The sequence below is a fragment of the Tetrao urogallus genome (genome assembly GCF_951394365.1).
Source record: "Tetrao urogallus genome assembly, chromosome: 2".
In the NCBI taxonomy this organism is placed as follows: domain Eukaryota; kingdom Metazoa; phylum Chordata; class Aves; order Galliformes; family Phasianidae; genus Tetrao; species Tetrao urogallus.
Genome location: NC_136814.1, coordinates 54881408 through 55025586, shown reverse-complemented (window position 1 = coordinate 55025586; position 144179 = coordinate 54881408). Strand labels below are relative to the sequence as shown.

The 144179-nt window shown below is 37.7% G+C and overlaps 2 protein-coding genes across 2 annotated transcripts; both read right to left on the bottom strand.

Moving 5' to 3' along the window:
- Nucleotides 1-40415: 40415 nt before the first annotated feature.
- Nucleotides 40416-50291, bottom strand: ALDH8A1 (aldehyde dehydrogenase 8 family member A1; the record flags this gene model as incomplete). Its single annotated transcript, XM_079550230.1, has 7 exons — nt 40416-40868; nt 42134-42295; nt 43081-43337; nt 43918-44067; nt 45476-45631; nt 45793-45940; nt 50154-50291. 7 exons carry the CDS (start codon nt 50289-50291, stop codon nt 40416-40418), a joined length of 1464 nt encoding a protein of 487 aa, XP_079406356.1.
- Nucleotides 50292-52352: 2061 nt separating this feature from the next.
- On the bottom strand, nt 52353-116078 carry HBS1L (HBS1 like translational GTPase; the record flags this gene model as incomplete). Its single annotated transcript, XM_079550342.1, has 19 exons — nt 52353-52364; nt 53380-53524; nt 54444-54544; nt 55171-55279; nt 56848-56938; nt 59149-59253; nt 62401-62469; nt 62659-62776; nt 63528-63602; nt 64309-64455; nt 66872-66989; nt 69546-69711; nt 70155-70411; nt 79677-79785; nt 107647-107820; nt 108469-108663; nt 112069-112206; nt 113402-113467; nt 116036-116078. The coding sequence occupies 19 exons, from the start codon at nt 116076-116078 to the stop codon at nt 52353-52355; spliced, it is 2238 nt and encodes a 745-aa protein (XP_079406468.1).
- Between the last annotated feature and the right edge of the window lie 28101 nt (nt 116079-144179).

Below are 144179 nucleotides of genomic sequence, written 5' to 3'. Positions count from 1 at the left end.
CAGCAACACAGGAAGCAAACCAAGATTTTTTTAATCTGGATAATTTGGCATTTAATGGCTAGGAAATGCCCTCTCAAGAAAAGGAATTTTGCTAGTCACTGTGCTCATATTTTAGAAATTGATGCAGTACCCCTGAATTTAGCAGAGCTCTACCAGTCTGCATATACTTAGGCTCTGTCTGCCAGGGCTGGATGTGCCCAACTCCCACATCAAACAAGTGAGCCACACTGCCCGCTCCCTAAGTCCTCATGTTGTCTTGCAGGTGTTCAACCTATATATCCCTGCACAGCTTTCTGTGGCATGAATGTTGAAATGAAACAGCACTCACTGCTGATAAAGGAGCGTAACCTCATTTTTATACAGAACTGGTGCCATGGTGCTGCTTGGTAAGTGGGGAATTGGGGTGTGCTTCAAAGAAAGGAAAACACAAGCAGCAAATTACAGACACTAGAAGCCTCCTTAAAGAGTCACCTGAGCTGATTTTGTGAGCCACTGTGTTTGCCTGACACCCGGTACACACTGAAAAGCTCAGCTGATTAGGAAAAGGACCGGATCTGATAATTCCACGTGATGAAGAAACACATGTTCTGTGGAGGCCATCCCTGCTTCAGCACAAGAAAGCTCATTGTGAAATGCCAACGGGTGAGTGGGAGAACAAAATTCCAGAACCGTTCACAGAATGCAGCTGCATATCGATCGCTCCCCGACAGGACTGCACAAGTACTGAGTGTGCAGGTTTCTCAAAGGAGACAGCAAGCAGAAAATTAAGTTCTTTTGCAACACAAAAATTGCTCTTCTGAATGGTCAGTTTTCTACTGCATGAGGTTGCCCACTGCAGCTACAGTTGCTTAATTTCTTCAAAAATTATTCAAATTCCTGGGCTTTAAAACTATGGAAACAGTGAAAATTTCCAAATCAACTGTTAAACTGTACTATATTTACTTTAGCTCATGTGCTTATAATAATGGAGATTTTTTTTGTTTTTCTAAAGCACTGTGCAGGCTTTTAGTTACATAACACCAATCTCGGAAAGATTTGACCTTGTTCTGTGCAACAAAAACATACGGTAGGGAGCCATCTCTTAGACCCATGGCCCATAGTTTAAGCCTTGCATGAGATTCAGCTGTAAAAACAATGTTCATGCTCCTCTGAAGAGTTACTGAGTGAGTTTAGCAGTAGGATTTCTCAAGAGGATTTGCTTTCATGGCCCACAGCGTCCGCAGCCATAGCTAACGCAGGGGAGAAACCTGCAGTGTACTCTGTTAAAAGGCTATCACATACTTGGTTAGAGCAGATAGGAGCAGATCCAAATGCAGATATAAAGTTTCTGCTCCTTGGACTTAAACTTGGGCTACTCACTGCTGCAGCAAAGCAGAACAACTGGTGAAGGATCATCCAGAGCACAAAATAATGCATCAGCAGACAACGCAGACCAAAATGCAGCCTCTGCTAACCTCTCACCCAATCTACACAAAGAACAGTCAGAAATACTATGCTTCAGCTTCTATCTGGATCAAGCAGACAAACATGAAGCAAAGTACAGCCATTTCACCTTGAAAAGATAATTCTAAAAAGCAACTATTCTAAAACGAAGGAGATGATGTTTCATATCAGTGTAACAGTAAGTACACTGACACATTTTGTAAGGATGGCAAATTAAGATTTGTGATAGCCCATTTGTACTAAGCAATAGGAAAACAGCAGACATTTTGGTTGACATTAGGCAGTAGAAGCCTATGAAAATTATCACATGCCTTTTAGCATCAGAATCTGGGTGCCTGTATTAGAGCATATTAGTTTAGTTGTTCAGATTTTGGGCACTAGGCTGTGGTAATGTGATTTCAAATCTAAAGGTAAATGAACTCTCCACACCTCAGAATGTACACCAATCTTACTGTGTACACTCTATAAAACTATCACAAAAATATAAGTAATGCTGTTAGGAGAGGCAGCATGTGATTTAAATCAGGCAATATATATAGGAGACAAAAGATCAGATGACCTTTCAGGCACACAAAATTTTGAGTGGAAAGGAAATTCACTCTGTTTTTCCTGATGTTGAGCACTTGCATCCTGAGCCACATCACAGGGCTGAGTACTGGTCTACAGCATGGCTATGTGGCAGCTTCTGATGCCCTTTTGATAAACAGAATCACTGTCTATTAACCACCCTTCTTTGCTTTAATCACTGAATTGTGCTTTCTGTTCTGGAACAGCTTGATGAAGAGTGGGAGAGCTGTAACACAAACACCAAATGGTGGGACACCAGCTCTACTAGCTCTTTACCAACAGATAAAGTGGTGATGAATTGACCCAGAGGAAAAAATGCACAGAAATACAAATGTCCATATCTGCTAGAGCAGTGCGGAGAAAATTGGAGGCAATCAGGGTTATGCATGCTCAGAATGTAGCCACACCAGATGCAAAGGCACACAGATAGGGCACGGAAAACTTTTACTGATGCTGTGAGCATTTCAAATGTTAACACATACTGTGATCACCTCAAGTACTTCTGATGACAAGTACTGAAAATTTCTATGGTCCAAACTTAATTACTAAGTGTTTTTTTAATGGTCAAAAGAAGTCCTCTCCTATTTGATTCTAGAGTCTCCTAAATTGTTCCAGTACTAATTTCAGAATGGATCAATGAAATACAGAAGATCCTATCATCCTGTGCAATTGGACCACATACACAGTGCTTATTACATTTAAGGCTTTTCATCCAAGCACTAAAACCAGTTACAGAAGCCACAACGTGTCCTAGAGCTCTACGGGCTTGGCGGGGATAGAAATTGCTAGGCAATTCCAGCCAGTACCCTAGCTGCTCAGGGAAGCAAGAAGTATTGTTCACAGCTAGAAATATGCAGAGGAGGAAGCAGTTCTGTGCTGTCAAAGATCTCCTTATTTTTGGCTTTCACTGGAAAGCAGCAAGCTGTAAAATGTGCAGTCAAGTGATTCTTCCTTCATATATAATAAACATAAATGCTTTCTTGCAGAAATCAGTGTCCCAGGGAAAGGTTTATTTGTTCTCCAAGTAATTTGGGAAGCCAGAGAAGAATGCTGTTGGGGAGTTCTTGGCATGAGTTTGCAGTGTGAAGACAACAGCATGCAATGGAAGTTGGGAAATATTTAGAAAATCTGAAAACAGATTGCCCTACATTGTTCCTGCCTAAAATGATCATCTCTCATCAGGAGGGTACACAGCCAAGGAAGGAGGCGCTGGGATTCACAAGCTCCAGCTACACTGGCCTTTGATTTGTTGTGGTACAGGGGTAGGAGAGAGGGCAAGGAAAGGATACTGCTGCCTGCCTTTATAGCCCCAAAAATATAGTAGTTTTAACTACTACAGTAGTTTTAACAGGAATATTTTTTGTTGTATAATACTTTAGTTATTACTGCTGCTCATGGGCAGCAGGGGAGGTATTTTTGTCCTGATGCTAAGCTGTACAGGAAAGAACATATTTAGAGACAGCCAAATTTTTTACTTTATTGAATTTTGCCCTTTTGGCAAAACAGAAGTGGTCACTCACTATTTTGACAGGAAGGAGGGAGGAGGGTGGAGTAGGGAAAAATGTAAAAGAGAGAGGAAGAGAAAGTGCATGAGAACAGACTCATGTAATCCTTCCCAAACAGTTCTAATTTTGATGAAATGTGACACGTTCACACAACTCAGTTTGGTGAACATCTTTGAAAAAGCTTGGTTTTCTCTCAGCAAGAAATAAAAGAATGTTTCAGAATCTTACCAGCTGCCACAAAAGGGGACATCTACTTTCCAAGAAGATCTAAGTAGGTTTCTCTTGGTATGTATCAAGCAGGGCTTGAATGTGAGTAAGCTGTCCACTTATAACCTGGTTTATATCCACATGGAATCCTAAGCCATTATCATTCACATGGAGGACTCATAGACAGTGTATTTGCCTGCACCTCCATGGGCAACTATCTGAATGCAAAGAAATTATTCCAAACCAATTTCTTTAATTTAGTGTCCTGAACCTACTATTTGGAGGCATTGTAGTAAGCCACCATTTTGCTTTCCTGAAAGGCACTTGAGCCGCGGAGGCAACTAAAAAAGCCCACTGGGGTTAGAACTGAAAGAGAGAAGCAAAAGACCACCAAGTTCAGAGCTTCATAAAAACAACTGAAAGAAACTTTCCACCAGTGAATATTGTGTCAGTCTTTTGACTGCCCAGGATACTGGCTCTGGGTGCAGTGGATCATTTTCCATGTTAGTTCCATGCCTTTAAAGAATTTGATCACCTGTCTGCCTGAGTTTGTGACTGATGATGGTGCAGCAAGAGCAAGGGCTGAGATCATAATCAAGTGTGATATTCACAAGTCCTAATGAAGCAGAAGAACAGCCCAACTTATTCCTGCAGATTTACTTCCCTATTACAAACTGTACAAGAAGACAGTAAAAATGATTTCTGACTGAGATCAACTACTACTTTAATTTTAAAAATAACAATAAAACCCTAACCTTGCAGCATCATACATTTTATTTGACTGGAAATTTGTATTATGTTGAACACTTCTACCTCCATTTCTTAAAATGCAATGGAAATCCTAGAAAATCCAGAACTTCGGTTCAAAAAGCTTTTTTTTCTCTACATACACTGGTAATATCCTTGAAAATACATTGATGATTTTTTCAATTCCATTTCCATGCACTTAAAAGAAAAAATACACATAAGAATAAGAAGGACATCTTTGTTTCTGTTAGGGCTGCTCAGCAGATTAACCAAAGCAACAAGTTCACAGTGACTACCAGTAAGTCACCACAGGATGATGCAACATCACAAGAGGCCATTTTCCACACAATTGTTTGCCTTCTGTAACAACTATGAGCAAAGTTACCTCAGTTCTATCAATTTACCCTGTCAATATCAACTGTAAAGCAGATCAAGGTCTTCAAGAAGTCAAAGGTCAACTGACTTTTTATAAAGTAGAAATTCCGTATTTTGGGATTGTCTCAGTTACGTCATCCATGCCAGCTCAGCTCAGAGCACAGTGTGATGACAGTAGTTGTGGAAAGGAGTCTCATTCCCACCCTCCTTACCCTATTTCTCACACTATACATTCAAACCAGGATGCCACTGACCTGCTTGGCTACCTGGACACACTGCTGGCTATGTTCACTGCTACATAAACCTGCATCCCATAGGCTGGATGGGAGCAGAGCTATGCATAACTTATGCATGTTCAAGTGCTCATTATGTTCTGCACAACAGAGGGGCTCTGTGCTCAAGATGGATCACTGCACCTTCCAGCAGCCTATTTCACTCCAATTGTATGTGGGAGTCATGAGTGGTACAAGCCAATCTGTAAAAGAAAGCCAGCCAATGCTTATCAGCTGGGAACTGGGAAGCCCTGTGAGCTTGCGGGCACGAGGACACCTTTGATCTCAAAATGGGTACTGTTAGCAGCAAGGTGGATCAGGCCAATGACCTTAAGTGCCTGTCTGCATCCTGATCAGACTAGAATGGGAAGTTTTGCTAAATCTTTTCTACAGTTACATTAGGTAGATCTGCTATTATGCCCAAAAAGAGCTGTGCAAATGCTAGGGTAAAAATTCTGAGTGTCCTTTAAAAAATGACAAGGGACATTCTCTTCGGCTATGTTCCCACTTTCTCATTCTTGAAAACTTTCAGTTGCCTGCTTGATTAGGTCAAAAAACCTATAGAAGATGGGGTTTATGCTTACACATGCAAGAACTTCATGTTCTACCTCACTATGTTTTCACAGTAGAGATTTGGCTATAATTATATTCCTCTATGTGAGAGCAAAGGAACAGTATGTCTTATCTGATCCAAACTTTAAACCCTGAGCTACAGAGCTTGCATTTTGCATTCTCAGCCCTGAAAATGTAGGGTCAATCAAAGTTAGGAACAAGTTGGTGAAGTCATTTTGATTGATGATTTTGAGTTCATTTGCAGTTTGTTGCCTCACTGAGCACATGAACTATCAGTGAGAGGTATTTCTACAGGTATGAGTCAGTGCCTGCAGCTGGAACTGGATGCCTACCATCAAGTTAATACAAAATCTGGTAGAAAGGGATTGCCAATCATACTTTCAACAGTAAAATCCATCCACAGATATCTTAGCACTATTCTTGCCACATATCCCACAGAAATACTTACCCTGGCTAGCAGTGTGTTTCAAAGGAACTTTCTGGGAATCAGGGATCCCAGATATTGAATAGCACTGTATGTATGGGATTTTATGAGGAACTCAATGGCAATCAGAAATACCAGATATTTATAGAATTTATAGAATTATAGAGTTCAACTCCAGCATTTTCTGACATTAACAGAAACACACAGAGTGCATCAGCCACCTTGAACTTTTCCCTTGCAAGCTGACCCACTGACACTATTAATACTCTTTGAGATGCATCCGAAAACAAAAAGTGACATAAACTTGCATCATCACAAGAAATTAGATGGCTAGGTGTCCATGAGGTTCTGATCCAAGTGGGTTTGTAAGCCCCTATACAACAAATAGTAAGTTTCCGCTCAAAAGCTGTACTTCCTGGAAAGATCGTTAAAGCAAAATGATCCATTGTAATGCCTGTGCTTTCTTACAGCTTTTGCTTTCTAATGACCTATATTTTTGGCACAATTTTCTTGGCAAAATTCAATGTTTTCAAATACTTAGAGAGGCAAGTAGTCACAATTTCCATCAGATTTGGATACAGATCCCTTTCATTTTCTCTTGATGGTAGATTGTGGTGATATCTTAATTTATGATTTAAAATTTAAAGGACAGTCATCCACAACATTTGCCTAAAGGGACTCCTCAGCTAAATAAATACAAATCTTTGAATGAAGCATTGGCCATAACCATATGTTTTATTGGTAAATGCCTGCTCAGGACTTCCACACTCAGCATGGAATATCCAGTGGTCCATTTACTCCAATCCAGTTTAGCAAGAAATTTTGCAGGAAGAAACCTATCCCCTTTATCTTAAAGGCTAAGTGATTCACATTGGTTAGACGACTCCTGAAGCATCCAGCTTGAGAATATACTTGTCTTTCCAGGTTCTGAGCTGGCATAGTCAGATTAAACAACAGTACATATCACATCAGCTCTACAACGGAGCAGTTCTTTCATCCGAAATATGATAACAAGAAGACTCATCTGCAGAATCTAGAATTCCATCTGGAATGACATATCAAAAAAAAAAAAAAAGAAAGAAAAAGCCCATCTGGAATGATATATCACCAGTTCTAGTCTGCCACCACACATCCCTATGAAATGCATGCATCAACCATCCTTTGGATTTACTGAAAGTGGATTTACCACAGTTTATTTATTGTATTTGTTATAAACAAAAGCCCATTCATTAAAGAAGAGCCTTAATTCATTTCACCCTCTTTCATGCCCTGTCACTTTACAGATATTCCTGTTTCACAATCCAAACAAGCAAAACAGAATACTCCACCCTTTGGTCCACCAAAACATTCGCAGAGCTGATGATAAATATCCATCATGGAAGAAATAAGAGCTTTCACATGGTGCCTTAAAAAGAAATGTTTGAATGGAGTCAAGTTCATAAACAATTTAAGTTATTTTGGACAAATATTTGTGCTCATCGGGAAAAAAAAACACCCATTTTATTACTCTGCAACAAAAAAGAAGAGCTGGTGGGAACTCAAAAACAGCATCTTTCTCCTGATGTTTGTAAATCATCTGGAGCAAGTCCCCCATGTACACTGAGACAAAATGCTAATTGCTGCCAAAGCCAAGACAAGCTTAGAATGAATAGAAGACTGACACCTTCTGTATCTGCTGAAAGAGGACTGTTTCTGATTCCTTAAGAGGCAGAATGGGGCGTAAGAACGACTTTTTCTGATTTCTGGGGCAAAAGGTTTTCAGCATAGTTTGTATGCATATCACAGAACAAATAGAGTGTGACACACTTGTCACTCCTCACTGCTTGCAGATCCATGCAGTAGATTCGCATCTCCTCCCGTCCAGCGACTCATAAATGCAAGATAACAAATTGTTTACAGAATACTTTTGCCAGACAAAGATGCTTTTAGAGCCTTTCAAAGAAATCTCTCCTCATGCATATTCCATACCATTTCTAATTTCTAGACTGAATGTTCCCTAATAACAGCTTCGGGGCTTGACTTTCTAATCATCACTCAGGGTGTTTTAAGGTGGTCTCAGTTTCTGGCTCAGTTCATACAGGCTCAGAGGGAAATGACTTCTAGAACTTTGTTGTGTCAGAGCAGCACTAATGACCCACTAATGAGGTGGGAAGCATAAGGCCACAGAGAGCCTAGGTCTGTTATGGGATGCAAGAGGCAGGAAGGAAGAAAAATTCATGGGAGTTTGAATGAAGGATTTGCAGTAACAGCATCACTCCTCAATTTGCAATTCCCCTGCTCTCCCTCTGCTCTTTTCTCCTTGCTATCAGATCTCTCAGAGGTGATGACAGAGCCTGTACTGAAGCTGCCAGCAATGAAGTAGGAAGAAAAATGCAGTTATGTAACTTTATGAACATTTTGCTTACACAGGAAATTTAATCAGTAAAGACATCATGTACTTTAGCACTTCCTAAATAAGCAATATTATCTTTAAAAGGAATGAATGGTAATACATTAATTCCCCTTCTGAAGGTAGAAGTACGTTTCATGTCCTTTGCCTCCTCAGCACGCTTATAAACACTGCAGTACTTAAGGATAATGAGCTCCTGGGCTACTGGACAGTGAATATTTTGTTTGGGTAGCTCTTAACCTTTTAAGCTCTGCTGAGCACCATATGTTGAAAGACTCAAGAGGTGAGTTTTAAAATCTCCTTAACAAGGGCAGGTTCTTTAGTACCAGTGGCTTTTCAAAAGGTATCAGTTGTGCCGTAGTTGTGGTAACACAGTTGCTGCTTTGTTTTCTGACTCTTGAAAAGTCGTTTGGCATCTGTAATACCCTAGAATCTGCTCAATTCCAGAGCCGTACTACTGAAAAATCACATTGCAGATCTGAAATAACAGTCTTCTGCTTTAAATTGCAGCATCTCCAAACATTGTCCCCACACTCCATTTGGTGCAGAGGAGGGAAGATGCAAAGCTGTGACCATCTGCTCCTTGGAAAGATTAGGTCTAGTCACGGTTTGAGCTCATGCTTCTTTTTCAGTCTCCTATTCACCCAGGGGAGTCATCAGGAAAAGAAACAAAAAAAAAAAAAGGGAAAAAAAAAAAAGGAAAAACCCCATCCACCCTAAAGCAAAAGAGCTATAATAAGCCAGTTTCTTCAGTGTTAGATTCTACTCTGATGTTTTTACATAGCCAATTTACTGGAAGGTTCCTTAGGCAGCTCCAGGTTTCTGCCAGGCAGGACTCAAGGAGCTTCTTAGCACATCTTAATAGGACTCTGCAAATCCCAGGTGACTTACTATGAAAATTAAGATCATATGGGAAAGAAAGTTTATGTCATCCAATATCTAAGCATCATTTTAATAGGGGAGAATGAATCTGATTATTAAATTAATCTCTTTCTAACAGTCTCTGCCAATAATACTTGTGTCTGAAGGTGAACTTTTGTTACGTAAAGACACATCCAGGATTATATGGTTATAAGGATATGTATGGGTACATATGGATACATATGCCAAATGTCACTTCAGTTAAAAAGTAGGCTCTATAGTGGCATTACAGCACTCTTCCACTACTGCCTGTTCTAGAAAGGACAAATAGAAGACACTCTGATCCCAATAAGCAACAGTTAAAATGAAGGATACAACAGTGTCACAGGAGACTAGGAGTTCAATCAGTGACCAAAAAGAAAAGCAGAGGAACTTATGGGTAAAACCCATTGCAGCTTCATTTAAGTCCATGTAATTTAAAACAGAGAGAAAGCAACAGAAAAGAAAAAGACATTTGAGCAGGTTCATTCAACAGAGATACATTCATGGGAGTCATCAACTCTAGTAATTTTCACTCTTCAGGATGTACATCAAATGAATGGCAGAGTTTAATATAGCCTTTTCTAGACATTATCTGTACTTTTACCCTTTTCAGGAACTTGTTCATATATTACCATGCCAATAATTCCACTGGACTTCATTAGGAAATTCACAATAAAACAGATTTTCATTGGTAACTACTAACTAGTCAAAACCAAGATTTTTGAGCTAACCTGTACTGAAAAGCAGACATTTCTCAGAAACTTCTACTACTACAACCCTACTGGGTGTCTAAGGATGTCACGGGTTCCAGCTTCTCAGCTTCTGGGGCATTTTACTACAATAAACACCAACTCACTCACCAGATCTCAAGTTCTCAATTTCCTTGCCATCACTTTGGAAGCCTAAGCTCCCAGTTGCCTATCAGTTTCTCCTTCTTGGTCTATTTCTCCATACAGTCCTATTTAAAGATAGCCCAGATGACCAGCTCAGCTTATTTTATGTTTCATACCACTTTCCAGGTCTGCTTTTTAATTTTTAAGAGCAAAGTACTGTGCTGAAAATGAGAGACATCACTGTATGCATCAAGTAGAAAGCATTCTACGTGGGAGCAAGTTACCTCCCAACAGAATGCAGCTCAAGCACTGAGCACATTTCTCATTTTGCCTCATACCACTGTAATCCTTGTTACAAAGATCTGTAAAGACAAGTTCCGCTCCTCCAGATGGAAATTAAAATGCAATGGGCAATATGCAGGGTGAAATAAAACCACACAGTCATGTCACACTCTATTAAGGCAAACAAGCTCTGTTTGTCTATAGACATGCTGTTGAAAGAACCAGAAAAATAATTAGTTAGAGGTGTTTGAAGACATCACCTCAGGGTTAAAAAGAACAATTTAAATTGAATTTGACTTGTGCCATGAAAAATACGCTACCCAGTGCCCAACCAGCAGAGAGCCACTAAATGCAAGCAATGCTTGGGCACAACAGATGAAGCAAAGCAAGCATAGAGTATATAAATGCTGTCCATGCAATTGATCATTAATTGAAAAGAGAAAAGTAATATTTCTCATCCATCTCCTTCAACATATGACATTAACATAAATCAACACTCTCACAAGCTTGACATCTCTGGAGATGAAAATATTCTGTTTTTAATAGAGTAATCCCACAGATTCCAATCCCACATGTGCTAATGAATGACAGAGAATAAACACAAGACTTTGAGGCCCTAAGAATTAGAATAAGTAAAAGTTACGAGGAACAGCACTAGGAAAAGCATTCAGCATTCTACAACGGTTTTCAGATTATATCAGGGAAAAAAGAGAAGTCCATATTTTGATCTTAATCAGTTTGTCAACTTTACAAACTACATACTTTGTGTTTTTAATATTACCTTAATTCTCCTTCTTAAATACTGATGCAAAGCTGAAAAGAAAATCATTGTAACCAGGAACCAAGATGGGATTTGAACTACACTTTAGCATATAAACAGATATGACACAAAAATCAGATGCTTAATAACAGCATCACTCTGTAAAACAAAATGACCACAGTCTACTCCGTAAGCTTTCTGTGGACTGTAACAGTTCTCCTCACATCACTTGTTAGGATGAGAAACTGAAAGACAGAAACCAAAGCGCTTAAGCCAGCTCCCACCGATTTATCAGATGGCATTAAGTAAACAATGAGCACTGCAGGTGAACATTCCATGCTGGAAAGGAATATCAGTGTGGACAAAAAAAAAAAAAAAAAAGCACCAAGGAATTTAAAAGCTGGCTAATTCATCCTACTTTTTGTCCCACGAAGAAAGAGGGAAACCTGAATATTATTATTCCAATATCTAAATATAATTTTGCCATTAAACAACAAAAAGAAAAAGTAGAATAAAGAATGAAAACAAAAGTTATTTTAGCTAAATATAAATGTCCTGTTACAAAAACTGCAAAACAAAAATGATTTGGGTCTTTTCAGCTATGAAAAGATAGATGCTGCTTTCAGTACAGCATGAATATTGCATTGCTTAAGCCAGGTTTTGTACTGCCAAGCCTTTATTGATCTGAACTTCTTACAAAGCCCCCATCACACACCTCTGAGCACCACACAATCTTTTAATCTATTAATAATCCTTGCAGCACCCTGCATGTCAGTCCAGCACTGTTATCACCATCTGCCAGGTGAGCTGATGTAGAGCGGTTGGGCCCTCACTCTCCTGCGCATTCTGCAGAGGTACTCCTTCATCCTAAGGAAAGGCTCAAGATGGCTGCTCAGCAGCCACATAAACCCATATCTGCCTTGATTATCAGTAATGTTCACTCAAGATCTAATTATACCAGGGGGCCGTGGAATTCTGAGGATACTCTCAAGGCACCATTCATGCTCTGGCAGTTCCTGGCGATTACACCAGAGCTAAGCCCTAACCAACCAATAATCCAAGAGGCACCTAAAGGGGTTGGGAAGAATCATGCATGGCTATGGTTTCTCCCCGGGATGAGAAAACCTTCTAGTCTTTGTTCTCAATTAAGTGGAGGAAAGCAATGAATCCCTCCCTCCAGCACCTTGGACGTTTTCAGTTCAGCTACTCACAAATCTGTTTCAATTCCCCACCTTTGCATTTGAGAAATTAAACCCTTTCAGAGGAAAGCGTCCACAGACAACAATCCTATGAAGTACATTAGACTCACCTCTAGGCTGGTGCTTAAAATTTCTCTGTATATTTCCTCATGGCTGCCTCTCTGGAGATGGCTGCTTCTGCACATACCTTTGGAGACCCACGCTTTCCCTGGAGCAACCATGCAGGAGCCAGATCTTACAGTGCTGAAGAGAAAATCTGGGTGCAAGAACTTTTGAGTGCCTTATCCTAAGTAGCTTTCCAACAGTAGTGGAGTAAAGGTGAAAGAATGTGAAGCAGGGACAGAAATTTAGACATTCATGCCTTTATTAGTAAATTCCAGCTGCTGGACTACCCCACTGCTGGGCTTTATATATTTCTGAAAGGAAGTAAGAAGTATTCCTGTCCTGACCAACCAAGACTGCTTTTATCGAGCAATATGATCAAAATCTCTTTTCTCAGCCATCTGGCAAGAAGGCAAGCGCACACAGGGTGGGAATGTTAATCTATGACATGAGCTTCCTTCATCTTGTCCAACTGATATAACCTCAGTATGCAAAATGAGAGATTGATTTATGCAGAAAGATTAAAATCATTAAATGTGTTTAGCTTGGCCAAACTGGATCTAAAGTAGGAGGTGACTGCAAGAGTTATATAATTTGGAAGGCATTAAAATTGAGTAAGGAAATTAAATGGTTAGGTTAATCTGAAGGAGTAGAAATTGTCACAGGCCATGGTTAGGTGCCAAGAATTTTTATCCTGGACCAACAAAGAGATTAAAAATTGCAAAAGGCCCTGTTTTCTATTAAGCAACTCTGAGACACGTATAATTAAAGAAAGATAATATTACTCTCTGTTGCAGTGTCAGACTCACAAAGAGTGTGGCAGAAAGGCAGGGAGAGATTCCACTTCTGAACTCAATCAAAATGTATTTATATCATTTAAGGCCTTTAATCAACAGTGAAGCCTAAAATAAAGTAAATCTAGCATGTATCCTGGGAGGTAAGACAGTCATAACAATAATTTGTGGTACAGATGTTCTTAGAGAGTTCAGTGCTCCACATAGAGCAACTGACTGTCCAGCTCAAGCAAACTTAAATATTGTGTCATCTAAGTTAGACTCCCTTTATGTTCAGTTTATAAAGATACAATGCATGATAAGGAGGCCTACCCCTACCTCTCTGAACATCAACTGAGATCTTATGCAATCTTAATGGATTGGATCCAGACCTCTCTCTTCCAAAGACACATCAGTGTAAATAGATAATATTGACAAAGATGGAAAGGCAAGAGCAGGAAAAAAATGTGCCTCCCACCTTCCCAAAGGACAAAGCTCTGAGGAGAGGTGAGATTCATTTAGCTCACCTTGGTCAACACTTACATGACTCCAACTGCCTGGATCATCCAGCTTTATCTTTTAAAATGCTTCTGCCTCTTTCTTTCATGCCTGCTGAATACGTTACCAGTGGGAAAAACAAGTACTTACCTTTAAAATGTGCCTATAAATAAGGTACTGACACATCCTCATTATAAAAAGTTCTGTGAATACATACTGATACAGCTTTTACAAAGATTGATCCGAAAAATCGTGTTTCCTTACTATCTGAGCATGCTTTACCAGGATGCCTGAAAGCCTTTCCAGTCAATCTTATCCTACAACAGGCCACAGGTTTCCATGAGTTTTCTGCATGATTCACATTGCTTTGTTTATGAAGGATTGACTTATCAGGGAAGCATGCCTCTTGAGTATTAGAAGCACATTAGCAGTTTTATCTGTGGGGGTAGGCAATGGCTATAAAGAGCATACTAACATAACAAAATCGACAATGATCAATTTATTACTCACATTTTCAACAACTGTTTAATTGACCCATTCTAAGCATACTCAAATTAGTTTCAGTAAGTTATATGAACAATTTCCAGCTACTTGGCATCTGTCAGAAATGCCATTCTTCAACTATTTCAGAAAGAAAAGGAAATATTGCTATACTATAAAAACAAGAAAGTAGTTATCATAAAGATAGCTGTTGATGCTGACAGAAAATGATCATTTCAAGCATATCTGTAAATGATTAAATTGTCTTCAGTGAAATTTCTTTTGTACTCACAGTTAATTTGAAGCAGAAGTGAATGCTTCATGTTCAAAATTGATAAGAAGCATGTAAACAGGAGGGAGAAAGATTGCTTACAAGGGTGAACAGTGATAGGACAAGAGGGAATAGTCTGAAACTGAGATAGGGGATGTTTAGGTTAGATATTAGGAGGAAGTTTTTCACACAGAAGGTGGTTACACACTAGAACTGGTCGCCCAAGGAGGTTATGGATGCTCTATCCCTGGAGGCATTTAAGGCCAGGCTAGATGCAGCTCTGGGCAGCCTGGTCTGGTGGTTGGCCACCCTGCAAATAAGCAGGAGGGTTGAAACTAGATGATCATTGTGGTCCTTTTCAACCCAGGCCATTCTACGATTCTTTCATAAGATAGGGAGCAAAACATTACAGACACTAAAATATCATGGATGACCAGTTCACATTCTTGCATCTTATGTACAGACCTTCCTCTCCCAACTCCACGCTCACGACATATACCTGTCACACCTAAAAACTCAGTCCTTCTGTTTTCACAACAGTCCCACAAGTCCTACATCAAGATCAGAGATTCCTGACTTCAAGGCATACAGAAATCTCTTCCAGGTGAATTTGCACGGTGGGTGGCAGCAGATATTCTTAATAATGTCTGTGTGGGTGAATCCCTCATGGCTCCCAGAGTGTGATGAGATGCTGATACAATTAGCACTCAACACAACTATACCTGTAACTCCAGTGTAAATGGATCTCTGTAGGATGAGGAAGGGAGCACTGGGCTTAGATAAAAAAAGGGCTAGTCATAGGCTGGTTACCTCAGAGGTTAAAGAAGAAGAGCAATTAAGAAAGAAGAGGGATAGGACTGGAGTCCCCATTTTGTCAGATAGGAAATGAGGGGGAAGAAACAGGAGTGAGGGAGCGAGTTGTGGCTTAAAATGTGTGTGTAGAAGCAAGGTGTATAATCAATGAATACTAAGATGTTACAACTACAAAATACACAAGAGAGTTAGGTAAAGCAGATTATAATAACAGAAAGATACTAGATAAAAAAAGCTTACTCATACCCTAGTCTCACTTATGAAACTCCAGCAGAGATCCTTCCCTACTGGTAGTCAGCTCTTAAGTGGGTCTAGGAGAGGTGGAGCCAGGCTCCACACCTTCCGGCAGCACAGGTGAATTGCCTTCAGCTGTGCTCCCATGGCTGACTCATTGCTTGCCTCAGGTGATCAATCAGAGGTTCAGGCCATGATTCAGCAGTTCCCAAGCACAAGGAAACTAAGGTTGGAAAGGGAAGGTGGGTGGATTGGAGTGCTGGTTTAGAAAGTAAGGAGGGGGCTGCATCCTGTCCTGAAAGCTAGCAACTGCTGATGTGCCTGAAGTGTTAGAACCCTGGAAACCCTATCTGCATCAAGTTCAGAGTAGAAAATGAATTTCAGAAAAAGTGTATTACAGCTGACAGCTCCCTATCCACTCTTCCTCCTACTACTCTCCTCCCAAATTTTTTTTTTTTTAAATCAAGAATCAAGAAAAGGGTTCAGCTTTGGAAATGTGGTTCTGCTCTCAAACTATTTAGCGTCACATCTAACACCCTAAAGTGCACCCATGGGACAGTGGGAGCCAGAGCAGCTGAAAGAAGAGAGTATCCCATCCTTCACCTTGGGTATGTTACTTGATGCTTTTACCTCAAAACTGGACTGCCAAGAGAGTACTGTGAGGTAGCTTCAAGCTCTGTAAATGCAAAGCTATCATTTGCAGTAGAAAGGAAAATTAAAACACAACAAAATTGTACACAGGCAATGATACCAAGGAATAGCACTTGTCAAAAATATACATATTTTTTCCGTTGACATCTAATGGGCAGGAAAAAAAAATCCAGTAACATACTACAGATTCTTATCAATCAAACTACATCCTACAGATTTGATTCAACAGTAGCCTACTAGAGTTTTTCCCTCGTAACAAGAAGCACTTTTTTTTTTTCCCCTAACACATACATACCAAGGCATTTCACCAAGGTGAAGGTACATGTCCCATCAGAAACTTGTTAAAGATGGAAAGACAAAACCAAATCTGGGTAAAGTGCAACTTTCATTTGGCAAGTGCACACCAGACTAGACGTTTTTTTTCTCTAAATGTGAGATAACCCAGCATTGAAGAGAGATTTGAACTAGATAATCTTCAGAGGTTCCTTCCCACTGCAGCAACTGATTCTGTGTAAATACATTGGATCTAATTTAGCAAAGTGTGTGATGCAGTGCTGTCCAGAAAATCAGTGGTTTGACTGGGAAAGAGGAGAATTGCTACATTGATAAGGAGAATTACTGCATTAATGAGGAGCTTGCATGCGCCTACAGCCAACACAGGGCAGACGAGTCAGAGAAGAGTTAATAATTTGGTCACTGGTCTTTGATTAATATTTCCTCAATGTTTTTATCAGTGATTTTGATATAAAAAAATAATAATGAAATTTACTGCTGACAAAGCTAGGAGATGTCATTAATGAAGAGGAAGACCAGAACATCATCATAGAGAAACTGAGTGCCCTTGAATTCCAGAGAAAGAAGTTGGGTAAACAACTTGACAAATATAAATTAGTTAATAAAATAATGATAGCCTTCCACCAAATTGAAGAAACAATATTTGGAAACTACCAATAGAACAGAAGTCTTGGATGTCTCAGTTAATCACATAAAACCTATGTGTTAGAAAAGAACTCTGAATAAATTTAAACTGGAAAACAAGTTTGTCTAACCAGCAGAACAATGAGGTCCTGGAAAATTCAAATAACTCTGGAGAAACTAAGGAGAAGAAATTCAGATAAGTTTAAGACAAAGCCTGAGCAATCTGTGAAAAAGTCTATGATATGGTGGTCTGGAAGAGAAAAGGAAGAGAACTTTGCAGCCTAATCTGAAAATACTGATATTGATCTCTTCACCTGCTGCTTGTTCTTTCACATTTTCCATCACCTGCAAGGATACAATTTGATTTATCTCAAACTTACACGGACTGTGTGACTGTGACACTTGCTGAAGAAAATCAAAATTCATGCACACCTACATTCTTAAAAAACAGACGTGCTGAGTTTGGAATAGTCAAGAGGGCTAAAGCAATACAACCCTTGTGTTTTGGATTGACTTAGTGCCTCTCCAAAATCAGCTAATGTGCATCTCATTTTTGGCACCCAAAGGGAAAATATACATAGGAAATCATGGTAGTTAGCCATCCTTAAATTAAAGAGCAACTATTATCAGTGCATAGTGCTGAAGAACAAGTGAGCATGTATGACTCAAATTTAAGATCACCAGTGAGTTTAGAGGCTCAAGAGAGAAGGGTTTGGTTTTTTCATGGCTTTTTTTTTCTCTTTTCTGTTCTAACAGGTTAAAAAAACAGCATGAAGAACATCCTGAGGGCACATGACCTAACAACTGTGCCATGACATGTATTTTAGAAAAAAAAAAAAAAAAAAGATTAATTGCCATGGTGAGCTAAGTGATTCATTAGACAATGTTGCAGACAAAGGAACAAGTTACTTGCTGTGTTTGTAATGACTTGAGAACAAAACAGTCTAGCTAAGATACCAGAAGTGTTTGACCCCAAAACACGAGGTCACTAGGTTGTGCTCACATTACTGGTCTGGTTCAGAGCAGCAGCACAATGTTGTCCCGAGTGTTTCATTTTACCACCCAGCAGTACAGTTTGGAGAGTAGCCTTAGCACGTTCAAACCAGACTCTCTATGCAAAGTTCCTCTCTCTACACAGCTCACCCCAGTCCATAGTGGAGAGAGAAAAGGACTGAACTGGTGAGTGGTCCTTCAAGACAATGTTTGAGATGTCAGGGAAACAGATTAAGTCTAATCCAAAATAAAATACCAAAACCATCAATAATGTTGGTACATCAGGTGGTGATTCATCTGCTTCAGCCCACTGATCTGCTGATGTCACATGGAGTTGTGCACCTACATAATCAAGTACATAGAGACAGAAACATTGTATCTCCAAGTGAAGATTGTGTGTTAATAGCTACAGCAGGTCTGTGATTACCATTGGTTAGCAATTTTTTGTTTTGTTTTTCAAGGATGAATAGAACTCAGCTGTACCTCGAAGTGATGATTAATGTCTCCTTTTTGTAGCAGATGTATATGTCACCAAGATTCCATATACGTGCTCTCCAGTTGGTACAAGTTACCCTTGAAGAGACAAATACTGACTGAGAACACAAGACTTCATCCAGCAATTGAAATGGTTGTTCTGGAGAATTTTTTTTTGCATTTTATGATCCTATTGCATGATAAATGTTATTCAGAAAACATAATACCTTGTGTCACAGATCAGCAGAGAAGGAAGATTACTCCATTCCAACTGCTCAGTGATCCATACAGCTGTAGGAATGAGAAGATCCTGTAATAAGACTTACAGGCACCAGGGATTAGGTATACAGTCCCCCACCTCAATTCCCACAGGCAGATATTCAGAAACATAAGTTGCACTTTGACCTTTAATATTGTCCTTAGTGTCCATGAGTTACAAAACCCTAATGCACACTTCAATTTCATCTGTCTAGCATTATTATAATTTATGGCTAAACATCTCTGGGTTTTCTCCCTCAATAACCAGTCTAGAATTACTCTCACAACATTGCTAAGTTTGGTCAGTTCCAATTCTTGTTTCGTTTTGTCCATTACATCATTGGATCACGTTAACTTCGAACCACATAGCTGCTTATACACAAGGAAGATAAGTGTCTTTACAAGTTATATAACATGGAATCCAATTGAGATCATCTAATATGACTGCACCAAGATTTCTAAACCCCTCCTTCACATACTGCTACCCTGAGTTTCTACTCACCATGTGTTCTATAACCAAACTCACTGAAAATGAGTTTATTTTCCAACTGAGCAGAACCAGTATTCATTCTGCCTGCATCTAGCCCAGCTCAGAATATGACATCTACTCTTTCCTTCTAGTGTTTTCCTCAGGCCACCTTAGTCCAGACTGTCTTGTTTGTGAGTCTGGAGCATAGTTCTATACAAGTTCTGCACTGACAAGGAAAATGAACTGCATTAATTACATGGACTTGAAATATGGGTCTGTGCAACACTAGATAGACTTCACTAAAAGTCATTGAAGATGCAAGAGATGCTCAAGGTTTAGAGACTACTAAGTCACTTTCTTCACAGCACATTTTCTGCAGCATTCTGCAGCCTAGGAGGCATTATGTATAGGGGCTTCAGGTGAGAATAACATTAGGCATTGTACAGGGCCTACTTCCATGTCTGCCTTCACAAAGCTACTGTATGCACAGCTGCACCAGTGCTTGACTCATTTACAATTGCTATGGAGAGAATGAAGCCTGTAGAATTACTACATCCTCCAGTTGCAGCAAGATCTCACAGAACTGAATATCCTTTTGTGAACTTAAGAGGGAAATACAGTAACTATAGAAATCCGTGCCTAGTGACTGGTAGAAAACATGAAGTATCTGTTAGAGTTCAGCTATCAACCTTCATTGTCTTAGGCTGATAAGTATAACCCCCCTCATAATGAACCTCCTTAATTGAAGAGAGGAAATTGCATCCCTCTCCTTTCAAGCCGTTCAATTTTAAAACTCACATGCTTTTTTTTTAATGGTATTTGCAATCCAAAAATGGACTTAAATAGCATTAAGCCACAAATCACATTTTTTGAGCAACATTGTTTTGCACAAATTTATATAAATTGGTGTGCCCCCCAACAGTGGAATTTTTGCCTTTGGTAATTGTTCTGCATTTAAGTCAGCTACTAATCAAAACAACACAGTAGTGAGGAATTCTCTGACACTGTGAAGAAGAGCTCAAACACCCACTTCTTACACATACTTCTGCTTGGCAACACTTCTTGCAGAAAGAAGCAGTAGTATATTAAGGTTTGTGGAGCCAATAGGAAATGACCAAAAGCTTTTCATTCAAGCCTCAGCCCAAGGTAAACAATTAATTTTTAGTCCTTTAGCATTTTTAGTCCTTTTTTTTCATCACTTTATTCTCTTTTTCTGCCAAATTATGGATCTGTGGATCCTAAAATGGTATAGAAACTTTTGACTGCCCCAAGCAACTCTCTCATCATAAGACTTTCATCCCAGAGTTGTAGGATTGGTGGCTGAAGTTGATTTTGGTCAAGCACTTTTTAAATATATTTCTATTAAAATATTTATAGCAAGAATTTCTTGAAACTACAACTTGGTGAACAACGTTATGTGCTCATGTCATTGGATAGCTGTGTTTTAGCCATTTATGTGCATATAGTCAAACATACACACTTACTATTTTGATTTGTTTTCCAAACTTGCAAGGCAACATCCACATTTGAGAAAGTTTAGTCTTGAGCTAAACTTGCAGTCCCACTTTTCTCTATGCCTTCCAAGCCTGCTGCATGGGCGGTAACAGGAAGAGAGAAGCACACTGAAAGAACAAAGTAGAAAATCATGTAATATAAAGTGTATTACTCTAACTAGAGATTCCCTTGGGCAAATGATTCAGGGCTCCTGAAGCTGGAATGGGAAACTGTACTAAAGCACATTTTATTAATGAATACCCAATTCCCCCTCCTCCCGTTGGTAAAGACTGAACGCAGACAGATGAAAATAAAGACAAAGGCAATGATGCCTTTCACCTACCCTAGAAGCAGAGGTGGCTTGTCCCGCAGGAACACAGTGCCATCTAGTGAGCCTTCCCCGAAGGAGAAAAAAAACACAGCAGGAAATCATACCTCAAGAAAACCCTATATTATATCTTGGGATAGTGGGGAAAGTCTGGCAGGCAGCCCGTTCCCATTGCGGGCTATGGGTCTTAGCAGGCAGTAACCACCAGGAGTTTTGGGATGAAAGCCATCATCCCTCTACTACCCACTGCGGGGGGGGGGGGGGGTATCAAGGAACGACATCAGGCCTCAGTGCCTGGCCCGGGCAAGCTGGAGGGGAGCAAAACTCATCATCAGCTTGCCAGCTTCTGGCAAGACAGCAGGTAAGGACACTAATATGGCCTTGGGGACCCTTAAAAAAAAGGGAGGGGAGAGGAGAGGAGGAGTGAAGGGAGGGGAGAGGGGAGGGGGAGGGGGAAGGAAAGGGAAAGGGAAAGGGAAAGGGAAAGGGAAAGGGAAAGGGAAAGGGAAAGGGAAAGGGAAAGGGAAAGGGAAAGGGAAAGGGAAAGGGAAACAAAATAAGGCAGTGCAGCTTCACAAATGTAGCTGAGGTTCACTTTTCCAGCACTTTGCTTCCCAGGGTTTAATTAGCTGCTGCAGCACTAAATAACATCTCCCAAGAGGCTGCAGTACATCAGAGCTGCTGCATGAGTGAATGTGGAGGAAAGCTGCAGCTCAGCACCAGAACCAGTATTCCCATCCCAAAACAATCAGTGGGACCCTTGTCCCTCACCACTTCCCCCCTGCTGCCTCTGGGCTGCCAGCTGGGGTGGAAGGCATGAATTTTTTCAGCAAGTGGCAACTCAGTTCTTACCCTTTACCTCCTAGACCTTGGTGCTCATTTCATTTGTGGACTCAGGTTTTTTTCTGACCAGTCATGAAAAAAATTTAAAAAAAATTTAAAAAAATACCAACAAAAAAGCAACAGTGACTCAGAAGTTACTGGATGATCCTAAAGTCCTAGAGAATAATAACAAATATTGCCGATTATCCTCGTGTTTGTCACCAGCTTTACAATACTGAAGCATACCTGTCTCAAATAATTATAAGAAAGAGGTATTGTATTCCAAAATATCTGTTCTATAAATATAAAAAATATAGAAAACTCCAAAATGGGATGAAATTCTCTTTTTTTAATGTAAAGTAGAAGCAGAATTACTCAGCATAGATGACTTTATGAAAAAACTGATCTTTTGGTGCTGGTGGTAACTCAAAAGCTGATTTTCATCTGTCCTTGCAGGTGAAACTGTACAACATGTACAGTTCAGCACATGGCCAACCCATTGTGTCAGCAGATGTTGGTGGGGACTACAACTTTCCCCTCATCAGTAAATTGCTATTACCAACTGAGAAGAAGATGAGTAAGGTTTGACAATACCAAATCTGGGATTGCCACCATAGTCCGCATTGAATCTATGTTTCCCTTGGCACAGGAGCACTGCACAGCTTTCACATATGAATGCACTCCTTGGCCGATCCAGTTCCTGCTCCAAGGTACAACCCAGAGGAAGTAAATCATACTCTTTCTTTTCCCTTGTTCCCCGTTCTTTCACAAAGAGAGTCCATGGCTCCTTAGAGGGACAAGAACAGGATGTTCAAGGATGCAAGTATCCCTATAGCACAGCAGACAAGGTTTGTTTTGTGTGTGTGTGTGTGAGAGTGAGTTTTGGTTTGTTTTGTCTGGGTTAAAGCGCATTAATCTTGAAATTGAAGTAAGTAACCTTCCACAAATATTGTGAGGACTATCAGCAAAGAAAGTAGACAAATTCCAAGGTTGAAGTTTCTAACATAGACTTCAGCTTTGCATGCATGCTTTGATATCTCTTGTCTCAAGGCAAGTCTGTCTTGATATTGTCATCCTTTACAGGCAGGAAAAATGAGGACCAGAATGAAGAAACAGCCAGCCAAGGGAATAAGATAACCAACTAGCAATCAAGGCACTGAAGTCCTAATCTGGTTCAAAGGCTAGAAGACAGCTGTGCTTGCCATGGCAAATAAGTTGTTCCACCAGCAAAGCAGGAGTAGTTACCTGATACTTATACAGATAATCTGATATACTGTATACATCTAATATATATAAAATAATAGCTTGAGCGAAAAACATGCCTTTAACCAGGGTGTTCCTACCTACTTGAAATTCAAGAAATATGTAACTAGATCTTCCCTGTGGGTTTCCTGTGAATAACAGAAGATGCTGAGAGCTGGTCCTACCAGTCACTGAATCCCACAAAGATGTACTTAGTATGCAACCTGCACATGAAGGGAAGTACTGCCAGCCCTGTAGAATCAGAGACTGCAGCAGGTTCGGATGCAATCAGGATCAGAACAGGATTGTTTATTTTTGCTCAGTTGTCCTGAATGTACCATTTGAAATTGCAATGATAAAGTCATAACTTCAAAAATAGCACCATAAAACCAAAATGGGTAACAGAAATATCCTGATAACAGAACAGAAACTGAAAATCAATGTATAAAGAGTATATAATATCCATATTCTTCACGATTCACATCAGAAAGAGTTCGTTTTTATGTTTGGAGATAAAAATTAATGGGAGAGCACTAAAATACTCAATACTGGAGAAAATGTAATACCTCTCAAAACTATTGAGGACATTCCAGAAAACTAGCAGTACCTTTCTTTTATTACCTTAATAGCCATGTTTCAAATTAAAAGTCAAAGCACTGAAGTTAAGCATTACTAAGACATGCTAATACAGCACCATTGTAAATGAAAGAGGAAAGATTCCCTATAAACTTAAAAGCTAGATCCTCAGACTTTTCTCAAAGCCCGGGGAAATATTCCAGGAAGGTTAATGCTTTTTTTTTTTTTTGTCTGAATGAGGATTCCAGGATTAACCCCACAGCACGGATGAGAGGAGAATCTCCAGGGAAACAGGGAAATTCTCATTGTAAAGGGAGTGCTGGTAAGGAAGGAATATATTTTTGAAAGAATTAGCAGTAACTGTTATCCCACATTATCTTAGCGAGAAATGAAAACATCTCAGGACAAATAAAATTGCTAATGCATAACCAGGTAGGAACTAGCACACATTTGTGTTTGATCTCATTTTTACTCACTGATGCAACATTAATTTTATCCCATTACTAAACATTTTTCCATTGAACTGCAAATTCTTTCTGGAAAACTATAGTATACTGGGCCTTAACAACTGCATGGTCACAAGGTATCTAGAAGGTCTTTTGAGAACAAGGGGGAAAAGGCTTCTCAAACAACAAAGAAATGGACCCTAAAGGCTGAAATATTTCAGATCAAATCTTTATTCAGCATTGTCATGTAATCATCATAAAGAAAAATATCGTACCAAGTAACTACAGACTGGATTACATGAGCTACACAAAGTCATCCTTTGCCCTATTCTATTCTGGTAAGCTCCCACTTGGATGGTGGCAGCAAGGATTATGTGTAACCTTCATGAAGGGTGTGAAAAATTGCAGTTGAAAGCTGCATACATGGAATCAAATTACAAGTACAGCCCAACTTCACACACACTAGTATAAATCAGGAGGTACTAGGCTAAAGGCAGTGGAATTATGCTGCTGTAAAGACCATAAAAATGATGTGCAAGATCCTTAATCTAATCAATTTTAATGTAACACATGGTAATGTCAAGATTTATTTTGAGCACATTAGTTTTTTTGTTCTGTTCTCTTCAGGATCTTGTAACGAAAACAGTATCACCACTTCATTATTTTGGCACCTGAGAAGTGTAAGAGGATGGAAAATAATATTAGCCACAAGGAAAAGAAGTTGATTTGATGCCCCTAAATCGTGATTTATACTCAGAGGTGAAAGGTTTGGAGATCTATATAATTGCTTAATAAAATAGTTTCTCTGACTTCTGCAGCTAACAGTTCTACATCATTTTCTTTTTTTTAACTGGCTAATTTTGTACATGGTAAGTGTATTAATTATGAACAGAACTAAAGGGCCAATCTAAATCTTTGATCTTTTCTGTGCCCCAGTTTCCCATTTGTAACACAGAGATCACATTTTTCTCACCCCAGAAGTCTGCTGGGTGATTAGTTCATTAACATTTGTAGGGTGCTTTACATATCCTCAAGTTATTAAATTAGATCATAGCTGATACTCCAATCCTTATTTTAGAAATTAATTCCCACATATTGGACTTCTGATAGGAAAAAAAATTACTTGGAAAACCGGGTTTTATTTCTAGATAAGCATATTCATCCAGCACAACTGTCCGTACTAAAATCCAGCAATATTTCTCCCAGAAGTCTCAGAAGGAACAGGATCAGCTCCCACTTTCTCTCCTTGTCTCTGGGTTGCCTGACTCTTACCAACACAACAGACACCTTCCAATAGGTACCTTTATTGCTGCACTTGCATCCTATCTTGAGGGAAATTGCTTACCCAACACTTTCCAAAAAGCCAGGCTGCCCGTTTGTACATCTCTTGACATCTTTTTTCCGTACAGGAGCATTTAGACATTTCTAAGGCAGGCAGTAGACCAGCTTTAAGTCAGTTTACATATCGAGAAGGACCATCTATTGCCCTCTACCCAAGGGAAAATGAGAATGCACAGGCTATCAATCTGCATAAGTGTTACAGAGTACTACACTTGGAAGTGCCTACATTTAACACTTTTAGAAGAAACAGTGGTATTTTCCTGTTCAATCCACTTTTGAAGAAAAATGTTGGATACAGGTGAACAGAGCAGGAAAAAGATAAGCCAGGAACTAATAAAGAAATGCTTATTCAGCTCAGCATGAAGACAAGGCCAAGATGAACTGAGACTTCTGAAGTAATAGACAATGAAATCCTAGGCTCAAATAATGAACAAATTAACTGGTAATATTTGCTTGTATGTAAGTACCCTGTGTACTAGGAAAAAGGTATTTGAAAATGTGAGGCAATGACCACTAATTCATCAAGGCCATCTGGGCAGGGTTTCATCATTTTCAAACTATCAATGGCTTAAACCCAGGACAACATTACTTACCATGATGAAATTATTCATATGCCCAAAGTTGATAAGGACAAACAAAGAAGACTTTTCTATGAAAACAACTGTTACGCTCTTTCTTGAATTGTGCGATATTTCACTATTTTTCATACAATGTATGGCAACTGTGGCTTTACATTTGTATTCTAGCACGTCTCCTGATTTCCTACTGTTTCTATATACAATACCAAAAGAAGCAATCATTAACTTCAGGATATTATTTTATATGCCAGATTATGACTGTCATTCTTTTTTGCCACAGACTATTGAAGAGGCACCTCAACTCAGCGAAATTGAAGATTTTGTCTTAAGGCATAACAGTATCTCTGAGACTTCACTGTTTGACTCCAATGAGATATTTAGGCACATACTTGAATTAAAACATTCAAACTGTCCTCTGAGGTCAGTCAGAATATTGTTTAAAAATAAATTTGTGGTTAACTCAGTATACAAACTTATTTTTCTAATAGAATATAGCTGCTATGGCAACAATCAGTAGCACAGTGCTCCTGGTGAAAGGCAGTGTGCTTTGATTGTTAAATGAAGATTCAAAGCTTCAGAATTAAATTGTTTTACCAAGAGCTAATGCTCCTTCTGTTTGCTCAGCAGACTGCACCGAGTCTTTATTAGCTCTGATAAGCAGCACAAAAGCAGTGAGTCTACAGCATGCTCTAACAAACAGCTTAGCATTGCAGAATAAACAAGAGATTGCCTTCCTGTACACTAGCCCAAAGATGACTCAATGGGGCAGATACTTATGATACAAATCTACCATCTTTACCTTGGTAAGGAAATCTCATCCCCTTTGAAACTTAACACCTAATAGACTGTATTGTGCAAATGTTAATGACAATCAGGTTATCTAATTCATCCTTATAAGCCTATAGTTTACTGCGTGTGCACAACATGAATTCAGTTTCTATCAGAGCCCTGTGGAACAAAAACAGCATCATCTTGTCCAATGAAACCAGAGAAGTAACCTCAGCTAGCCAGAAGAAAAAAAAAATAGATATGTGGGAAAGAATAAATGAAAAATACTGTTGAATAGGAGAGAAGAAATTACTGTCTGGCTTGAATGTCACTGGCAAGCTTATATCATACGAAGATTATTTTGCTGTATTCAGAAATCTCAGCCTTTCTAAATTACTTCCTTCAGAAATGCTCTGAAGTGTGGTCCTGGACTACATTTTTCTGGAATTTGGAAGGAAAACTCTTCCTCAGTAGAGTGTCTCCATTACTGAGTTGGAGTGTGTTTGGGCTTTTGCACTTTCCAACTATCTCATCCCTTTCAGTGACCATGCCTGGTAGAAGAGTGTCAGATGTCTTTCCTTGACACCCAACAGCAAGAAATATATCAAGAGTATAGCTGGAAAAAATAGTATGCACTGTATATAGTCTTTTGCTAGGTGGATCAGTATTTTCTTCAGTGATTTCCATGTAGAAGAAAATATCCTTTTTAATAATATAAAATAAATAAGTAAAAAGACTGAACCATTTTAATAATTCTACTTCACAGTGGTTCCAAAACACCGGTTTAACTCTTCTGAACTAAGCTATCTTTGAAAGCTTTCAAATGGGCACACATGAGTGGAAAACTGTTTTAGCTCTGCTAATGAAACATATTCTTTTAAATCAACTGTAACTTGTAGTCTTCCTCTGTTTTCAGCAGATAAAATGTCTATTGCTTTTTCCCTACATTCTTCTTTCATACTGCTGTGCTTCTTTTACTTACAGTATATAAGCTTGCCTTTCTCCAGCCAATCTGTAAGCCTGATAGTCCAGAGTCCAATTCTATACTAGTCAAGTCTTATATGACTGTGAGTATCATATATCTTCCCCTGAAATGACACTAGTTTAATTCTCATCCCATCCAGGGGAGGCTGGGTTAAAAAAAAAAAAAAAAAAAAAAAAAGCCACCACATAATAAAATTATGATTTTTCACTTAGAGGTGACTGAATATTTGGACAGGCACAGGTTCACATCAATTACAGGCAATTTTCCGAAATTATGGTGTTTCAAATTATATCACATCTGGATCTGTTCTAAAACCAAACTAAAACTTCAGGGACATGGTCCCCCATGGAAGCAACTTTCCTGCTAGAGTTTCAGTACTTGTATTTCAAATTTGCAGAGGCAAATTAAAGGGTACAGGAATAACGTGATAAAAATCTAAGAAGAAAAGTTTTGGACACTAGAATATGGTTCAAGAAATTGTTGAGTTTTAGGTAACTATTTTAAATTTCTAATTATTTATGATTTTAAAACATTGTCTTTCACTGTCTTTAGCAGAGGACACTGATTCCAGTGGTCTGATGAAGATCAGTGGGATATGAGATGGAAACATGTATCTCCTCTTTATCCAGATAAAAATCAGAGAATTCTTTGCTTGGAAAACACCTTTGGTAGCAGCACAGGAAAGACTCAGAACATAATTTTTCATAGATCATGGATTAAAGTTAAGGGAGCTCTCCAGCCATACACTTAGCACAGTTTAAATGGGCATATACAACCACAATGAAAACTTAGTGTTCCCTTTTGTTTTAACATTAACCATTAACATCAATCAACTTCTACAGAAGTAGCAGAACTGTTTCATCCCTTCTTTTTTTTTTTTTTTTTTGTATAAACACTATATTTATACACATGTAAATTTGAACAAACAAAGAAAATTGAATAAGAACAACATATAACTTAATACAAGACTGAAAGAAAATGGTATCTTCCCTCTCCCAATAAGTTTTACTTAACTATCAACACATTTTGTTCAAGAAGTTTTCTCTTTGCAGTTCAACACTACCAAAATATCCCATAATCTTAGGTCTCCCCTCTCACTTACTTACTGCCAAAGAATTATAAATATCAGAATATATGCTTGCTCAAGCAAAAATCTGGAACACACACAACACTGCAAATGCTTTTACGGGTAAAAATTTTTGTGGTGCTTGAGAGGTACTAAATGGTCTTAATTCTGCAAACTAAGGAAAAGTATTCCTTGAATAAACATCAATCAGGCAGAAAGAAAAATTCATTGCTGGTTCAGAAATCTGTGAAAGTTGGGATGCAGAGGAGATCTCTGCTGGGGAGCTCCCCCTGCCTCCTCCCATCCCACACAAATCAGTCAGCTCTACGTGTCCTTCATGGCTGAATTTATATTTAGAAGTTAATAAAGAATAAAAAATAGCAAATCATACACTCACTCTGTTTTAGGGAAACCAATGTGCTAGTCAACGGAAGATATAAATAATCCAGTGACACAACAAAATGCCTCATCCGGTGGCTGCAGTACAAACTGCTGTCCAGTGGCCAGCAGATCTGCTGAATGTACTTCATTAATCTCTTTTCCAAAGCAATGGATTCTTTTTCTGGGAGCTAGCCCAGTTCACTGAGGAGTCATTTTTTCCCCCATCAGCTGAGATCAGTCAACAGCAAGTCATTGCTTTCAGTCTGGCCTGTATTCTTCACTTGTGGCTGAGGCTTTCTAATAGCGATGCTGTAGCTGGCCTGCAGGAAACACCTATTCATAGTCTGGGCAGGGCAGAGGAAGAAGAGAGCAGGCAATCAGATACACAGTGATAGGAAAAGTGTGATCTTCCCTTCCCTTGATAATAACACCATTTTCTCCTTTCAGCATTAACATTTCAAAAAAAACATTCAAGAAGTCACGCAAAGACCTACAGTCCTGCGCTGTGGAGGCACAGTAACTCCCTGCTCCTAGATGCCTACTCCTTAAGCAAAACCTGTGGTCCTGAGTATACGTTAATAGTCTAGAGAAACTGAACAAAACTACTCAGCACAGGAGAAGAGCCGGTCTGGATTCCTACTCTGACAACTGCAGAGATTTCTATTAAAAAGTGCATTTATGTCCAGTTAGATATGTGCAGTCCTAGGAGCAAGAAAATCAGAGTTCTGTGCACTGAGCTCTACTGCTCTGTCACAGTTCACCTTTAGGAAACACAAGTAAATTAAAATTTTATCAGGGACATTCATACAATTTTTGTATAATTTTCTTTTAAGATATAAGTATAAAGTAGCAGTACTTCTAGGCACGCAAAGAAGGTTTGAGGGACCTGGAATACTTCGATGTTAAATGCAGAGAGGACAGTGGGCCTTTGGAGACTACAGGTTTACATGGTAGCTAAGCAGGTATTTGCAAAAGGTGATGTAAGAAGCTGCTAGAATTAACATCTTGCCTTGTCCATCTAAAGCCTTTGAGGAGTATGAACCTGTGAGTCCATTCAGCTTCAAAAGTGCCAGCAGGCACAAAAGTCTAAGTTAGGGCATTAAAAGGAGTGCTTGCATCCTGGTTGGACCCTTCCTGTTCTACCCCAAAGAACACAGACAAGCCAGCATGGCAGTGTAAGCTAAGGAAACTCTGCCAAAAGGTACCATTTGTGGTTCAAACTCCTACCACCCCATACATGACTGAAGGTGGATGGGGACACAGTAAAATATGATGGGCTCGTAGGAAAGCAATATTCATATTTACTGGGTTTTTTTTACTGGATTATAGGATAAATGTGCTTATTATGGACAGGCTTGTGTTCCCAGGGAGCTTCTCAATAGGGTAGAAAAAATCAGGCATTTTGTTTACTTACAAGCTGCTACCTCTGAACTCTCAGAGGAGCTAAAGCAGCATGAAATGAGGCCCAGAGTACTCTGGAAAATTGCCAGATAGTGGGATTTGAGGAAAAGTACAAGTGTTTATACGCACACTTCAGTGGTTAACCACCATCACAAGTTCTAGCAAAAGATACAGTGTTTCAGGTGTTAAAGCAGTTTCCTTTTCAAAATGTAGACTGCAAAGACCCTAGTACAATCATGCTGTATAGAATGATTGCCTGTGTGCCCATGTAATTCCTATCACAGTGACAAAAGAGATTTTCTTTTGACTTCCCAGGTACCTCAGAGCTAGTCACAGGCTGCAGAGCCTTCTGCTGGCCATGCTACTGAAGCAGGCGTGGACCACAGCAGCGTCATAAGCCAAAAACTGATGCTGTCTAGTGCCTTTCTCTAGAGTAAAACAAAGTGGATAAGGTAGACAACTGGTTCTTGGCAACAACACAATTGCTGGTGCTTTTCCTGGCAGTTTCTGTCCACAGTGAGAATGAATTTCTTCTCTCCAGCCCTAGCATGGCAGAGAGGAGGCCCTACAGTTGAAGTCATGGCCTGATCTGCCTCCATTTGCAGGAGAGCACATTCAGATCCCCCAGGATGTTAGCTTTGCCAGCATTTCTTTGTAACCACTCCACATCTTACTCAGAATTATGGGTGGAGGAAACATTTTACAATAGAAAGTACCACCCTAAAAATAGCATAGAGCAATACATCTTGAATTACACAGAACAAGAGCAGTGCCCCTTTAGAAACTGTAATTTCAAGGTAATCAGGGTGTTGTTGAGGAAGGAGTCTATGACCCTACTCACATTTCTTCTCAAGAACAGATGGGAACATATCACGAATAAGTTGCCACCAAGTAGAGCCACTCCTCATTCCCGGACTGCCACCTCTGCCTTACAACAATGGGACAAAGAGCAGTTGCGGCCACAGCCACCCAGTTTAAGGAGCTGACAGCCCTTTTATCACTGTGAACCTGTGACAGGGGGACAGTGGTGCCAAGAGGCAGAAATAGAAGCATTCCTTTTATCACACAAAGCAGAATGGGCTTTGTGCTGCACAATGAGGTGCCAAAAGGTCCACCAGCAGGATGGGGAGATTCCCCTCACCTCTTGCAAAGCTCATCACTTAGTTTTGACATTTACAAGAAGTGCAGGGAAAGGTTTCTCATTTCCATGTTTGGCAATGTGACCCCCACCTCCCAGTTCAGGACACAGTATTTAGAAAGATTACCCTGCACTGAATATATCCTGAGGAAAGGCTGCAGAGCTGTGCTTTCTGGCCATTGCCTGAAAACATGAACTGCATTAACCTTGTGGAAGCAAAGGGTAAAATGAGGCAGACATTAATCCTGCAAATACTGTCACCTTTAAGCAATACTTTGGTCACAACATCTAATGACTGTCTTTATACTTTTGTCCCCACTCACCTGCAGTGGAGAATTATCACTCAGTGAAGAGCTAAAAGCTGGAGCTGCAGATTTAATTTGTGCTCAGCCAAACTTCATATAGTGATGATCGAAGGAAAAGTAATGAGAATAGGCTGAGTGCCTCCAGTTCTGTGGGGTCAGTCTGAGTTACGGGATTCTGTTCCTTCAATCAGAGCAGCACTGTCCCTAGCAGTAGAGAGACATCCATTAATGTTGGAGGAAGACAAGACTGCAAAGTCCTCCCTAGAACTGGAGAATACTTTCCTCCTTTACACTTACCCATTAAAAATGTATAAATACAGATCAGTCTCCCATACATAGAAATAAGAGTTACTCTCATTCTTATCATTTCAAATGGAGGTCTTTTCCATTTTGTATGGTCTGCAGGCTCAGAAATGAAACCTCTATGTGTCAGGTAATCATGTGTGTAGCCAAGTCTCAGTGATCCATGTGGGCTGCTTCTGACTTGAGATATTGTGATTCTATCCTACTTTCAAAATATTACAAACTGCTCAGTGCCACCTACAAAAAGAAAACAGATTTCACACAAGGTCTGTGAAACACTGAGCAACTTCCAGGCCAGATAAGAGAGCACGATCCTGATTTGGCATGCCTAAAGCTCCTGCTGTTCTAACCAGGAAGGGATTAGTCCATGCACAGTCACTGCTTTGAGGACAATCTCATTTCTTAAATTTAACCAGGAGAACAACTAAGTAGTGTAATACTATGAATTAGTCACCAAAATTATCTGACTTAGATTCAAGGAAAAGAGCTTTTTCAAAAGCAATCAAAATCTGACAGTATCCCTATGGCAGTTCTGTGAAGTATAAATCCAGCCCTTAGTGGCTGCTTCCTTAAGCAAAATAAACAACACCACTAAAGGCATTGAAGTTCAACTGAAAATTCAGTACACCTCAGAATATTGCTATATTGCTGTGGATTTCAGAGATTTCTCTGTCCCAGGGCCTGGAAGTAAGTCAGCTGTTACTTTTTCTCTGTATTCAGGTAATACTTTACTGTTGATTTGAACACTTTCAAAGGCAAAAATTACCAAAACCGGCAAAACCTTTATTTCCTTTTTTTTTTTTTTTTTTTTTTTTTTTGTAATTTTTCTTCTGAGTTTCCTCACAGTCTAACTCTCACTACTCACTTAAATTCTGTCTTCTTTACATCTATGAATGTGCATAAATACTGTTACCTGTGCTTTATGGTTTTGAGGTACAAATAGACCTACAAGAACCACCTGTAGCAAAAAAAGAGCTACCCAGATAGAGCCTAAATTAAAGAAGTGTGTCCTCCCAATAATACACACTGAAAGCTTTCACCCTTGCTTTTCATATCTCAGCTCCGCTTCAACTCATACATATCAGAGGCACAGCAACCAAGGTAACAACTCAGCCCTGAGTTCCAGCAGTGAGCATTTTCCAGGATGCTTGGTGGCACATAAATCACATTACAACCAAAGGAAGAAATGAGCAGGATTACCTAAGATGGAATTCTTCAGCCTCCCCCTCCAAAGAGATTGTCTTCTCTGATGAGGCTACCCAAGCCCTTCAGAATAGGGCTGCACAAGGCAAAAACCAGCCTTGCTAGCCTTTGAAGAGTATGTCTTGCAGGTATTAAATTATATTCTGTCTATAAATTGCTTTGGCAGCAAACTGAAAAGTGCTTCGCACTTCTAGATGTAAAATGTGCAAAGAGGCTTAATTAGCTAAATTTGATATACTGCTTTGAAGACGGGAAGTCCTCTGAATGAAGTTCAAAAAGCAGATAACCAGTATTCATCTTTTCTGGTATAAAAGCAGGTAGATGTTACAGAGAAAAAGTATAGCCAGAAAAAAATATATAGTCCAATCATAGGATTATTCATCAAAGTTTTACTTGAAACCTCAGGGATTCTTTAGAAGCTGGTATTTCCGAGCTGTATCTCAGTTGGAGATGAGATTTCACTATGTATCGTTGACAGGCAATTCAAATGGGACATTAGAGTAAATACTGCTAGAACACAATGACATTTTCTTCCACATTCCAGTCTTACAATTTTGGTGTTTAAATATAGAATATTTCCAACTGCTTCCTCAGAAAGTGATCCTTTTTTCTGTCCAAGAGCATAAAAGCCCAGCTAAAAATGCTGTTTCTGAAGCACAACTATACTCATTAAATAATTTATATCAGTAACTAACACTAGTGAGAAATCATATCTCGTAGCAAAACAGCAAGAGAATTTAAGTGCACTGCTCATTACCAAATATTAAGAGGAAGAGAAAGATTAAGCACAGGTTAAAAATAGACAGAAATGCAACCTCTTGCTGAATTTTTTTTTATCTTGTATGGAACATTCTAACCTTCATGTTCAAACTCCATAAACTGCAGTAATTTAGCCAAACCTCACAAAGAGCGAGTGGAGATGTACTTTTCTGCTCAGTGATCAGAAACCATGTCCCTCAGGCAAAGTACAAGATATAATGATTAGCAAAGCATGTGCCTACCTTCACTGCCTCTTTTTCCTACTGACCTGGTTCTGATCCCACCAGGGACAGAGACATTGATTAGGCCCTGGAAGGAAAAGAAAAGGGAATCATAGGGAGGAAGACTGAAGAACAGGACTGAAACATTAACCGATCACAAGTGAACATCAGTGTATCTCAGCTGAGAGGAATGTGACCTCCTCTGACCCTTATTCTTAAAATAAGAGAAATGAATTATTTAGATGAGCTTTCAGTACTAAGCACTACAAGTAAACGACATGTTGTGCTCTAAAGAGCTCACAAATCAAAACTATTTCTTTCGGGTTGTTCATGGAAAAAACTTGATCAGGAAGGCAAAGTCTCAGACCAGGGCAAGATTATCTTTAGAAGCACATGAACCAATCTATTCACCCTTCTTACCAAAGCACTACTGTACAAATGCTACATATCTAGAGGCTCATGCATACATACACATTTATTGTTTAAAAGCAAAGCAAAGGTTTCAAAGCATTTGAAAGAAAGCCATCTGAAGCCTCCCCCAGGAATTAAGTGATTGAGAAGAATTACAGAGTACCAATAGAACAAATTCCTGTTAGAACAGTCGAAAAATGTGTGCATATGGCTGTTGCAGGATACTGTTTTTCACTCATGACATATGATTCAAGTCACAAATAAGTGGAAAAGACACACATGATGCACAAAAGAAATCTGCACTGTGCGTGTGAAGAAGCAGAGCTGACATCTGAGTACTGAGTTCCCATCTGGAGTACTGCATCCAAGTCTCGTGTCCCCAATACAAGAAAGACAGGGAGCTGTTGGAGAAGGGTCCAGAAAAGGGCCACAAAGATGATTACAGGGCTGGAGCACCTCCCCTACAAAGACAGGCTGAGGGAGCTGGGCTTGTTCAGCCTGAAGAAAAGAAGGCTGGCTATGGGGTGACCTGATAGCAGCCTTTCAGTACCTAAAGGGAGCTTAAAACAGGAGGAGAGTCAACTCTTTGAAAGGGTAGATAATGGCAGGACAAGGGGAAATGGTTTTAAGTTGAGAAAGGGAAGATTTAGGTTGGATACTGGGGAGAAGTTCTTTACTATGAGAGTGATGAGGTGCTGGAACAGGATGCACCGAGAGGTTGTGGATGCCCTGTCCTTGGAGGTGTTCAAGGTCAGGTTGGATGGGGCCCTGGGCAGCCTGGTCTAGAATTAAATATGGAGATTGGAGGCCCTGCCTGTGGTTGGGGGGTTGGAGCTTCATGATCCTTGAGGTCCGTTCCAACACAAGCATTCTATGATTCTATGATCTGAAAAAAAAATTGTTAGCTTACTGTAGGAATATATTTATGGGCTACAAAACTATCCCTTCCCCTCCTCTCAGAGGCCTTGCAATTCTGGTAAGAAAACAGCACAGGAAGGAGACAACTTCCTAATCAAATTTCCACTACTATCTTATCGTAGTTACTCAGTGTCCTCTACATGGCTCCAGTATCTCTGTGTAAAAAGGTTACTGAATACAGCCGTTAAGAAGGACTGAAGTTATCTACCCTCAACTAACAAATAGTCATGTGAAAACATGGATATTTCAGCACAAGAATCCCAAACAGAATCCAAGGTTTACATTCAGCTGTTTCTATCAACAAATATTTTGGCATTCCTCCTGAGTACAAAAGCTTGCATTTTCAGCAGGTAAACACAATCAGTCACTCAAGCCAAGTCACTACAGAGAAGTTCATTTTTAAAATTTAAGGCCAGATTAGGAAATGTTTTTTTTAATTTCCGTTTTATTAAATAAACACTTGAAAATGTTATTTTGCAGCTGCAGAAAATGCTACTTCTGCCTGACTTTTGCATTGAGAGAGCCAAAACTGAAGAAAAAAACCAAATCTCTCTGTAGCAGAGGGTAGGCTGGCACTGTAATATGCAATGTTCCCAAAGGAGAAGAAAATTCAATTACTAAAATGGCAGTATAATTTTTATGTTATTATTTTAGGAACTTGGAGTTAATTGGACAAGTTGAGCACTTCGTGAATGAATGTGCCCTTACTTCTCCATAGTAAATGGTCCGTAATTGCTTTCATTTCTCTGAAACCAGGAGATAGCTCTTCTTAGCCTTATTCTGATAGACGCCTTTTGCTCCCATGGGGACTTGCATAGGCCGCATCATTATAGTAATTGAGTGCTTCACAGTGCCTCTCATACACAGAGAAATGTTCTTCTTTCAACTTGCACATAACTTTGAAGAGCTCCACACGCCTACACATCTGCAATGATGTTGCACAAGTACTTACATCTTATGCAGTTTAGCATCTCTCCATCTCTCTAAACAACATGCTCCTAAGAGGTCATAGCACATTCAAAGCTTAGGCAGCCTTGTGCTTCCTTCCATGGAAGCATTCATGCATTCTTGGAAATGATTAAGCCACCCCGTGCCAGAAAGAGACATCATTAGCCAGACTCTGCTCTGGTAAATTCACTTGCTGAAGAGAGAGGAAGTCTGCAAGATGTGCTCCATCACCTCGCCTGTTTTAGAAGAGAAAACTTGCTCTTTGAAATACCAGCCCAGCATTGTTGTAGCAGAACTGTTTCAACTGAGTTGCTGTTCTCATACAAACTGATGTCCTCTCATGATCTCCAAACCCTTTTCAACTTCTTTTCAGGAGACAGCACTGTCCACACACAGTTCCTGGTTCCATTGCTTTACTTTCAGCAGCAGTAATATGCACCCAGTTAACTCAGTTATCCAATAATATTGCAGAACTTCCTTCTTTTCTCACTATTCACCACTCTCAACCTAATCTGTTGTCAGTGGGAATTTTACGCATTCTAGATCAACAAAGCCAGTGCACTAAGCACAAGCATCACTATTGTATTGCAAAACAAATGTTTGAAATGGAAGGAAAGAGAATTCAGCCAATGAGATCACCCAGCCACCAGGACTTTCTAGGACTATTGTGAGCCCCACTTAGTCCTTACATTCAGCTTTCTATAGCATACTTAACTACTAATTAGAGAATGGGACTCACTTCTTTCCACAGCCCAGGAAAATTACACTTGTTTTTAATTTTTCACTGTCTTGCCACACAGAAAAATCCGTAGGCTTCACAAGAAACCTGAAATCAAGTATTCAGACACTTCAGATTACATCCCTTGTAGAGCTGAGACCAGTGCTGAGCAAACATGCTGCAACACAGGGCAAAATGCCTGAGCTGTGGAAACAAGTTTGGCAGGAAAGTACTCAGGATCTCTCTGTACCTTTTCTTCCCCCCAGTCTTTTTTTTTTCTGCAGTTGGAGAAAGAATGTTTTAGAGATAAGAGATGCCGGTATACCTGTTTAGCTGAATCTTAAGATATATATTTTTTAAAAGTACGGAAATTCAAAGGTAAGATTTTACAACTAGCCTAGTTTACATTTGAGTTCCACATGTTTTACCTAAGTCAGTCATGAAACTTCTTTTGACCCAATAAGGCAGGAGTCTGAATTCCATTTTCATCACTGGAAGTTAGGCAAAACAAGAAGTATTTGTAAAAATTACAAACACTGTGGGAACAGGGACTTAATTTCATTTAAATATAAACATTAGAACTGATCTGCCTCCTCTCCAGAACACGCCCAAGGTCTCCACTTAAGCAAAGCTGCTTTCAAGCACTGTACAACAGCATGTTTCAGGCTAAGAAAAAGACAAAAAAACACACCACATTATGCTAATTGAGAGAAGCAAACTTTGGGTAAAGTCTGACTATCTACCCATGCAAATCATCTCACACCAGTGAGATAATCCAGTACAAAACAGAACTGTACTCACTCCATTTGTAAGAATTAACAGATGGAGGAACTGCTCAGGCTTTACGTAACAGTAATTAAACAAATCCTCACAATGGCCACGTGATTTCACACACAAGCCAGGGCAGTGCGTCAAAAAAAAAAAAAAAAAAAAAAAAAGCTTTACTGCTGGGTTGGAAAATTCCAGGTCATGCAGCACGGCCAGCTCCACAAGCCTGTCAGACGTGTGCTTGGGATGCGCCTGCCTTGTCCTTTGGGATATTCTTCCCACTGCCCTCTGGGACTGAAAGTACAAACCCTGAAGCAGAGCAGCTGCAGATGTGGCTTTCATCATCTGCAAGACAAAATTATTCAGCAACTTTGTAGGACAGAAGAGAGGCAGGCACACAGCTTGCTATGCTAGAAGTCAGTCTGAATAAAGAAAATATAGGAAAGTTCTTAAAATTTAGCATGTAAGCACCAGCACCAGCAGGCCTCCCTTACCACTCTGTGTTGTTGGCCATAGGGATGATCAAATGGGACACTCCAAGAGTTCACTGCAGGGAACCCACACAGTTATGCTGAACACAAAGCCATCACTCCCACATTCACTATAAGAGTATATTCCACCTCATTGTAAGACATCTTGAGCCAGAAACACACAAATGATACACAAGTTTTTATCACCTGTATATTAAATATATATATGGAAATCTCCTATTTTATCTAACTCCAAGCCAAAATTAACTCCTGAGTGAAAAAATCAGCTCATTAAAACTGACCCCAGACCACAGTTAGGTGGGGGAAAGAATCCACCTAGACTTACAAATTGTTTAAAACCGATCTGCTCTTGCTGAAAATTCCTGCCCCCCAAACTAATGAAGCATTTCAAAGTTTCTTTTGCTCTTTCAAAAGGATTTGTAAATAAAACAAAAGCAGAGTAACACATGCACTAATACAGTGGTTCATCCACAGCCTAGCAAAATGTGTGACTGAGGGTTTAAAAAACAAAGCAGGTGTTCTACTGCCATCACATGGTCATGAAAATGCCTAAACAGAGCTGTAAAATGAAACCTTACTGCTTCTTCAGAATACTAAGCCTATCATTCCAACTGCTAGTTCTCTTAAAAGTCACTTCCAGCCCCTCCTAATGAAGAATAATCTCTGTTCTGGACAAGTGTTCAAGAATGTGAAAAACATAATCACTGAGTCCTAGAAGTGACAAAAGGCTGTAATTTCAGAACAGTTAGGGAACAAGTGTCAGGATGTTTCAGAGACATAAAGTAAACCATGCAATAACTAAAATGCTTATTGCCTCTATATATCATGAGAATCTCATGACCCCCTAGTTCAATGCCACTTAAGAGATAAAAGGTACTGCCTCAGGCATGTAGTGTGCTATAGCATCAGTCCTTGGCTGACATCGATGAAGCATAAAACGAATTGGTATGTAGAACACACTACTTATAATGGAAATAGGCTGATTCTCATTACTATATCAACTTCTCAATGTCCTTCTATCTTGTCTCTCACAGTAACTCACCAACTACATGTACAGTTGTACATCATCTTTTCTCCAGTCTTTCTCCATAAAGCAGATTTTTGAGACCAGAACACTCTAAAAAAATCATACATGAGGGTAAGATACACTTAGCAATCTGATTTAGGATAGGTTAATTGTGGAGATCACACCAATCATCTCATGTAATGAAAGTCTACATTCAATATTAGCATCTGGAGTGTGTGTTTGCAGCTGTCATTGACGTTTCTTGACAGACAGACGTCCAAGGAAAAGATGGACTCAAATCAGTCTGTATCCCAGAAAGCCATTTAATTTAAGGTAACACAAATTAGTAATTTATTTTACCCTGACATTTTTCAATTTATTTATTTCAGTGCTTTATTGTGATGGTTTTGACTTCAGTAAAGAACTCATAAGAATCCTTTGCTCCCTCCCTTCCTATACCTGAGGCTTTCACTCCACCAAATGGCAGGTTCAGATCTCTAACAAGCCAGCAGTTGGTCCACACCATGCCAGATTGCAGCCTTCGTGCCACTCGATGAACGCGTCCCACGTTGCTGGACCACACAGTGGCTGCAAGGCCATATTTCACACCATTGGCTCTTTCGATTACTTCATCTTCTGTATCAAATGCTACCACACATGTCACAGGACCAAAAATCTCTTCTTGCATGCAGCAAGATTCATCTTTGATTTCGGCAATAATGGTGGGCAACATGAAATAGCCTTTCTGGTTGCCAGCTGGGAGAGCCAAGGAATCCACTCCCTCTCCACACAGGATTCTGGCTCCTTCAGCCTTTGCTTTCTTCACATAGCTTCTCACCTGAGGAAAAAGCAGCAAAATATCATTTCTAAAGGATAACATTCAGAGAGCTCACTTCTCCAGTCTGGATAAATCCTCAGGAGTCCAGGAATACCTCCAACAGCACCACACTGCTCTTACTTCCCTTCTAATGGCAGAAGGGTATTCCCCAGCTTTTGATCCATTTCTATAAAAAGCCTAGCAGGCTTCACTATTGACCCTTGCTAGTAATCAATCTCAAAATGGCAGGACCCGTGGTAAAATCACAAGTGGTCCAAAAGCACTCCTCCCTTTTTCCAGTAGCTTGGTCAATTTGACATATCTTCCATGCCATGGTTCACTCATTACTTCAAGGGATCAGTAACATCTTCCTGCCCCATGGGCAGGCTTGGTGAATGTTTACATGGCACTAGGATGATGAAGCCATGAAGCCTATAGGAAATCTCATCAATATGTAATTAAAACTGCTCCCATGGCTTCTGCTATCATATTCTATACATAGAACATGCTGTTGGAACTTCTGCTGGTCCAGAATCTTTGTTCTGTTTCTCTTTCTATAGAAATACCACATAGATAGTACTGTGCTTCTTTCTCACTGTTTTTTTAAGCACATTTGTATTCTAGATACAGAAGTCCTCTATCGTGCCCAAGATGACCTCAAGCAGCAGGTGTTTCTACCACTCTACAATAGGAACAGGCTGAAGAACTTGCTGAGGCCTCAAGAAGCATGACAGAGGGTTGGCTTTCTCCCTCAGTTTGTGGTTTTCCGGTTGCTTCTTGTTTACACTGATTGTATCAGTTTTGGGGTCCGAGCGTCTGCCCTCTTGAACTGTGGCTGAGACCACAAAAAGTCATTGAAGCAGACATCACTGTGCATTGTCTCAGCTGTAACCTACACTCATGCCATTTCAAATTCCTGCTAGCAGAGTATGCTAAGAGAGATATAAAAATAAGATTTTTACCTTAGTTGATTTTCTTAATAGGCAAATAAATGATCTCAGCAAATGCAATACTAACATAAGTGAAAATGTTGTTAAGCTGTAAGATTAGTCAGCATAAATTCAGGATTTTGAATTTTTCCACTTCAAATGAGAAAAAATAGCTTTTTAAATTATTTCCTGCATGGAGTTGATTCTTCCAGAGAAATCATGTGATCCCAAGCCACAGGCAACAGAAACTTTACCTAATGAAAACCTTATAATGGCTTTGAATCTTAATCCCACATGTAAAAACATTTTTTATAACTCAACAAAAGATAAGATCAGATAAACCTCATGTAATACTACCTTTTCTAGATGTTCTTTACTTATTAGTGCTCCCATGTCGACAGAAGGATCTGAGGGGTTCCCAACCTTCCACTTCTTAGTCTCCGCTACAAACCTCTTCACAAACTCACTGTATATCCCCCTCTGAACAAAGATCCTGGAGGTGCAAAGGCAGATCTCACCCTACCAAAACAACCAAAAAAAAATTAGTTCATATTACATTGTATTACTCACCTGCATTAGGACCTGCTTCCCAGGATGAGAGTTGTGCCCCTGCATCCTGGGGAGTGGAAACAACATTCACCTACACAGCAAAGCAGGATTTTTCACAGATCAAAAGGAAGAGAGAAGACAATACAGTAATAACAGTGTTGAACAGTCATTCACTAATGTAAGCAAATTTGGGGTTTTTTCATTAATAACACTCTACCTTCTCCAACATTTTTCATAGGAAATAAGATTTCCATTTTGGACTGATGCCTCTCTTCATTTCCTTAAAATGCCATGCTGATGCCATGCTATTTTTCTGAACCCTTGCCCTGATATGGTTTCATGGCTTTGGCAATCTCTCCTAAGGATGGGAACAGTAACACTGATAGAATTTACAGGGAATTTTCTAATTTATTTTCAGCAAATCAAGTTTTCCACTTAATGGCAGGGAGGAATTTAAAGCAATTGCTTCCTAGACAAATAAAGGACACATTTATTGTAAGAGGGATAAGGATACTTTTTTTTTCCCTAACATCTGATGGAGAGCTATAGAAAGAGCACTTTCTTATTTTACTTCCCTGACTCTGGAATAACGTGCATATTCTCATATTTTTTCTACTTGTAGTTTGCTCACTACACAGAGCCTAGAAATAGACCTTGTCAGTTTAGGATTTGGAATCAAAGATACGGACATGTGTGCCTTCACTAACATATGCACACCTCTTGCTGCAAGCACACAGTACAGAGGCAAGAGGCACCTGGTTGGCAAAGCTGGACCGCAGAGTTGTTGGGATGCACTGGCTCAAGTCGGCATCATCGAAGATGATTGCAGGGTTTTTGCCTCCCAGCTCCAGAGAAAGCTTTTTGCAATGCGGAGCGCTCTTCTCCGTGATCCGCTGGGCTGTGAGTGTGCTTCCCGTGAAGGAGATGAGGGGCACGTCAGGATGGCAGACGAGGGCTTCTCCTGTCTTGGTGCCTGTCCCAAACACCACATTCACCACCCCGTGCGGCATCCCTCATGGAAAGAGAGGCACAAAGTGAGCACACCCTCCTCTTGCTCCGCAGGCTTCAGTTATCAACGTTTTATCTCTGGGCTTAGAAAATCACTAGAGACAAAGAGGGACCCTCAACTTAGATAGCACGGTCACAGGTTAAACAACAAAACAAATTCTACCCATCCGTCAATCTTGCCCAACATCCACCATCAGTGATCCAGTTTTCAGTCATTCAGTAACAGGGAAAAAACAGTTATCTTCTCATTTTCCAAATGGAACAAGAACTGGATCTCACTCTTTTACGCTTTCATGATTCCTTTGCTGGCATTGTGGACATAGGAAACCCCCACAGGGAGAGCAGGAGTGGGGACAGAAATACAGGAAGACTTTTCATAAGGAGACAGTGAAAAAAATCAAACAGAGAAATAGCTGAAGTTAGGGAGATGGAATAATATGGTCACAAGGAGAGCTTTTTACTCTCTAGTAAATTCATTTACAATAAACCATCTCACCCAAGTTTTTTGAGCATTCTTATTTCTGCAAGGAAAATGTTGCAGCAAGTCCACCCCATTCATCCTCCTAATACACTCAGGGATTTACCTGCTTTCTCCAAGAGTTTGCACATCATCCACGTTGTGACAGATGTCATCTCACTTGGCTTGGCAACTACGGTATTTCCACATGCAATGGCAGGAGCTATTTTCCAGGTCAACAAATAAAGTGGCAAATTCCAAGGACTGATTAAACCAGCTGCAAGAGAAAACCACAAAAGACAGGAGCACAGTTCACTGGGATACAAAACTCAATCCTCTCTTCAGCATTTACATATCAGTTCAGATTTTGGAAGGGAATTTGGCTATGGTTTGTATTTCTGGACAACTGTACAAGAATTTGCAGCTAGAAGTCTTCTTCAAAGGCAGATCATTTTAAAAGATCTGCACAAACAGTGCTAAAGCTGACCTGCTGGACACTGAGTTTCACAGCTTCTCTGGAGCAGAAGCTTATACTCACAGCATGCTTTTCATGGTTTTCTAGGAACACTGAGGCAAGGCTAGCCATAAAAACCGTTCACATCAACTGCTCTGTGGTAATTTTCTGTGTCAGCAATCCAAAGTAACCTCAGTTAGCCCAGATCACTTGCTTTATGATACTGTCTAGAGATTTCTTCCCAATTTTAGTATTAAAAAGAGCATGCATAGCACACAATGAATATTTTTCTGTTTCCACACACACACACACAAAAAAAAAAAAAAAAAAAAAAAAAAAGCTGCTATTTTGACAAATTGCTGAATTACTAGTTGTTTGTTTGGGTTGTTTTGTTTTGTTTTGTTTCAGTAACTGTAATTCCTTTAAATATTGCTTGCAAACGGCAAAGAGAAATCTGTAATTGTTAGATGTGACTGTTTCAAAAGGCACAGAATTTCTTGCTGCTTGACGCATCACATGTAGGAATGGAGCTTTGGACCTTGAAGAACTGTCAGTAATTTTATCAGAAGTACTCATGATCTCCATTGGTCATAAAAACTTTTAAAAAGGCCCACTAACCTCACCAATTTTATCTTTTTTAATAATTCAGGCTTGAATTTGAAGCATTTATGCATAATGATATGAACTATATAATAGTTGCATCCTTACGACTCCATCTCTCATAAATTCAGCACAGTTGCTTTATATCTGAACCGAGAGCAGCATCTAGTGGCACAGTTCAGCAGTTCCCCGGCTAAAATGCAGCTCGGTGCTTCAGCCAAAATGCTGATCTGTGAGCTGCTGCTGCTTGGTCTTAGGTAAATTGATGCCTGGTGTCAGGGAAAAGTTCTTCACCAGAGGGCGGTGGTGAGCATGCAACAGGCTGCCCAGGGCATTGGCCATGGCCCCATGCTGCTGGAGTTCAAAGGAGCATTCGGACTGTGCTCTCAGAATAGGGTTTGGATTGGGGCGGTCCTATGTGGACCCTGCGTTGGACTAAATTATTCTTCTGCGATTCTAGGCACATTTTAAGGCATCATATAAATGTTCTTTCTAAGGAAAAACAGCATAAGTGAATTCACATGAAGTTTATCGTGATTTAGTACATGACATGACCCAGGAAAAATAAATGCTAGGTTTGGAAAAACTCCTCAGGCACTGCCCAGTTTTCCATGCTCCGGGAACACTGTACCAACTCCCACAGGTGTCCGTGAGGTGTAATGCACACAGCCGATGCTTGCCATCTCGGTGCACTCTGTCGTGTGATGAAGGATGGAAGAGGCAAAGAATCGGAAGTTGTATACTACCCGAGGAATGTCCACAGTTCTAGCAAACGTAATCGTTTTGCCTGAAACAAAATCAAACAAACTGCTGTGATATCAGGGCAGAAAATAGCTCATCTAAACACCACTGTGCCAAAAGCTCACATATACCAAATATCTTGATCGTATCTTCCATTCGAATACACATCAAGACACTATATTCGACATCAATAGTTTAGATTTTTACCCTGATCCTTTGACTCTGCTTGGGCAAATGCTTCCAGGTCATGTTCAATCAGGTCTGCCAATTTGTTCAAGATCTGAGATCTTTCCCCTGGGCTTTTTGAGGACCAAATTGGGAATGCGTCTTTGGCTGCTCTGACTGCAGCTTCCACCTAAAAAATGCAAAAGATCAATGGTAAATATTAATGAAACACATCAGAAAGGATGTCAAATGATCAGCAGACCTGCTTGCATTTGAGAGATAATAATTCAAATCACGTTTTTGGAACCACTGAATCTCTCCAGAGGTATGACTTCTTCATTTTCATCTTCTCAAGACACCATCCTTTAATTCAAGAAATACTATTGATAGTTTCTGTACTTGATATGGAATTTCACTGTAACGCTTGCATTTCTTCTCAACGGGTGGGCAATGCTCCAGGCCTGGAGGAAATGCTAGACAAATCAATCAGTGCTAGCAAATGCCACTGATCCAGCCCATGCAGAACCTTTTTTCTCATGAGGAGAAGTGCAATTGCAAAAATCTCCCAGAACAAATGCAGTTCAGCCTAATGTCTACAGTTTGGTCATGCCAGAAAGGGCATCAGTGATTAAAATAATGGGTCTGGGAAGGAATAGACTGCATGGTCCACTAACCTTTGACTTCCTCTCTCATCTCCCCCAGTTCATTCAAGCAAGGATTGAGAATATGTATACAAAAGAGCTGCTCAGAGGAAAAAAAAAAAAAAAGTCTTACCAGATTGCAGCTACCTAACCAAGTCCACAGATATTAAAAAATCATTGTATGTGTTTATATTGATGCATATCACCAGCATTTTGCCTGAGACGCACATAACTTCTGCATGGTCCTTCAGCCTGACTTTTCTGAACACTTGCAGAATACCAGCACTTTTCTAAAAGCAGACTAAGCTTCAAAGGATTAAAATTAAATAGAAGGATCTCTCCTCCATCAATCTCTTCCTCCAGACACCTGAAGGAAAATTACCTGGGTCTATTGATTGATAATCAGTTCCTTCTGGATGCTGTTCATCAGTCTCTCAAGATTACTAGGGTGGTTAGCAACACGTTTCTATATTTTAGTTAACAGCATTATTTCTCAGTTTTTCTTCTTATGTATCATTTAATTGGTTGTATTGCCTAACCTATGCACCAAGGTGGGCTTTTAGCCAAAGCCGTCTTGGTTGTCTTCCCATCATTTTTGCTCAAAAATTTCTTCAGCTCTGGGAAATGTACCCAAGTCAATAACTAGAAAAATGTTGATGGAACATAAAGCAAATGATTCCAGCTCTACTCGTGCTGTCACAGCACTGGCTCCTGTGCAATCACTGAGGATTTCTTTCTATCAATTCCACATAATTGATTTTCAAATTTGCTCCTTCAGATAATGATGGGTGTTACAAAAAGCATAAAGTAATTTATCAACACTCCAATGATGTTTTTACAAAAGAGCATACAGAAGTTCAAACACAGGGAAATCCTGTTTCCTTCTTTTTCCTTCCCCCTCCCGCCCCTGCATTCACAAGAGAATTTACAGTCTCCTGAAATGAGGGTCAGAGCTTGAAGGACAGGGTGATAGTTGTATGGAGGCCAGTGGAAAATAAACCAGCTCACAAAGTCACACCTAGACTCTGGCCTTTTGGCAGAGTTCAACAACCAAACAGCTGGAGGAAGGCCAAAGCAGGTATGGGAAAGGGGAACTGCAGCTTCTTGAGTGAGCTGGGGGAGGAGGGCACCTACCCTGAAAAGATCCATCCCCTATGAAACAAAACCACCTCCATTAAGTTACTTGTTCTTCCACCTTCTCGTCATTAGGTGCCATTGTGGTGCTACTTCTCATCTGTTCCCTCTTTTGTTGCCTGTACCCCCTGGTGCTGCTGTGCCCTAGGAAGGCTGATATGAAGTTCAAGTCATCTGCATTTTTAACCCTCCAGCAAGTTTAGAAGGAAGAGGAGGTTGCATCTTCACGGACAAGCAGAAAATTGGCAAAGGAAGGAATGAAGTGTCAGTGGACTGGTTTAAAAAAGCAAGAAGAAAACAAACAAGATGATCATAGAATCATTTGAGTTGGAAGTATCCCTTAATGACCATCTGATACAGTTTCCCTGGAAAAAACACCGACAAGTAGATTTAGATTGCTCAGAACCCCCTCCTGCCTCACTCTGAATGTCTCCAGGGATGGGGCTTCATCACCTCACCAGGCAACCCGTGCCAGCATCTCACCACCCTTGCTGTAATTTTTTTTTCCTTATAACCAGTCTAAATCTCTCCTCTTTCAGTTTGAAACCATTTCCTCTTGACTTATCACAAGAGACTCTGCTAAAGAGTCTGTTCCCTTTCTTATAGCCCCCCTTTAGATACTGAAAGGCTGCTCTGAGGTCTCCCTAATACAGAATAAATACAGAAGTAGTAAAAGGGAACAAGGGTTAAAACAGTTTAACTAGCAAAAACAAGTTGAGCCATGAAGAAGACATGCATAAAAATTCAACTATGAATTTGTGTCTGAAACACTTCCTTCTGCTTTCCTCTTCTGCACAAGAATCACACAAAGAATACACAATCCAGAGCTATCATAAAAGATTGATACCAAAACATGTAAAATAGCCCTTGTGACACAACACCTGCATTCCTAGTGGATGATGGAAAAGATGAAGATTCTTTTAAGAGAGATTTCTTTTTTTTAGAAGAGATTTTTGCCAGGTCCTATTAGCTCCCACCATCTTGTCTTTTGGGGATATATGGCACCTGCTCAAGCCTGCACTGCATTTTTTGATAAAAATTGGCTTAAAAGGTCCTTGCAGTCAGCCTGGTGTTGAATTCCAATATCAGAAACAGGTTTGCCTTTTGTTTCCGCTGTTTTAAGTTTCCAATGAAACCAACCAAAAACACCAAGACGTTGAGCCTTGTTAGAAAACAGCATCAAGCTCTTCACTGAACCTGGACCTTGATGCTTGCTTTACAGTCTCCAGATAACCTCTAAGTAGTTTGACTTCACTTTCTCCTGCAGCATATTCCACTAGTCATCAGTGGATGCCAGCTTTGCAAAGCCCAGTCTTTGATATAGCTGACTAAAGGCAGGAGCAAAGGACTTGTCAACTCCATACAACCCAAGCATCATGCACAGCATGACCCCAAAACTGAGAAGAGAGAAGCCATTGTTCCTCACACGTATCTGAACTCTTCTCCCATATCTACATCATGGTCAATAGCCTAATTTTGTTAAGTTGTTCAGGCATTCTCACGTCTCTCTCAATTTTATGATTCTGCAAGTGAATGAACAGGAAGATTTGCACCTGCACATCAAAGAGAAGTCTTTCCAGGCACAGTTTGGGCTGGCTGGAGCAAACTTACACAGATGTATTCTAGCAGACTGAACCTGTTACACTTTAACCCTTGGTCATGGGCATCTAGCAAATATTTACCCAATTGAAATTACAGTGCAAAGGTTTCTGATGAAAGAAGCAAAGAAATGTCTGCAGGACTGAAATGCAAATAAACAGCTACATAACAATAGCACTTCATTTAAAAAAAAAAAAATCGTTTAGAAAAATGAAGTTACTGTACACTACTTGTAGATGTTTTCCAAATCTTTTACATCATCTAATATTTTCCAGTTGCTTTTCTCCCTGCCAAAACTGAAGCAGTATGCTAAGCACTTCTAGGCCCTTTATAAAGTGGCATCAGTGAAGCTGCAGCACCCCAATGAACGTTACGTTGACATACAAGGGACATTCATCCCACCAGAGAGCACAGGAGTAGGAAACATTACACTGATGCAAAAGACAGACTGCTTCATGAGAAAATGCATGCTCAGTGCAGCCACCTCACCATCTTTATTTCATACCCAGCTGCCAATATCCAAGCCAGAAAGGTCTGAAGCTTTTTACCATATCACAGGGAAAGGGCCAGAATGCCCAATCCTTTTAAATGACAACTGTAAATGATCAAGACAAAAGGGCATAACATATTTACCTGTACATAGTGCCACTAAGTTTATTCTATAAGAGGTCAATAACTCTTTTCTCTCTCTTCCAGTGTTTACACTTAGTGCCAGTCTGAGCGTTACTGTTAACTTACGTGCAAGACACCCCTTGAAACAGCTCTACTGAAGGAACTGAATCTTGTTTGATTTACGCTGGTTTATAACTCAGTCTATAAGTTTCTAATTGCAAAATGTAAAAATAAATAATAAAAATAACTATTTGCTGCAGCTGCAATCAATTACACAATGCTACAACACAATCAAGATCTTACTCATTTAAATCTTAAAAGTCTTTATCATTTTTCCAATCTCCTGCTTTCCAACCTCTCCCACTCACAACATGCATTTCACATTTTAATCTCTTTGTGCACTAGGACAGTACTCACCTCTTCTATGCCACTGTTTGGCACCCTGCAATAGACATCTCCTGTGGATGGGTTATAGGAATCTATGTAGGAGGAACAAGGAACAAATTTGCCAGCTATAAAGTTTTCCAGCACTAGCAAATCCTCTGAGTGAGCCATTGTTAGCAGCTTGCTTCACCAGTGATTTTTTTCCTAAGAGGTGCCAGTTCAGATTCATAGTTCAGTGCGTATTTGTACTGCAAGTCTGAACTCCTCCCCTCTCTCTCTGCCTTCCCTGCATTGCTCACTTGCAAGTCAGAGGGAACTACTGCAACAGCAGCAGGAACAAAGAGGAAAGGGTGGAAAAATGACCATTTCTGTGACTTACTTTCCCCTTGCTGCAAGAGTTAAAGCAGGGAGGCAGAATCAGCTAATATCTACGAGGAGAGTTCATTTTTCTCTTTAGGAAATAAATTGCTGAAGAAAAATTTTCCCTCTATCAGTTTTTCAGGCTTCAGTCTGCAGAAATTCCTTTTGCAACAACTGCACAAAATAATTCCAGACCTAATTACCTCACTAGGGAACTGCTCCTTACTACCGATAAGCAAAAAGGCTTGGACTAATTTGTCTGCAGCTCGCTTGCTTCATCATCAGTATCTGCCCTTGTAACCTCCAAAACAATGGCTCTGCCATGGTTTTTATACTCAAGAAACTTATCTTTTTTCTACCAATATCCTCAAACCAAGCAATACAAATTAGAGGCCCTTTAGTTAAAAAAAAGAACCACAAACATTGAGAAGCATGATCCTGCCCAGTGCAGGCACTCTGTGGCATGTTGTCAGAAATTCACTTTTTTTAGACAGGCAACAAGACACCTACTTTCATGTTTTCTTTCTTAAATATTCCAGTGGAAATATTTTACTACAGACAAACCTGTTACATATAATTAAGCTTTGCCTTAACTTCTCAGTAACAACTGTTTAAAATACATCTTTCTTTGAGAGAACACTTAGACTACCAAATGGCTCTGAGACCACATGCCATCTCCTTGCTCTCTGCCTTTAACCAAACCGCTACATCTGTGCTAAAGAGCATTATATTATCACCAGGAGACTGTCAAAATCTCCATTTAGAGAGCTAGAAAAGAGCTAGTTTCAAAAGCCTAGAAAGCTTTTGAACATTAGACTACTGCTAAGCCTTAAAATTTCTTGTAAACCAAGGTACAAAGAAATTTTGATTGAATAAACTTGATACAGCTTTGTTGTCCAATATAGGCCATTTATTCATCAACCAGCTGGAGCCTCTGGTCAGCTACAGGCTTCAGTAAACAAAACAATCTGGCTTCATCAACATCCCAAGATTAAACACCACAGAAAAACACCGCATCTGGGTGAAAGAGATCCATGTGTACAGTAGCTCCACCAAGGAGCAACATATGAGAGAAAATTATTTTCACAGAATGGAGAAGTCATGTGTCCGTTTTGCATTTTAAGTTTGCAAGTTCAAACTTATGAATCACAGAAAGCAAGGAAAAATTTATAATAACTTAGAAGTGTTTAAATAAAATAAAGATCAAAGAGTCAAAAATTATGCTCTAAGTTATTTTATTTTCTTACATTTTAAAAAACAAAATTAGCCAGAGTTGGCACAACTTCTACGACACAGCAAAAGAAACTTCTTTTTTCTTTTAAATAAATTTAGGGACAGGAAAAAAAATCCTGGTACAACACTACATGCCATTCTCTTGAACCCAAAGTAAATAGTTCGTTTTACCCTGAATATGCGTTCAACTCAAACCTCAAAATATATTAGACCAATAAAGTTACTTTACTGAATTAATGTGCAGCAAAAAAAAGCAGATCAAAGAAAATATGTAAACAATTTATGTCTAGAAAAAGTTTGCTTCATGATGATTCATCACTTTTTTCCCCCCCCAGTTCAACTTTCTAATATTTTTCCATCAGGCTCTTTAACGGGTAAATTCCACATGGAGCAATACTTGGACTCTTCTGATCAGTGAGTGCAACATCAGCAATTTCTTGTCAGTTGGCATCTTGTTATGCAGTGGGAAAGACTGATGAAAGGTTCCCTCAGAAGTCTAATTCAAACTAACTTTTGTGACCATCTTCTTCCCCCCAATAAATTGCACTTGTTCCTTCAGCTGAAGTAACTGGATTCTTAAACAGAAGTCTGGATATCTGATTGCATTTTGGTTGGATTGTGGAAGTCCAGGCACCTTTGTCATTCTTTAATCTAAAAATCAAATAGGAAAAAATGGTGAAAAATGAAGTACTAACTGTCAAATGATCACAGCTTTTTCCAATGTGATTACTCATGGGAAAAAAAACAAAAAAGAAAAAAATTCCTTTTGCTCTGAAATTCTCTGGAAAAAGATTACAAGGACTAAAACAGTAATACTCAAGGAAAGAGTTTAGTAGTTCCCAATTCTAGAAATACTGGACGTCATAGGTCTAAACAACTTCACTTAATTCAAGTTACATTTAAGCAAAAAGATCAAAGCCCTAAATCTGGATCCAATTTACAACCATATACCATTAAAGCATCATAATTCACAGAGCCTTTGGTAGATCAGAGAGAAGCCAGAAATTTTCAAGCTCTAATAACAAGTTTTTACATTAAGTCACTCAGCTTCACATCTCAGTACCATAACTTTGTTAATATTTCTTAATTTCTCTCCCTCAGGTCTAGAATTAGGAGCTTAAATTCTAAGTCAAAGATCACAGCAATACTTTTAAAATGTCAGATAAAGGTCATTTGTATTTTTCTGCTCTTAATAGAAAGTAAAGCATTTATATTTAACCCCATGCCTCCACTTACTTTCCACTTGATTGGAAAAAATCTGTAGGCATTGATAAGAATAACAACATACAACTACCTTCAGTGCTAACAGACCAAGATAGGAGACACAAACTTGCCATAGTAAAAATGGCCAATAGTTCTTATTTAAAAATCTATTATTCTTATTTTAAAATAAAATCTATTTCCAGTATATTTATACAGTCAGTTAAGTTTCAGAAAGACTGATACTAAAAACAGTGTTATTTTTAACTGGTGAGAGGGGACAAAAAGTATAAATTTCAGAAGTTCGCATTTTCCTTGCAGCTTGTTAAAGCACTGTCTCTTTTTCAGTGAAATAAATTCCATTTTTAGGCTAAAAGGCATAAAATCAAACATAAAAACTAAATGCTATATGGAAGTAAACACCATTCCTTTACATTACAGAAATTCCACTGTAACAACACCATACCTCTGTGATAACTCCTGCAGCAATAGTGGAACCACCGTAGCGTAACATAAACCTCCCAAGCTCTTTAAAATCTTTATACAACTCTACAGCAACTGGCCTTTGAGTTTCTAGTTCTATTAAAGCATTCTGTCCTTTAGAAAGGAACCTGAAAGTAAACGAGCAGAAAAATATTACAAATGTATACCTATACAAATGAAAAAGAGAACAGTGAGTAATTGGAAAAAAATAAACTTATAAAGCTCAAAATATGACGATCAAGCTTGATTTAAAATATAACCCAAGGCACCAGACTGAAAACTCACTTGCCTGGAGCACAGCTTTCTAAAAGGCATCTGACCTTTCTCTAAAAACTTCTACAGAATGTCACCCACCACAGTACCCAGAAAATTGTTTACAAATGAATTATCCCATTAACTCCCAGCTTTCACATCTGACAGAAATCAGCCCTGTTTCAAACCCAAGTCCCCGCAACTTAGGAGCCAATCCATTACTCTATAGACACCTTTCCCTAACCCTAACCCTATCCTATTACATTTCAGTAAGTCTCAGTCATGCCATTTCTGGAAAATGATTATTTTAATTATTTGTTTGCCAATGACATCTCCATCCAAATACAGCTTTCAAATAACAAAAGGGACATTCCTATAGGTTAACTTGTATGAGGTGGTTCTGTTTGATTCTGACTGACTATGTAGCAGAATCCACAGTAACCCATTTCCACTATTACACCAATTTCATAAGAAGAAATGAGATAATGCAAAAAATAGGTATATCTTTTAAGCACAGGGCTAGTGATCTGGGATTCGTTCTCAGTTCTGCAACTGATCTTATGGAAGTCATTTTATTTCTCAGGTCTTCACTCCTCACTAAGTGGAAACAATTTTTTAATTCATAAAGCACTCTGAAATCTAAGCATGAAACCAGCTAAAATAATGGAAGCATTTTTTTTTTATGTCCTTATAAACATATTATTGCTTCATAATAGAACTTGCTTGATAAAACACACTTTAAATTAAACTCAGCCCATTTTTTCAATATAATCATTAAGTATTCAGAAGGCTTACTTAGGTTTTTTCTTTGTCACTTCACCAGTGCTTTTGTGCAGGACGCTCAACAATCTTCTAATAGTAGCAGGTTCACTTACTGTTTGATAGTGTAACAGCACCTAAAATACAGTTTTCTTTTATTAAATCTTATAAAATAATCAGAAATCCTAGGTGTTAGTACTCAAAAACACATAGCTCTTTTAAGATTGATTCTTTTAAACAAATGCTTCTAAAACTTCTCCCTTAAGAGTCCCCACTTCACATTCAGTAACTTTTTATTTCCTAAGCTTTGTGATCTCTGCCAATATAACAAAAAGTTCATGTATTATTTAATTACAAATACATTTTTCATTCTTAAGTGTTTAGTTTGTGCCATGTCTATGTACTTCTGTAGTATTAACCACGTTTTGTTGTTGTTGTTTTCAAGGTATAACTCATATAACTTATAACTCAGTGCATCATTATATTCCTAACAGGGTATGGGCTTTCAAAAGAACAGCCTAGCCTGACACCATGCTGGAATGCATTCTCCAAAACGGCCTAGCTAGGCATCAGAAGCAAGATGCACGAGCAACCACAGCAGCATCTTACATCCTCTTCAAGTTGCAGCAGAATTAGTTTTCCTTGGAGGGAGGGAAAAACGTCTGGATACTAAATGACTCTTTACATTAGACATGTGAGAAAGCATATAGAGAGGAAAAACCCTGAGCAACTTGAAATGAAAATAACTTTCAGAGAGACTTACAGGGAATCCTTTGGTGACTGGAATCTCAATATTGAAGATGAGAATCCGAGCTCTGAATCGAGTGCAAACTTTAACAGGTTCCTTGGGATCACAAAATACACAGCCAACACTACAGAAAAGGAGAACAAAAGTTCTTACTTTAACACATATGCGTAATATGATATGTCATATATACGATATAAAAAGTTTAACTGCCACTCTAAAAAAAAACCACCATGTTTAAGATACGTAAAGCAAAGACAATAACATTTAATAACAGCCAGGAAAAAAAAAAATCAGGAATATCTTATTAAAACCTAAAACCCAAGTAATTTCTATACAGTGCCTACGCTGCTTAATGGATATGCATGACGAGATCTGTCTAGTTCAATGAACAATTACATCCACTGCTAATCAGTTTCTAAAAATGTCATCGTTTCCTGTGTGTAGGTACTTTGAAGAATTAAGACTTTCATTCAGAGATGTTCCAAATCAACAGCACAAAATACTACAGGGAATCCAAAACGGCAGCGCCTCTGTAATTTAACTAGTTTGTGGACAGATTAACATAGTGATCAGGAGTCTCAAAACTCTCTCAGGAACATTTACATCCAAAAAGCTCTACTTATAATAAACTGAGTCACAAGAAAGCCGATGCTCATTAGAAGTCATTAAGGTAGACCAGACAGCTTTCTCAAGCAGCTGTCGTCAGACAGCTAAAACGAAAGTTAATCCCTCCCCCATCCAAAAAAAAGACCAGAAAGAGTGAGCTGTGTGATTAACCCTACACATAAGAAGTAATCAAATTTCACCAAAATCAAGAAGACCTAAAACCCGCACCCCTTCTTGACAAATCTAGTACATCTTCAGAAGAGAAATGACATCAAAGTGATGAACTGCATCAAGCCTTCATTCAATAAGTAAATTTTATTCTCCACTTAATAACTACATACCCCAGAGAAATGTGTTTTTTTCTTTAGAAACAAAGCCTAAATTTGCAAAACTATCCAGGCATTTTCCAAGCAGTAGTTTGGAAAGTTCACGCCTTTTCAATGTAATAGAGCAGTACAGATTACAGACCCAATTATCTAGCTTGAATAACAATTGTTACTTCCCTAAAAACTTGAGGCTAATGCTCAGCACAAAACCTACATACTGAAATAGAAACAAAGCCATTTACTCTGTCTCCTTGAATTACATCAAAAGAAAAAAATATACAGGGTCAGCAAAGCATTTGCCATGAGATAAAGTGACTGAACATGTTGAACAAGAAGTTCAACATCAATTTCGCTTATCCAGCTTTACTTATTGGCATGCAATGGCAGTTGTTTGGATGCATTTTGTTAGAAAAGTTTTGACAAGCTCTTCAAAAACATCTTTTTCATTTAGCAGAAAGAATTCACTCAATTCAGTAATTAAGATATCTAAGGAGAAGTCTTCAGGAAAAAAGCTTAGAAGGTTGCTAGTGTCAGCACGAAGCACAACAGCTAACAGCATTCTTCTGAGGCTGCCGTTGTACTTAAAGCAGATGTTTCCAACGTTTGTTCGTGCAAGCCAGGTGATAGGCATCACTTTGGTTTTAAATATCCTGGTAGCCACATCATTCTTCAAGTAAACCGCTGATTGTTAAGTGTAATAGTTATAAAGCTTTTCATTAAAAACAAACCGTTACTTAGACTGAAACTTAGTTCTGCTCACTTGATTTTGATGATATCCATGCCGGTCAAAGTGAGACTAACGTGATCTCCTGCTGCAGCCCAATCAACCGGTTCATCGTGAAGTGTGATTCCTGGAAATGAGTAAGAACAGAACCGCACAGTGAAGTACCTAGGTTCTGAGTTACAAACAAACACCTCTGTTTGGGCCATTTGTGCTTCATCAACCATTACTCATCAATTTTCAGTATGAATGGGTTGAGAGTAAAAGCTTTTTAACTGAGAACACTGAGGAAGCTTTTTTTTTTTTTTTTTTTATTTCTTGCTAGGGACTCACTATTCTCTAACCCCACCCTGCACAATAACATGGCTTTATATAAGCCATAAGAGAGGCCCTGGCACTTGTCACATAGCGCAGATGACGCAGTCCTGAAAATGCCGTAGTACTGAAAATCTCCGTGTCTGCCCCACCCATCCTTTGAGGCACATGCACACCCCAGACCGCATCTTTCATGTACTTTAATGGTACTATGTCAACTTTCATTTACCTTAAGTGGGTTTGCTAACTCTTTCATAAAAAAAGCGTAACAGATTGCCTTCCATTCACGACATCGCATCTATTAGAAAGCACCATTTGAAGTAATTTTATTCCTATCTTCATGTATTCTAAATGCTTTAAAAGTTATCCTGCTAAGTAGGTGAGTATAAGACTAATTTTTCCCCGACTTAAAATTCTGAACTTTCCAGTGGACACCAAGAATTATATTGCTCAGAAAAAAAACTTTTAACAATTACTGCATACATCTATAGGATCTACTTCTATTTCACTTCAGACTGTGTTTATATATTTGCAAATCTGTTCCCAAACCTTTTGTCAAAGCCATGCCAGGAAGTATCATTCAGCTACAAGCATGTTAAGTACTGCTTTCTAAATAGTTCTGTAATTGTTACCTATGTATGTGCCATTCTCACAAAATGATTAAATCAAGTTCAGCCTCTCAAAAACGAAAAACTCATTCTATTGTGCACACTATATATAGTTAACGTATTATAGCGAATTACATAATCTTTTCTTCACATTAAATGTAAATAATACATTCAGATCAGATGTTAGGAAAATATTCTTTACTCAGAGGGTGGCGAGGCACTGGCATTGCTGCCCAGAGAAGGTGTGGGCTTCTCCATCCTTGGAGATGCTCAAGATCAGGTCAGATGGAGCCCTGGGCAGCCTGAACTGGTGGTAGCAGCCCACAGCAGGAGGTTGGAACTGGGTGGTCTCTAAGGACCCTTTCAACCCAAGCCATTCTCTGATTCCATGATTAATGAACTAATACTCTCAATTTTCACTCAGTGTTTCAGACATATGAGAGACGGTACACAAGGGAACCATAGGATTGTACATACAGTAGGGTATTCTCAAACAGAATGTGACAAAAAAAGACATCTTTTTCCCTGCCTCTTCCCTCACTCTCAAAACAAAGGATTGACTACGGCAGTTCATCATCATAATTTGTGTCATCCATGTTACTGTAATGTTCTTGTACATTGCTAACAATGTGTGCACAACAGTACAAACATGCACACTGAAGAGCCTCTCAAAGTAAAACCAAGAAAGCTAGTTTTGGAACAGAGCACAACAGTCGTACTGACATGTTGCTAAATTCAGATTAAATAGTTAGACACTGAAGCCTATGCATTTATTTCAAGGTCATATTTTTTAACTCATTGGTGTATGCTCAACAATCCTGTTTCAGGAACAGAAAACTAAAACAGCTTAATAACCAATGTCTTGACTGAGCAATTCCTCCTTTCAGAGGTGAAATGTATTCAAGATTAAATCCAATTTTCTTGTATTTTGTTGGTGCTCAGGACATTCACATCCTGAAAGTTTGTATATTAATGAAAGGATCAGTGACAAATCTCATGAAAAAGCAGCACAGACATAACTCTCAAGTTCTTTCACATCTTAATAATTCCTAACAGTTACACTGCACAGTAAACCTGAATATTAATGATTCTTGTACTGCGTTTTTAAATAGATATGTATGTATTGTTGCAATTCAGAAGATTCTTTTTTAATAGTTCATAAAACAAAGTCAGGAGGCCATAACACTTGGAATATCTGATAGAGCAAAAAAAGGTTAAAAAAAAAAAAAAAAGTAAGATTTCACATACTCTTCACAGACACATTTATACAGATACAGTCACATCTAAAGAAATTCGTTTTATGCTTTCACATTTTATGTTTGACAGTTAGTATCAGTTTGACAGTCTGTTACCATTTCAGTAACTGCTTCTAAGCCCAGTATTGACCTGAAAGTAAACACACTTCTGAAGACTGTACCTTTTGCAGTGCAAGTTTCATTGGGAGGCATTGCCAGAAGTCGTTCTCCAACTTGAATATAGCCAGCTTCTATTTTTCCAGTCACACAGAATCCTGATCCTTGGTCTGCAATAAACATAGTAATAATTTGAAGCAATTTCTTAAGGTCAATTTCCCATCACAAGTTACCCCTTCGGAAACACACAGATAAGTCTGTAATATCATAAAGACTTTTTCCCTATTAGAGAGTTCAGTACTTGCAAGACAGCCAGCTGTGCATCATTGTGAAAATGAAACGTTCAATTCAAAACCTCTAGATCTTATGTTTTTCAGAACTAAGGAGAAATATCCTTCTTTAAACAACTGTAGGAGCATGAAGAAATACTTTTTAGTTTTGCAGTATTAGATTAAGCCCCTTCTTTTCTAGGGATTTTATTTAATTCATGATTTTCTAATTACAGATAAAAAATATACTACAGTCATAACAATTTTCATACACACAGGTGCAACTTCCTATGCCATTTACTGTTCAACTGAGTCAGAGCTCTACATGCTCTGTTTGCATATTTCATTTACTCCTAGAAAAATCAATAAATGATTTGGTCCTATTTAACATGAGGAGTTCTTATAACTGCATATGACTTAACTATTTCTAAGTAGAAGATATGCAATTTATTTTAATTCTTGAATGCCCACATCCCTAACTGATACCCTGCTCACTACTTGAACAATTCATTTTTAAAAGAGGTGCCACACGTGCACATGTACAAACATACACCTTAAGAAATGCCTCTCTCCCACAGCAAATGCTTATGGATATATTTCAAAAGAATCATCTGAAGTGATTCTACATAGACAACACAAACAACAAATATATATATTTTGGTGAATACTAGAAGGCAGTAATCAGCAAACATATTAATATTTTTTCTACCACATTAGCCTTGAGTCTTATACCTCCAATACTTTGTTTTGCATTCATAACTGTTATTGATGAATGTTTCCATCCAGCTAGCTGGAAAACTATTACCAGTATGTCTGTGAGCTAATCTCCCCTCTACTCATTCTGGCAAACAAGATGGACACAGTCAGTTAACAGATGACATAGGATGTCAAAAGAATAGAAACCTGGAGAAGTAGATAGCTGTTAGAAAAGCATCCACATATTATGGTACATAAGCTATCTCAACACTGTGCCAAAAAGAACCTAAAGCCAGCTCAGTAAGCACATGCAGACAATCACAATCACGAACTGGTTCCTGGTTCCCGGCTATCTCCAAGCAGAATCAAAAAACAACTCTCCCACTACATCACCTGCTCTGCCTTGGTAGGCCAGTATGCTGTTTGAAGCCTCGTGCATGCTGACTTCTTTTTGAAAAGTGCCCAATTCCTTCACTTCCCCATGAGATCAGTGCAAGTACAAAAATGCATAGCAGCGAACAGAATTGGGCCATAAAAAAGGGCTTGATTTCTGCACATCATGCTAGTTAGGTTCTGCCATTCAAAGGATTAGGCCTCTTGGCAATCAACGCTTTTCTCAAGTCAGATCAAGTCATACCCTCAGTCATAAGCTCAGTGAGGACTGATATTGCAGTGAAGGCAAATGTGTTTTCAGACAGCTCTTGTCAGGAGATAGCTTGCCTGGAGAGAACATTAGGAGGTCTATGGAGGTCAGTAAAACCAGGCCAAGGTAGATGAAACACATGCATTACAGCCTCAATAAAGAAAGGGGATTTCCAAGCTGCATATAGAGTGAACTCAGCGCTCTCACTTTTTACACAGTTCTGCTCAGTTCAAAGTGCAGGAGAAGCAGGACTGCTTCTCCTGCATATGCATGCACGTTGGAATAGAGCTGAGAATAACTGTTGCTTCTGCAGTGGTGTCTGCAGTTACTTCCTCTAATGGCATCCAAGTTAATTAAGTTCTGATATCACATGTAAAAAAAAAAAGAAAAAACCCACAACCTAAAAAGCACCTAAAAGGCCACATTCATAAAAGAACCCAGTATTTGTAAATTGAGTTTATTTCCAAAACCATTGTTGGTTTGCTTACTTTAACAAAAATCAATCTCTCTTCCAGAGAGCAGATTTAATCTAAATTGTTCATTTAGTGAAACATCACTCAACACAAAAATGATTATTGCAACAAAATATATTATTTTGAAAGATCTCAATTAAAAATTCCAAAAAACTTTCCACAGCTCACAAATTGAATGTAACTATATTGAAAACCCTAAATACAAAATCTGTGGTAAGGCACCAGGGCAAATTCTCATGCAGTGTTTCAATATTTAGTATTACGGCTTCAGCATGCTAAGTAGGCTATCCCAGGGCATTCATAACAAGTAGTATTTTCTTAAAGACCCAAATCAGAACGCCTCAGAATAGATTTTTCCAATTACAGCCAGTATTTCAACCTGGTTTGTTCATATTTCCCCTACAAACAACCTATACCTAAATTCAAATTTCTTTTAAAATACTGAAGTAAATAATATGTGATTTAAAAGATTTTTTCATGCTGCCATTTGGTTTGCAACATTTCTGAAGGAACCTGCTCAGAGTTTCAAATTAGATATGTTATATATTTTACTTTTAATACATTTTCTAAATTATTTCTAAATGTAAATATATTTAACTCTGAAAATATTATCGCGAAAATCTTAGCTGCTCACAGCATTCCATTTTCTTCTGGCCATGGCAATAAAAACTGGTTATAGTTACTGGCTGTCCATATTTATTGCAGTGCTAATGAGCAGCTTGGAGCCTCTCAGTTTACCTTGGCTGGCTACAAAGCTTCACCAAGCCACCCCCTTTCTTCTACTCCCTCCCCAGGCTTTATATAAAATAAAAAATGAACATGAAAGAAACAAGTCACTTTTTTTTTTTTTTTTTTTTTTTTTAATTTAAATTAAATCTAGGACTGAAAGGTAAAAGGCCTAGAAATTGCACTAGCAAAGACAGAGAAGCAGAAATCTAGGGAACAAAGCTCTGTTTGGAAAAGAAAGGCTTCCAGATACTGTCCCACAGAACTATCAACACATTACATAACTAGTTAGGAAGTCACCTAGATTCTTCCTCAATTTTTTTCCAACAGGTTTCTCCTTCAGTGATGATGTCTAAAATTCCAAAAAGAACAGTACTTACATTACTATTCCTGTTCAAATCCACTGATAGACATAAAGCTCCTATTTTAGCACATATTTTTACATCTCTTTTCAACACTAGTTTTAAATAATGGTGTCATTCTGGTGAAAACATTAGAAAAATAACCAACCTTTAAAAACATCAGCAACACACAATCTGAACGGTTTGTCCACTGATCTTTGCGGTGGCTTGAAAGAATCTGCAAAAAAATTGGTAAGACCTTTTAGAATATCTGTATTTAAAAAACTCTCTCAACAACTTCTCACTTGGAAATTAAACAACCACATTGCATTCCAAAGACTTTGTGTCACATCTTCCCCAAAATAAATATTTTGACAAGCACGTGACTGAGCCATATTTGTTTCTAAATGAGAAAAACTGCACTCACCAATTTGCTCTAACAAACACTTCCCTTGATACCATTTTGTGAGGTCACTTGACTGACTTCTCGTGACTAAATTTTCACCACCAAGACCACTTGTTGGAATATAAGCCACATCACATTCCTGATTATGAAAATAAACAGAAGTTAATCAGACATTGTTAAAAGCCCCTTCTAGCAAAAGCAAAGGATGCATTTTTCAATATTATACCTCTAAGCTTTACTTTGTATTTCCCATAAAGACAGGTTACTTGGTGAATCCATTTCCTTTCTGCTTATCTTTCCTAGTCACAGTGCTCCAGCAAGGAGTTAAGATAACAACATTAACAACTAGAAACTGATTTCAGATAACAAACTCCAACTTCATATCAGACAGGCATGCTTTAGTCTGAGCTGCTGTTCTACACATAACGATTTCAGGAAGGCTGCAAACAGTTCAAATAGATAGCAGTTTGAACTGAGGAAATGGTAGAAATAGAATTGAGAATGGCAAATAGAGTGTTCTTTTAGTTCATAATCCTTGCCAAGACCTGCTCCAATACAAAATCATCTACTGTAATTCATGTAACACTGAACATTTCAGCAATCCCTCATCTACTCTGCTTTTAGAAAACAATTCCAAGAGACTACAATGCAAGTGCCCCAAAGATTCAACAGACCTAAGAAAAGATGATGACAGAAAGAGTATTAAAAAAAACTGATTAACCTTACAAAAGGGTCAGAGAACACTCTAGCAGCAGTAAGAAAAGGAATGTGCAATAATACATGCACATATGACCAGCAAAAAAATGATACAAAATAACCTGACCACAACAACCACTCATCCTACCCAAATGCCTGAACAAAGCAATGAAGATCTCAGAAGTCTATGTTACCTTAAAGCCAGCTTGTTTAAGAAACTGGCCAAGCTTACTGGTAATTTCCTGGAATCTTTCTTGTTGCCAATTGACCTAAAATAGAAACAGATTGTGATAGTAAATCGTAGATTTCTAACACCTTAAACAACAGTTGCATGTCGTTAAGTCTGTAGTACCAATTGGGCTTCTCACACACAGCACTTGCAGATGCTGTAAATACAAGATTTCCAGGTGGGTTAATAGTTGAATACGTAAGAGCAAACAAACACATTAACAAATAGTGACAACAGTCAACACAAATTTGCATGAGGTTCTAGTTTGATTAATCCTTGAACAGCATCTAATTCTTCCTTTTTCTGCTTTCCTTTTTTTTTTTTAATGTTCACACAAAATTTAGATTCATGAAGATCACATATCTTCATATATCATGAATATCAGCAATAACCTAAAACACAGCAAGTAATATGTAACACACTTTACAGATTTAAATAAAGCTCTTGGACTTGACCTGACTGACCACCAAGGTGCCCTTTACAGATGCCACTGGATTAGCACCTTAGTCCAAATTTTCACACCTCTATTCATTTCAAATTTAAATACTCTAACTATCATTCTAGTGTGCTTTGAAAATATACTCAAACAGAAAATTAGTGTATAGCCTAAATAAAAGACTAAGGGCTGAAAATCAAAGAAAGAAAACAGCAATTTCATTATTAGTTTCACAATATTGATCCTTAAATTTATGATCCACAGTCCTAGTTGAAACCCCTTCATTTAACTGAGAAAGTTAAGCAAGTACCTGGTCCATTTTATTGACTGCAACAGCTAGCTGTGTGACTCCAAGAGAGCGCACTAATAATCCATGTTCTCGAGTTTGTCCACCTGTCTCAAATCCTGCTTCAAATTCTCCTCTGCTGGCGTCCACAACCAAAATAGCCACATCGGCCTGGATTATAAAAACAAAAGCAAAAAAAATATCCCAAACAACTGAAACTGTTTATGAGATGGTAATAATCTGACTAAACACTTTCATCAGCAACAGCCCACACAATTGCACTTTACAGAGAAGGAATGTGCTTCAAATGCAACTGGAACTGTTTATTTTATCTGCTTCATGCCCATTTCACTGACATACCATGGCATTACATCACCTCATGTCATTCACTGTTGTTTTATGTTAAACACAAGCCAACACTTGCCTGAGGAACCTGTCTTCTTCAAAGCACCCACTTTGTTGAATGGACCTCAACTAATGAAAGTATTATTCAACCAGAGACAACTGCTGCATGTCGCATGTTGATGTTTCACAATCTATTCAGCACAAAGGAGCATGCCAGACTCAGAAACTGGAAGACCAAGTAATCCACCACATATTTTATTATCTAGGCAAACGCTCTGCCATGACATTAAAGACAAATAGTTATTGCAGCCTACAGCACTGTAGAAAAAACAGCACACAAGCAGAAAGGACAGATTTAGCTGTCAACCTTACATGTTGCTATATAACATGCCTATTAAAAAAATCAGATAATGTAAGCAATCAAAAAACAACTTTCTCTTGTTTTGGAAGTAACAGCCAGTTAGAGTTAAGGAAAGAGAGAAAAGACGTGCTTTCTCATATTCTTTACATATGTAAGCTTCAGGATAGCAGGAGAGGAAACAAAGCCCTCGTCCAAAATACCTCTCCCACTGATCCAGATGCAAATTCCCCACATCTCACATAGGGAGGCTTGTGCATGCATGAGTATGACAAAAGGGAGAGGGGGATGAATTTCCCCATTGCTTGGAGCCCCAGAAGTGTATTGTGGTAGATGTCTCCCTACAGAAAAATGTTTGTTTGTTTGTTTTAAAGTTACACAGAAAAAAAAAGGCCTGAGAACTTAATTAACTATGTATTTAAGGCCAGATCCTGGCTCTGATAAGGCTCATTTGCATTTTGTGCAACAGCAGTTGGAGATTCCCACTAACAAAATTTCCCCTGATGTGAAGGCATCAGGGCCATACTTGCTTTCTTCAACCCATTTCTTCTCTGCTAAGGCTACCTGGGCATCAAAAGCTTGTAGTTTCAGTGATTTCCTTAATAGGCTTCAGAATACAATTGCCCTGAGGGAGGTCCTGAGTGAGTCCTGAGGGAACCCAGAAGTGCATCAAGCCTTAGCTGGCAAGCCCTGTCTTCTGCTGAACTAAGGCAACCGCTGGTAGGTTGTAATCTGGTTAAGTTGTATCCTAACACTTTGTGTTTGCATTGCTTTTTTTCAAAGATGACAAAGCACTTTAAATCAAAATTGGAAAGAAAATAGTGTGGTTGAGTCAACATTTTCTAATGATCTAAAACTAAAGAGCTAATTCTGGTTTCAAAAATCCTGATCTTTCTGCAGTGTACGTCTCGCGGTATAAGTAACTACACGTGCCCTACACCACACTTTGAGAACTTTGCCTGTCCTGTAACCTAACCACTGAGTCACAATCCCCAAATTCTTACCCAGCCTCTGCTACAGAGCTAGAACATGATTTGGAACAAACAGCTCTCCTACAGCAGTTACTCTCTCTATAAAACCATAGTAACAGTACCTATCCTTACTGAGATAATAAAATAAAACTCATATTTCAGGTCGTAATAATGCAATACACAAAACACAAACCTCTACACAGTATGTGTCACAACACTTAAACTCTTGTAATTCAAGGAATCAGTCCCACAATTAAAAAAACTTGCATTTTCAAGTGGGAAAAAAATCACACATTTTATTGCATTTAACAACGTACCATTCTCCCCTATTTAACTATCATAAATTAACCAACTAGCCTCCGTGAGAATCGGAGGTATAATACCAAATTCAATGATAGCACCCACTGCTTTTGGATTTGACCTACTGCTCCCAAAACCATAGTCGCGCAGTCTACACAAAGCTTCCACTGAATAAAACAGACATACTGCACATGAACTCTTATCTGTGCTTAATCATACATTATGAAATGTATTAAACACATGAATACCTTTTGCTGGCCTAAACTTCTTCTTTAAGCTCAAAACCACTTAAAAATCTCTATCTACAAAACTATGTTCACAGAGATTCCTGAGTAGATAAATGACACATTTGAAAAACTGATTCCATCTAACTGCAGCTCAGTATTCAATCTACTTCCCTAATAACACACTTCCAAAAAGTTAATTACAAAAAAAAAAAAAAGCTGCCTTTAACATTAAAACAAATATACTCCATCTAAAGTCTAGAAAACTCGTAAGCTATTTTAGCACCATCAATGATTTCGTTTCATATTAGTTTTTATAAGAAGAAAGCGAATTTAATTTTAAAGTTATAAATAATGCTATTGGAAAAGACATTTTAAACCATCTCTACCTGTGCAGCTCCTGTGATCATATTTGGAATAAAGTCTTTGTGGCCTGGAGCATCCATCAGAGTAATTACTTTAGTCTTCGTCTCAAACTTGGTCATACCCACATCCATTGTTACTCCCCTTAAACGAGACATATGTGGAACAGATCATTAAAACTGTTTTGAAAGCTTCGCAGAGTATAAAGTAAGCTATTATAAGCACAATCATGAAATTATACAGGTAATAAATTTCATTTGATTCACTCTGCATCAAAAAATTGAAAGAAATTTGCTTGCTGGAAAAGCAGACTCTAGAGCTATCTTTATGTAAGTCTAATCATTAAGAAACAAAAATCAAGCAAAAATACCAGTTTAGAGACATTTTCCCTTAATAATTACAATTTATCTTCTGAAGAAATGTCTGGTACCTAAGTGAATAAAAGTTAGAAAGTGGAAAAAAGAAAATTTTAAAAAAAATAGAACCAGGGATGCAAGTTTAGGGCTCATAACTGTTTTTTTCCATGAGAGTTTAATTGCTGTTAACATCTTACATTTCATAGGTAATAAATACCTGACCATATTTCTAGTTTATCATCTTAACCACACTGCACCACAAGTAGCTTATATTCATACTATAGCTAACTTGCTAATTTTTCTTTTACAAAGCAGTGAAAATAACTACTGTTCTAATCCAGTTACATCTACAAGCATTAAAATTTTCTCCCCATCAGCTTTTCCTCTCTTACATACTTTGACGAATATTACAACAACACTACCAATACTATACAGATTAGAAACCCTAACATCAGGCTTCTTCTGAAAATCATGTTCAGTTGCTACTGGATATTCTCCCCCAGTTCCCTGTTCCCACTCCTACTCAGGTTTCTACGTTCATTTCATAACTGAAAGGAGATGCATATGCAAAAGTTTAGTTATATACAGAGTAGCTGCAGATGTGTATCTGCCTTTAAAACAAAGGTAAACACACTACAGCCACCAGTCTAACTGATGTTCTACAGCAGCAGTTTACTCTGTTACATTTATCTTTGCAACCAGAGGAAGTTACATGCTGTAGAACAATGGATGAATGATTAAAAGGAAAACATGAGGGTTGTTCCAAAAGTAATGCCTCCTATGTTATTCCACTGATCCACAAAGTCAGAGACAGATGTTGGCAGCATGGCAGTAAAACACTGTACCTTCCCACCAACAATCCATTACATGTTGTTGCTGTGTGACACACGGCAGCAGACGAGCAGTCTGACAGAATGGCATCTGACATGGAAGTGCATACGAAGCAAAGGGGTGTCCCTGAATTCCTCCAGAGAGAAAAAATGGCACTGACATTCATTGATGCTTGCTGAACACCGAAAGAAAACAAAGAGTGGATGTGAGCACAGTGAGGTGGCAGAGGTAGCAACAACAGTGTGAAAGACAAACCATATCCTATGTGTGATAGCCATGTGCAGCTGTCACACCACAAAATGAAGAGTGACTCAATCAGCTCATCCAGAACAGATGACAACCAGGGGACTGTGTACAGAGCTGAAAAGAACTGAGTATCAGTTTCAATGCTTTGGAAATGACGGTGGTGACACTGAAAAGTCATACAGCTTGTGTCAGATGGGTGCCATGAATGTGTGCATGGGAACAAAGAACACCATATGCAAGTTTGTCAGTACCTACAACAAACACCAGGCTCAAGGTGAAAAATTCCTGAATCACACCATTGCAAGTGGCAAGACACACTGTCCCTACTACAAGCCAGAGTGAAAATGGCAGTCCAGAGAGTGGTAATGTGAATTACCCATCAAAGAAAGGGTGAAATAGTGGGCCACCTCCACTGGTGTAGATCTTTACAAGCGCAGCACACAGGCTCTTGTTCATCACTGGCAAAAACGTATAGCTAACGGTGGTTACTATGTTGAAAAACTGTTTTGTAGCTGAAAATTTGTTCTATTAAATTTGCATCTGCAATCATTTACATGGAAATAAATGAGGCATTACTTTGGGAGCAACCTACGTATCTATAGCTAGATTGATAGATAGATACAGACACACACACACACACACACACAGGAAAGTTCTTTATTTTTTTTGAACATAATATATCATGTCACTTTCTATTCAGTTTTCTTGAAGGTCATATATATACGTTTTAATTAGCTTCACTGCTTCCCCATTGCATACTTTTTTAATATGGTAGAATTTAATTTTAAATTTCTGTAAAGTAAATATATATATTTTTTAGGATCAACTTGATATTCAATGCAATGTAAGTCAGGTGTGAACCAACATTTCAGTGCTTAGTTTACTGTTCTGTTTCCCTTTCATACAAACAATTTAACCTAGAGTTTTCCTACACAACAATAACCAAGTTGAGAGAAAATCTGCAGTAATAAACCAGAAAGACAGCCTTAAAGAAAACTGGCTTTCAGCATTGTACATTTTGGTCCCACTCTACAATCCTTCGCATAGATAGATGTGAAGAAACGCTGAACTTCTCGTTCACATTTTTGAAATCAAACCAGTATATTAATTCTTTCTTGATACGTACTTCAACAAAGCAAAATATTTACTTGTAAGCACTCTGTAAGCATTTAGAATGCTTCTATCAAAGCCTTATTAGTAGATCTCCTAACAAACGTTGCTCTTCCAGAAAAATGTTATTAATTTCCCATTAAATTGAAAACTCTACCTTTCTCTTTCTTCCCCAGTTTCATCCAAGACCCACGCATATGCAAATGAAGCTTTGCCAGCCTTCTTAGATTCCTGTTCATATTTGTGCATAGTTCTTTTGTTCACGTTTCCCAAGAGGTAGAGTAGGTGACCCATTAAAGTACTTTTACCTGCATCAACATGTCCTATGGAGGAAAAACACAGCAGTTTTACTGATTTACAAATTTTAAATATAGTACAACATGAAATAGACAAAAATATATGAAAATCACATACACTAACATTCATGCAATCCACAGGATTTTAGCAGTACTGGCAGACACTATACTGAAACTGGTACTTTATGTTGACAGCCAACTAGTATCTCCATATTAGTACTAAAAAGAAAACACTACCAAGAACAAAACAAAACAAAAGTAGATCTTACTAGTCTGTCAAATGCAAGTTAACTCAACCTCATGGTTTAGCCAAGGAAGTCTGAATGTACTTTCGCCCAATAGCAGTGGTCAAGCAGATACAATAGAAAACAGCGTATGATGATAAAGAGACGACTATTTTCATTTTTTATCACTTCCCGATTCAATCAAAAGAGTTTTTAACCTCTATACCTTTAACGTAACATTATTACCTATTACCACCAAATTAAGCAGTTGTTTTCCTCCTTGTCTCTTCTCCAATTCCGCTTTCACATCTATTTGTGGTTTTGTCTTGCTTGTTTTCTTTACTGGAGTAGGCACGGTATTCTGCTCTTCTGAAACCTGCACTACTTGGGGTGAAAGAGCAGGTTTTGATACTGCCTCAAGAATCCCAGGAGTTACACTGGCTTCTTCAACTGGCAGTCCTTTCTGAGGTGTGTTAACATGGCCATTTTCTTCAGTAATCATACTATATGAGGAAAAAAAAAAAGAAAAGAAAACACAGGAAATGCAAATGTCCAAGAAATTAAAGAAATATAGGAGAAAAATAATCTTCCCTTCCTTATATAAGTCTCAGAAAAATACTATATAGTAAGTCGCAACAAGTCCATTAAGGTGGAAGTAATAAGCAACTGGATACAAACTTCACAATACCAGCTCTTCACATCTCTTCAGATAAGTACTATACACAAAAGCAAAATAAATAATCTTGCAAAACTCATGAAACTCTGATAAACAAAAGCTTCTCACAGCCACTTCTTTTAACATGAAGGGAAAGGACTACAACAGACTGTCCTTCTCTGCAGTGAGACTGCTACCTAAATGAGCTTTGAGACATCCTAAAATAGCTTTCACTCACAGTAATGAGTACAGCTGAATGGAGTGATATTCCATTGTGAGAAGATTAGCAAAATATAGAAAGACTAGAAATAAAGCATATCTGAGCTGCAATTTAAGGTGCAATGTTTCCACAAAATCACAACAGGTAAGTCAGCATCTTTTGATGAAGGGTAGAGTCCACCCTCAGCAAGTTTGCTGATGATACAAAGCTGAGAGGAATGACTGACACACCAGAAGGCTGTACAACCATTCAACAAGACCTGGACAGACTGGAGTGTTGGGCAGGAAAGAACCTGACGAGGTTTAACAAGTGCAAGTATGGAGTCTTGCATCTGGCAAAGAATAACCGCATGCATCAGCCGGGGTTAGGAGGTAACGTGCCGGAGAGGAGCTCTGCAGAGAAGGACGTGGGTGTTCTGGTGAACAACAGGTTGCCAATGAGCCAGTAGTGTGCTCTTGTTGGCAAGAAGGCCAGTGGTATCATAGAGTGCATTAAAGAGCACAGTCAGTAGCTTGAGGGAGGTTATCCTCCCTTCTACTCTGCCCTGGTGAGGCCACATTTAGAATACTGTGCCCAGATCTGGGCTCCCAGTTCAAAAAAGACAGCGATCTTCTAGAAGGAATCCAGCAGAGGACCACAAATGTAATAAAGGGCCTGGAACACCTCCCGTATGAGGAAAGGCTGAGTAACCTGGGTATGTTCAGCCTGGGGAAAAGACGACTGAGGGGGTATCTGATTAATGTTGATTAAGTATCTAAAGGGAGGTGGAGGCAAATGGACGAGGCCAGGCTCTTCTCGGTGGTGTACACTGATAGGACAAGGAGCAATGGCTTAAAACTTGAACACAGAAGTTCCACACAAAAATGCAGAAGAACTTCACAGTAAGGGTGATGGAGCACTGGAACACATTGTCCAGAGTGCTTGCGGAGACTCCTGTTATGGAGATATTCAACCTGGATGCCCACCTGCATGACCTACTGTACAGAACCTGTTTTAGAGGGGTGTTGGACTTGATCTTCTGAGGTCTTTTCCAACTCCTGAAATTCTGTGAAGTCACATTTATCAATATTGAAAAAGTTTGGTTTTTGTTTGTTCCTACAAGGAAAAAGGGCTTCTTCACCTGGAAAACTGGAAATCAGTGCAGTTCTACTGTGGTGCAGGCTACTTTCTGTAGAACCGATTCTAGCAGGTTTTCAGAAGCACTACCAAAAGCTAATACAACTATAATCATTTCCAGAGTGAATCTTTCAGTCTCCATATCTCATTTATATACCAGCAAGAAGGAAACTTCAGTTTTCCTCTTTTCAATGTTTATAATTCAAATTATTTTGGTATCATACTTCAGAATCCCATGTCACAGTTTTCCTCTTTTCAATGTTTATAATTCAAATTATTTTGGTATCATACTTCAGAATCCCATGTCACAGTACCTCTTTTTTTTTTTTTTGATAATTCAGTGCAACGTTACTTCTCATTTTCTGTCTGTATCAGCACTCACAGGAGTATTTGCATTGTATTAGTTCCTTTCCATTTCCTGTCAGGAAACAACATAGTCCAACCAAGCTAGTCTACTTGACAAAGCAATTCAAGCATTACAGTCTAAACTGTTAAGCCTAGTAAACGTTCACAATGAATGGAAATTTAGCCTCTAATTATAGCCATAGCTACGACGGCCATTTTATACCCCTCCCTTTTTTAACTCAGAGTCTAGCTACAAGGACAATATCAGAATGATTTATTTTGACACCTTTTTTATAAGGGCCAAAGCCAAGTTCTTGCTCTTTATTGTGAGGATCCCAAAGCAGAAATATGCATACTTGTTTCTTGGCTACTAATCCAAAACTTAAAGCTGGGATGGTGCATCAAGACTTGATACACAGTCATCATTTTCTCCAACAAGCTAAGTACCACACGTGGTTTATGTCATGGAGGTAGCAGGAGTTGGACAGTATCTATGCTGCTGCAAAATAGATACATAACTCTCTGGAAAGTCTATTTACATGAAGTTATCCTATTAAAATTTTGTAAACTATTTAAAGGAAAACAATATCAGTTTACTGCCCTTGGTCACACATTCATGACATTTTTTATTTTGATTTGTTCTCAAGGATTGATGTTACTTAAAATCTTTATAGGGGACATGCACAGTGGAGTCGAGGGCATCCTCAGCAAGCGTGCAGACAACACCAAGCTCAGTGGTGCAGCTGACACATTGAAGGGAAGGCATGCCATGCAGAAGGACCTGGACAGGCTTGAGAGGTGTGCCCAGGCCAACCTCACGAAGTTAAACAAGGCCAAGTACAAGGTCCTGCTACTGGGTCAGGGCAATCCCAAGCACAAATATGGGTGGGTGGAGAATGGAGAATGGCTTGAGAGCAGCCCTAAAGAGAAGAATTTAAGGGTGTCAGCTGACAGAAGACTCAGCATGAGCTGGCAATGTGTGTCTGCAAACCAGGCAGCTAATAGTATCCTGGGTAGCATCAAGAGAAGCATGACCAGCAAGTTGAGGGAGGTGATTTTGTCCCTCTACTCTGTTCTTGTGAGACCCCACCTGGAGTACTACACACAGTTCTGGAGCCCCCAACAGAAGAAGGACATGCAGCAGTTGGAGCAAGTCCAGAGGAATACCAGAAAGATGATCAGAGGGGTGGAGCATCTTCCCTACAGGGACAGGCTGGGAGGGCTAGGGCTCTTCAGCCAGGAGAAGAGAAGGCACTTTTCCAGTACCCGAAAGGGCCCTACAGGAAAGCTGGGGAGAGACTTTTTATAAGAGCATGAAGCAACAGGATGAGGGGAAGCGGCTTTAAACCGGAAGAGGGTAGATTTAGACTAGATATCAGGAAGAAATTTTTCTTAATGTGAGGGTGATGAGACACTGGAACAGCTTGATCAAAGAGGTCCCTGTAAGTATTCAAGGCCAGGCTGGATGGGGCTCTGAGCAACCTGGTCTAGAGGGAGGTGTCACTGCCTATAGCAGGAGGGTTGGAACTAGATGATCTTAAAGATCTCTTCCAACCCAAACAATTCTAAGATCCTTTGATCTTATGATATCTGGAAACTAGCCATAATATGTCATCAACTATGGGCTTAGATGAGCTCCAATATGTAACACCGTATAGTGATAAGCCAAATATTTTTTATAAAAAGATGCACTTAATTTCCTAAACTCTAAAAACTAATGTCTCATCAGTTATAGAAAAGGGAGTGAGCTATTGCGTAAAAAAAATAAGGCACTAGAGTTATTTGTGCTTTGTTTTCCTGTAAAAGAAAAATGCATTTCTATCAGTCTGAACAAAATACTTGTTTGTTTTTGCTTTTTTTTTTTTTTTTTTTTTTTTTTTTTTTTTTTTTTTTTTTTTTTAATTCCTTAATAGGACATTAAGTTTGAACCGAAAAATCTACTTCGGAATGGTACAATTATTTTCTCTAATTTCTCTTCAGAGATTTATTAAAATTTATTTATTAAAACTGACTGAAAAACAATCATGTTGATAGAAAGCAAAAATTCATAGGACTGCAGAATTGCAAGACAAAGTTTTCTACACATTCTAACAACATATTTAAAAACACCTTAATTACACGAAGCACACCAGACCAGTTTGGCCTGAATCATATATTAAAAATACCTATTTAAAACTTATTTGTGTTAGATGCCTTCCAACAAGATTACCATTCTTATCTTTTTTTCCCTCCATGATGAAGTTCGATGCAGTGTCAGCTCAACATCTATCACTTTCACACCGAAGCATTATGATGGTTGCCAATACGAAGTTACAGTACAACACAAATATGGTATTTCACATTGGTGTCATTATTTTTTCTTAGCATCCTAACACTTGAATTTCTAGAAAGCAGCCAGACAAAAACAGCCTTTGCATTCAGCAATCCAGTATTCTCTCCTTTGCAGTCTGCATTATTTCCAAAACCAATCTTTCAAAAATGGAAAACATTGAAAAGAAAACATTTAGATATAACTTGAAGTAATGTGATCCAAAAACATGCTATCCTATAGCTTTCAAAAGCTTTTTAAAAAACAAAAACATATTTTGAAAGACAATTTACTAGTACGTTTCTAAATTCTACTTACTTAAGTAATAATTTTATTTTCTAGTCTCAGAAGCTCAGATTTCCCCTTAAGCCAAAGACAATGTCAGTACGAATTCCAAAAATATGATGAATGAGGAAAGGCAGAATTCAAACCACTTACAGCTCCTCAAAGAATCAAGACAAGATTAAACAATTATTCTCTCATGATTAAGTACCTTCTGGTGTGACTACCACTGCTCTTGGATGCCAAAATGAGTATGTATTTGGGTGGTTCAAGAAAAGGCACTAGATAATATACTAGTGAAATAATGAGTAAAACATGACTCTAGCCACTAGCCTTGCTATTATTTCAGGGGTAAAGTATTTGAAAATTTGAAACTGTTAGTAGACTACTCCAGCTAGATTTCTAAAGGTTTCAGATACTACCACATTCTGGAAATCTGAAAACATCTATGATAACAGAAGATCTGCCATTTCTATTTGGAGGAAGAGCAATTCCTAACCATTTGCTTGCACTGTGCATAAGAATTTGTTAAATACAGGCTTGATCTCCATCACTTCAGCCACAGGTGTCCAAAGCTCTCACCACAGCTTTTTCTTAGCAATCAGAAGACAAATGCCTGGCAAAGTTCAACATTTAGTAGAAACCAGAGGCAAGACACTTCCTATGTTATCTTTGCCAACACAGACCGTAAGATTAAATTGAGTAAAATGTTATGGTTACATCACTGTTTTCTGGGAACAAGAAATTCTGAAATACAACATATGCTGTTATAAAACATGCTAAAAGACACTCATCTTCACGCAACTGTGTTTATTGAGGTTCACACTACCAACATTCAGAGAAGAACCTGAAAGTTTACCTGCTGAAGATTCAGCTTTTAAGCATTATTTTCTTCAAGTCTGGATGCTTCATGAACTATTTTTATACAACCGACTCTTTCGGAGTACATAGAGTCATTACAGGAATGTCTACATTTATTTCCCCTTTCAAAATTATTAATTACAAAATATTGGTCAGGCTGGTTAAAATAATCACCCTTTTTTGCTCACAATTTTTTCTGCTTTCCTTCACAATTTGACAAGAGAAAGCCCAGTAATTAATCTCGCTAAAGCACCAGAAAAACAGCTTGTCAGAAGTGAGCAAACTCCATTTTCCAGAGACAGTTTCTAAGGCAATCAATGCTCAGAGTAATTCATGCCTTCTAAGACTCCATTCACACTTTAATGGTTTATTATTCGTTCATTTATTATTACGAGGTCATGCATCATAACAAAATTGGTATCATAAAGACTGAGTAGCTATTCAAATAGTTTTGTTAATGCTAGACCACTGTTTTTAAAAACGTGGCCCATGAATTATCTTTAAAATTCCATAAAAGTTGACAACAAAAACTAACATACCGTAGAATCACCTTGGAATGATGCCTGCACCAACAGCATACAAACATTTAGCAATGAGAGCATGAAGTGCAAACTCCAAAGGCTAACATCACACTTGGTTTAGAATTCAAGTTTATCAAAACTCCCACGAACAATTTCTAATAGAGTGCTTTCAGTCAGAAATACAAACTATGCACTTAGAAAAACGCATTATTATAAGTCCTCTGCAGTACGTTTATTAGTGCATAAGTAACAAAGAGAATCTGAAAAATAATTTTAAAATCCTTCTTAGGCATTAATAAGCATAAATCTATTGCTTTCCCCAAGAATTTATCTTTAAATAAATTATCAAGAAACCAGCAGATAAATGTGTAAGAAAAAAAACCTCTCATACTTAAGGAGTTGAGACAGGGAAAAGGGTTTGCTTTTCAAGTTTAGAAGTGGACACATAAAAGCTACAAAGTCATTACAAGCTTGCAAGGCAACACTAGTGCTTCGGGTAACTTCAATATATTTAGCATAGACCTTACACAGAAACTATAGGAAAATGGAAATGAGGCTCCATATGTTAGGAATCAGGCAGAATAAGCTACACTGTCCTAAGTAGAGAAGAAAGCATATGGTCAAGGCCACCTCCCTCAGTTCTGCATGTCACTCTGCTCCAGTGGTCCACAGACAACAAAGGAGGTCATCACAGGTTCCTACAAGCGTGATTCCTAAAACATGCAGACAACATTGCAATTTCTGTCAGACTTTATGCCATATTTGTTGATTGGTTATTCCCAAAATCTCCTTCTATTCTTCAATAAACCACTCCATTCCTATTTATACTAGCTTAAAAGTAAATGTCTAACATCCATATGATTTCTATAGGAATGGTTAGAATGGCTACAGAATGGTTAGAGTTGAAAGAGACCTTAAAGCCCACCCAGTTCCAACCTTTCTGCCACAGGTAGGGCTGCCAACCATCAGATTAGACTTTCTGGGGCCCCATCCAACCTGGCTTTGAATCTCTGCAGAGAAGGGGTACCCACAGCTCCTCCAAGCAGCCTGTACCTACCACCCTCTGAAAAGGGTGGGGAAAAAGAGTTCTTATTTAGCAGCATTGCTGAAATGCTGATCAAGTGAAGTGAAGTAAATAAACATCTTCACAGTACCAAAGATTTAAACCTGAAGATATCAGTAGTAGGTTAGGTTTTATTTTCTGTCACAAAAAAAGTACATCACTATAATGGAAGGAAGCATAATACAAACTGTCAGTGTCCCTAAAGAGAAGCAGAGCAACTGAGAACCACGGAGAGACAACTATTTTTCCTCTGAGACTGAGTCACCCCATTAGCCTATCCAAGAATTTCTCCAGCCTACACATGAGCCTACACGTTCCTACTTCATCCTTCCCTACAAAGCAGACACATACAGAAGGTGGGGCAGTCATTAAATAAGAGAGACTAAATTCTGTATTTATTCTTATTAATAAACACTTCATATAGCTATTATCTTATGACAGCTAAAAATGCAATCACTACTATCCCTATCGAGCCACTGAAAGATTAAGTGGCAGATCTTTTTCACTCCTTTATGATTACTTTTCATTAAGTTATATCTACATCATTTTACTATTATGAAGAACTATTTAAGCAGTGAAATAGGAACACCAAAGATGAAGATTCCATTAAGTTAATACAAATCAGTCATTACTGACATGGTTTCATGATTTTTGGTTTTCAGTATTCCACATCATAACATCATGTAGTGCACTGGGAGTTTAACTGTTAATGCTCAAGTTCTGGATACCTGTCCAGAAGAGAAGAACTACATTCCCCAGAGGACTTTGTGGTCACAGTGAGTAGATAGAACTCCTGGCAAGGTCACCTGATGGGTTTTTTGTTCATCCGCTTTTCTTCCTTGGCTCTCCTCCCATCTCCCTGCTGCTCAACCGGACTGCACATCTCACCTCTGTGTTGCGGTGAGGCCTACTCACCTTTCGGACATTCTCTCTCTCATTATATTTGATTTATTAGCTTCAATTCTAATTACATTGTATTATAGTGTGTTATCTTGCATTCCGATACTATATTTAGTAAATTAGTTTGTTTCTCCTCAGATCGTTGCCACTGTTTTTAATTATTCTGGAGTCCCCTGTTCCCTTTTCCAGAGGTGCAGATTTTGCAAAATCCCTCTGCCCTGCTAGTCACAGAAGGGGGCTGAACCAGCCCGTAAACCGTTGACAATTACAGTCACTAATCAGCAAAGGTGAGAGGAAGAAAAAGGTTTCCTCTGATGTATTGCAAATCTCAAACAGCACAGAAAGAGGATTTTGAAATCCCAGAAATTTTTAATTTACATTTTATTGTATCTAAGTAGCTGAAAGACATCAACTTCATTCAGCAAAGGCATTTAACAGTTTTAAGGATATAGTGATATCAGCCTTACACCCCTGTATTAAATGCACTTAGGAAACTAGGTAAAACCATCTGGTTACTTTCTACACAGTTACACCAAACATGCTCAAGGTACTGTAAAATAAATACCATGCTATCTTCTTGCTCCTCAAAATGCTTTCCAGATCAGAACTGCAAATACTGCAGCTGAGGTGGGGATGTTGGCATTGTTTATGCTTGTGAACTATTTTCCTTAGGATAACCATGCTATTCCTTGGCACAAAGTATGTGACTATAATAAGATTGAATTCAAAATCACAATAAGCATATCCAAACACAAAAACTGCATTAAGTATTGTTACTAGAAACCAGTCCAATCCAAAAGAAAAATCAGGTGATGGAGGAGCCACAGAATGCTACACGCAGTGACATTTCATAGAACATATTCCTAACATGCTTGACCTGTCCTGGCTACTGTTGTAGGTAGGTGGACTCTGATTCAGCATGTTTTTGCACTCTTAACGAGACATCTCCCCAGCAGTTCCAAGTTAGGGTAAAATTAGAATTACTACTCAAAATTACTTCAGCATAAGGAGGACTGACTTCTCTACAACAGTTATACCCTGAACACCTGTTAAAGTTAATAAAAGCTGCAGAGGAAGACAATTTAGTCTTAAGTGATTATTTTCCCCATAAATTATTCTTAAATGTATTACTTCCTTTGAAGAACAAGCAATTACAGTTAAGATTTATCGATTTCATAATTCCACTTAGCAAACTAAATTTAAAATAAACGAACCCCAAGAATGTTCAGTATTCTATGAAGCGGATGTTTAAATAATCCGCATAGCTGATATCTCTCTACACTATTCATAGTGAAAGGATTTGTTAAACTCAAAACGTGAGGTACCATCTTCTGAAAGTAATTGTGAGTCAAACAAGAAGCTGAAATGGTTTGTTCTGGAGAGTGACACTAAAACTGCTGTAAAAATAGAAATAAAAGAAGAAGAAAGCTCGTTACAGGTGCATCAGTCTGAAAGAAGAGCTACTGATGTACCTTGATATAAGTGGGCTCAGCTTACCATGGAACTTCAAATCCCATCGACTGTTTCTTTCCAGACACTGTCATTTTGGTAATTTTCGGTACAATTTCAGATTCCATTCTGGCTGATCGGGAATCCCTTGATTTTCCTAGTAATAGACAAAAAGTATGTTTGAACTTAAAGCCATAACTAACAAGCGCTACATACAAAGTTTAACAGGTTACATTGCTTCTCTTTCACCCAAAATTACCAGTCCGTGATAATTATGGAATTTCACATTTCAATTTGAATAGATATGTCATATATATAAGTAAGAAACTGATCTACAAACATTTCTATTTTGAATATCTAATCTGCATTCTCCAAGCACTGATGTGACAGCCATACTGTTTAAGAGCATTGCTACTTTGGCAGTAGTTCTGCAGAATGACAAAGGCATATCAGAAAACATGAGGATGAAGAAAATACTTTATAACTGCTCATTAATCGATCAGGTTAACACTTTCTTGCAATTTTCCTTTCGTCTCAATACTGCTGAACCTTTACGTACAAGGTGGGGAAAAAAAAGTAGTCAGATACTGCTAACAGCAGCAGAAAATACAGATGGGTTACTTGGCCTTCCCACAAACCTGTAAAGATTGCAGACTCAAACTAAGCTACATCAAAGAAGCCAAGCAACACTCAAGCTAGCTAACTTAAAGGTAATTATGGAATGAAAACCAGAACTGAACAACCTACTCCCTTTTAAAGGCATCAATTTTTTACCATAATTTACATGAAAACACAGATACAGTAAGATTGATTTTGAATTTTGTGAAACTACATTCAACAGACCTAAAAGCACAGTTCCTTGGAAATCTGTTGAAGAAGTTATTTACCTGATGAGCAGCATAAATAAAAATAGTAAACTAGTTCTTTTCTTTCCACAACTCTCAGTTTAACATGCTAAGTAACTCCTTCCTCCCTCTTTTAAGAGAAAAGACTTCCAGCTTTGCAATATGAGTGACTATGACTACATCTCTTCAAAGATGTTATATACACAAGACAGAAAAACAATAACCTGAATTCAGAATTAAACTGAACATTTTATACAATCTTTACCTACAGAAGCATTTGAACACTGGAAAAATGCTATTAGTCTTCAAATAATACTCAAATTCTAACAGTCATAATCAAGTGAACACTCTGAATAAGAAGTTAATTTTTAAGTATTTTAGGTTACTATTGTAAGATGAACTACTGGAGCCACTTGGTCCTGTTCATTCAGATTAATTCTTTACTGCACCCTAAATATGACAGCTACACCTCTAAAACCACACGATCATAGCTCTGTACAAGTTGTATGTAAAGTTGTGGTCAAGCCTGTTGAAGTTTTGTTTCAGGTACGGAAAAGGAATACCACAGACACGTCTGTAATAGCACACCATAAAAGCTGTTGTGCAACTTTTCAGATTTTTTTTTTTTAAAGCAAAAAAACAATTGTTGATTGAGGAATTCTTAATTAACTTCATCTTCCTCATTTACTTTATCTGTTGATATTTATTTTTGTTATATGTAGCCTGGAGGTCTCTGGAAGAATTAGCCTGCATGCGTATCATTACTAATTGCAAACCAATTGCACCAAATAAGGAAAAACAGTATCAAGAGAAATAAAGGCAACAGCACAGTTCACAAAAAGTATACATTTTAAAACGGACAAATAGTAAAGAGCCAGGGAAAAAGTTCTCATAAATATAATTGGCAAGGACTAATAAATAAATGCAAAGATTTTCTTTCATGTTCAAGTACCTACCTAAACAGGTCCCTTACACCATTTTATTTTTAATGAGAACTTAATTATTTGAGTAACAATTTTTCAGAGAAGTTTTTTTTTTTTTTTTTTTCTCATTTCAACTGAAACAATTTTCAGTCAGACATTGCCTTCAACTGCTGGTTAGACATGAATGTTTTACAGGTCACTTGAAAGATGAATTATAGTTAATTCTCAGGAAACATCATGTTTGAAATCAGGCTGCTAGGAACTAAGAATTACTAGAACCACAATGAAAAAGTTGAAAGAAATGAATGAAAGAAAATATTTGTTACTGTGTACCTTGCATATCACTTACAATCCATTAGCAATAGTTGTTAAATTTGATCCAATATCAAAAGTCACCAGATTTTTAAAAAAGTTATGTTCTCTATCCAATTTATCAACTAAGCTTCAATCTGTACAGCTGTTGGAGTGTTTCAGATTGATCCAAAGTTAATGGTACCAGATGAAATATATTCCACGAATCCAGAATTGAACATTAATTTCAAGAAAGTTAAATAATTACCTTCAAAAGTACTATGCTACTCACTCTCTAGACAAAGTTTAAAAGACAAAAAAAATTCACCAGAACTACCTCACACACACAACTTACAATATTTACTGCAAACTGAAGCATTAAATTATGCACCTAGAAGAAACATGTCACACCAAGTAAGTGATTGTGTTAGGAGAAAAGGTTCCATATGCAGAACACTTAGCATTGAAAACAGGGCTGAACAAAAAGAATTAAAGCCTGAAGCATTCACACAATGCAACAAACACTGAAACCTAAAACAAGACATTAAAAACATTAAAAGGTGAATAAAGATTAAAAAAGTAAAATTACAAAGAGCAAGAGAAAGTAAAATAATTGTTCACTGACAGCAGACAGGTTCTGTTGTCACTAACAAAAAAAAAAAAAAAAAAAAAGCACTCATTTCCACATGGCTGGAGTAAGGAAGGAGACCAGGATCACATACAAAGCCAAACCAAACCATAGAGGACTACCCTGTAAAGGCAGCACTCAAACAGATGCAATAATCACACAGTAATTATTAGTAATACCACTGGTAGAAATGTGAAACACCATTTTTTCACTCCACTGTTTTCACAACTAAGTACAATAAAATCAAATAGCTCATTTAAGATAAGGATCAAGCCTGATTTTGTGCATTGCAGGTGCCATTACAGATTAATAGATACAGATTTCAGTACAAAGGACAAGCCTAGGAACAGAACATATACTTTACTATCTAATCTATGGAGTATTACAGAGAACTGCACCATAAACCCTTATCCACTTCAGCAGACAAAGCAAAAGCTATTCAGCACTTAACAGATAAATACAAATCCTTAAATTGAACCTTGGAACTAAAAGGAAGTCAGTGCGCAATGCTGATATAATTCCCAAAAGAAACACTTCTGAATCAACAAGCTAAATATCCTAAGGCAAGTGAATGTGCTACAACCCTGGAAAAAGTGTAGGTGCAGCAATCCCAATCTGATTAGAATAAAAGCAGATGCAAGAAAATTGACCTCCAAAGGAAAAAGAGATAAACTTCTTGCCAAGAAAAGCTTGATAAACATTCTTCTAACCATATGCCATTTAGACATTCTTAAATGCAAACCCAAGCAACTCAGTGACAATGTTTCTCCTAACACCAAGAGTGTGTATGAAATAGAGATTAATAATGACTCTTAATTGAAGTCCTAAAGTAGCTCCAATATTTCACTTACTCTAGCTATACAAAAAGCAAAAATGAGAGGGTCATTCATGAATTAGAAAAATATAAAAGCTTGCCAATATGATAGTCATCACAAGAATGTTTTAAAATATTAAAATAGTTTCATTTTTTTAAGCAAAGTAATTTTCAGATACTAACTAAACTGATGTCACTGAACCTGCATTACAAGTAAACCATACCTATAGGTCAAACAGTATTACATGCTAAAACATGCACTGATGCACCTTGCTTCAGTTTTACATTAGGACGAGCCCAATACCAAAGGGAACAGAGAGACCTGCACTGACATTACTCAAGTACAACTGTGATAGCGTTTGACGAAACTAACAAACATTTATGCTCCTCTTTGCTTTTCCATATCCTGTGACTGCCCTATGGTCTTCCAGCTGAATAGCCTTTTGATTTGGTCAAGAAGTCTTAACAGAGACACCTGCTGCAACTTGAAAATTATTAGTGGTACAACCCCTGAAATCTGATGGCATAGTGGAGTACTTGCAGACTAAAAAACAGGAGACAGATATACACATACAGCAACCAACTAAAACATCAGAGCAGTTTTTAAAACTGAAAACAGCCTCTCAGGGTGTTCATGGTGGAACAGCAGAAGTGCACGGACAAGTCAACCATCTTCCTTTACCATAATCAACTTCACAGATTTGGGTTTCCACTGTAAAAATGGCTCAAAGGATTACCTGCAAAAGATTTAAACAAAGAAAGCAAAAGATTATTTTACCTTCTTTACAAAATAAAAAAGATTTGAGAATTTATTTTTTTAGTGTATTTACCATTCTGTTAGTTTCAATGAAAGTAAAAATTGATCTTCAATTCTGTTGGAGGCATGGAAGAGTTATTTTTTTAGCACTTGGAACAGTCAAATGTCAGTCTGCTCTGTTCCCAGGTAGATTAGAGGCACATATAAACAACATAAGTCTGCTAAACATATGCTATCTCAAGAAACATAAGTAAGAAGTGAAATAGGGAGGAAAAAGTGTTCACATTGATACTGTAGAAATGAGCACTAGCACTAGTAGTGCTCCTATGATCCAGATGTCTGGATCTTTTTAACAGTAGAAACAAAACGTCACCTTTTTCAAATCCTATGCACAGAGACTGCTCCTCCCAATTTGCTTCCCTTCATTAAATTGGGTAACCGCCATGAAACTTTACACTAAACTGTATCACTACGCTGTGAATACTGCTTCTGAGAAAGATGAACTTCAATCTTTACGATGCCTGAACTAAAATAAAAAAAGAAAAATAAGAAGATAGGAAATATATCAAGGTGTCAAGCATGTCTTGCATCCATGCCTCTCAGATGGTAACTTTATTTAAATAAATCCAGGCTTACTCAACCACCTGCAGATTAAAAAAATATATTTTGTGCCTTTTGTTTATTTTGCTTTGGGGCTTATTTTTGTTTTTATAGCTCCAAGAGACAGGAACCTTTGAACTTCACTTTGCCAGGAAAAACAAAATTAATTTATTTAAGAACGTCCTCCCTTAGTCATCCAACTTTATGAGCATAAGTGCTACACATTTATATGAAGGTCATTCTAGAAGTGCAGATCTAGCTTATTCACATAATAAATGCAGCATCCACGCAATCCTTTTCACAGAATCACAGAATTGTAGGGGTTGGAAGGGACCTCTAGAGATCATTGAGATCAACCTCCCTGCCAAAGCAGGTTCCCTACACCAGGTCGCACAAGTAGGTGTCCAGGCGAGACTTGAACATCTCCAGAGAAGGAGACTCCACAACCCCCCCGTGCAGCCTGTTCCAGTGCTCCGTCACCCTCACCATAAAGAAGTTCTTGTCCACATTCGTGCAAAACTTCCTATGCTGCAGTTTCCAGCCGTTTCCCCTTGTCCTGTCTCCACGTACCACTGAAAAGAGACTGGCCTCACCACTATGGCCGCCACACTCAAATATTTATAAGCCTGGATCAGGTCCCCTCTCAGTCGTCTCTTCTTTTACTGATAGCCTGTTTTTTTTTCCTTGAACAACAAGGGTCTAAAACTCAGTCTTTTGTATGTCTCATGAAATTACTTAAACTACTGATTCTGATATACACTTCCACATTAAAGCTGAGCGCTTCCTATACTGAACACTATATGTTCTTAAGAATCCCAGTAAATCCACATGTATTTTTTTGTCACAAAAAAAAGAATATTTCTTATACTAAAGAATATCCACTTTTTATATTTCTGTTCAGTATCAGTTCATTGTCAGAATTGGAAAACAATTTTTTAGTATGAAGGTATTTCGGAACATTTTTTCCTAGTATCGTATATATTAAAAAAGTGTATTAAATTCTAGTATTTATCCTCAAACTAGAGATTCTACTTGCCAACTTCCCAATAAACTGCAGTAACCTGCATTATTTCTACTCCAGATAAACACACAAAGCAAAAAAACACAGAAACATAAAGCAGTAGTGGGGGAAGGGTTAAGTACTGCGTAAACCAGCAGTAGCATGGAAAAACGTACATGTAACCATGTCTTCTGATCTAAGGAGATATGGTTTGCATCCCTCCCTCTGCCACAGACTTTCTATATAACCACAAGCAAGTCACTTAAACCTTCACCTACCAATTATATAACAACATTCACTAATTGCATAAAGGAGAAAAGACAGGGCACTGGCACTGTGCTTTGTACCATCATATCAAGCGATTGTTCCAAGTGTTTCATGACTCCATTTATTTTTCAAGTGCTCTACTGGTGGTGCACCTGAGTCTATCAGCAGTAACACCAGTACAGACAGGACACAGTTCTGTCTGAAAAACAGATTAAGTAACTGAGGCCTGCAACACAATAATACTTTCCTTCCTATATGCTACAATTTAAAACTAAATTTAAGGCCCTAAGATTGAAAAAAAAAAAAATAAAATTCCAATCATGGGTTTTCCATGAGACAGCTGATGAAGAGATGCCAGAGTGATTACATGTAATCTCCTGCTCTGAAGGATCTATCATCCATTTGCCCACATGTATGCAGACTTACATTAACATTTAACACACACAAACATCATTGTAATAATCTATTTCAAAATACTGATTACAACATGCTTCAAATTTTTTCTATTCCTTCATGGACACCATAAAACCTCAAGAGCTGCTAGCCTTTAAGTTTCCCTTAAAAACAGAATAACCGTATTTTTCTCCATTCAAATCCCACAGCACACAAGAATAACATGAGAAAATATTTTTTTTTAAATGTCATTAGAGAGCTGCACAGTACTGAAAGTAATTTTCTTTTTTTTTTTTTTTTTTTTTTTTTTGTATAATTAGCTGAACTATTTGAAACTCACAAATTCTATAAAATGACCTAGAATTTGCAGCATAGTGCAGCTTGCCAAAGCACACACTGGATCTTTGGTGGTGGTGGTACAGAGAATTATCAACATATCATAGCACTGGGAACAGTACCAGAACTCCAGGACTCTGACCATGTCCTACTACTTACGCAAGCAAGCATCTGAAGCAACAAAGGGTAATAAAGAAAGGAAAAAAAACCAAATGTAATGATTTAAGAAAGTCTCTTCCATTCCTCTATTATTCAGTTGCCTTTAAGGAACAGTCTGAGCGACTGAGACTGAAATAAAATTGTCATTTGTCGAAACTCAAAATAAAATGTCACTCCACTGTATTTAAATTATACCAGTTCAAAATACTTATTTTAGGGAAAAGTATGACATTATACTATTATAAACCGCAATGAACAATAGATGTTAACAATCTCACTCTCATGAAAATAATACAATCTACAAAAATAAAAAAGTCAGTAAGCTAAGTTACCTTCTACAGTACTTAAACACATCCATTCTGAAGCCATTACTGAAAACAATTCCTCAAACAAGAGCATTTAACATTTTCTCTTTAAAAGAAAGGTTATTTCGTAATAGAAACCACAGTCAGGATTTCCAGGTAACTTTGTCTTCCTTTTATAAGTACTGCCTTCTTTGTAAAGCTTCAGATGGTGAATATGACTTTTTTCATGAAAATGGGAGTAGGAATTTTCACTGAAAAATGTTGAAAGTAAAAATATTTACTTATGCCTGACTAGAACAATTGCTTCATTTTTAAGGTTTGATAGTGTGTGGGGAGGGGGAGGACATACACAGGAATATCAAATAGCTTGCTCTACCTCCAACATGGGCCAATTCTTTGCAGCTCTAACAAAACAGACCTGCTACAATTTACTAGCCCAACCCTGAAGGTGTAGAAACAGTTTGCCTTGCGACAGCCAGTTACCACTTCTGGATATGCATCAGGCACTATCAGAGGGGCTAGCAGTTTCTCTTGCAACAGTTAGCTGGCATTGGACATTGCTCATGGCTTGCTTTCAAACCTAACAGCTTCTGGCTAATTGAACAAATGAGTTTTTGCAATTCTGAGTTCAAATGAAGTGTCTTCCTGAGGTCAATTTTTCCCCCCCAATTCCAGATACAGGTAGAACGAGGAAACTGGAAAAGAGCAGGCAAAAGTTTACTTTCAAAAAGAGCAGCAAAAAAATATAATTTGCCTAAGTTAAACCATTCAAAAGATCTTTTTACTTCCTGAAAAACAAGGATTAAAAGACTCAAACATTAATACAACAGAGGAGAGCAACAGTGAAAAAGAAGAATTTGAGATTATTTAAAAACCTAAATTGTGGAAAACTTGTAGTGAAAGCAGAGAATGCAAGAGGACACATACTGAGTGACAGATCACACACAGAAACTAAGCATGAACAGCAGGAACAGAAGAGTGATGCAAGCTACAAGTGGAAAAAAGTGAATGTGGGGGAAAAAAAAATCACGGCCAATGACTGGAAAAATAGGGAGACTAAGAATAACCAGATAGAGATTGTAGTGATCACAGAATCATAGAATGGCCTGGATTGAAAAGGACCTCAAAGATCATCTTGTTCCAACCTCCCTGCTGTGGACAGGGTCGCCAGGCACTAGACCAGGCTGCCCAGAGCCACATCTAGACTGGCCTTGAATGCATCCAGGGATGGGGCATCCACAACCTCTCTGGACAACTGGTTCCAACACATCACCACCCTCTGTGTGATGAAGTATAAAAAAGTGGAAACAAGATGAAAAACTCAGAGTAACACGAGGAAATGTGTTTAGAACAGAAATAGGAATTACATGAAAAATTCTGAATATGACTTAACAAATTAGAGAATGGCATACACACTGAAATTAGATCAAGTTGAAGTGGATGGAGTGGAATGGTTTCTAACTAGGCAATAACACATTACCCTTCCTGTCTGGACCTTAGCCGGAATTTCTGGAGTGTCACTGTAGCCTTGCCACCAACATTTTCTCTCTAACTGAACCCAAATGATGTAGAATATAGCAGTCAGTTACTGATACTCTCTTGCTCTTCTTACCAGAAATAAGTACCTTCTAGTGGAACTTTACTGTGAATTTTATATTCAAATTGTGTGCATTCAAATACTCAAATATTGCTAAACTGACAAAAAAAAAAAAAAAACATTTTTTTTTCTCTTGGTACCCATTGCCACTGTACCTGCAGGCTTCACAAGCAACTTCCTTTCACCATTTTAGTAGGTTTTTTTTATTCACAATGTCATTATTCCACTTCAGAAAATAACTTGGAATATCTGATGTCCCAGAAAAACCTAGTATTTCAGAAAATGCTATAATGTATTTTATATGTCAAATTTGTTACTGACCTCTATCGCAGCTGTGAATATTCAGAGCTTTAGTAGATTAAACTCTTCCCTGTTTCCAGATGTTTAATATGACACTCCAATCAGCAATCACCCTGAAGTAGTGTTTAAGCAATATAGTTCAACAAAGGAACCCATAGTTCAGTTCTATATGCAGACCACTGATTAAGTCTTTTCATAGACATGGCTATTTAGTCTGCAAACTGTGAATATAAACCAGACTAGATGAAAGAAAAACATCGTCACTGGAGTAAAACTCTCATTTCAAGATTTCCAGTTTCATTAAGCCAGCACCTCCGGAGTAAAAGGAGCAGAGGTCTACTGTACGGAAAAGCAGACCTGTGGGGGGATGTCTGCCTTCTAGAGATTACACAAAAAACAGCTGTCTCCTTTTGATGTTTTCAACACGTAAACATTTAAAGGTCCAATAGAAAATCACAACTATTAAAACAGTGACTTACTCATCCGTCAAGTCCTAGATAGCAATCCCTGCAGTATTTCTCGTGCCTACTGTGCCTATTACTTATAGCTAAATGGGCTAAAACTCAATCCTTCACATAATTGTAACTCACTGCAACTCATCCTGTAACTACTGAAACCGTATTTTTGGTAGGTGTATTTCTTGCACTACTCTCGAGTAATGCCAATGACATCCCTTCTCAATCCGTAACCAAAGCTACAATTTGCTGTAAAAATCATTTACTTATTAGACATTTGCAGTTGTTCTGTACCAGCGCCTATCCTCTCCCACACAAACAACTAAATCGTTGGTGGTGTTTTCTAATTCAACGAATTTTTCTTAAATGACTGTGAATTGTCTTTCACTGTGATTTAGAAAACGCTCAGATCGATATTTCTGAAGTGCAACTTCCTACCATAAATGGTCATGTAAAGAACAGAGTCAGCACCATATGTAGGATAACCCTAAAAAGATATTATCTATTGCTACTCAGTTAATTGAGTAGAATACACATAGGCCATGCAAATGAACACAATTTCTGTTAAAAACTTGGCCCAAAATGAGTATGTAAAACTGAAAGTACAATACGTACATTCTATTAAAATTATAATTTCCCAAAATAACAAACAGCAACATCAAGGTTTAATTCTTAATTAATATTATAATGCCAGAGGATGGTGCTATTTGCTTGCACATCCTCCAATTAATTCAGAAAAAAAACGTCATGCCTTTTACACACACGGACATTCTTGATGATTGTATTACAGGACTGTCAAGATTTTACTAAAGAAAACTTTCCCAATCCACAACTTCTATTTATGCACTAAAATATCTTCAGTAAGAAGCAGAAGTTAACTATAAGGAGAATAATAACAAGAGAACAACAAACTGACAGTACACAAAAAGTAGAATCATCTTGTATTTGTTCACTCTTCCACAACTTCTCTACAAACTTTCCCCAGAAGGTTAATAATGCGTTCTCTCAAAGCATCAGAAGAGACTAAAAAAATCTAAATGTTCAATATATAAAGGTGAAACAGTTCAACTACTAAAAACCATATATCTAAACATATACAGTGTCCACAGCAAACTGACTCACAAATGCATTTAATTACACAAAGTTACTGCATACAAGAGTGATAACTCACTGACAATGCCTTTTGTATTTGTGCTTGCAAGGCTATGCTAATTTAACAGTAAATCCTCAGAAATGTACCATTTTTTAATTCATATTTTTAAAGGCAAAAGATGGAGGTACTTTACTTACATATTTTACAAAAAGTCAGCAACAGACTCCAATTTTTAAAGCTTTACCTATAATGAAGATGAAAGGAAATTACAGAATTTATTAGAATTTCACTAAAGGTCAACTCAGAGATAGTAGGAATGGTGATATGGGCTTGTCAATAGGAATGGAGCTAAGAAGATGGGAGAACATTGTGTGGAATAAAGATATTTCAACAGTTTTTGTGTTGTGACAAAATTGATTTCTTCAGTATCCTCATCATGCTACCACTACTCCACGGACAGAATGAAAGATCTTCCCAAACCTGTAAACTGGGCATATCTCTGGAATTGGGTAAAACTAGGCACGAAGTCAGCAGTTAGTAACTGACAGAAACTTCTTACATACCATACCATCAACAACATAGTATGTGTTCAGAACACTGACTCACTTCTTTATCCCTTCACTTTGGCAAGCTACAATCTTCAAATTTATAAATTATTCTACTATAAACTCCTAAACAGATTTGGACATAAGCCTCAATGGAAAAGAAGACTATCTTTGTGGGAGAAGCTCAGTATTTATTTATATTTGTAACTCACCTCGAATTTTTGGTACAAATATTTAAAAGCTAATTAAATTAATTTTTTTTTGCTGTGCAACAGATGGCAGCAGAGGGGCAGTCAGACACAACGGCATCTGACACAGAAGTGTGTGTGAGGCAAATGTGTGGAACTGTATTACTCTGTGTGGCAGAAGGCGGCGATGATTGCCTTCTGCTGAGATATAAACGTTATGGGGCAATATAAGATGACAAGAAGGAACACTATCTCACCCCTTCCATTGACCAGTGATGGCTCAAGAGAAGCACAGTCTCCATCAGGAAAGATATTGCTCCCACAGCTGCTAACCCTTAAATGAGGGTGAGGAGAGGCAGACGCAGGGTCCATCCCTTCCAGTCAATCAGGTGCACAGCTTGCACCTGAGCTGGGCTAGTCATGTCTTCTCATCTGGTGCTCAATCACTGGTTCAGGCTGTGACGTGGCAATTCCACTGCATCTTCCACGTGGAAAAAATTGCACATATTGACAGTGATTAACATTTTCTAAGCACTGATGAAGACTAAACAGTGGATGAAGCACAGTAAGGCGGTGGGTGGCGCATTTCAGCCGTGACAACAGAGACACTGGGTCACCTCCGCTGGTACAGATTTTTATGAGCACAGCACGCAGGCTCTTGTTCATCATTAGCAAAACGCATAGCTCATGGTGGCTGTGCTGAGTGTTTTGTAGCTGAGAATTTGCATTAACAAATAGTGTTATTGTGCCCTTTGTAACTCTTGTAGTTTCCATGGAAATAAATAGGAAACAATGCTTTTGGAGCAACCTACATACACAAACATTAAATATTTTCACCAAGCAGTAAAGCAACTCTCTACGATGAAAACTACAACCAGACAAGAGAACGTAAACAAGAATAGTCAATGGTAACAAAAAAGAAAAACAAGAACAATGGCATGTTGGAAGCTACTGTGCTATTGTAAGCCCCAAAATAAGGATCAGTAAAAGATATCATTGTGACCGAATAAATTAGACACGGTCATTTTCCCAATTATTGCAAAACAGAAGCTGGAACAAAAGGTATGCTTACTGCTTGCATTTCTTTACTACTTTAATAAATTGAGGAAACTGACACAGAAGAAGCTGACAGCATCTACAACAGTGACAACCAGGATGAGGAAGACATGGCCACGTGAAGATGAAAGCAGTAAAAGGTAAAACTGAACTTCTAAAAATCTGCCTGTTTTGAGAAAGTAAGTTCTATGCAAGGCCTTCAGCTCAGTGAGTAAGATATGCCTGCTAATCTGGATGGAAAAAAGCTCCCAAAGGCACGAAAAAAATGAAAAGGGAAACAGGAGACATCATGCTACCACTCATGGCAGGTGCTCTGATGTTAAGGCAATCTTGCAGAGTAGCATCTTCCTATGAGAATCTAAGATGGTGGTCATTTCTTTCAGAACAAGTATTATCTCTGGATGCCACTTACAGTAAATAGAATTTTTAGAGAAAAAAAGATATGCTTACATGAAATAATGATACTGCTGATGAAATGATGCATACAGATGAATAATGCAAAAGGGTCTTCACAGGTGATTATCTCAAGCCACACGACTTCCAGACCTAACAATGATAAGCCCCTGATGATGAAAGAACCATACAAAGAATAAGGATTGAATAGAAGTACTTCATACATGCTATTTTACAGGATTTTACAAAAGAGCACAGCTCAAAGATGGAATTGTAACTTGAAATCCTGCCTCTTCTGTAATTGCAACCACCCTCTTATACCTCAAACTTAAGATGATACAGGAAATGTACAATCTTACCAGAAGTTAAGTGATGTACTAAGTTGACTGTAAAAAGCAGTGAATGGAACAGTTTAATATACACATTTAGAAGTTACTTTAAAGCAATTATTTTGAAGTGAAAAATGTTTAACATGCTCAAATTTTTATCATTCTTTATATAACAAAGAATAAAAGTTAAGAAAGAATGAGTGGAAAACAGAAGACATTAAAAATGCATTGTTCTCCTTTGCACGTGCAAATTAGGTAAATTTAAACATTTCACACAAAATGTGTTCAAATGAAATTTGCTGAGTGAACATACACCTCTTAGAGTACTCACTTTACTTGGACTAAATGTAAAAGAATGATGCAAAACACATGCTTTTTAAAATCAAGTAATTAACAAGGTGTTTTGTATGGTTGTTTGTTTTTTAACTCCAAATTAGATGCTGATATTAATGAAGTACCTACTCTTTCCATCCCTTCATTAGTCCACAATTTTAGGTTAAGGGGAGGTGGTTTATGCCATTATTCCTTAACTGCAAAATATTAAGCAGTTCTAAATAATAAAAATAAAAAAAAAATACTGCATTACAATTCCTAAGTTGAAATTCATAAACAATGCTTTAATGATCCTTCTATTACTTTACACTATTATTTTATTATTCAACTTAGAACAATTAAAAAAGAATTTTGGGTTTGTAAAAAGTTTTTTAGGTAGATGGAATAGTTTAAGTATTCTGTGAAGATATCCAACATCAATTTTAAAAATATAACACCAAGAGAAAACATTTAAGGTTTCCTCATACTAACTGAATTTTGTTATGCCACATGACAAATAAAACAAGGGCCATATGTGTGTGAAACAAGAAGTTTCTACAATACGTTCATGCCCATCAATTTAGTTCTATAGATTACATTTATCAATTGATGACTAGTATTAGGGATTAACAGGGATGCACTCTCCCTACACTTGTATTAAGTAACACTAAGCCAGAACATCGTTCTATTATTACCCAGAGTATCATTCCTTTCCTTAAAGCTATTTTCTAACCATGTTGGAAAAACAAAAGAAGACAAAAGGAAAAAGCCTAAAATAGTCTGGTGATGTGAGGCACTGCCAAGGATGTCAAGAAAAGCCGTGGATGCCCCATACCTGAAAGTGTTGAAGCCAGACTGAATGGAAGCCCATGGCAGGTGGGCTGGAATTAGATAATCTTTAGGGGCCCTTCCAGCCTGATTCTTACCCATTCGTTATTTGATAGAACAAACTATCAATGAGGATACAAAAGCGTTACTCCACTTCCATTTCTTCTATAGGAAGACTCCTCAGCTGTCATAACTATACTAGCAGATTTGCATTTCTATTCTTTATACTGGGGTTTAAAGCTCAAGACACAACTCTTCTCATATAGGTTCATCACTATCAGTTCTCTTCTGGTACATTTTCCAGATACTTTAGTGCTGTAAAGAACCTTGTTCATACATGTACTTCCTAAACCCTAGCAACTTCATTTGGGAAAAAAAGTACAATCTCAATTTTGTCCTTGGAAGTACAGAGATGAAAGTTCAATACACTGCACACATACCTACTAAACAGCAACTGTCTAACAAAGACGAATAAAACACTTAATAAGAACATTCCTATTGAAGGCCAATTACATTTTTTCTAAGCATGAAATGAGAAGCAAGCTGTTATTACTGATTTATATTTTACTAAGGAGTTCTTCCGGGTTTTGTTAATTTTTCTGTTGCCTCAACCGTCAAGTCATCAGGCTTCAACATCTACTCACTCCTGTTGCTTCCTTTAATTCTAATTTAGCACATTCCCAAAGCAAACACAATTAGTTTGCCACAGTGCTGTCTTGCCTTCTTCATATAGGGTAAACATTTGAGGCAGGTCAAAACACAAAGGATGCAATGGTTATTAAAAAAGACAAAGAGTACTGAAAAGTAAAAGCTTTAGTATTCTTTACTACATAAACATGTTAGAGGCAACACATTTACAGAGAAAGGATCTTTGAAAGCTAGGTGTAAAACTGCTAAAGATCTCAGAATTTAACTTGCAAAACAAACACAGGCTCCATCAAAGAAGCTGGCTGATCAAGCACACTGAATTTATCTGACATCAAGAACCTCACACAGTGTCATAGCAAGTATTAGAAAAAAGAACTGACAGAAGTTTAAAAAAACAAACAAACAAAAAAAAAAACACTTTCACACAAATCTCAAGCCATTATCCACCACACTGTTTGTACAAATGTTGCTACAATATACACATAATGAAGATGTAATTTCATGAGGAATACATTGTGGATGCTATCAGTGGGTATTTATTAGGAAGTCAGTGAACCTAACACGAGAATATTAAGCTGACAGTAGGGCTTTCACTAGCTAACTGAAAAAATCCTGGTATTAGGTAGTAATTTTATTTATCAAGGGAACTGTTGCAAGAAGAAGAGGTCCAAGTCATGCAGAATCAAACAAAATGAAAGCAAGCAAAGCAAAATCTACATGACACATATAGTAACATAGATCTAAGCAGCAAAAGATACATTAAAATCCGTTCTGTATTAAAATTTAGGAAAATATTATAAAAACTGTCCTACCTTCAGTATAACAAACTTCCTAATTTACATAAAGATTTCCCTTTGTAATTGAAGCCTGTTTTACATTATCTACATTACGTTTGCACAATTTACGTACATTATCCCTCTGAGAATTTAACTATTCTCCAGTTTCCTAAGAACTCCTCTGCCCCAAGCCAAATGTATCAAGATCCTATACTTATCAAAGATAAACTTGATTAAGTCTAGAAAAAAAGGGAGACTGAACATTACCATACTCTGAATAAGGGAGATTATCTAGAAAACATCCTGCATATAGATGGGACATGAAGCACAGCATAGGAGGCTCTATTGTTCATTAATTCTATTGTCCACTGAAACTATTCAGGAGATCAAAACTGGTTTATAAAGAGCTGTGTACCCTAGTCTAGAATAAAACCTGAATACAGTAAAACACAATGTGGTTTCAAGTAAGTTTGCAAGATTTATCAGATGCAGGATATGAATGATAATGAATACCAAAAAGAGAAAAGTTCATTTGCCAGTCTGAAGAAGTGCATTTCATTCTACCCGGACTTCAGAGAGAAACCTGTGCAGTCTGAAGTTCTTTTTTTCCACGTTTTCCTCTTCCTTGTTGCAGTGAAAGAAAAGTTAAGACATGTACAGCAGTAACTGCATGCACACAGATCACAACCACAACCTTACAAGTTTACCAGAATACATATATCAAAAAACACAATTAAAATCATACAATAGCCTTGAAAAGCCTTTACCTAAGATCTTTAAGAGGCAATTTTCCTCTTTTTTTTTTGACTTGGGCATTGAGTTGTTCTTTGCATATACCCACTTTCACCCCCTTACTTAGCTGACAAGCAAAGTTAGTCATTTTCCTATCTATGTAAGCCTGCAATAGGGAAGAGGAAAACATTAAAAATAGGAAAATGTGATTCTAAAACCACAAAAAGGTGGTAACAAGGACTCAAGGAGTACTCAAAACAACTTCAACTTATATTTTGGAATTAATTAGATATAAAGTTTCCATTTAACCTGGATTTTTAAATGCAGTAAAAACACAGAAGAGTAACTGAAGCAACAAGACCAGTCACAGTTCCTCCCTGTTTGTCAACCAGGTATTACGTATTCCACAGACATGGCTTTCCTCCATACTGAACTTACTAGCAACATTATTTTTCAGAGGTTTTGGCTTTTTATGTATGAATTTCTACAGTAATTCTGTAGAGTTTTGACAGTAACTTCAAGAGTTTTAAGCTTCATGGCACAGGTCTAACAGAAGACAGGAGGAATCTGGTACTCAAGTTACTTGTAATTGTCAACTCTAAACACTAAAACATCACTTATCATGAAAGGAAATACAAGGGAGTTGAGATGATTAAAAAAAATGGATAATATTTTGTCAACAAAGGACAAAACATTTTGGTACAGAGGCATACAAGTAGCGAGCGGGCAACATTTCTGTTGGCATATCTATGACATAACAGTACAGCACACAACTGACAAGTCTTGTAACAATACTGAACCACACGGAATAAAAAAATGTATGATACTACAAAAGCACATTCAGAAGACAGGACAGAGATAAGGTAGGAACTGATAACACAAATTTTACCAGAAATAAAATTATCTGCAGTTTAAGTTACCTAGAATAAAAAAAGACAGTATAAAGTAGTTTTGTATTTTCTTGTTGTATTTTAACATCACCTTGGCTTTTGCCTTTTAACTTCATTCCTGAATTTCTACATGTTCTGTTCTGCAGCTCAAGTTAATTTTTCCTTGGTAACAGATATATTTTAAATTAGTTTGTTGCTGTTGTTTAAATCCCACAATTTTGAATTTGATATACCCATACTTCTAACATTCAGGTGACACGCTAATTTCTGAAGCTGAAATGCATTGGTTAACAAGTGTGAAATATCACTGTCTTAAGTCTAATCAACAGCTTTGCTTTGAGTACTCAAATGTAAACGTCAGGGAGAAGTTACAGCTTCTGGACTGATAATACATTAACACTACAGCAGCAATTATTTATCCGTAAAATTGCTGAATAATACATGCTGCAAAGAGCAGATTGTCTCTGAAAAAACACAGTATTTATCCTCAGAAAACAGAGATAAAATGCTAACAGCCAGCATTAAAGTGCTTCTAAATTAAAAGACTACTAATGCAAATGTAATTGAATTCTGCTTCCTACTGCAGGGAAAGTGCTGGCTGGGAATGGTGAAGTGATCACTCTATTACTGAAGAGCTCAGACTATCAACTCAGTAACTCAGAAAACAAGTCTTTTCCCATAGACAACGCAAACGAAAACATGAGACAGATGACTTGATAAAAACTTGTAAAATAGCCTTACTGTAGTCTTAGTTACAGAAAGAATACCTCATTCAGTTATGTTTTCAAATAAGATATTCTTCCTTTATTTACAAGTTTATTTTACAAGGTCACAAACAATTCTAGAACAATTTTTCAGAGCTTTGAAATTCTATCATAAAAATAACTTTTTCATGACTTCTCTAACATTTTAGATCTTACAACCATTACAACATGCATTTCTCCTACCAATCTGCCTGATGATTTTGATTCAGAATGCTCATGCTGAACTAGTATTAAGACTCCTGTTCTCAGCACCATATTTATCCAAGCCTGAGTGTGACATACTGATACAGGACATTCAACACTGACTGTTAAGTGTTAATCAAGCAACTTTAAACACTTGGTCCACACAGAGAAAATGTAATATAAGGAGAAAAAAAAAAACAACAGATGTACTGGGCCATTTTTCCTATACTGACTTGCAAATGACAATCTTAAGGGAAGAAAACTGTCATTCAGTACTAGTAGTAAATCTACAGATAGATAATTCTCATGCTAGCAAAGAAAAATCACATAAGAATCTGCCACAGAAAACAGAAAAATATATGTTTTACCAAAACTGGCAGTGGAGAATGGATTACCAAACAAATTTTCAATTTAAGATTTTTGAAAACTACGACTCTCAACCAAACCTTCCCAGCACTCCAGCAATCACATCTGAGATTTCTGAAAATTTTTCACATTACCTTTTAAGGACACAAGGAAAAGGAAACAATGGCCATCTTTACCATGACCTGGAAAGGACTGATATACAACATCACTGAACAAGCAGAGCTACTGTTTCCCCAAGATCGCTGCTTTTTTTCTGGAATCTTAAGCTTCTAAAATAATAATAACCATTTTTAGTTTTATCTAAGATCTCTTAGTTTCCAAGCAAAACACTCAACTTTCACACACAATGCAGCAACTACGAAAATGATCGACTTTGTATCGGATTATATGTTGTGTGAAAAAGCCAAATCATACTAGTGTTAAAAGACTACAAAAGAAAACTCCAAAAACACTTGGAGTGTCACTTTTTCCATTGTAGGTGTATGGTATGTATAAGGAGAAGCTCAAAGAGATATCTCAAAGGATTTTAAGAAGCTTTTCAATACTGATGACACATTTTTCCCTGAAATAACCCACTTCCTTTCTAAAACCCACACAGTACCTTAGTGTCAAGACTGAATTGCTTCTCCTGAAGTACATGAATACATTTTTCTTACCTAAAACACTGAAGTCTTACATTATCAGTCCTATCTTAAATCATGGAAAGTAGTATTGCTAGTCATGTCAGATTTCACACGTTTCCATTCAGTAAAGAACACATTCCCCTTGCCACAGGCTGAATATGTGTTGTACTAAAGTATCACTAGGTATAAAGGGCTCTTATTGGGCATTTGAGAACTTCTGTTACTGGATAATGAGAAAAGCCAATGGAAGTTGGGAAAAATATTTCTTTTCAGTATCTAGGTATAAATTACCAATTTTGTAATGGGCAAAATCAAGGGATTACAGCTAAGTATGGTAAGTGGAAATAAAAACTTTTTGGCTAATGAAAGCATATTGGACATCACAATCAAACTTCACAATGTTATTTTCTCCAAGATTTCTTTGGAGTTCTCCCTAAGATATCAGTTCATGATTTTATTTTTAGTTAAGACTTCCAAGATCACCTAATCACAATAACAGAGCAGAAATGGCCAAAGCTACTTGTCAATATCGGTTGCAGCATATGAAGTCAGCAAAAAAAAAAAAAAATCATATGTGCTTGGACTGAAAAAGCACCGTTAAGAATCAAAAATAGGCCCTACTGCATTCAAATGAATGATAAGAAAAAGCTATTTACATTAACTCACTTTGTGGTAATGCTTGTGAGATTTCCATTTTCTTCTGGCGTAAGGCAAAATTGAAAGAAGATATTTACACAGAAGAGTCAAAGAATGAATTCTAGAAAACTGTTAAGATAAATAACGTTAAGTAAATGCAAGCTAAGCATCTACTTGTTTTGCTTGTGGGTCATATTCTTGAAAATGTCCTGTCTTCATATCAACAACCTGAATACCTGCATTATTAATAAAAATCAGAAATCAACAACAAATGTCAGTGAATAAGTACTTGCTAAAACGTAGTATATAATAATACCTAAATAATAAAAATACTTGCTATAATATGGTATGATAAATATACTATTAACAGACAAAAGAGAAGCAATACAGTTCAACATCTAGAAAAATAGACCTACACTCTATTCCTAGATTATCTGGCATATCATGAGTAAGGCTTTTCAGCTTCCTGTGCTTCACTTCCTATTTAGCCTTTTTACTGTATTCCACCAAATATTTATACATATAACACTATGAAGGCCCTGTTCTACCATGATACAAAATAGCCAGTCCCCCACACAGATAGTTCACCTATGACAATGGCACTCATTTGAAAAAGATTCTTCCTTTCTACCCCAACGCCAAGCCAAACATGCTCAGTTCACAGTTTTGTTTTTTTTTTATTTCCTGCAAGGAGTGCACATTTACAGAGATTTGACCTCCTTCTCGCTCACACATCACTAAAACCAAAAATCTTAGTGTCATAAAGTGGTTAACAATTCCGTTAACAGTGCCTGAAATGGAATAGAATCTTGCTCGCTCACCAGTATCTGTATTTGTTCTGTAACTCTAACGAGGGTAACAAGAGATGAAAATGTAGTTTAGACAGAAAAAGCAAACAGAAATGAAATGAGTATGTACAGAATGCACATCTTTTTTGACTAAGGCACCATTTTTACATAAATATTTTTGAGAAATTTGAACTTCTAGAGAAGCCACTCTGAGAGCAACCATATTGCAACAGTGCACTTTCACAGTGTAATCTGAGCAGCACTAACAACCACTGCTTAGAAAAAAATGGACACCTGAGCAGTGCTATAAATATGACAAACTTCATTGCTTTAAGAAAATATATTAAGATTTCATTCTTTGATTTCATAGACCCAGAAACTCAATATAGCCAAATTAAATACTAAGGTCCATCTTCATCTACTACTAACATGACAATGAATAAATACTTCACTAGTAAAACTCTTCTCCAGAACATCCATATTCCTACTGTAGAAAGAGTCTTCACTAATCTGAAATTCTTGAACTGCTCATGAAGCATGAATTCTCATTAAAAACACGTCATTTTAATCTTTGCAATCCACAATTTTACAGGTTCTAGCCACTTTCTAGTCACTTTACCACCAGAAAGTTGTACAGAAGGACAATGACTTATTCTGTAAAGGAATAATGACGCCAACAGAACTACAGACATACCTAAGAAGTCATAGAGGCTTAATTTTAACAGGCCATTTTTAAGTACTCAATGTAATGTTTCCACAAACTAAATAATGTATGTTTCTTTAATGACAGACACCAGAAACTTCACAAGAATCATTAATTTCAACAATCACCTAAAACCACACAAACTGAGTTAGCTTTGACTTCTGGCAATGGAAAAAAAAGTACTTTAAAGTGTGTAGATAAAAGAATAATTTGGTTGTACAGCATAGTAATATTAAAATACAGACCCCATTCCCTCTGAACTGCCCCATTAAGATAGCAATTTGTGAAGCAGAAGAAAGCTCCCTGAAAATAAATAACACATTCACTGGCTTTGGATTTTATTTCATCTCTGTTTTCTAGTACAGAGTAAATACATCTGTTTCACACGAAAAATGATTCTGTTAACCTCCCTACTGAAAATGCTGTAAGGTCAAAACCATCAGGACACACAGAAGTATATACAAGTTAAAGCAGTGACATTTCCTCATCATCTGAACATACGACTGAACTTCATGAATTCAACATAAAATCTACTTCAGAGCTTGCCAGCTGTCTGTATTTCTTGTAAATAAGAGTTACCAATAAAAATTATCTCAGTTTTCAAAGAAAAAAAAAAAAAAAGCAGCAAACCCTCACCTTTTCAGTACTTTGTAATTCACAGAGTAAAAATAAAATTCTTAAAGCAATGAGATTGGGTGGGTCTGTTGTTTTTTTTTTTTTTTTTTTCCCCTCCCTACCACAACTCAATGTTAATATAAAGACTGTTTTTACAACAATTTTAGAAAATTGGGCACTTTAGATTTCAGACCTGACTGTGTATAGAACTAAACTGCTGTCTATATATAACATACTGTGATAAACTGTACATACTCCATTAAAAGAATTCATATCCTATCATCTTAGAACTATTTTGAACAGCTAGTCATTTCTGCAGAAACTGCTCTGAAACTTTCTGCATAAGTGCTGATTTTTAGAAATTGCTGATTAATGAAAAATGAATTTGAATCACATGACTGGAGGAAAACGTCAGAACAAAAACAGCAAACTCCACCCCTCTGCACCAACTGGTCTCTTCAAAATATTATTGTACAGCAGTTCCAGAAACTGAAGTACCTTGCTGCTTTTTAGGATCCCAAGAATTGTCTGAACAATTCTATTAGAAATTACTCAAATAGCAATTTCTGAATTAAAAAAAAACAACAGTTATGTGAAGTTTTGATCTCATTGTTCTAAAATTGGAATTTTCTGCTTCTAACATCCTACAAGCTGGGAAGGAAAAAAAGCACCAAATTTTCTGTTGTGATTTAAAAAAAAAACAGGTAACTATTATTACATTAAAAAGTATGCAAAAGCAATCATTTTTGAAATCCTACTGGGGGTTATTTTCGTATTCTTCTCTTTTTTATTTTTACTTTTCATTTGCCCTGATTTTCCAAAATAGGTTCCAATAGAAATCAAAGTCAATTCACACTCGTTTTCCAAAGCATGTTCTGGTAAAAATCAGCTAGAAAAAGAAACCCAGAAGAGGTAAATGGAAGAGATACTCAGAAACTTTATTTAGTAGTCTACTGTAGTACCTTCTACCATAACAACGATCTAGAAAGCTAGTATTATTTTGTGCCTTTTTCTTCTTTCACTGATACCCCTTCATTTTTAAGACCCTAATATGGTTTTAAAATGCTATCAAAATTATCAACATAACTTCAAACACCCATTTCGAACAAAAGCAAATTGGAGCCTGAATATAGTACCTGAAGCTGTATTAGCATGTGTCAGTTTCTGCCCTATTTTCTCCAAGGCAATCTTTCATTGAAAAAATGATGCCTGTGCATATTTAGGCATGAATTTCAGTGTTCCCACAACAGAAGCAATTACAGAACATTTAATCACCACTGTAATTGTATGAAGAAATTAACAAGAAACTGTAATTAAGACTGCATTTTCAAATATGCATTTTATTTAAGCGTATAAAGCAATATCCAAAACATAATTTCATATAAAAAAATCAGTATCCACTTAATTAAGAATAACGTGCAAAATAAATTTAATGTATGCAACACCTTAGAAATATACAGTCCAAATACCAGAAGCCATATGTCTACGTAGCTTGACATTATCTTTCACATGTTCATATGTCAACATAGACACAAGTACTTTACAATGTTAATGTGTATTCCAAAACAAATACAACTAACCCATATTAGACAAAAATACACAGTAGCTGCAATTTGAAGGGAAAAATTATATATACACACCAGTAAAATAAGATTATTTTAAGCGTAACACAGGCAGAAACAGAGTTGTTATACACAAATGCCATATACCATTATATTTATGGAGTATTTTAAGAATATTAAATCCATTACTGATGAAAGAAACCTGGCTCTCATTAACAAGATTAAAGAAATTAAGGAGTAACAACGAAGCATACACAGTAACACCTTTGGTTTAAAAAAAAAAAAAAAAAAAAAAAAAAAAAAAAAAAAAGTAAATTTTTGCAAGTGTTGAAATTGCCTCTGCTGAAAATTAATTGGAAATCAGATTTATTCTTCATTTAGGCATCCTTTTAGTGCCCAGCCTACAAATTTGTATTAATTTAAGCCTCGTTTCAGGATTCAGAATTACAGGCTGAAGAAAAATTCCTCCCCCACTCCTCATACACAGAAAAGCATGCATTGATTCTTCAAGATCACTGGCAATACTGAGATACATGCAAACAAAAAAATATTTATACATGAAAATTTAGCTACTAAACAAGATCCAAAGGTTTTTTTATTAAGATATCAATTCTATAGTAAGAACCCCAATAAACATATGATACCGGCCTTGGGCTTCAGTCACTTATTCAAAGTTTTATTTGCATGAAACCCATGGCAAAACTGTTCTAAGTACTACACATTGCCACCTACTTCTTGCACATGCTTTCCAAATGCATCCACAGTTATATACTTCCATGTATGTCCCAGTACTCAGCTCTAAGTTTATTACAAATGCTAAGAAATTTCAGGCAAAGAACAGTGGACAAGAGATTGAAAAAGCAGACCAAAAACAATGAAAAGTTCAACACAACAAAGATTTAGAGGGAAAAAAAATCTTACAAGAAAAATTTAGAAATGTACACATTAGAAATCTCTATCTAGCCCCAAGAGTACATGGAACATAAGAAAACAAGGAGATCTCCAATATATAGCCAGGCATGCCTTCAGCAAGCCTTCCACTATTACTTCACATACAGAAATTAAAATTTATCTACTAGAAGAATATAAACCATCAAAAAAACTCGCTAATTTTAGCAATAAATTCTCCAAATAGGACATTTTGCCTCAGTGGGAAAAATACATCTGAACTTTGTAGAAGTGAGAAGTTAATACTAACTACGGAGAAACAGACACCTATAAAAGTACAATTTGCTATTAAAACTGATCAGTGAAGTAGTGTACAATCTATCTAGTTCCATCAAGAATATGAACCTAAGAGGGATCAAGAAACTACACGGATGTTAATTTATGGAAGAAAGGTAGATCCTCGACCTAAAGGCAAAGGAAATACAACAATTCTGTTCCTGCTCATGAACTTACGAGAACACAGCGTGAATGCTGGATTGTATTGCTTATACTTCAATGCTTTAAGGCACTTGAAACAAGTAAGGATACAGACGATTGAATCTGAAATGTAATCTAGAACATAAACACGTCAGCACTGTTATTAAATATAACTTTTATTAGTAAGAATTAGAAATATGAATGTCATTTGAGAGGTCAGAGGTCAAATTGCTGACAGTCCTACAAAACAACAGCTAGCATCAACCAGACAAACAAGTAAATATACAGAACGTGAAATTTATACCTGAGCACACTGGAACTCATCCTGTTTTTATTTAGAAACAAAATTACAGTGCAACCTGAAGTCAGGAATCAACTTAAGTTTTTGTCCTATCTTTTGATACAACACACTAAATGAAAACCAGATTAAAACCATATCTACTCTTCTATACTAGCTGCCAAGTTTGTTACAAATACACATATTACAGTACCCGAACAAATGTATTTTTTTAGTTGCAGCAGTACCTCTATTGCACATTTTGCTGATAGGAATCTAAAACACTGACACTGGAAGTATACCAAAGAATTAATGTATACTAATGTATACCAATGTAAAGATACACACGTCTCTAACTTGACTAACAAGGGCACCAGAATCTGGTCATCAGCTAAAAAAGTCAGTTCTAGATGTCCCAATTCCAATCTTCAGTGTAAAGCTCTGAAATAACAGTGATGGTGGCAATAGTAGAAAACAATATGTGTACACCACTATGGAAGCTTTCTTCAAAATGGACAAGAGGCAGATATAAAAAGCACCTATGCTTTTTGTCTGAAACATTTTCTTCCACTAAGAAAATACACCCATGCTAAAGTTAGAAGCTAGTCCAATGCTCTTCTAAAGGACTTGAAAACAAATGACAGAATTCTACTAAAACTTCCCGTGAAACATGTGCCACATATTTATCTACAAAACAGCTACAGTAAAATCCTGAAACCCATATTCTGACAGATGACTGGAGAATGGAAGAAAGGGAATGCAATTTCAAATGTAAGCGCTTGCTCCCCAACAAATTTGGTCCTATTGAAAACTATACATGTCCTATTACAACTTTCAATCAAAACCTGAGGTTAGTGAGGCTTTTTAAAAATGAAGAATTTTTTAAGTATAATAAAGAGAATAGTGATTAACAGCATACCTTACCAGGAGATTAAGCTTTAAGAGCATTTAATAAAACAGTTGCAATCTAAACTGAGGTTTCCACACCCCAAACTACACACTACATAGCAAAACTGAGTTATTTCAAAAAAAATAATACTTCAGTGTTCTTCCCCATGAAACATATATACAAATACCCCTAGACAGGTGTTCCAACAAGTCCAAAGAGGTTTATAAGATATTGTATATGCCGTATCAACATACTAAAGTTCGAGACTTCACAAAAGTTAAAAAAGTTGTAAGTGAAAATTAAGCAAAAATAAAGATATTCAGTGCAACAGTTAAAAAGTTCACATACAAATTTGTTACCAATCTTACAGTGAGAATCGTCACATCAATTAAAAAAATTTAAAAACTCAATTCTGGACTGTAAATAGGTCCTATGTATTTCTTTTTACAACGTACCAAGATAAAAACATTGATTCTTTTCTTTTTCCTTGTGCTACTTTCTTGTAAAAGCTTTTTGTTGATTAGCTTTTACAATATCATCAGGAGATGCTGTTTTGAAGTCAAATGGCGTTATGGCTGTTTTAGGAGCAATTTCCTTAGGTTTTACATCTTGTACTTGTCTACTGTACAGGAAAGCTTTATGCACACCAACTGTGTGTCGCTTATAACCTTTTGGAGGATAAGGAAGACATAAAGTTAAAGCAAATGCTGAAGGTCTTGCACGCAGAGCCTTCATCCATGAAAGGGACAAGTCCTGCCTCTTGGAAGTAAGCCCTCTTCTGGTCTTATTTGTTTTACCTAAGCCAGAACATTTTCCCTGCTTTGCCTTTAAAAGTTTTGTTTCGGGAATTAAGACATTTGACTGTTCTATCACATTCTGCTCTGCGGGTGCGTTCGCATTTTTTAAAAGGACACTTAAATCAATGTTTGTTCTTTTAGAGGGCCTCAATTCAGTTACACTGAGTACAGAAAAGTCTGCTTTCTGTTGAGTATCATCTACTTCAATAGCCTCTGCTATTAAATCAGAGAGTGTTAAGTTCTCAACCTCCTTTAGTGGAGAAACTGAAGAGAGGGCTAGAGAAGACAAAGATCCTGTTAACTCTGGCATCCCACTTGAAGTCTGTGGTTGACTTACTAGTTGTGACAGCGATGAGGTTCCCAAATTCTCATCTGAGATACTTGCTGTTGCCTGGGTATAAAGATCAGCCAAAGAATAACAGTGGCTTGCACCGCTTTCCTGGTGCTCCTGAAGTAAGTCAGCCAATGATGTATTTCCAGACCTTAAAACTGGCAACGTAGCCATCTCTGAAGAGGGGCTTTCTTGCGTTCTACTTTGCACAAGTGAAGAAAAGTTTTCGAGTTCCTTCTTTCTATGTGCAGCATGGCTGACTTCATTATCAAGAGCCAATTCTCCTAAAGCGCACGTTACGCAAGGACTGCAAAAATTTTCATTACTACTGCCATCAAAAGTCTCTGAGGAAATAGATGGAATACTGTCTTTAAGACTCAGAGAATCACAAGCCACATTCTGCATCAGCAAGGATTTCAAGTCCTGTGCTTCCTTGCATTTCAACTTCTTAAATGAAGAATTTCCAGATGGGTTACTTCCTATCCTACAGCAAGCATCTTCACTGTCAGAAATTGAACCTACTACACTTGCACTTTCTGATAGCTGATTCTCTGTCTCATTCATAGGCTCATAAAATGATTCTTTACAGGTATCATCACTGGAAGAAGACAGAACGAGTGAAGAGGATTTTGATCCTTTCTTTTCAGATGAGTATATACCAGTTTTTTCAACATTAGGGAGCATTTTGTCACTTGCAATTAAGGAATAACAAGCCGAACCAGTTTTGGCTGTCAAATTTCCAACCTCTGGTTTGTTGGAGCTGTCAACATTTTCTACTGCACAAGTGGAACAGTTTTTATTAGTAAGTAATTCTGGAAAACAAAGTAAGTCTCCTTACCTTACAATAGCCAAAAATTTTCAGATGGAAGTACAGCCACAACGAAGAAAGTAGAGAGCAGCATCAAAAAAAAAAAAAAAAAAAAAAAAAAAAAAAAAAAATCAAGAAGAAACATGAAAAGGCATTTAATTACAAAGTGTTATTCAAAGATATCTGCTGTTCTACAACTAAATTATTGTTATCTACTGAAATACCTACACAACTTCACAAATCAGCAAAGCAATGCCAGTAAGGACTATAAAGATTCAAGTAGAAATCAAAACAAGAAAGTTACTGTACAAATTATACACACACACACACACACACACACAAAAGGTATCACTGTGGAATGTCAGTTTACTGAACAAAGATTGAAAGTACAAGTTAGGACATATTTTTATTAATTAAGTCATACATGAAAATTCAGAAATTTACTATGAAATGCAGATGGTTGCTTACATTCTGAATTTAAGCTGACAGTTACACCAGTGAAACACACTGCTTCCTTTAAACATTTTCAGAACAAAGAAATAGCAGTTGGCATCTTTAAGATTTCCAATAAATTGCTAATGCAACAATAATCATCCTCACAGCCTGGAAAGCCAAAATTAACTGTATATACAAATGAAACATCTTGAATCCAAACAATTAAATAATAGCATACCTTTTGTCGTCTTTCTTACAATCACAGCATCCTCATCCTTGGTCTTCACGTTTTGCTTACTGTCTTGTGAAAGCACAAGATCCAAAGCCTTCTGTACATCAAATTTACTAGCCAGTACTGCTTGCTCCATTGCTTGGTCTGGTACAGACTCCGCCAAAACTTCTCTCATTTGATCAAGGCATGAACTAAGACGAGCTATAAAAAACAAATTACTGTTACAAACTGACACAAAACAAAGTTCTAACAAATCAGCCTAACTACAAACACCACACATCTGATTAACAAAAACAGAAATAGAAAAAAACAGAGAGAAATACCACAGTAAGAGATAAACCCTTCATAAATTAATCTCTTTTATTTTCACAGTAAAATTTTATCCCTGGAACCCTGGAGAATATTTGATTCATTTCAAATATTGTAGTAAGGAACACATCACTGACTACTATGTTTTTATTAGTCTATAATAAAGTCTCAACATCGTAATACTTTGATGTTATAAAACTAACTGCAGAGTAGAAATACAGGTGATCCCCTTAAAATTACTCAAAATCGTTTAGTAAGTTAAAACATTCTGTTAAACGGGTTTCTATGTTAAGTGTTTACAGGAGCTACAACTTGTATCAAAATTAAAGCAGCGTTTTTGGTACACTCAGGCCCTAAAAATTGAAAAAGTTTAAATACTAGCAAAACCAGATGAATGCAGCAGCTTTCAAACTACCTCTCCTAGAATCAAAAAATATTTTTGGTTCATAAAATCCATTTTATTTATAATGTATTCCTACACTCCTGAGAAAAACACTACAAAACATACAGGGAAATGAAAAGTTACAAAATTAAATCCTAAAGTTAAAAAATATAAAGAAGTTATTTTCACTTTCCAGGATTTGAGCACAGTTCAAAATGAAAGAAAAGTTACACTAAAGATATACTCACAATAGTTCAGAAAAAAAAAAGTGTTTTTTCCTCAGACATCTTTCTCTTTTCAATTTAAGCCTAATGACACAATTATCATCACTCTCACCAGTCTTTTTTTTTTTAAATAAATATTTTTGTAATTTAGTAAGCAAACTTCCTCAAATTAGAGTAGCCGATAAAGCTGACCACAATACAAATCCTGATTAAGATAAGTTCCCTAAGTTCTGACATCCCACATAGCTAGAGACAAAAAATTTAACAAGATGTCACTTCAATGGAAGTAATGTGCTGATCTCAAAGATAAAAACCTAACAGAACAGAAGAGTATCTTGAACATCACTGTTACTGCCAGTTTCACGAAGACCATTAAAACAACAGTAAGAAAACTGCAAATTCCTTATTTGAACAACCCCTCGAAGATGGCAACACTGAAAGAACTCTGCTAAGCAAATCCAATACTACAGAACTCCACACGGTTACTTACATCAGCTGTTTTGATGCAGAACAAGTACTGGTAGAGCCCTGGACAATGTCTCAGTTGAACATTTTATTACCTGTCAATTAGGATGAATAATCTCCAATTCCCTACCTTGATTACAATCAGTACTCTTGTATTAATGGCCAACTTGTCACACTTTTCCAAGTGCTCTATGATAATACCGAAATAGAACAGATCTTATGAAAAAACACTGCCGAATTCACAATGGAAATGGTTATTGGTAGTTTTCCCTTCCATCTTTTTCCTTTGTGTCCAAATGAGTTTCCTCATTCCCATATCACTTCTTAATAACTGACGGACATTGTCAAAAGTATTATGAAAACTCAGTTTATGGCATTGTCTACATCACAGAATCATACAATGCCCTGGGTTGAAAAGAACCACAACGATCATCGAGTTTCAACCCCCTGCTATGTGCAGGGTTGCCAACCACCAGACCAGGCTGCCCAGAGCCACATCCAGCCTGGCCTTGAATGCCTCCAGGGATGGGGCATCCACAACCTCCTTGGGCAACCTGTTCCAGTGCATCACCACCCTCGGAGTGAAAAACTTCCTCCTAATATCTAACCTAAACCCCCACTGTCTCAGTTTAAGACCACTCCCCCTTGTCCTATCACTACCCACCCTCTTAAACAGTTATTCCCCCTCCTGTTTATACACTCCCTTCAAATATTGGAAGGCCACAATGAGGTCACCCTGGAGCCTTCTCTTCTCCAAGCTAAAGAAGCCCACTTTCCTCAACCCTTCCTCATAGAAAAGGTGCTCCAGTCCTCAGATAACTGCATCTAGACTGGCTCTTTCCAATTACCTTTTACAGCATCACTTCCTGCTACAAAGCATATTACACCCCCAATTTATCATTTACCCATGTATATACATTATCACTGATTCTACAAATTCAACTGATATTAAATTTAGATTTATCTATTGCTCCAGAATTTTCAACAATGTATATTTTAAGTACCGAATTTCATTTATACATTTTCCATTCATTCAACAATAAAATTTTGTGCTTACTAACATAAAAATAACTCTCAAAATTCCAAATAAGTTAAAAACAAAAAGTTAGCTATTAATATTTAGGAAAGAGACTTGTGAATCCTTTTCACAGAACATTTAAAATATTAGGTAGCAAGTTTGAAAAACAAAAGCAATTATTCTTTACCCCACCTCTCAGTACATGGAACTGGGCTTTTAATATTGAACTTACAGCTACAGCATCAAGTGGAAATCAATGACTAACGGATTCAGGACAGCATCAGATAAAACTGTAAAGGATATGGGTAGCTAATGACATCGTTTCAAGGAAATGTATCACTTCACACATCCCAAATACTACTACCTACCATTTTTGGAATGCAATGTAAGTAAAAGACCATTCTATATACAAATACTCTTTCTCCCCTCATTCCATTTGTGGAGTAAAGATATTAAGCTACACAGATGTTTGGTCTAAAACAGTACAGTAGTTCTGTGGTTTATATTTCATATCAAATCTAAATATTTCCAGTAAGAAAGCTTTCCTGGTTATAACACTATTCCATATCATGACATCATACAATAGGCTGTTGAATGAAGAGGCACAGTGCACTGCAGAGCTGTACTTCCTTTTGTCTAGCAGTCTCACGTGAGTTCTGACTCCCTAGGAGGAAGATCACTGAGATGTACTGCATTTCCCTAGAGCCTTAATATGATCTCCAATTCCAGGTGACATGGATGAGGGCTTCTTCTGGGAGCCAGCAGCACAGAGAGCAGCAATGCACTTCTGGCCTTCCTCTCTCTCCCATTTGAGTTACTAACTATAACTCCCTTTTCTTATTATTATCTCACATTCTTCTACTATTGGTAGTGAATTTGTTATCTCTCCCTACCTTAATTGGGTCATTTTTCTTTCCTCCACAACAAAAGAGGAGAAAGGAGTCCCTCTACCCTGTCACGCTTGAAACTGCTACAAAAGTAAAAGTATATTTCAATGTAAGCAAGCGAGATACAAGTATTATACAAAAGGCAGTTACGAGCCTGAAGAATCACCATGGATGCTACTGCCCATGAAGCACGTAGTTCTAACATAAGATTTCAGAATATCAAAAGGTAAGTTGGTTGTGTAAGACTGAGTTCAGACTATTTGGTCTACTACTTTGAATCACATCAGATAGGTCTGAGTAGTATTATTTTTCTGTTATTACCTCTATCAACTTCAGTCAACTGATGATTGGGCATAAAATAACCAGCAGTATCTTCCGTATCCTCATAGCCATATTCCTCTTCCAGTGGCTCAGCAAACGTTGCTGGTTTGTCTCGTCTTGAGTAGATAAACTGAGCTGCTACATTAGGTAAAAATTCAAGTATTAAAAAAAACAAAAACAAGTATTACTTCCTCCTTTAAAAACAAAAATGACAAGAAAAAAAAGTTAGGATGCTAAACTGTTTTCACCACAGTGAAAAGACAAATTGGGAAATATCTTTGTATCTGTCCACATCACCTAAGTAATTAACAAGTTCAATACTCAAACAGAAAAAAATATTCCAGGTCTGAAAAATAGTTACTTTCTACACTGAATTACCTCCTATGGCCTGATGTCTTCATAATATTATTCCAAACTTTTTTTTTTTTTTTTTTTAAAAAAACTTCAGTGACAAGTGAAAAAGTTAGCATGCAAATAAATACTGCACTTACAGTATTGTACTGTCACACTATTAACTATTTTTCAAGTACACACAAGCTTCATCACTGAATGAAAAAATACCCTATTCCTTAGAAAACATCAAGAAAAGACTAGCAATTAAACTTAGAAACTCAAAATGTTAACATTTAAATCAGGGAATGGGACTACAATTAGTAAAAATATATACCCAGATTAGCTTATCTAAAAAGGATGACAGAGAAACAGACTTTTAAGGATCCAATTAACTCAATTACCCATGGCCAGATGCCACATCATAGATGCTGTGGATTTAGAACCAAAAAAAGTCATCCACATTCGCACAGCTGCAGAACAACATCAGCTATACTATTTCTAGGGTCTATCTGGCTCTACACCGCCACCCAACCCAGGCAAACCCTGAATCTTCTTTCAGAGATGAATACAATCTAGTAGTATTACAGCTAAGTTGAATTCAGCTAGGCCAAGCCACTCCAATCCCATCTTACTTGAGCACATAGCATCACTATTTTTGCACCTGTTTTGCCATGTTCCAAATAATCAGAAGCTTATTAACTTCACATCAACTTGCATGAGAACAGCTGCAAGCAAGGGCCAGTGGTGCATCCCACAAAGACTCATGTGCCTTCAAAGTTTTGTAAAAGATATCAAATACCAGACACTGAATCACAACTGTTGCACAGAGATGGATCCTACAAATACTTTTTTAAAGATAGCCAACATTTCAACACCATCAACGTATATCCATAAATCAGATATTCATATGAAGCACATTCTGACCATCCGTTCCCCAAAGTAATGTAGTTGACATGACTGAACATGTTAACCATTTTTATACGCAATTATTTGAACTAACCTGTAGAAGGAGAAATGCAATAATCATCTTCTACTGACTGGCCATACACATCATCATCTTCAAAATCTATCAAGTAAAAATAAATAAATAAATAAATAAGGGTTTAGTTTGCACAATTTTTAAATAGAATCATAAAATCATTCAAAGGACCGTGGATTTTTTGTTCTTCTTTGTAGGGTATTAAGATCTTCTACATCTCCAGTATTCCAGAAGTACAATAAGTTGCTGTCCATTTACCTAGGTAAGACGCTCTACTATTAGATGTTGAAATAATACAGTACTTTATTTCTCAGCTGAAAAATTTCAGGAGTTGCAATTCTTCATCATCTCCTCTGGAATGCTGCCCTCATCATCTAACTTCCTTCAGTTCTACCAACTTCTATTCCTAGTGCTTCTCTTGATATTTCTGCCTGACTCTCGATAGCCTTAACAAAAGAGTGTTCTATTACAATCATCACTGCTGTAGCTCAGATTGGGATTTCTACTCTATACTTACCTATTTCTCAGCTTTCACTGACCTATCCTCGTTTATCCACCCACCTTCCAAAACTCAAAGTTCAGCAAGGCAAAAGCATAATTCTAAATTTCTTCCCACTGTAGTTTCAAGCAGTTTCAGCCAAAAAACAAGAATCCTATACAGTTACTCAGAAACACCCATAGACCTTAACAATTCAAATTTTAAAAAAACAAATCAAGAATCAATCATCAGGAAACACAATTAGAAAGTAAATTATTCCCAATTAAAAATAAACACATACCCTGGCATTACATAGATCTTGAAAATAAACTTGCACTTTTCACCAAGGATAATGAAATACATAATAGAATAATGAAATACTTTTAAAGATGTTGTTGCATCTGCTTAACAAATTCACAAATATTGTTTGCTTCTTTTTCCAAGAGCAAGAGGAAAAAGTAGCTGGCAGCTACACAGAAATCTGGTACTCAGATACCATCTTAAAGGCCGCAGAACTAGAAAATTACAAACAACGTATCCATCCAAAAAACAAACAGAATTATTTGAGATGTGAAAGGTTAATTTTACTCTCAACACAAAACAGGAAAAAAAAAAAATCAATGTCAATTTAACTTGCATTTACCATAGACTATTTTTTAAAAACTAATAGAAAACAGTTTAGAGACCAGAGATACGTTCCACAGCATCAACAGCTATTTTGCAAACATACTCTTTGCAGGAATTCAGCAGATTTCAGTTCAGAACTCATTCAGCCCTGAACACACTACCTCAAAAAGAGCTCAGAAACAGAATACAGTTACATGAAGGCTGAAAATCCTTCCTCGGGCCTCAGAAGAAGCCTTCCTATGAAAAGAAACCAAAAATACTGCAGATATTTACTTTAGAAAACCAGTACTTGGGCTTAACAAAGCAATATACATACATGTATTCAGAGTAATGTAGCAAGATTACACGTGACTGCAAAAGTAATATATGGCGGAAGTATATAGACCACACGTATACATACCTATAATTAAACCTGATGTGTAATGCAGCAGTAGAATTTCAGAGTAGCAATAGCAACATAGGCCTCATAATTGGTTACATCAATTTGCAGTGCATCTCAGTAAACTCAGTTAAAAGAACTCCTCATCTAAGTACAAGCACTAAAGTGAGTTATAAAATTCTACTCACACAGAGGACAGAGGTCCAGTCAAGACCAACATCTTTGACAAAGTAAATACCTATAGAGGCTGAAAAAATTCAGCTCAAAAATTCATGAACTTTGTTCACTCAACAGGAAGAGCGGACAGGCAGAAATATTTCCTGCATTTTTTGTATGCGACAAAAAAGCAACAAAATAGCTGCTTCCACGCTAAAGTGTTATCTAAAACACCAGTATAAAGTGGAAGTGTGCCCACTTTTTTCACAAGGCAAGCCAACACAAATAAAACCCTTGAGCAAAAAGGCACAAAGGACAGTTTGCCTGTATTAATAGGACAAAAAGATGCCACTTTACTGTAAGCTCGAGACAAATTCTTACATGAGATCTCATTCACTACATGCAAACTTTAGTGCAATACAGCAGAAATATCTGATTCTTCCTTAGACACCCAACTCTGTCCTCTAGAACTACGGCTCTCCTACACAGAAGTGCCGCCGCTGTACAGATGTTGTCGCTTATCCACATTATACCATCTTGCTGCACTGAGACTGGGCCCCACAAACTTCCAAAAGACTCAAGAGAGGCTCAGTCACACCGATACTGGCTTTAAGCGACTCCCACGCCTCCGAAAGGCGCTCAGCCTTGGCAGCCCCGGGCCGGGTAGCTCAGCTTGCCAGGGCCGCGTTCCCACGCTGACCACGAGGCAGCACGTCGGCGGCGGGCGGCAGCGCGGCCACGGGCGGGAAGCGGCGGGGGGGGCCGAGGGGGAGCGGGGCGAGGCCTCCCACAGCGCCTCGTCCAACCCCCGCGGAGGGGAGGGGAAGGGAACGAGCTGCATTTCCCCTCCCACCGGCCCGACGATCCCCCACGCCCTCACTTCGAGCCGGGCGGTCTCCTCAGGGACCCGCCGGGAAAGGGCTGACGGGTCGGGGTTGCGCGAAGGGAGGGGCTGTCGGCAGGCCCGAAGCGGGAACGGCGTCGGACACGGCCACCAACTCCTGCTCGCCACTACCTTCGTCATAGTTGTAGCCTCGGACGTTCCTGTGCCGGGACATGATGGCAGCGGCCGCGTCGCTCGCCCGCTGACGGTGGGACGGTGGGCCTAGGACGCCATGTTGGTCTCCGTCAAGTCGCGGAGAAGCCCTCTGCGCAAGCGCACCGAGCGCACTTCCGGCCGCGCCGCGGCTTCGCGCATGCGCAGTGCTGTCCGGGAGATGCGGCGCGTGCTGATCGGCGGTCGTGGCGCAGCGCGGGGTGGTGGCGAATCCACTCTCGCAGCAGGAGGAGCTCCGCCGGGCAGGACGGGTGCTGGGCGGCCCGTCTGGCTTGAGGTGTGCTCATGGCACTTGAATTGTAATCGTGTGTATATGAGCCATTGAGCGTAGCCCAAAATGAATAAACTGCTACAACCATGTTCACATGTATAAACATATGTATTTAACCGACTGAGTCTCAGAGCGGTCACATCTGTTAAGACAGCGTAGCATTCTGAGTTGGCCTAAGTTTGCTGAAAGGAACACTGACCCGAAAATGTTTTCTGTATTTGTGCAGTATGACAGTGGTAGTGTCAGAAAGGCATTTGAAGCACCCTGCAAACTTGCAGCGATGGGCCTGTAGCAGCTCAATGTGACCTGGCTGCTGGTGACCCATAGCCATTGCGGGCTGGTGGCTGATAAATGGGCTGTACTGATTAGCATGGCTGTTGGTGGTGGTAAATGCTCAAGCTTTGAGTTATTAGGCTTCATGGAGGTCTTGCTTTCACTTACGTGCCATCCTATGGTGAGAACCACCTAAAAGCCAGGTTGTGAAGAAATATGCCTGCAGCTCATACTCGTGCTGGGTCAGGGAGTAAGGCAAGCTGGAAAGCTGCAGGAGCAGAGAGAAGTGTGACATCCCTGTTCATAGGCCCACTGGTGCTCCAGGGCCTCAATGCCACAGGTTTCCCTGCGCTGGAGTTCAGCTCAAAAGAGTCAGTTATTTCCCAGACATTTGCAGTTGTTCAGGGACTGCTAGGCAGGTGGCCCCTCCAGTATTTCTCAAGTCAGATGTCTCTATCTTCCATTCAAGACATTTAATAGTTTGTTTACCTTCTTTGTGTCCTGTCCAGACACAGCTGCAAATCCAGCTTCCTCCAGCGACCTGCATAGCCCATTTGTCCTCAGTTCACTTCCAGCCACGCATCCCAACAAGCATACAGAGCCTGGTTGTCCAAAAGGTGCTTAGCTATTGTCTTGTCCCGACTGGTAAAGCAAAAGCTGTCTCTATCTGCAACTCCATATCCTTCCTGACTACTGCCAGAGGGAAGGTGTATTAAACATAAGCCAAAGTTTGTGTTCATGTACAAATTGTATGCAAATGTGCAGATTGTTTCCTTGTGTTATTTGCATATTTCTAATCAGTTTGTACAGAATGGCACACTCAGCTGCACAAACTTAAGATCTATATGGTGTCTTTCATATGGTGCTAGGATTAAATTACAACTGGAAACAAAAATATCTAATTAATGTTGATGTATTGTTGACCTTCAGTGACAGAAATAAATGCTCTCTGCCGCAGAGTTTGACAGAAATTGTATTGATCACTATCTGCCCCAGTCTCTTGATATGGGTCAAAGATGCAGAACTGCTGTCATACTTTATGATTTAAAGTATCATAAGCAAGCTTTGCTGATGCTTGCTAAATGTTAAGTGCCACATGGCATGAAACAGTCTTTAGAAGCTCTTGAGTGTCTTCAAGTGCAGTTTTTGAAGGATTATGACAAATACGTACCCAAACCATTTGTAACAGTAGTGATTCCCTGCAGAAATGTATGAAATTTCTAAACTACTGATTCCCATTGCTTCTAGCAGAAGTCAGACTGATACATTCAAAATAAGTTTGCAGTGGGAGTGCTTGTAGAAAACTCCTAAATGCAGGGCCAAACAGGTCGTGCTTTAAAGTTGTGTAACATCATGTAGAGCTGAGGTGGTATCTTTTGTCGGGTGATACAATTCTAAATTAAGAACTGATTGTAGCATGTGCAATCTGGTCCTCTAGTGAAGTAAATTAGCACTGTAAGTTAGAACCCTTTACCACTACAACCGTCATAACACTCTGCCAGTTTGCCTCCAACAGCTTTAACTTGGAAACTGCACTTTTTTCAACCTCAAGAATTACTCCCATTTTTGAAATGTTAAAATGTGCAGTGAGTATTAATCATGTAAATTTAACATATTTTCCTTTTTCAAATAGTGACATTTCTCTTTTCAAACCAGATCATGGAATTGCAAAGATGCTTCTTTTAGTCTTCGTCATCATGCTTTTTACACAAATTGCCAGCTGCTTATCAAATAATTATTTTTCATTTTTGAATTTTATGTTCATGTTCATTATGTTATCAGTTTGCATTTTCAGCTACTGTGACCTCTGCAGATATGACCTACATTTCATTTGCTTGATATTCAAATGTAACATTGTTCACAGTAGTTCAAAAATAATATTTAAAAGAAGGAAAAAAAGATAACAGCATTAAAAATTACAGAGTATCTAATATTGCACATAATATGCTGTATAACCTTTCCACAGCATTAACATTAAAGTTGGAAGTTTAGTGATATAATATAAAGACCTACAAAAATACCCCCCCACCCCCCACCCCCCCCCCCGAAAAAAACAAAAACAAAACAAAACAAAAAAACAGCCAGGAACAATAATTTGATACAGAAATGCACTTGTTTTATATTATAGCGCTGTCTCTTAGAAGTCATAAATGCATTATAATCATTTCTTGCATTTCTAATTTTAGGGAAACTGACCAACTGTTTAAGTGTTTGAGAAAAAATAAGCTTTAGTTCTCAATTCCCACCTCTAACAGCTACTGCTATTTGGAAGTGAATGCAAGGTTCATGAAAGGTATTCACCCAATAGCAAAGCAGTCTGACTACACAGTACTCCTTCAGCAGCAATTACTTCCCTAGCAGGGAATCATATCAGTCTGCCTCCAGTAATTCTGATAGAGAAATGACTAACCAGGTCACTTCTGATAAGCACTATGAGTGTTTATTTCCTTCCTGCCCACTGAAACTGTGTGAACGTCAGAGGTGGGTATTCACGCTATTCCATAATAAAATAACTTTAATCATGTACTTTTGCTTAGCAGAAAATCTTGTGAATGGTGTTATTTCTTCTTAATGTGAAGTTATCCAGATTTCTAGTAGTTGCAGTGCTTTTAGTTAAAAGAAATATATTTTGTCTATTTCAATATTGCAATATTGCTTTTTTTTTCAACCGAAGTTAAGCAATCCATGGTTTGGAAAAGAGCAGCTTAATTCCAGATATCATGCCATACTATGCAGTAGATGGGTAAGTTTTAAAATAGAGATATTATCAATATCACTGTGTACTTTTCCAGCTGATAAATGATTTGACTAAAGCAAAAGAACTGCTAACAAAAAATAAGTCTAATTTTTGAAATGATGCTATCTAGATCAGGAGGTGACTAAGAATGCAATGAGTATTAATAAAAGATCATTTTGTATATACGGTAAATAGCAAGTATCTCCACTTTTCCACAGTATAATGAACTTGTTAAATATATTATTTTTTTTAGAATTTATCAATGTGTGGAACAGCAAGTTTTGCATGTGAGATGATATGATATACATTAGTCTAGATGTTATTCAATAGGATCTAGCAAAATTAGACAAGTAAGCTATATAATGTCAATCTGATGTGGAAATGTTGCCTGTTCAAATGGGTTAACAAAAAACAAACAAACAAACAAAAAAACCCCAACATTTTGTGTTCTTCACAAATACATAAAGTTAGTTTTTTAGGAAGGAATAAATGATGAATGCCCCATCCCTGGAGGCATTCAAGGCTCAAGCTGGATGTCATTCTGGTCAACCTGCTCTAGTGGTTGGCGACCCTGCACATAGCAGGGTGGTTGGAACTAGATGATCACTGTGATCCTTTTCAATCCAGGCCATTCTATGATTCTATGATTCTATTATTTATGTGACTTTAGCTATGTCTGTATTTCTCTAAGGATTTTGGGCTCAATCCTAAATTTCCTTATAATCATCTGCAACTCTTCTGGTTCTCATGTAGAATGAGTCCAACAATGGCCCAGAAAGGGAAGTTCAGCCTCTCAAGAAGGGGGCTGTTGTTGAACCATACAGCTACAAAGGCAGGAGTTTGAATTCAAGCACAGTTGCTGCAAACATAGTAAATGTAGGCACTGTGAAGCACTCACTGAAAATCTCAGCTTAATTGTTTTTACCATAGAATGCAAATAAAAATATGATGTGATTGCAACAGAGAGTTGTATTCATTTCTTTAAGAATTTTACAAAGTGTACTGTCCTTACAGAGTGAGGTAGGTGATGAAAATCATCAGGCACACAGCCAAATTCTTACATGAAGATTAAAAGGATTAAGACTTTCTCTTACGGAGAAGATGCATGAAATGGGACATGAGCAAAATATATAATAGGCAGTGGCTTAAAATAGCCATTGTTTTTGTTTTGTTTTTCACTCACAGTAAAAGAAGGAATTCTTGAAGCTTAAAGGATGCAAAATTTGAACTTATAAAAGCAAACAATTTCCATTCACCACAGAACCAGGCTGTCAAATTCACTTCCAGAAGAAATGTTCAAGACCAAAAAGTTATCAATTCAAAAAGTTTAGATAATTATGTAGATTATGGAAATATTTAGTCATGTTCACAGGAAATATTTAAAACCTATATAAAAGTTCTGGAAGGGATGGAAATCTTCATGCTAATGATTCAGTCCACTTTTAATTGTGAGAGGGAACTGACAGGATAAATTAATGAGAGCTACAGACATACGGAAGAGATGAAACAGAAGGCTGTCATGACTCAAGGTTAAATAAGATGCACGTCTGTGATAAGGCATATTATAATGATTCACACAAATATGTAGTAGTAGCATTCCCTTGTATGTGACTGCATACACTAATTTAGTAAGCACTTTAAAAAATTTGTTGTGGGTCTTGGTTGCTATTATAAATAGTATGTCTTCACCAATACATATGTGGTGCAATATATTTCTTAAATGTAGGGATGCAGTCTAAATTCCAGTAAAACCAGTGGAATCTTATTCTGTTGCCTCAATAGAATAAGGAAATTAGATAAAGTAGCAGAGTTGTAAAATGAAAGTAGGATGAGTACAGTTTGAAAAGTACCTCACTTTTCTTGATAGAGCCATTGATCATACAAATCTTACCAGGACGTTCCACTGCTGATCTCTTCATATAGACATATAGACATAAAATTGAAAAGAAATGTTGACACTTGTGTGCTTGTGAGAGGCATAATTATAGCTGGATTGTTGGGAGGACGGCCTGTCATTCCAGAGTATTATCTTATAATCACTCTACATTTGTTTTTGTGTTTATGTGTTTTTTGCGCACTTCTGAATTTTCGGGACCTGCCTTTGGAAAACACAACAATATAAACCCAACCAGCAGAGATTGATTGTGTTGTTGAGGAAAGTCCATAGAACAATGTCTCATAGTCTTAATTTTTGTCCTTTTTTGCTATTGTCTTGTTACTGTATCGAAAAGAAAAAGCTGACTGAGAAGGGAAAAAATATTGGCTAACACATGGAAAATGTAACAAAGACTTCCAGCAGAAGAATAAATTCAAACTTCCAGAAGATATACAGAAGAATTACCATTTGATAGTCATAGATTAACTGTGGCTCTGGCAAAGTCATTGAGTATACATCAGTTTTATTTGAAGTGCAGACTCACACAAGGGCTCTAGGCAAGTCATAGGGTATCCTGAAAGTGAAACCCCAGCTACACGATGTCGTTAGGCTCATTTCAAGTACGAGCAGTGTGGGGTGGCAAGCACAGCAGAGCCTGCACGGTCTGCTAGCCTCTGTACCACGAAGTATTGGCATGTATCCATGTTGTTAAATCTGTATAATTTGGGTATGTCAGGCTGAAAAGAGTTACATGGTGTTATGCATTGTGAGGGAGCATCACTAGACAAGCAAGTCATTCAAACTGATAATATGCTCTAGTCTTTGACTAAAGTCTTGATTTTTCTGCCCCCAAAAGGCTTCATTTTAAAGTAGTTCTGTATGAAATTGCCTTTTTCTCTCTCAGTTAATTCTCATGTCTAAAGTATCCTATAGCACATATTGCAAATTCATCACACACTCAAAGGAAATATTGTACTTCAGCTGTTCTTTTATTTTACTTTTCTTGTTTGGTCATGTGGTTACCACCCTAGGATATTTTGTTCATCCTGGAATGTAAAGCAGTGACATTAGTGGGGAATGGAAACTTGTCCTGATCTTGCACAATAATATCCTTTTCGTTCAGCTCTAGTTACTGTATCTGATAAACAGGAACTACTTAACATGATGCTAATTTACTATCAAGTTTGCTTCACATGTTTAAAATATAAAATTCTGTCGCTCACTGTTGCAACAAATGTCCTATCTTCCATGCACTAATCTTGTATGGCAGATGCAGACTCTCAAATACATAAATCTACTTGAAAACCAATCTGATAAAATGTTATGCCTGCAAAATGATGATTCACTTATATCAATGTACTTGTCACTCAGACCTTTAAAAAAATTACATATAATACCACAGAGTTGGGTGGGTGCTGAAAATATGCAAGACCTTGATAATAGGAAAACATTAGCCACAAAGTGTAAAGGAGAAACACTAATTGAAAACAACTGCACCAGTCCGAAGTTCTCTAGTCTGTGCATTGTATATTACAAAAAGGAACACATAAACCTTTGGTCTTACAGTGTGACAGCAACTATTTCATGTGCAATGGCAGTTTAACTGGAGGTATCTTACTCGTCTCTCCAGTTTTATACCCACACTGTTTATAAAAACAGACATGGTTTAGGCTTTATGAATCAATATTTTAATGCTGGTGTCAAAACTTTAACTGATGCATCTTGCTCTACCTCCAAAGTATTGTGTTCTGAAAAGGTTGTTTTCTCACTTTCTAAGCTATTGCTGGGCATAGATTAACTACATGTAAGTTTTACTTAATATAATTTGCTTTATGTGATTTTGTTGCTGATTAAAGATGTGAACTTCCACCACTGCATTGAAGTCCTCATATTTTTAATGTTTGTATTCATACAGTGAATGTATGAAAGCTGTATATGTATAAGCTGAAAGACACAACAGTGTTGTAGTGTAAGCTAAATTCCTCTAAAAGTTGAAGTCATCTTCTCAAAAAATGCATTGACATGATGGAATGAAATAGTTCTTTTTATCTCTCTTTTGTAGATAAAATAATTCCCCACTAGACTTCATGCTGAATCAAGCATACCTTGCACCAGGTGTTCTTGCAGACAGCCCCTGAAGGGACTAGCACATCGATAACACTGTCACCTTTGAACACAGCTGATCCATGAAGCAGCAAAGTCTCTTTGCTCTTCACTCTTGGCAATCAAGAATTAAGTTCATTAAGTTCTGCATCAGTAATCTGGGTGGGTTGTTTTTGTTTTTTGTTTGTTTGTTTTTCACAACCTTAGGAAGGCTTATCAAAAAAGAGCTATCATATATTCCTCCCATCTTCATGAAATTCTGTGGCAAGATACAAGAGAAAGACACAAATTAGTGCTTACTCAAACACACAGAAAATAATACAAAATTGAATTGTTACCTATGCTATACCTGCAAAGTTTCAAGTTAGCAGTGTTTTGAGTCTTATGTTGGTGTTATAGAGATACAAAGACTGCCACAGTTATGGCTGTGAAGGGCAGCAGGGTTACAACATACACAGTGCAGAAGAATCTGGGTTTCGTCACTTCTCTGTTTGTTGAATACTTGTCTCATTTGGCAGAAACTGTTCCTGGAGTGAGAAGTATTTAATATAAATAGTCACTGTCTATCCACATTACCTAAGTTGATGGTAGGATATTCAGGAAATAATGAAATTACCTCTATTCAATGTTTAATAGTTAGCAGTATGAAAAGTGGAGGAATTGAAGCAGGGTAATTTATTTGGCAAGGCGGGCAGAAGTGACTTCAATAAAAGTCAACCAGGTACAAATTTAATGCTGTAGCAATAAATTTTAGTACCTACTTGCCATTCAGAAACCTAATTCTGCTGAAACATTAGAGAGATGCATCAGTGTTTTGCTGGATTACAAGACATAATTTTGATATCATAGTTCATAGCTGAGATGCAATGCCAGCATTCTTTATTCATCGCTTAACTTTGTTAAAGTTTACAATGATCTGCAATGTTACAAGGAGGATCAGATCAGTACAAGCATTATTAGCAAAAGAAACAAAGAAGATTCCTACTTCATTTTAATTCAGCTATGCTTATGTGGAAATGTAAATTTTGTTCTCAATAAATGTCACAGCAGAATTCTACTAATACTCTCCAACTAAAAGAATTTGGTCATCTTTTTATAGAAATGCGTTTGGGGCCTGGTCCAAACCTCATGAAAGTCAATTGAGATAATTGCAATGGCTTTTGTGAATTATTTTGACATTAAAAGACCAATAAAACATATAAAGGAAAGGATTTTGGTAGAACAAAACTGCAAAATTGTACGTCGAGTTCCAGTGGAGTACATTGTTTTAGAGAGGCCCCTATTACTGCTAAGGGAATTTTGAGCTGAGCAACAAAAGATAATAATAGGTATAGAAAATTTCTTATCTGTGTTCTCAGGCAGTGAGAAAATGTCAATGGATGTTATCTGTGAAAACACAAGATTGAGTGAAAAAAAAAAAGGAAAAAGTAGAAGATAGCAAAGGGGCGGCAAACAACGGAGGCTGTCCCTATGAGTTGGAGAAGAATGGTAAAGGAGCTCTGGAATCAGCCAGTCCTGAGAGACACAAGGAAAGGCATAAAATGCATGACAAGACCCAAGAAACCTGGCTGGATCCGATGACTGCTGGTCAGGGGGCCCTTTGGGTGTAGTTTTAGTCAAGGGAAATAACCTTGTGTTGTACTGCTTGATAAAGTTTGCATTTCAGATAGTAAACTGTGCCTGAGGAAAGGGCTGAAAAGAGGTTTGGGTGTGGTGCTGGATTTTTACCTGGCTGATGAGGCCGCCTGCCAGTTTATAAAAATGTAGGAGTTTAGCACACACTGTGTGCTTGTACAGGACCTCCTTTACCCTGGAATAAAGACATGATGCTTTTCAGTATTTTAAAGCAGACTTGCAAATTACCTTTGAGTGCATACCATGAAAAATTATCGCTACTCCAAGTGAAGAAAAAGATTGTTTATGATCCATGAGTTTGAATTTTTTTTTTTTTAAGAGTGTTTTGTATGTTGGCAGGTAACAATTCCAAAAGTATCTATGTGTGAAGTGGTAGAAAAGCACATTGCTCACCAATGTAAGTTAAAGAAGCCTTAAATACAGTGGACTTATGAGCTATGCCAAAGTACAAAATGAAGCCTTAGATTTTCTTGGGGATAAATGGGGAAATAAATAAATGAGAATGGAAAGCAAAACTGTAGCCACAAAATAGATGTGTATATCAAGAGAAGAAAATAATAATTGAGGGAAGTCAAAATGTTTGCATATATTTACTCCAGAAAAGGCAAAATATGGAAAACCAAGTCAGTGCAAGTTTTACCCAAATTGCCAGTCTTTATGCTATCCTATCTCTCTGGAAGCTAAACACATCTTTGTATTAGTAGCAAAAAGTAGAACACAGACAGACTTTTTAATATAGTTTAAATTTGAACTCAACATCAGCAAGGTTAAGAGAAAATTACTCTGTTTTGGCTGATGAATGGAGGAAAGTGTTGCTTTGATGTAATGAGATTTATTCCTATGAGAATGCTCAAACAAACAGTCTGTTCAAGGTATAAGCAAATGTGATTATTTATAGACTAAGCCTGATACAGACCTAATACTCCTGACTGCGTGCACAGTACTCTGTGATGTTATGCGAAAAAAATGCTGTTTGCAGGCACTGACACACAGTGTACAGCATTTTCTGAGAATGATAATGCAACATGTTCTCCAGATCCTCACAGGATATGTATTGTTATTTCAGGATCCCTTCCAAATCTATTTGATCTTATTGTAAGACTCACTTCAATGGATTTTGGTCCTTAGCTTGTCATGTAAAATACAGGCTCAATACAGAGTTTATGTTCAGAGAAGTGAAATAGAACCTTCCTATTCCCACACCCTAAATAAGCACTTTCACCCCGTTGAAGATCCTTCCAAAAATAACAGGAAGCAGGCAGGTAATAGTAACTATCTGGCCTAACATTATAATTGCAGCCCCAGGGAAGGAGGGAATAATGGATGCTTCTATATTCATTTTCCCCATGATGAAATCTCCAAGGAAAAAGGACATTTGTATTAACAAAGATTCCAAATCTTTAAATAATTCCTTTTAAAAACCAACTGATTAAATCATTACCGAAAAATCAGTATTTTCTACCAGTCCTCTGCGGTACGTATGTAGCCAGTGCTCTTTTACTGTTTATTCTTGACTTGAGAAAAGGAATAAATGTCCAATGTAAAACTATGGACATTTATACAACCATAGCTCAGCAGATGAGTGGAGAATATATTTCTAAATATAGACCTCTATTGTCAGTGTGTGCAAGTATTAGCTTGTAATTACTCCCTATTAGGCTTTCTGCTGGTCAGAGTTGGATGTCTTCAGCAGGGAGAAGGTTCATGTTTTGCTAGGTCAGCAAGGAGAGCACTGTGCAGACTGCACATGTAGGATCCATCTCCTGTGAGTGTATATAGCTACAGGTACATTCCCATGTGTTGAACAGGTCTTCTGTCAATACCATTAGCTCTCTCAGCTGGTGATTTCCTCCTGTTTCTTGGTGACCTTATCTTCACCCTTAGCAACTGTGGTGAGCTCCAACTCAACGTTACCTGTGTGTAGCAGCTCAGCAGCTTCTCGTGAACTAAACTTAGCCCGGAAAACCAGGAAGTGAAGCCAGCACAGAACTTTTCAAGTGGTAAAGTGGTTCGAGGTAGAACAAAACTGTTCTGTGACTCACCATTGGGAGAGTCAAAGAGGGATCAGTAGTAGAAGTTAAGGTCAGATGCTGGCTTTAGTGGGTGTAAGGTGACCTGGAGACAGCAATCATGATTCTTGGCGTTTCGTTTGAAAGGAATTGCAACTAAGCCACCATTGATTAAAAAAAGCTACATATATAGCTATATATAATAAGCATTTTTTAGCTGTTTGATTCATGAATGTGAGAATTCACACAACAATATTTTCTTAAAGAGATTCCCCATTCATTAGTGTAAATTTGTTCTCAACACTGAATGGTTAGTTATGCAATTTGAGTGTGTTCATTCTTGCAGAATTTGTACAGCATCGACATACTCACAACATACTCTATGCTCAGCAGATCCCTGGCCTGCAGATGGTCAGAGAAAATTTTTCAACCCTCACCTCACATTAACTTGCTAAGCTCATCTGGGCTGAGAAAACTTGTGTTTACTGTTCCCTGTGGGCCTCTCAATACGAAATAGAAATGAGATTATTTCAGTATTTCCATCTTTGCTCTCTCATCCCACCTGATTCTGCAAAATCAAAAGGTCTCCTCTCAAAAAAATCCAAAAAGGAAACACTGATCGCTGTAAAAGCAAGAAAACTTCTACATAATAATTAATTAAATTTCTGGTTTACGTACAAAAGACAGAAGGCAATATATTAAGAATAATATGTGCAATATGTTTTACTAGAAATATTGCACTTTGTTTCATTCAACAGCCAGAGGAGACAATGATATTTTCCTGGTAACGTCAATAAGAGCTAGAAGACAATATTTGATGCTTGTGTTATGTTTTATGACCCATGGATAAGTTTTTGTTGATATTCTACTCAGCTCTCACATTCAGCAATATTAGAACTATCTTTAAACTTGAGGCAACTGTCATCTTCATGTTAATGAAATCTACACATACATGTTTTCTCTGCAAGTTTATGACTTCTTTCTGACAAATTTTCCTGTCTCATCCAGGAATACTGATCATTTTGCAGATTATAAATCAGGAAGACTCTGCTGTTATCACATAATTTGACCTCCTACATAAACTATTTAAATGAGCTCTTACATGAATTGATGCATACCATTTAGACTGTAATTTTTTTTATCCTAATCTCATGAATAAATAGTTCAAAGTCAGAAAAAATCTTAAGGCCTGTACCAAAAAATCCCTGGCCACTCTGTTCTTCCTCCTTTTCAAGATATGTCTTCTTGTGTTAGGACAACGGGAAATGGTTTCAAACGGAGAGAGAAGAGATTTAGATTGGATATAAGTTTTTTTTTGTTTGTTTGTTAGTTTTTTACAATAAGGGTAGTAAGGCACTGAAACAGATTGCCCAGAGAGATAGTAAAAGCCCCATCCCTGGAGATATTCAAGGTCAGACAGGAGGGGCTTTGAGCAACCTGATTTAACTGTAGGTGTCCCTGTTCATTACAGGGGAGTTGGGCTGGATGACCCATAAGAACTGTTCCAATTCAAATGATTTATGATTCTTTGATTCTACTTTTATTTTCAAGGTCTTACATTGGACCTCTGGAACTTATACAGTAACACATGATTCACATTACTTTTGAGTCTGCTTCAAACATAGATGCAGGTGGCATCACAACAGTGGTGGATATCACCCTCTGCAAGATGTGCCTTACTGTAAACCACAGACTGCCTCTGTAGTTGTTGTTTTAGAAGAAGCCCTTCAGCTGGTGTTATCACATGATGACACAAAGTGTGGGAAATGAGACATTCGACAGGTGCTAAGAGAACTTGAAGACTAGAAACAAGAAAAAAAAAAAAAGAAAGAAAGACTAAAGTTATGCCAAGAGACTAGAAAAGCACTAAAAGTTTTGAAAACTGTTTTCAAGATAGAACCAAAGCCGAGAAAATTATAGGTCACTGGCTAGATTAGAGGAAACAATACATGAGATGCTACTTTATATTTATGGCCACTTCACATGGTTATGTGATTTCCCTACTCTGTTACACCAGACCTTATGGAACACAGTAAAAAATCTTTATGAACTGCTCCTTCTTTGGAAATTTCACTTAGAATAGTAGGTCTGCACAAAACTGTAATTTGTTGCTTTTTCAGTGAAAACTTGTTTCAGCATCTGAGTTCCAAAGCAGCTGTACAGCTGTCTGTTGCAAACTTGGTCTCAGAATTATTCAAATGTTGGGGAAAATACTCTAAGTCAGATACCATATATTTTCTGTTTGGTTGTTGTTGTTTGTTTTAGCTTGGTTTCCTAAGAAAACAGCAATTTGTGCTGTCCAGGCAACTTTCTGTCCCAGTTTCTTTCTGACCCGTTTCTATAGATTTTTTATACTTTTCTAAGTATGGCTGCCATCTTAATAATACTTACAATCCTAAGTGTTTCATAGAATTTATCTCATAGATGGAATATCATCTCACAGTACTCAAATAGAGCACAAGAAAGGAGAACTCAGCAGTTACAAAAAATATTTGCCTCGTTGGCCAGTGAGCCCGGATGTAAGCGGCTGGCTAACAAGCATAGCAATCAAGACAAGCACAGAAGCAATATTTCCTTACCAGGAAATTTTTTTATAATTACCTTTGAGGGAATTATTGTAGAGCAGAGGATATTGTGGTGGAAAGGGTTGAAGAAAAAAAGGGATCAAAATCTGTAAAAAGCCAGCAATGCCTCTGCTTAGAACCACCTATTAATTACACATACAAAAGATTTCTGCAATCACCAGAAATATTCAGCACACAGTACTTTTTTCAATGAGTGTATTCATTAAGAATTATCCCAAATACATCTTTAAATGTCATTATATCTATGCACAAAATAGCAAAGAAATATTTTAATACATTTATGCATCAATTCTAAGCAGTCAAATGTTTTCTTGAATATGCAAATACAATGTATAAGTGCAGCAGTAATATAAGCATCCAAAAATTTGATTATAATTTCAATTTCATTAACACTATCCACTTTCTCCAAAGAATGCTGATTAGAAAAATCAAGTCAAATTAAGAAATTTGACTAGAGCAGTAAGTCAAATTATGCAACTATTTATGCAATAAGTATATTGTGTATAGAAGTTTTTATTTGCCAAAGCAATAATTTTAAAACCAGTACAAAACCAAAACTGAATATAATTAATTGGAAGAGTATATGTTTCAAAGCAAAGACTGATAATGAAAAATATCTTCTGAAACAAGGGCTGAAACAAACTTTCAGGCCAAGGCATTGTTTTTTCATTGCTATCACCAGAGGGGCACATGGCCCCCTGTCCTCTCTGCCAACTCTCTTTCGTATGAGTCAGCAGGAGATCGAAAGTCTGTCAAACAACAGAAAGGAGATAACGCATTCATAGACCACTCTATTCCACACATGCCTCCACAGCTTTATTCCAGTATGCCGGAAGAGGAGAATCAAAATGACTGCTTTCTCAAATCCAGCCACGTGCCGCTCAGTGTCGGCCTTGTTGAAATGGACAAAAGGGCAAACTGTCTGCAAATGAGATTAGCATCAACAAGGGCAGCAGGGAGTTGGCTTGGTCACTGCTGCAAATCAGCTTGTACTCTCAGCTGCTCTGCCCAGCAGAGGTGCAATGGTGGCCCAGGAACTATTCCCCAAGGTGTTCTTATTCCACCTACAGCAAATCCTTGGATTTCACTCCAAGAAAGCCAGGAGGGAGAAGTGTGGGGGTTACTACTGGCAAAACTGCATTACAGCTTTAATCTTACTGATTTTAAATTGAACCTGCATAAAAGATGAGTCTTTGTATTTAAAAAAAATATATTGACAGTGAAGAATATTTCTCCCACTCTAAAATGAAGTACCTTAAAATTAACACACAATGAATATCTTTGAAATTATGCTCCACATCTTTACTAATGTAAATAAATAAATAAATATGTCTTTTAATTTTAATTAATAAATAAATAAATGTGGAGAAAAACAATTACACATCTTCACATTTTTCAGATACAACAGCAGGTATCAGGAATAACATACATACACCATATTTATTAGGTACAGTTCTGAACTAATTGTTAAAAAAATGGAAAATTCCAAAGGTAAGCATGCCATACACAATATAAAAGATTATATAACAAGCCAACTGGAAAAACACCTACAAAACCTGCAGCACAAATCTTCCCCAGAGACTGAGTACAGTCAAAGTAAAAAATATATACCAAATAATTAACAGGTGTCTTTGAAAATGGGGTGAAGTGGTTTTAGGCTAATATCCTGAAGGAAGTAACATGGTACACACTAAATCATGCATTACAGGAAAATGAAATCCTACCCACCTAGCTGCTGTTGAACCTCTAAGAACTGTCATTGCACAGGTGCTTAACAAGTCAGGAGTTAAGAAAGCAGTCCGGAGCACAACTATGTCCCTCTGAGACATTTACACTGCTCCAGATGACAAGTAAAATCATCCTGGCAAGAATGTCAGTGAACAGTACTGCTGGTAACTCTAGACAAAGAACCCAGATCCAAAGGTCAGTGAATGTGAGTGGGCTTCAATGGGCTGTGGATTAGGTCCCAGTTGCATATAGGGTACAGAAGTTGCAGTAGGGGCCTGGGGGGAGAAGCCCACACACTCTCCTGTGGCAATGGGCAGTCTTCGGTACCTGCGCATTGCTCTCTCAAATTGCTGTAATCCAAAGGTGAGTTTGGCTCTTTACTCTGACTACTCAGTGTGTGTAAGAGTTGAACTAGAATGGGTAGAGAACATAGTATTGCACAGTGAACCATATGTCCTGGTAGCATGAACTGCTGTAGAAGATGAAATACTGAGTAATACTGAGAATTACTGGGAAAAAAAACACCAACAAAACCAGTAACAAAGAAAGAAAGAAAGAGAGAGAGAGAGAAAGAAAAACCAAAAGGTATTGTTTAAGAAAAATACCTGCTTGGCATGTGAAAACTCTGACCGCATTATGAGTCACTGCAAGTGACTTCTGATGATTCACTGCCATTTTCTAAAACTCTGATAACAATCTCTAGTTGTTTCCAAAAACTTTTTTTTTTTTTTCCCAAACAAATAGCTTTGGCAGCTTTTCATATCACAAAACTGCGATTTAGTTTTCTTCTTTCAGTCATATTAGTGGATGTAGTAGGTTAAGATTGCTTACGTTTCTTGCTCTTTGCATCTAGGAAGCCCATTTCTAGTGTAGTGCATTAAGAACTTGACTGCTGCAATTCCAGTTGTAAATTACTCTTAATTCTGGTGTTGATGGTCATTTCCTAGGAACAGGAATGAAGAAACAGAGCTCATACTGGTAGACCACTGGAATGCCATCTGATTCTATCTTTTGGTTGCTGACATGGCCTCTGTTTGAGCTAGTGACTCATACTTTATTTATGCAGGAATGTTTAATCACTTGCTTACACCAGTATCATTGCACAGATAAAAATAAAACCATGGACATTCTGTCAGGTATGAGAATGTTTCTTCCAGTCAAGCATAAATCCCTTCCCAAATGGTACAATGTAAACTGAAAAAGAAAAAAAAAGTTTTTTTCCATATCAGAAAAAGGCAGTCAAACTAAATTGAAGTAAATTGACACACTCAGCAAAACCCACATGAACAGAGTTAAGCAGTGAAAAATTCAGCTCTGTTAGTACTGGTGTTCCTGACAGTCTTCACAGTGTTCTGTCCTGAACCTATTCAGTTGCTTGATATGAATTTAGGCACATTAAAAACTCTCCCAGAAATCACAGCAACCGGCAATTTGGGTAGGCAACAGCTTTGAAAATTGACATTATACAGCTTTGGAATATGTTTGAATAGTTTTGAAAAGTGGTTCAAGTTAAATCTGCTTATCAGATAAATTGTTTAAATAAATGATTGATACATTTCATACTTAAGACTGCAGGAAGAATTTCTTGATTCTGTTCATTCTACTGCATCTTCTTACATAGAAATAACATGAAAATTTCGGATGGGAAACATCAATAGTCAGATAATTCTTCCAGTAATTTTGCTCCAAATTTTTGTTCTACTCCAAGGCACACATCAGTGATTGCACCCACATGAAATAAAAGCTGGTCTTGTGTTAATCACTGAGCACTGTGTTGAGACATCCTTGATCACCATGTGAATGCTCCTAGGCCATTTCAGTGCAATATTGCAGAGGCTAACTAAATCACTCTCAGCTTAGTTTGAGCCATTTTGACTTCTAAAAGGAAGGCTTACCAAGTCTCAGCCAGAAATCTCAGCTGGGAGTGAGATTTTCCTAATTTTTTTTTTATTTTATTTTATTTTATTTTATTTTTTAGAAAAACAGGACAGAATACAAGGCTGAACTGTAAGAATGAACGAATATTGATATTGGATCAGACCTAACACTGATCTAGCTCAGTATTTGACACATGCATCAGCTATGAGCAAAAACACTAAAGGAACAAAGCCAAGTACTGAACGATGCTTGTATTTATTAGCATTCAGCTGTAAGAAATTCTGGTGAAAATTGAAACCTCGTGATGGAAGTTTCTACAGTGATTTGTCTGATCTCATGTAATTTATCCATACTTTGGCATTTTTACTATCCCATAGCACTTGGTCATCACCTGGAAAAAAAATATTCTCCTTCACTTAAGCCTGCTGCTTGATAATTTTTTAGTGTGGTTCAGGTCCTTGTGTTGTAAGAAATAGAAGACAAGAAAAGATTTTACTAAGTGTAAAACCACTTCACTGTGTCATATTGTATTATGCATTAATATTTACATAGAAATCAGTATATCTATGCAAGTCTCTACTGAATTTTCAATTTGTTTTTAGTGCACACGGACCTGGCAGTTTACTCCATTTCAGTTACAGTATGTTGATCAACGCTTTTCTGATTCCTATGGGGACATCTGTTCATTAGCACGCAGGGAGGCCAATATCGCTTTAGGTAAAGATCAGCTAGTTCCTCTGTTCTACACACTTGGGAAGAATAGCATTGCTTATAAAATGTAACAAATGTTTCCTGGACTCCAGCCAATATATTTTTGATCTTTTCTTGATCTTCATTTTCACTAATCCTTTTCTTTTTGTATTTGTGCCTTTTGTTGACATGCCAAAATTCTGTCAGTCTTGTTTCCTCTTTCAAAAAACGTATTTTTGTTAAGTTGAATTAAGCATTCTACCCTGTTGCCAAGAGCAAATTAAGTTCCCCCCTTGCTGAAATAAAATTTTGTAAAGTGTCCGGGCAATTAGCTCTAATATGTGGTTGCTGTAACTCTTAATTTTCCCCTTTCAAGGGTTTTCTTTTCCTCTGTCTTTGTTTCTGCACAGAAGATGTGAAATTCCTTCTCTTCCCTCTGGTTGTAGCCTTTTAGTTCCACAGTATCCAGCAACCTGAACAACTTAGCCAAACCTCACTTTTAATCTATAATCCAAAGGTATTTGAACTAACAAATTCTTCATTCTTCAAGCAGAAGGCTGAGCTGGTGGACCAGCCTGTTGGAACTGGAACAGAACTTGAAGAACAGACTTCTGAAGAGCTCTCCCAAGCACAACATTTAAGCACATCATACATGCAGCAAAAGATTTCCCATGACAGCTGAAAACTGGCACAGCTCACCTGTATAACTCAACAACAGAAGTCTTTCACATCTTTGCATTTGCTGTCAGGGGCTCAATTCCAAAAAGGGGGGTTCAAGGAGGAAAAATTACAAGCACATAATTATTTCAAGTAGCTGGAAAAGGAAAGGCCTCATTTGAGAATGATCACAACAAAGTCCTTCCTGTGTGGTGGAATGGCTCAGCTCTGCCTTATCCTTCTAGCCATGCCTCAGCATTCTCACATCAACAGCAGCCTATTGAAGGTTTCTTCTCCAGGTTGTCTTCGACAAAGAGGTTTTCCTTATCCCCTTCCCCACCTCTTTGCATTGATATACATGCAGGAAGGATAAGACAAGGATTAAGACTTCTCTCTGCTAGCCATACCAAGCACTCTGATGAGGAAGGATGTAATGAGAGCCAATGAAACAGTTGTCTCAGTTCCAGTAAAAAGTCATCTTATATTAAAAAAAAATCCTGGACAGTTTCCCAGTGCCAACTAGATTAGGATCAGCTAATTTGTTTATAAGGAGTCTGACAGCTTGAACATTACTCTGTCAGCCACTGTCCCTCTCTTTCCTTTACATCCCTATTTATTTTGGCAGACTTAAGCAGTGTATATGATAAAGCTGTTTTATAGTAACAGCCATAGTTCTACTTAAAACAGAGCACTGAAAGTCAGAGAAAAGCTTCTTGGATTCCAGAGGATATCTATACACATCTACAAATTGACCAGCCACACTGCAAATGCTCTAACGAAACAACACATGAAACCTACAATGACATGAAATTCTCTTTTGTTAAAAATATATATATATATATATACTTCTCTCTACAAATGTATTTTCCTGCTCATGTACTTCCCATTGCTGATTGCCAATCCATCAATGCACTACTCCTTTAAGACCGAGATGTGGGTAAATTTTTTTGTTTCCCTTCTTTCCTTCCTCATTTCCAGTTGTTTCTACAACACTTCATAGGCTGTCTCTTTCCTAATTTTATTTCCTCTCTACCCTAATTGGTAATTTAGAAGGGAGATACAGCTGAGAATAAGGTGTCCAACCCTCATCGACTTCATTACAAACAATGCTCAGTGTTTGGAAATTCTCTTTTGAATAGTAACACATTAACAACTCAGTCTCTTTATTTTAAAGTAACATGGCTGCAGTTGTGTTCAGTATTTCATGGCCCATCTGCTCTCTGCCTTTTCTAATACTCATCCATAGCAGCCAATTTTTCTGCTCCTTCAGGTGACTTAAAATAATCTGTGTGTGGACAAGAGTAAGAAGCCTCTGTACGTATTCCTAGAGAATAGTTGGGGGGGATCCTGAAGAAGGTTATGATGACAGGTATGAGCTGAAGCAACTTCTCCTTCAGATATCCCACCATTGCTTTGTGGAAAGGCTGGGAAAGGGCATGGAACTCAGTTGTGGGCATTCTGCATCTGAACCTCCTCTGCCTTTTTTGGTTTTTTGAACCAATCGATTCAAATCCCCACACAGACTCATTTTGCGGGATCTCACCATAGCAGCCATGTGTGACCTTCTCCCAGCTTCATGCAGTACAGTAGCAAAGTTAGCTACCCTCCTCTGTTGTAATTAGTATCAAAACTCATCAGAACTCTGGTGCCTATTATCATAGTGCTCCAAGAAAAGTCTCAGATATTTGAAGGCAAGTCCAATAGTCCACAAGGCCTGAACTTTCACAGTAACATTCTGCTCCAAATTTTATCCTCCTCCTCTAGTTCATGAGTTTCTCCATGCTCTTCTCTCTTCATCTTTTCATTTCCCAGCTGGAAACCCGATTCACACCCTGTTCTGTTCCACTTGCTTTAGCTTCTTAATCCTCCTTGATTCTTACCCCTGATAAGAATGAATTCTTTTTTATTAATGTTATCAAAAGGATGAGTTAAAGTCAATGCAAGACTTGTAATTCAGCTGCATTGTTGAAGTGAAAAGTCAAGCCAGTGAAAAAAGCAAATAAAACATGCTCGAAGGTATACCACAGCAGCTTTTAAAAGAAAACACAGCCTCTTCAGAAAAAAAACAGGCTTCTAAAGATGAGAGAGAGGTGCATGATCATTCAAGGGACAAGTATTCATAGAAGCTACTGGTAAAGTACATACAATATTTTTCAAACTTTTCAGGTCAGCTATATGATTAGAAAAACCCATCTCATAATATTGCCATGGTTTTCCCATGTTGAGTCTACAATAAGATGTTCTATAGCTAAATAATGGTATTAAAATATATATCTACATACCATAACACAATTTTCATAGTAAGTCACTATTTTTTTTTCTAGAATTTTCTTATATTAGATGAGAAAGGCAAAAATAGTATTCCTGCACTATCTTTCAGTTAGTTCATAATGCCACAAAATATATAGTTACTGCTTTTCAACTTTGATTCAGATGAAGAGGTCACCTTCTTTCTGAAGAGTGATTGTAATCTGTTTCTTATTCACTTTAATTCTCATTGACTTTGCAGCTTTATTCTGCAAGGTAAGTAGTACTTAAACTTTTATTTTCTGGCCTTCAGATTAGGATTTCCACAGTTGTAACAAGTAGTCTTGAGAGGCATGTTATTTAACAAATATTATTTCCAAGCATGTTTACAGGGGAAAAATCAGAAAACCTTGGATGAAAAACAGATTTAAATTGTCATAAGGCATAAAATGCAAAAAGAAAAAAAAAAAAAAAAAAAAAAAGCTATTAGTTTATTAGAGAGATAGGAAAGTGATGTATTATGATGTATTATTCTTTATGTAAGACAAAAGCAAATGTGTTTTCACACACACGAGATAAATTGCAGTCAAGCTATTTAGAGGGAAACATATTAACAAAGATAGAAGAGTACTGGGCAGAGCACGGAAGAAGTGAGTTTCTACTTTCTCAAGAAGATTTAGGTAAATGATTTATGTTCTAGCTGGCAGAGCTAGATGAAAATGTCTTTAGAAAGAAATGAGAAAAATTTGGAAGTAGCCAGGCTAGCTGATTTTGGAACTTACAAAGGTGCTTTCCTAAATTCCTGAATCTTTGAGATCCTGGAGAGGAAGATCCAGAGAATGAAGAAAGGCATATACTTTTTGAAGAGGGAGAGAAGATGTGAAGATGCCAAGCATTATAAATTAATCAGTCTATAAAAATCCTGAACAAATTACTGAAAAATCCATGTCAATTGCTGTGAAGGTGATAAAGTGATTAAAAAAAAAGGCAACAAGGGAGTATGAAACCGAAGTGACTTATTTCTTTGATAGCTTCCAGGTTTAATGCATAAAGGTGAAAGAGAAGATATGCTGTATGTCAACCACAGTAATGTTGTCATTGTCTATGTGGTGTTTTTGTACAGAAGCAGAATCTAGGTATGGTCACCATCAGGTAGACAAGGTTGGCTGGAAAAAATAATTTTCAAACCTAGTTATCAGCGATTCCCCAAGAAACAAACAAACAAAAATCTTCAAGTATATTCTGCCAGGATTCTCACAAATCTAGTTGTATTTAATATTTCCATAATCATTTACACAGGGCAATAGAAATCCTACTTGAAAAAAAATCTTGTGGGCAGCCACAAGTACTTTGGTGAAAAGGATTAATCTTTTTAAATGGGAAGAATAGTGAAAAATTAGCAAACGGAAATTCAGAGATGAAACCCACCCAAAGCTACACAGAAGCAGAACACCACAACGCAAAAGGAGAAACTATCTGGGCAGTGTGGCAGATCAGAAACTGGATGAGACAGAAAGCAAAATTTAGTTTACTCTCTGCTGGGGAGATTTCAGGCAGGGCCCCCAGAACTATCCTAGTCACAGCTATAGCAATAGTAGTTGTTCTCTGCGTCTCAATCCTCTTGCAAATCCTGAGAATTGAAGGGTATTGTCTGTGCTGGAGAGCTTTGATGAGGCATATTGTATTATGAAGAAAGCAAATACTATGTATGTGACTCAAAGGCCACTTCACTTCATACAAGTGTGCTGGTATGAAGGTGAGTGGTGAAGTCTTTTGGACATATTCTGGAAAACTTGAGTCACTTTACTGGCAGGGTGATTCAAGGATATATTTCAAGTACAGGTTGGACAATAACCTGACAATTACATTTGTTTTTATGGCAGTGGTGATAGTCTTTTGGGAAGGTTGCCGCACTTCCATCATTCATATACACTCTGGTAGTTTAGAAGGAGGATGCTCAGAGAGGGAAACCTGTCTATAGCCCTGCTTGGAGAAAATACATCAGCTAGATTTATAAGTGGTCTGGCCCCAACTGTTCAAGTATTAATGTGTCAGCCCGTATTATGTTAATGAATTTTTGGTGCTGTTTTACTTGGAGTGTTTTTTAGTTTTACTGTGATTTCTTAAAAAAAAGAAAAATATATATTCCTGGATTATATGGGATCTATTACTGAAAAAAAAAATAAAAAATCTCCTAGTCAATAGTGTTGCTTGGGTTTTTGTTTTACAAAACGTTAGCACATAGCCCGTTCTTAGGCCTTTGTATCATAGACAACATCCAATGAAGTCAAGATCAGGAGCAGGATCTCCATTATGCACTGAATCATACACATACTTTTTTGTTAACAGCACAATCAAATTGTCTTAGTTCTGTGACTCTTTTTTTTTACTATTACAGACTGCACAGAGAAAGGCTAAGCTTATTCACAGGCACCAAGGTACCATAAAGATTGATCAAACACAATAAACTAAAGTGGCAAGCATAAAGTTTCTGCATCAAAGTCTCAAAAGCCCACTGAGGCAAAACACTCCTACATCTTAGCTGTGTACAAAACATTCCCAAACAGTGAGATACTGGCTTTAAACTCATAGATAGATGAACTGAATCATAAAAATTGGTCTCATATTATCCCACCCAAAGCATGGATGACTGGACAAAATGAGGGAAGCCAGATTAACATCCAGGTTAGCTGGTGAGTATCACGGTGACTCTGCCTCTGTATATAATATGTTTTTCATAGCAACCACAGCTTGTAGATGCAAGGACAGGGTAAAAGGGAGGAAAAAGAGTGAACTTTTTTTTTTCTTTTTCTTTTTTTTTTTTTCTTTTTTTTCACTTAGCTCAAACACAGAAGTGATTCATTTTTACCAGTAGGGAAAGTAAGGGCATCCCTTTCATGAGTCAGATTCTTTATCTTGTGGATTTCTGTTTTCAGTGTCTTGTCTCTTGATTTTGCTTTTAATTCCATGTGACAGTGACAAGCCTAGCACTGAAAAGATAACCACCAAATATGCTTTCTCCTCATCATATCAATCCTAGTAATTTTGATCTAATTTCAGTTCAGGACTCCTTGTTGCTAATACCAGTTGTAGGTGACCAATTCAGTTCAGTCTTAAGTGCCTGAAGTTATGAAAGCTAACAAATACACGTCCTGTTCACTTTTAGTCAGCACAGACACAGAACCTTGTCCAACCAGGCCACATCTACTAGGCAGATAGATAAGTACATTTGAGAGCTTACGTTTAGCCCTTACAGTCTGAAATCCTTCATCAGCTTTTCCGGAAAAAAATTAAACAATTCTGAATATTAACATGTATTTCACAGTTTAGCCCTGATGTAACTTATCTGGGCCTCCCAAATCATACCAGAAATTAATCAGCCATACAGAGTTAGGGCTGAAAGGTCTCAAAAGTATTCACTGACTTTGCATGCCTCTGTTTACGGTTGTCTGGCTTTAAACACTTACTAGCAGGTGTCTAAATTAGGCTGTCTAAAAAAAGAAGAACCCAAAATGTGGGGGACTTTTCAGAAAAGATTTCCCCAGGTGATGAGGTCAAGGATTTTGAGTGAGCCAGTCAGTCCTCAGTTCAGAAAAGGAAACCGAAGCCTGATCCAAAATTTACTGAAGGGCGTGATAAGCTTGTATGACTCCAAAATCTGTGGAAGTGACAATCACAACATATTCCAGATTGTTGTGTACTTCCAGATGAAGCTTGTATTATAGGGCGCTGTTGAAGAGAGATGATCACTTTCATATTGAAACTATATATTGCTTTTCTATGCACCTGCCTAGTTACTTAGTATACAGAACACATCTTCTATAAAAGGAAAAAAAAAAAAAAAAAAAGAGGCTGTTTTTAATCTAGCCCTGAAACCAAGGGAAGCATAATCTTCAATCTGTCTCAGTCAACAAATGTCCAAGGAACCAACCATAATCTTTTTTACTGGTATCTGGAAAATGTAGCTTCCTTTGAGCTTTTATGTGCCGAAACAGTATCTGACAAATCACTGTCACTTGGATACCAGCCACTTAGGTACTCTGATGCCAGACTTCTACGTCAGTTTTCAGCTCTGACAGAGTCTTATTTCAAACTATTTAAATACTCAAAATACCTTGAATTATTTTTGAATTTACAGCTCTGTCAAAATCCCTAACTCCCCCTGACTGGCTACAAGGTCTTAAAAACTCCAATTCTCTTGCCTTCTCAAATTTTTATCAAAGATTAATTAACATGGGTTGAATCTGAACAAACGAAAAGCTGTATTTTTTTAAAAGTGATCACAGAGAGATTCAGGATATGAAAATAAAAGATTTTAATGGTGTAGACAGAAATACAGTTTTGGAGAAGTTGGACTAACCACCTGACAGTGGCAAAGACAGTGAGAAAGGAGGTCAAATGTGCACCAGTTAAATACACCTGTGAACAGGGAGGTGTAGAGAATAGATCGCTTAAGAAACAGCAGAAGTCCATAAAACACCAAAAACAGAATGTGGAGCTCCCATCTTTCTTCAGACATCTTGTTACATAAAAAAAAAGGACAGTATTTGTCTTCCTTTAACTAAAGGAAATCTGGGACAAATCAACGGGTTTTCTGTCTCTTTTTGCAAAGCAGAGGAAGAGAACTCTAAGATCTTGGTTACTTTGTGCATTTAACTAAGCACAGAATTTTAAGTTTATTTTAAGTTTATTTAAGTTTATTTAAGTTTAAGTTAATTTTAAGTTAATTTTAACTTTAGCCTAAAGTTTATCTTTGTAGGAGACAAAAGATCTTGCTTTCATCAAATCTTTACTCCAGTGAGATAACACCAAGATGAAATCCAGTAACTAAATACTAGAAGACGTAAAAATTCTGTCATCTTCACTTCTCAGTGGAGAGCTGAGGTAAAGAGCACTTGAAAGCTAGGTACACAAAGGGTCTTAGCCAAGCATCTAATTCCCATGCCACCGTATCTACATTGCAAAGTAGAGCAGCTCAGAGGGAATGGATTCACTGCATGGAATGATTGATATGGGGGACACATCCTCTTATGGGATGGTTGGTTGACAAGTGCTGAGGTCAAGAAATATACCTCCTATTCAGTCCCCAGAAACCAGAGACCTATGTGCTGAACTGTGGACTTCAGGAAGGTACTCCTCACCCCCCCATCATTTACAGCTTTCATTTCAAAATACACTGCCAGAGAAAGCAGTGCATGAGAGTTATTTAGTGGCTGTCACTGGCCAGGACAGGGCTGGATCAGTTTCAAAGCCATGGGGGTACCATGTCCAGCCCTGTGGAACAGCAGCAAGCAGCCCTTGCATGGGACTCAGCCTGGTGGTCCTGTGGCAGGCAAGCTGGCCAAGTAGGCTGAATCCCTGGCCAGGGAATGATGGGTGGAGAAGGAACGAGGCTTTTTTGACCAGGCAGGCTCAGATATGAGCCAGGCTTTGAGCTGTTTGTTTTGTCCACACCATAGTATTTTTTCACATAGATGGAAAGAAAAGTTCAAGGGCCTGATGAATTTCAAGCCATCACCATCTGAAGCAGGGGTTTTGAGGTGTTTCTGCTCATAACATAAACATAACATCAACATAATAAAATATCAACAAAATACAAATATAAATAAAATACAAAATAAAATACAAAATAAACATCAACATAAAACGTTCCATTTTATGGGCTTGTACAGTATTTTAAGTAATTTGCCCCAGGTTATTACAGCCATTTGTGGCAGAAGAAGGAAATACACCTTCATCCCCAGAGGCTCTGGCTAACACCACAACCACACAAGCATCCTTCCTCTTTTGTCCTTCCTCCCAGCTAGTCAGAATCAGCTTATGTTAACAAACAGGGACATTTTTTATCACAGAGAGATGACAGCCCAAGAGGCAATGCAATGAGATAGAACTTGCTGGGAGCCAGACACTATGATCACCGTGTGGCACAAGGTCTATCAAATACAAAATGACCATAGCCCTATGAAAGACAAGATTTCTGTGGAGATGCAAGTGGAAAGGAGGCAGAAAGGTAAAAAGAACAGCTAAGGAAGGTGTGTATCTATTTGAAAGTAAAAGAAGGTAAGATTCATAGCTGTCATCCTATTTCACACAATGGTAGAATTTCTAGTGGATTCAATAGGATGACTTATTAACTAGCCAGATGTATGACTAAAGAGAGTAGGATGTCAAAGTACAAGTTACTGCTGTCACCCTCTACAAAGCTCTGAGATGCCAACATTTTGTTTCCTCCCAAACTGAGAGGGAATTGTTCAGTACTAGATTTTTTTTCAGATTAGAACATGATGTAAATGCTTATTTTGGTTAAGTCAATATAATCACCTTATACCTTAAGATTTTGGCTTATGTTATGACAAAAAAAGCTAAAATAGTAATTCCTGAAAGCCCTGTGTATTTTATACAATCAATATATAGAATATGACTATTGAAATGAGAAACTACTTTGATAACTTCTTGCAAAATTTTTTCAAAAATTAGTATATTCACATGAAAAGAATTTTATTTCATTGAACAAGTACTTCAAGCTTTCCACCCAACTTTCCATTCATTATTTTTAACAAGCTGTACTTGCATGAACTGGAATTTCAATCTTAAAATATAAGGCTCAAAATCTTGCTGTTCCTGATGAAGAAATCTTGCCAATTAGTTTTATTAGAAATGTGTTATCACCTATTATCTTTCACAAGCCTTGGATCAGGCTCATACTGAAAAATCTGTAGCTATATCTTTAATCACAGTAAAAATCTGAAGAGATGTAAATTAATAAAATGTAATTAATAGATTTTTTTTTTCTCAAGGCATTTTCTAGCTTGTCTTTTGATCATTATCATCAAAAGTTTTATCTGTAGTGCTTTATTTGGTGTAAAAATAGTGAAAAAAAATAACAATGAAAAATAAATTAAAATGTGTGGATCTTTTTGCTCAGTATTTGGAAAAAGCTTTTTGAGCATTCACATTTTCTAACTACAGAGCTGGAGGAATATGTTTTATGTTTTCATTGCGCATACAGGAGTAACAATTTGTGTGTCAGTTACTATCAAATATTGTGAAGTATAGATTTTCTTGTGGTACGTTGGCATAATTACTACCAGATCTCATTGAATTATTCATCTTTCATTCTTTCAGTTAAACAAACAAATAAACAAACAAAAAAAAAGAGGGGGGGAGGGGGGAAAGGTACAATTTCACGAAAGTTGTATAGAGTAAGTTGTGGCCCTGTATTTTTCCAGTTATCTAAGGTTCTTTTTATGTCAGAGTCCTGGCATCTGAATTTCTACAGAAGGAGAAAAAATACTTCTGCACTTATTTCAGACTACAGAGCAAGTATACAGGACTGAGCTGATCTTGGTTTTAGCTGTAGCATTACAATGAGAACAAACAGGTAAGAGAAAACAAGACAAGAAGCATACCAAG